Source organism: Gossypium arboreum, chromosome 11 (genome assembly GCF_025698485.1).
Source record: "Gossypium arboreum isolate Shixiya-1 chromosome 11, ASM2569848v2, whole genome shotgun sequence".
Lineage (NCBI taxonomy): Eukaryota > Viridiplantae > Streptophyta > Magnoliopsida > Malvales > Malvaceae > Gossypium > Gossypium arboreum.
The window spans coordinates 22082481-22199619 of record NC_069080.1 but is presented as its reverse complement, the minus strand read 5'-3'; the positions used below and the strand labels follow the sequence as shown (position 1 = coordinate 22199619).

At 34.1% G+C, this 117139-nt stretch overlaps 4 protein-coding genes across 6 annotated transcripts; 1 reads left to right on the top strand and 3 right to left on the bottom strand.

Moving 5' to 3' along the window:
- Positions 1-6950: 6950 nt before the first annotated feature.
- Positions 6951-94139, bottom strand: LOC108470587 (ultraviolet-B receptor UVR8-like). Its single transcript, XM_017771941.2, has 12 exons — positions 94130-94139; positions 13180-13222; positions 12943-13087; positions 11763-11873; positions 11568-11628; positions 11133-11251; positions 9823-9908; positions 9457-9658; positions 8973-9026; positions 8567-8680; positions 8280-8336; positions 6951-7280 (listed from the first exon to the last, which is right to left on the bottom strand). The coding sequence occupies exons 2-12, from the start codon at positions 13203-13205 to the stop codon at positions 7077-7079; spliced, it is 1179 nt and encodes a 392-aa protein (XP_017627430.1). The 5' UTR covers positions 13206-13222; positions 94130-94139; the 3' UTR covers positions 6951-7076.
- LOC108473088 (RHOMBOID-like protein 9, chloroplastic) lies at positions 15006-19856 on the bottom strand. Its single transcript, XM_017774650.2, has 7 exons — positions 19684-19856; positions 18509-18863; positions 18017-18212; positions 17545-17710; positions 16700-16870; positions 15527-15681; positions 15006-15424 (listed from the first exon to the last, which is right to left on the bottom strand). Exons 2-7 carry the CDS (start codon positions 18855-18857, stop codon positions 15193-15195), a joined length of 1269 nt encoding a protein of 422 aa, XP_017630139.1. The 5' UTR covers positions 18858-18863; positions 19684-19856; the 3' UTR covers positions 15006-15192.
- Positions 75106-78868, top strand: LOC108471303 (uncharacterized). 2 transcript variants are annotated; one of them, XM_053020844.1, is made up of 8 exons: positions 75106-75563; positions 75913-75959; positions 76040-76142; positions 76360-76446; positions 76672-76755; positions 77124-77177; positions 77615-77695; positions 78133-78868. In XM_053020844.1, the coding sequence occupies exons 1-8, from the start codon at positions 75321-75323 to the stop codon at positions 78148-78150; spliced, it is 717 nt and encodes a 238-aa protein (XP_052876804.1). In that variant the 5' UTR covers positions 75106-75320; the 3' UTR covers positions 78151-78868. The 2 variants fall into 2 exon arrangements, with proteins under 2 accessions (XP_052876804.1, XP_052876803.1); XM_053020843.1 differs by having other exon boundaries at positions 75108-75563; positions 78105-78868.
- Positions 92287-96723, bottom strand: LOC108471046 (uncharacterized). Of its 2 annotated transcripts, none has more exons than XM_017772616.2 (5): positions 96388-96721; positions 96221-96265; positions 95796-96047; positions 95231-95409; positions 92287-92751 (listed from the first exon to the last, which is right to left on the bottom strand). In XM_017772616.2, exons 1-5 carry the CDS (start codon positions 96605-96607, stop codon positions 92560-92562), a joined length of 888 nt encoding a protein of 295 aa, XP_017628105.1. In that variant the 5' UTR covers positions 96608-96721; the 3' UTR covers positions 92287-92559. The 2 variants fall into 2 exon arrangements, with proteins under 2 accessions (XP_017628105.1, XP_052876802.1); XM_053020842.1 differs by having other exon boundaries at positions 92695-93637; positions 96388-96723.
- Between the last annotated feature and the right edge of the window lie 20416 nt (positions 96724-117139).

The window sequence follows — 117139 nt, the reverse complement described above, 5'->3', positions numbered from 1 at the left end:
AAATTTATTACGTATATAATTTATGATAAAATTAAGTTAATCTTATAATTCATATTTTAATTAAACAATATTTTGACATACAATTATTTCTAACATTTCTTCACATGTATATAACCCATATTAAATTATTTTTACTATAATACATGTTAATATTTTCGTATAACTCTATGAACATTTTTCTATGCATATATCCTATTTCAAAGTTATTTATGTGTATAATATATTTCTTTTAAGAATCATATTTTAAATCATATTTATTGTATAAACTCTCATATTTCATTATCCTTATACGTATTATTTATATGTTCCGTCACTCTAAATCAATTTGTTTCATGTAAAATTATATATTATTTGTTTCCAAATTCTCATTTTAAACATAATTTTATAAATACGTATCACTAAATTTATGTGAAAATATAGTTTTGCCTTTTGCATATGACCTTGTTTTTCTAGAAATTTTATTACCTATATAACTTATATATTTACTTTGTATTATACCTAATTTTACTTGTATATACATGTTTCATAAATTTATTATGTATATTATTTTATATCATGTATTATCATCCCTTCATATTTAATACATTATTTAAGTTATCTTGTGGATTATCAATTTTGAATGAATTTGTGTTTTAAATATTTCATATTTAATTTGATTTGAACTTCGTATTTTATAATAACTATTTTAATAAACATGTATCCCAAGTTTTTATGCAAATAAACGTGTTTTTGAGCAAATTTCCAATTTTCTGTTATTCAAAAATTCTGAAAAAAGGCAATATCTAATATTTGGGGAATTCGGAAAATCGTACTCAATCGTACTGGGTATGACTTTTCCGGTGAACCAAATATTTGGATAACCTTTTATAATTTTAATGTATGAGTTTTTCAAAAGTCGAAAATCGATCGCATCTTAAAGGTATAAGGGATCGTATCCAATCGTACTGGATATGAAACCGCATATCTTTGAAACGAAAGATTTTTGACCTCTAATTTGAGCTATTCAAACATTTTTTCATACTTCGAAAAATCTTTTCTTTTAAAACTTTTGATATAAGGATAGCATCAAATCAATTTGGTACCAGTTTTTAGGCGTAATGAGGGTGCTAACCCTTCCTCATGCGTAACCGACTCCCGAACCCGTTTTTCTCTATTTTACCTAAACCAAATTGATTTTTCATTGAATAAATCGTTTAAATAGGTGGTCCAATCACACCTAAATCAAGAGATTGGTGGCGACTCTACATTTTTGTTTTCAAAAGTCGATCCCCATTGTTTTCAAAATAAAAAGGGTTTCGACAAACTGGCTATCTTATTTTCACCTATCTAGAAGGCTACTATACTCCTTAACTAGCAACCACAATAAGACCAGTATGAGAGACATGTTAATGCCTAATGACCAAGGATTATTAGCCTTGCCTATAAGTATTCATCTTTGGCCTCAGGAGGACTTCTTCAATCTTGGAATCCCATGCTTCATATTCTTCTCTTCTTCTAAGCGACTCTCTGCACCTCACCCTGTTTGAGCTGCCATTTACTATCTTCTATCCTTTTTTTTTTTTTTCTTTTTTTATCTTCAACAATATCTATTTAAATTAGGTATAATTGTAATATAAATATATGGTCAAAAACTTGAAAATAGGCTACAAATATATGAAAGATTTATTGAAAAATATTGATAACCTAAAAACGGTTTACCAAACCAAACTGATGTTGGTACGTACTAGTATCAAAACAAAAAAAAAAGATATTTGGTACTACTTTGTCCATGGTTTCTATTTTGTAATTTCAGCCTTTTTTTCTTCGTTGATATCCTTTATTACAACATGATAAAAATACAGATAGAGAAAATTTTAGTCATTGAACTTGGTAACTTCTCCTAACTTGGTCTTTTAACTTTTTTTTGTTCACATTAGTCCTGAAACTTGGTAAATTTTTCAATTTGATCCTTAAACTTGGATTCCATTAAAGTATGATGACATGACACTCTAAATTGTGACACATAATCATTTTAAACTTTTAAAAATTATATATAAAATCTAAAATACAAAAAATATATTAAAAATTAAAAATTATTTAAAAAATTACATGATGAGATGACACAATCTCAAAGTTTCACATCATTATATCTTAACGAAATTCAAGTCCAAGAATCAAGTTAAGAAAACCTATCAAGTTCCAAGCCTAATGTGAACCAAAACAAATTCAAGAACTAAAGTGAAAAAAATTACCAAATTTAAGGGATAAATGTTAGTTTATCCATAAAAATTTCGTCCAGAACTTTAGTTTAAATCTATCCAAAGCCTTGTTCTCCTTTAATCAAGTTGTGGATGAGGAGATAAGCTGTGGATTTATGCAAGAAATGCTTGCTGACCTTTGTGGACATGTGCCGCCAAGAAAAGCACTAAAGAAAAGGGGGGCGCCACCAACGGTTGGTCATTCATGGATAATATTTCAGAAAATAGCATACGATCAGGTTAGAATAGGATCCGTACAAGAACGAATGCTTGATTTAAGAATCATTCTAGTCAGAGATTTAGATCTAAAGTTGAAACTTATATATTAAGTGTCTACACTTTCACACTTTAATTTGGAATATAGAATTCAATATTGAAGTTGATGGCAAGACAAGTCAGTGCATTTTGTTTCTTTGACACATATTGTCAAACACTTGGAACCTAAATTCTGGATCAAGCTGGACTGGAAATAGCTTAATTTTTAATTAATAAATGCTAACTTTGTTATAATTTGGCTTTATTTGTTCTTTTAATAATGAAATAACTAAATTAATTCATTTAATAGTAAATAAATTAATTTTATCTAATCCTTAAAATAAAAAACCTGCAAAGTAATTTAATCTAAGAAAAATGGATTGCATATGAGAGAGAGGACCTATTTATCTTATCATATTCTAGTCAAAACTCTTTCATACATGCTCTTTACCTATATTACGAAAGTCAAATATGAGTGTAACATGCCGATTGAGTCTTAGTTCGATTGGAATCGATATTATTGTCAATAAAGAGAATATGGATTTGAGTGCGCTAAAACGTGTTTATCCATCTATTTAAGGGTTAAAAAATATTATGAATAATTTTAAACATTGTATCAAATTATATGAATATCATATAAGAATATGTGTGTAATATAACAGGATGTTTTTTTTTTGCATGCCTAGATTTTTTGAAAGTTATATTTAGGTACTCTTATTTCAATATGTGTTGGACACTAATATCAAATAAGAGTATATATATATATAAAAGCAAAGACCTATAATGATAGAAAAAATATTATATACAAATTCATGTGATTTAAATATAAACATTAATCAATACCAAATTCACATTTTATATTTTAAATTATTCCTTTAAGTTTTAATTGCATTATATTTTTAAATAATATATTAAATTTTAACAATTTTAAGTAATTTTTTAATATTTTTATTCTTTATAGATTTTATTAAGTTTTGAATTTTTATATTTTTTAATTTTAGAATCCAACCAAATTGAAAAATATGTATAAGTGATGAGGATTAAATATATTAATTTTTTTTTTGAAAATGGAATTAAATTAATAAATTATATAAATATTGAGTACTAAATTTATTATTATACTAGTATTCTATCTTGTAATTAAAAATAGTTTAACGACAAGAGTGAACACTAATTGCAATTAATCCGATGAAAGTGAGGAAATAAAAAATAATAAATAAAAGAAAATCGCATGTAAAATTGGTATTAGGAAGAAGGAAAAGAAAAAGAGAAATGAGAAGGGAAGCATTTGTACCAAAGATATGGTGATACACAGTATGGACAAATTGAGAGTGAAATATGAAATATGCTTTTCAAATCAAAACATCATATCTTTGCGAGAGTGAGATGTTTTGACTACTACCCTTTCTATTATATCTTTAATTTAGATTTATTCCTGCATTTATATTATTTTGTAAAATTAAATAAAAATACGTTTATACATCATTTTGGTGTTACTACTAAAATGTGGAGAACATTTGATACACGAAAGGTCCTAAAGATGGAAATAACAGTGAGTAGGACCAATAGGAAGATTTGGAAAGATTTCATATAAAAAGGGTGAGTTGCAATTTGGCTTTGCCATCTTTATTCGTTTTCCTTTTTGACTACTCCTCTTTAACTCTTCAACTGTAGGTGAGCTGCATCAACATTCCACTTTTTTAACTATGCTCACCTTTATCTTGTTTATAATAATTATAAATATTCCTATTTTGGAAAAGAATTTATTATTTAAATCCATGCATTTTTGGTATGTTTAAAGGGAATAAAAAGTTTTATATTTCATATTAATGTAACCTCTCTTTTTTTTAAAAAAATTTATAGGAATGTGTTTTTAGTATTCACGGAAATTAATTTTCTTTAAAAATTTATTATTTTTAGGTAAAGTTTACTATAAGTTTTTGTACCATATCAAAACTATCCTCTTTATTAGAAACAACATGTTAGTCAATATATGTTTACTAAAATAATGTAACTTAACAATAATAGAATAACGTGATTTAATGATGGTTAATGTGAACTAAATTACAAATAATTTAAACAAAAAAAATGTAATAAAAACAAATAAACCAAAAAGAATTTGGAGGAAAAGAAAAACCAATTTCTTGCCTCATCTACTCATTCTTTAAAACTATTAAAATAAATAAATTAATTTACCTGTTTGTTAATAATGTTAAATTAATCAAATTTACGCTAATTTCAAAATTTATCATTATTTTTATACTGAATTAAACATATCAATATAATTTTCTCAAGATTTTATTAACACTTTCTATGCATATCAAATATGGTAATGTTATATTATTGTCAATTAATCACATTAAAATTACTAAATAAATGATAAATTAATTGAAGTTTTGGGTTGAGGAATAAGTTGGCATATGCCCTTGAATCAAGGATATTGAAGGGCATCACTTACAAGTACATATGGTGGCTTGCATGGATATACTGTAGATCAGCTTTGGTTATTCCGAATAAACCAATTACCAAAGACTAGAAAAAAAAGAGATCAAGCAAGCCGTGCACTGTTATCTGTCGTATTAGTTGGTATTTACGGTGATATCACGATTCATTTCGGTTAAAATTTTAATGTATTTCGATTAATTTAATATGTTTCGTTCCATTTTGTCTAATGTAACAGTTGGTATCAATTGATACAAAATTTTAATATTTTAAATTAATTTTTATTATTTTTATTTTATCATATATTTAATAATAAAATTGAATAAGATACTGAATTTAATTAATAGTTTTAAACTTTATTTTTACATACAAACATATTTATATGAATGAAATGGAAGTATATATACCTTTTGAATAATTTATTAAAAATTAAATTAAATTATATATATTTATAAAAATAATTTTAAAATATCAATCAATTAAAATCATACTCACTCAAATAGTACTCACATCCTCAATACATTTATACCTATTATTAAAGTTGTCCCTAAGTTGAATATAATTCTAGAATTTTAACTTTTACTGGGTTTGGTTATTGGACAACAATGCAATGTCATTAAATTAAAATGTTAGGGTAAATTAGGAAGAATATTTGTATAAATTGAAAACAAAATATTCATTATAATTAAAGGGCATATATCAAAGTTATTCATGAACTATGGTTTATTATTCAATTTGATACGTGAATATTAGTTTTAGTTCAATTTTTACAAATCATTAACACATATTTGATGTAGAATCAATTTAGGCAAACCATTTTGTTTACCCAGAATAATTGGATTTATTTATTTTTCTAAATATTTATAATTGAATAAAAATTAATATTTTATATGTACAATTGAAACAAATCAAAATTTACATCTCATATTACACATTAAATCTAAATCCATATGTAATTTTGATACTATGACTAACATTGATTGCATACAAAATTATTGTTTGATTAATTAAAATTAATAAAATATTATAAATTTAAACAAAAACATTACATGTTAATAATTTATTTTACATGGATTTTAATATATTGATATATCTTTATTGTGTTCATGCTATTTTTATGTCATGCCTAATTATTTTTCCTATGTTTGTATTAATATCTTAACCCATGAATTATTTCATATAAATTGTTAAGTTTAGATATAATTATTTAAAATTTTAATCATTATATTTTTATTTATTAATATAAATTTATAAATATTATTTTAATTCAATTTTCGAACCATAGCGATGGCATGTTGTAATATCCTAAAAGAATTCCACAGCTTAGAAAGAATCGAGGATGGAATAAAAATTCAAGTAGCAAATTCAATCAGTAGATCCAAGTTTATTCGCCACGTTATTAATGGGTATAATCAAGGTATAATTTTAAAATTTTTAAACTCAAATCTATTTCTAAATAATTAAGTCATTTGAAAAGTTGGTTTTATTATTAAAATATATTTAAATTATATTTTTAATTGATATTTTATATATTTTTATAATTATATTTAATTTTAAAAATATTATTTAAATTAAATACTAAATTGGTCGAGTTGAGATGTAAAAATACTTGTCTGAGTGGGCCAAAGTACTTGACCCTTGTACAAGTCTAATTATAAACATCCTAATATGATTTAAGCGAAGCATAGATCATACCTAGATTTCAAAATCAAATCAATCAGATCAATTATCCTCAAAAATCAAATCAATTAAATCATCTATCCTCAATTTGACCGGTCCGACTTATTTATCCAATTCAATTTTATAAACTTCAAAAAAATTTGCAAATCAACCATTCCAATCCTTTATTTCAAACAGATCAATTCAATCAATCCAATTACCCGGTTTAGTTATTAAAAGAATGTGCATGATGTTCGATAAATTTTGAAAAAAAAAAATGAATGTTAAAAATTGTTAAGGTTGAAATTATTAGTAAGTACTGAACATCCAATCTATCAGTAAAAGATTAACATCCCATTTAAGTGAACAGTAAGTTCATTTATTTAGTTATTCCTCATCATGCTTTTTAAATGGAACCTGGTTTTGCTGTTCTTCAGTCATCAAGTTCTATATTTATATATATGAGAACATTACATTCTTCAGTTATGGCTTAGATTCATCGGTCTTCCATTCTACTATAGCAAGCGTATGCCGGCCTCCGCATGCAACAAGTTTAGAGATCCAATATCCTTCAGCACCACTACCGCTAACACTTTTTGGAGCTGGCAGATTGATCGGGACTTCCATGGGTTGACCTGTTGTTGCCTTCCGCCCATAACCTAGTCGTCCATGGTCACCTCGTCCAAACTGCCCCATGATACAAAACGGTCAGCATGATTAATGTTTTAAACTGTAATATACAATGATGAAATAGGTGGATAAATCATCTCTGCGTATATGTCAAAGCTATGGCATGGGTAAGGCGACACCATATGATTACACAACATGGAAAAAAATAACTAAAACACGATACCATACAAAAAGGAAATACAAACATGACATGAATACATGAGCATATCTAAATCTATCTAAAGCAAATTATTAAGATGCCAAAAGTTAAATAAATATAGAACACCTTAAACATGATTATAACACAAGAAAATACACTAACACAACACGAATACACGAATCACCGAATCTAGGCAACAGGCACACAAGTACAGAGGAGAGAATCTTCAGTCGTATATTGGTTGCGTATTTATTTAGAACACATAAAAATTACGGGAACACTAAGAATGCATGTATATTGATCCTGTTATCTGTTGCTTGAGTCATTTTCTTTGAAATTTATCAATGTTTTTACCCAAGTTACTTAGATGTGAGTGTTGGATATGAATACTTGTCTGACATTATCAACCTCTGAATAAACCCTAGGGTTTTTAAGTTGGTAGATGATGCTCAAGCAGTCTCAAGGACGAAACCCGCATCAAGAAACCAAAATTCCAATACACATCCAACTAAAGTTGTCAGTTATACATCCAGCCTTAATTCATTATCTTGGTTTATGTGCATTAGAGAAAAGCAAACTGAAGATAAACCAAGAATGGATGAAGACTAGAGGGAGGACGGTGAGCGGCAGATTCCAAGCAAAGGTGATATTTGCCCAAAAAATGAAATGATGGATTGATAAAAGATTCCATTATGAAGACTATGAAAACATATAAGAGCAAACTCAAATTCGGAAGAAGACTAGCCACTGAGATAAAGTTTGATATGCTTAATTTGTTTACTCAGGTTAAGGGATCATACTCCATCCATTGAATTTAGCAGGCAAAGCAACTGAATAAGATGTGTTAAGTATTTTACCGAAAACATGCGCCCATCACGTGTCAATGCAACCGAATGTGTTCCACCACAAGATACCTGGATTAAAATACACGTTTTAACCACAAGCCACAGTAAGAAATGAGTAGGGTAGAGGTGTCTAGTATTCCATGTATCGAATTGTATTTATAACAAAAAAATGCATTTAAGCTTCTTCATCATCATATTTTTAACTTAATTACATGTATATCTTTTATACTCCCTAACCGATCAAGCTGAAACAAATGCTAGAATTTGAAGTGGCTGCAGAGAAAGATGAAGTGCAATACCTGAACAATATCTTCCCCAGCTAAAAGTTGAACCCTTTGTGGCACCATTTTACTGCTCTTATCGTTATCTCCGAACCCGAGCCTCCCATGTTCTCCTCTTCCCCAACCATACACCTAAAATAAAAGACATAACAGAAATATTGCATTTCAGGCGAAATTTTACATGCTCCAAAGCTGAAAGGCATTTATGCTTGTTACTTCAGAAAAATAATAGAAATAACAAAATGGCTGTATCCATAAAGCTGACTTATTTTCTCCATCATTAATTAGCCAAAAGAGGCTTGGCAGCAATGTTCCGAATAAGTAGAATTTCTTCTAGAATTCATGAAAGTCAAAACATGATAAAATCTCTTGATCACACTAGACGTGCTTTGTTCGTTTTCTCCAAAGAAAAATGGATAAATACCTCTCCATCATCAGTCAATGCAGTGGAATGCCATCCACCAGCAGCAATATCAACCTAAACGTGCAGACAAATAAAAGACCTATCAGACTATCAATAAACATTACACACGACCAAAGCTAGCAAAGAAGAAAGGATAAAGTTATGGATAAAACTTTAGAAGCACTCAACAACAGAACTTTAAAATGAAGAACGAATGAAGAAACAAAAGCAAGAACAGTCACTATTATTAATTTTATCTGATTACTGAAGTTCGTAACAAGATAAACATAAGAGACTGAGGGTATATTTATAACCTATTAAACCTAAGAGCAATAGTTAAGATTTCAGAGATCTACCATTACTTAGTAGATACACCTTCATCAAATCCTTGTGACCTATACTTCCAACCATTCCAACCATCGATGGAACTGAGTTTTCTAAATTCAATTTGCCAACAACTAGATAAATACGATGATAGTAGGAAACTTAACAAGGTAATGCATACCAAAGTGAGACCAGATAATCCTTGGACAGGTATAGGTTGTGATCTTGGCTGAGTGTCCCCAGTTCCAAGTTGTCCGTATTCGTTATTACCCCATGCCCATAAAGTCCCATCCTCCTGGAGAGCCAAATTATGAAATGCTCCCACTGTGATAAGCCTCACATTTTCGAGACCTTGTACTCTCACAGGAACAGATATTTGTTTTCTGAGAAAGGGCAACGAAATTTTGCATTAATGTTATAACATATGCTATGAATTTGCAGAAAGATATCAAGATGATTTAACTGCACTCCTCGAATATGATCACATGGGTTGGAAAACCCCTAGCACTAAAGAAAACTAAAAAAACTTGAATCAAAGGTAAAATACATGTCTCCGGGTGGCCAAGGTTGACCCCAGGTCCAAACATATCCTTCACGTGTCAGCACTACAGAATGAGTACCCCCAGCAGCTACCTAAAATATAAATCACCGGATATTAAACACAAATTTAGGTTAAGCTCCAGCAGCGAAAACAAGCATCATGTACAAAGACAGCTGATGTAAGAGAAATGAATCTACACCATATGAAAAATATGCTAATAATAATGCAAACAGAGAAATGCTGTTCAAAATGAACCCGTCGTTTACTGAAATAGGTATTCACAAAACAGGACCAGAAGACTTGCTTAGGCACACTGAAAGATCTGAACCTCATATAAGCATTATAGGAATGAATAAAAAAAGAAAAGCTAGTTGTCATGTGAGAAAAAATAAGTACAGTTAAGATTTATATGCTCTACCTGTATCAAGCCATATTACTTGGACTTGGATACGAGTGTCAAATACGAGTATGTATCTTGGAGGACTCTAGGAGGTTAAATCCCCATATCCATGTGTTAGACACGGTAATTCAAGAAAAATAAAAAGTCCAAGCAACATAGGTATCAAGAACCAATAGATAGATTACATGCAACAAAAATTAAGGGAGGATTAAGGGAGATGAGAGAACCAAAGGAGACATTTTCAAGCATTTCCACTCTTTAGTTCTTTTTTCCCCCTACTTTCCCTTATTAACTTTTATTTAAAGAAAATAACTAGTGCCAGGATAACATTAATTACCACATAGTAAAATTATGTAATAAAAAAACGGGTAGGTGGTTGTTATATCCATATTGTTTGAAAATGTTTTACCCCGTAAAGTCGTCGAACCTCTTTTTTCCTTTTCTGGTTATTCTGCTGGAAAAAGTTATGTTACTCAGACTTAGGTCTAAGTGTTTCCGATGCGAATGTGTGCAAGTCTTTTTTCCAAAACTTTTATATATTTGGAGGGTCTTTTGATGCTCATATCCTCATAACCCTGTCCAAATATGTATGGAACATGGGTGTCAAATATAAGTACTCCAAGCAAAATGAAGAGTCAAAGTAACATATGGTACAAGCATCAAGGTTAAAAATGCTTTGCCAACAAGGTCTTGAATTGAACATGATAATTAGAGTTCATCTTTAAAATTTGGGCTTCAAAAAACCTTCTATGATAGCTTCAAATAGGACAAATGAAGTCAATTGTTAAGATAATTTATGCCCCTAAAAGTGTGCCTTAAGCATATTCAAACAGGTTATTAAGAAACAAGGCAAGAAGATTCATGCAATCTGGTTCAACTTCAACCGAAAGTACAGTCATAAATTCAAATAAACTACCTGGCGAACTACAAGCTTTGGCGCACAGCGCTGAGGAATCACAATGTCCCTTCTCAAAGGCCTACCAGTATCATCTTTCCGCTCAGGCTCTTCACCACACTGCCCATACTCATTCCCACCTGAGCAAACACACTTCACATGATTACATTCATTGAACACACACTTCACTCGCTGCATTAATCACAATGAATTATTAAACCCAATCTCACCAAAGCCATAAAGCCGACTAATCAACCTTCTCTCATCCACCCAATGACAAAGAAATTTACATTCCACAACAAACTTGTTGATCGAATAGCACACTAAGCTACTCCTTTAAAAAAACATAGGATATTTATCCAGTGTGATCCTTTTGAGTTCTCTAGCAACAAATATACATACATGTCTGTATGTGTGTGTGTGTATATATATATATATATAAAACTAATAGCTTACCCCAGGCATAAGCTCTGCCTTCATCATCAACAGCCAAACAATGCCACCCACCAATAGCTGCCTAAAATAAATAGAGAAATAACAATTTAACATGCAAGGGAAACTATATGTGATGGAAATAAAATTAAAACTCCATATTACTATTTGAAAATTTTAACATGCAAGAGCAACAATATGATAGGGAAATAAAATTACCTGAACAATTTTAACATTAGCAAGAGCCTTAACCTGACTTGGAATATTCTCAGTTTTGGTCTCGGGAGGGTGCCCCAGGGTTCCTCTCTGGTTCCATCCCCAAGTAAACAACTGAAGTTCAACAGAGAACACCAAGAAATAAATCAAGCTTCATATATTTAAACTCCAAGTATACAAGAGGAAGGGAAATGCGCATTTGCCAATTTATTAAGAATCATATTCATATTTCACAACACCAAGAAATCAACTAATCTCTGGTTGCCAGAGAAAAATACTTCAATTTCAACCAAGATCTGTTTCAAAACACTCAGCAACAAATGAAATTTGAGAAACAATGGAACTGTTTGGTTTTTGCTTCAAAATGCAAAGGAAAATTGCATTCCAATATATATATATATACACGACATAGTTAAGCATTAGAACTCTATTTGACTGTTCCTTTTCATGCTGTTTGCTTCCTCATAAGTTGCTAACAGGAAAAAGCCAAATGGGAAGACAAAATACTAACTAAAATTCAACATAAGCATAACATAACATAACTATTTTGTACATTCGTAAAGGAACCTAATTTATTTTCCAAATAAAATCACCATTTTACTTTTAATTATCCAAATATATTTCGGAAAAAAGAATGAACATACCATGTCAAACAAATACCTTCAAGACTCATATCAAAGTCCAAATAACATAGATAACAACCAACACACATAAAGTAAATAATTTTTGTAGAAAACAAATGTATTCTATTCATCCATTCATTTTTGTTCTTTTTGTGTGTGTGTGTTTGAGACCTCAGTATCCGGTGGACCCATTGGACCCGACTATTTTGAAATCGAGCCAGGTCAAACAGCAGAAAAGCTTCTCGAGTCTCTACTTTCTCCATTCACAATATTTGAAACCAAGCTCTTCACCACCTTTTCCATCGGTAAATTCTTTGTTGTTCGAAGCAATATCGAGAAAAAAAAAGGTGAATGAAGGCAAGAAGCAAAAGCAACAGCTGATCAATCAAAATCCCGATACCCCAAGTTGGAACAGTTGAAGATCAGCCGATGCTCGTTACAAACACAGATTTAACCAAATGGAATTAAGGACTGAGTAAACAATACCCACTTCAAAAACACTAAGAAGAATGAATATATAAACATATATAAAAGCAGAAAGGGGGAGTGGCGGTAGAGACCTTGCCATCATCACAAATAGCGAGAGAATTACGGCTGCCAGCGACGACGGAGCGAACATTGTGAGGCTCAAGAGCTTGAACAACGCAAACCCATTCTCTTTCTTCATTGTTTCCGATACCCAATTGACCATCTTCACCTGAGCCCCTGAGATTACAAGAAGAAAACAGAGAATGAGGAGCAAATAAGTGAATAATTTGATAGTAAGTTAAAAGAATGAAAAGATTGAGAGTTGAAACCAAGCAATAACAGAAGAGGAAGCCATTGAAAAGTGTTAAAGACGGCTGAAAAAATGGGAGAACATTAGAATATATAGAGAAATCAGTAGCGGGGAGGTTTTATGAGAAAAAAACAAAAGGTTGGGTTTGAAGTGCCTCTTGCAATTGCAAGCTAGTTGGGGTTTATCATTTATGCCAATTCGATTCTAACACGTGCATTTAGTGCAAACAAAAAGTTCACCTTTGCAGCTTTTTTTATTTTTTTTCTCATTACATTAAATTAGTTCTTTTCTAAGAAAAAAAAAAAGGCTTTTAAATTCTTTAGTAATCCTTCGTATTTCATTGTAGTAGTTGATCATATTGTTCGTTATTAAGCTCGTTTCACGATATATGTCTAATGATGATATTTCGTGTCTTAAGGTCAGTTCTGTATTGTTTTTTAAAAGTATTTCTGGCTTAAAAAGTTGTGCAGAACAAGTTACTTTTGGTTGAAATTTTTAATTTTTTAAAAGTATTTTTGAAAAGTACTTCTGAAAAGAAGAAGCTAAAATTTTTAGCTTTTCTTCTCCCAGAAACACTTTTAATGGTTAATTACTTTTTCACCCCTCCAATAACATAGTACTTTCTCTTTTTTTTCTTGGTACTTAATTACAAATATGTTAAAATCATTAATTAAAAATAAAAAAATATTTTTTAAAATACTAATGACAAATATTTAATAGTTATATTTAAATATTTAAAATATAGTTTATATATTCTAATTAAATTTTATAAATAATTAATATTTATTGCTTAAAATATTTAAAATTTATATTTTATATATTAAAATATTAACAAGAAGTTATAATAATTTTTTATATTCTTACTAAAATATAATAATATTAATTAATTTAAATATTATTTAAATATATATTTGTCACTTTATAATAATATATTTAAAATTAATATTTTATTTCTTAAAATATTTTTAACAATAATGCTAAACATTTAAACTAAGCATGTGGGCAACAGTGCTACCATCGGAATCAACGACAACTTTCCTATGTCCTTTATACAATACTGGAGTCCATCATAGCATGCCCATAACTCAAGTACTTCTGCAGGCCCTTTAGGTTCCTACTAAAGCCAACAATCCATTGTTCATTTGAATTTCGAAGTGCACCACATGCGAGTGCTTGTCATTTATATTTATTTTGATCTTTACTCCACTTAAATTATTGAGTTATTTGTTAGTTTTGAAGTTGGAAACATATGAATAATAATATTTAAAATAAATTTCATTGTTAAACTATTTGGATGTCAATGCACTAAGACCTAGCCCTGTAATAGCTAAAACAACTACTTTTTAATAAGGTATCAAGACCCCTTTATAATTCTTGAGATTTGAGTTGCTGAAATATTTTCTCAACTCATATTTTCACGTTACAAAATTGTGACGGTGTAAATTCATACTATCACATAACAGTTTCTAGTAGCTTCTATCAATCACGTTAATATAATTAACAATCAAATTAAATAACTAACAATACAAAAGGGTTAATTAATTATTTTTGAATCACTTGGGTCATTTAAAGATCAATTGGGTGCACTTTTTTATAAGGACTTAATTGACTTTTCTTTTTTTACGCTTAGAGTTTTTTTACTTTTTAATAAAAATACAAAGACCAAAAATAACAAATTCAAAAATTATAAAATTAAAATTGATCAAATTAAAATACAAAGATTAAATCAAAACTTTTGCAATATACAGGCTAACTAATCTATTTATACTCGGTAAATTCTAAAATTTCCTGCACTCAGATCTTGATATCCTGATATGCATCGAATATAAATACCAAAAACAACACTTTATTCCAATACATGCAATATCTTTATTATTTTCTTATAGATGCTACCACTGTACATGATTATTGTGAGCAAAGTAACAATAGATTTTTCTTTTCTTTTGGTACAAAAGAGGCTGGGGAAAGAAGAAGAATTGCAGATACAGTCGCCGAATGTCACCTTTTAAGATAACTATATGATCCAACTAAGCTAAAATCCGTATATAGTGGTGTTGATGGGAGGTTCTACAAAGAAAAGTAGAGAGGCGAAAGCAAGAATGAAAATAGCGAAGACAAGGAGTGATTTGCAAGGATCGGCAAATCGTCCAACAAGTCTGATTTGTTCTTCTCGACCAGTTCTTGAAGATGTATCATCCACTTGTAGCGTAGGGCATATGACAAAACCATATGCTATACCACTAAACGCTGCTCCCAAATGTGTCCTGCATATATAATTTCCCAATGGATGAATTTTGGGAAATTCTGTTCTAAGTAACCGGCGGTGATTATGTCAAAAACAATATAAAAGTGAGCATATATCTCACCAGTCATCAATGGGACCGAAATTGCTTAATATGCAGCTAAGAGCTGTCATTAGTATTGCCTTTTGGAACATTCTCTCTGAAGCATCCTTTGCAATTACACCTTTATTTTGTATTTGATAAATCAGCCATGCACTAATCAACGCAAATACTGGTCCCTGCATTTAGTTTCGCACTAAACGTTACATTTATACAATTTCTACAGATATGTGTCTACTTCTGTTCTCTTTAAATATCTGTATTTCGCACTTATGTATAAAGATATGACTTTTAAAGATTCTTAAAGATACATAAAAAAATCCGATCATACTTGTTTAAAACACATACCTATACTCAATATTTACACCTGTTAAATCCGTGTATTCATTAGGGATAACATTAATCAGTTTAAATCAATTTAAACGAACACATTTAGTTAAATCAATACTTAGTTTTTGAAATCAGTTTATTAATTTAGTTTAGTTTAGCTTATTCAATTATCGAATTTTAGAATTGATGACCAAATATATTGAAGTAACTAACTATTTTATTTTAAAATATAATTTATACAATATAAAATATAAATTTATATAATAATTTGAAAATCATTTATATTGCTAAATTATGTTGTAAAATTTATATAAAAAAATATATAAAATCAATCTCAAGAATCCGCACATCAAACATTTTAAAACTCTCAATTTAACCGTTCATGCATTTTAGGATTTCTTTTAAAATTGTAATTTAAGTTATTTTATTTAAATATATAAATACTCTTATAATAAAATTTGTTTTAATTGATTTGATATTTGTTAAATCATGGTATCTATTAAATCAATGACTTTATAAGTAGTATAAAAATAATATTATATTATATTATGTTAATATTAATATTAATGTAAATAATTTAATTTTCAAATAAATAAAACCAATTAAACCATTTAAACTGACTTAAGATTGTTTATCAATTTTAAAAGTTAAATATCTTATGTTAATATTAATATTAATATTAATATTAATGTAAATAATTTAATTTTCAAATAAATAAAACCAATTAAACCACTTAAACTGACTTAAGATTGTTTATCAATTTTAAAAGTTAAAAGTCAATATAATCAAATTTTGAACCGAAGTGACTGAACTCATGTTGTAATTGTGTCATGTCTGATATTGCTAGATCTAGAAAAAGTAACTCACCGTTCCACCAACTGTTGGCTGGGGCGTATGAAGAAAGCTTATCAAGTTTCCGGTGAAGCCGCCGAGCAAATATATTAAGAAAAACGTAAAGGATCCGTAATATCTGCAAACTTGAGGCCCGAAAGAAAGAAGCGCCCAACAGCCAAGAGATACATGAAGAACTCCGGAATGCTGCATCACCAATTCAACCATTAATCAATTCATATGTTGTTAATTTTATGGTAACTAAAACGGGAATTAAAAAAAGAAAAAAAGAGAGAAACATTGCAAGTAAGTGGAGAGACAATGAAGAGGAAGATCTAAGCAAACGTTAAAATTATATATACAAGTCTTTAACCTCCCCCGGCCACAAAAAAAAAAAAAACCCCCACCTACACACACAGGCTACTTAATCCTAATTACCATGCATATTGTGCTTTTCTTGCAAGTTGTACTCCTACAAGCTAAGCAAAGCTACTTTGGCAGTAAGTTACGCCCATCTACGCCTATTTTTCTATTTGAAGTGTTGGTATTTGATACTAGTGTTCGGCATACGAATATGGAGATATGATCTCCAAAGATCCTTCGCAGAAAAGCTTAGAAAAACCTGATCAAATCTATGTTGAATACATACATCTATCTGACACTTGTACTCAAGTTCGAGTTACATAGATCTATGCCTCCTGAAACCTTTGCCAAGCTGTGTTGTAAGCCAGCTCTATAAGTGCAGCATTATGTTAGTAACCGAATTCAAGCATGTACGATTTTGTTTGAGTTTCTTTCAAATAATATATGAAATCATGCAAAAAGAAAAAAAGAACGGAAAAAAGAACACGAAGACGAACCCAATTGTTTTAATCCTGTACCAGAAACATTGGTGTGACAAGCCTCCACCATTCTCCAACCAGAATGAGATCATTTATTTTGGCTCCATATAATGAAGGGATGGAAAATAGCTGCAACTCTGAGACTTTAACTGGAGTGGCTATCTCAAATATAAAAACAGCAATGTTTATGGATGCCACTATGCTTCTACATTTAGAATAAAAGGATTATATTAGACCATGAATTCTACCTTCAGTTATGACCTGACAAACTAACAACTATATATATCAAGAGAAGTAATGAAGCAAAACCCGAAAGGCATTCATTTGCACTAACTAATCATGCCTTAAGTGTGTTATGTGTGCTTTACACCTTTATGACACGAGATTTGTGGTGCCATGAATGTGTTGACACAATTATGACAGGAAACACGATTAGAAATATCATTCGGTGTTGTGTTTTCCTATCATGTCAAAATGCAATAAATACAAAATTAAAGGGGTAGTGATTTACACTAAGTAGAGATGAGAGGCTTCATCAGAGTATTGCAAGGCTTCAGACTTCTTTGAGACACTGTTAACATCCCTTAGCCTGAAGCCTATATCGCTTCTGAATTTTGCTTTTTCATCTATCGCATCTTCGCCGACAGAAAATGGAAGTACGGTTTGGTCGTCTTCAGGGATTTTCTCTTCGATTTTAGAATTTGAATCTGAACAAAGAATAAAAGAAACTCGGTGTTAGACTGGACAGTGGACACCAGAAACCAAAAAACGGTGGCTTGTATGGTCTGATATATATATCATTAAATCGCTTTGTTTTTCATCAACTGACTAAAAACCGATTGGATCAGTAAGAAAACAACAAAAAGCCAGCAAAACAAAGTGTCTAGCCATATCCGGACAAGTCCTTGCATATCCAACATGTACTTTGCCATGTCATGATCGTGTGTGCTCATAAGATGAAATAGGGACCGTAAGAATAAAAGTATTTGGCATATTACATTACCTTCATCAAGTTTACCAAGATAAGCTTCCAGAGATTCCAGCAGCCCCTTCTTTATGCTACTTTCTACACTTCTATCAACCAACACCATGGAAGAACCCTTTTTTGAATCTTCTTGCAACTTTCGAAAATAAGAATCCAAAGAGATCAGCTGTGAATTTTCTTTGGGCAATGCTTTCATGGAGAAGGGTCTTGGATGAACACTAGTGAATGTCCAAAGACGCCATTGATGTCCATTAAAACCTCCATTTTTGTTCCCAATCTCAGCTTGACGCGATTGCCAACCATTGCATTTGCAGTCACAATTTTGATCTTTATATGGCAATTTGAAACGTAATGGAATCACAGCCATGGGGACCTACAAGCCATCAGTAATTGAAAGAAACTTAGAAAATGAACATACTCATATTGGACCCATGTTGGACCCAAGACTTACGCTCGAGTCTAACCAACATAGTTTTTGGTTTTAACTATGCTTTACAATAAGATAGCTTTCAGAATAAGGAAAAAGATGAGGAGTCATTTTCAAACTTAAATGCTTGTTTTGGACATGTAATCGAATATTGATATAAAAGATAGTCTTGTAAATATCAAATACGTTTCAAATTAAAATAACATGACTAATCAATGCAAAACTGCCAAAGTCGAGTAAATGAAAATTCAAGAGTATGAAGCTTGCATTAAACTAATGAAACCGTCACGATTTCATCATATATATACAATAAAAACTCCTATCTTTTCGACATTTGGAGAAACCCCCAAACCTTTTAGTTTCTTTAAAACAAACCCAACACAGCATTTTCTTTATCGTAGTTTTCAACTTCTACAACATTGACAGAACACAAAGTTCAAACTTTCATCTTATGCTTTTTTTCACAATAACGTTAAACACTTGGTGAACTTTCATGATTCACTTTAAAAACAAAAGAACATGGCTCTTACATTATGAAACATATGCTTAAATTTAACATGATAAACATTTAAAAAACTTCAAATGTCTTGCAAAGCATGCCAAATGTATCTTTTTTAACTTTTGGGTTTTTTACTACAAATACAGTGGAAGAAAGAGAAGAGATAACAGAATATATATATAAGTACATATACATATATATCCCATATATATAGTAGCCATAAAAGTAAAAACAATATTGTAAAACGTGAGAAATTAAATTAAGTACCCCTGTTTTGAAGAAGATGAAGAAGAGCTTAACAAAGACGGTGTGTTTAAGGAAAGAGATGATAATTTGCAGACATTGATGGTGTGTTTTCCATTAATGGAGGTTCATAAATAAAAAGGGCTTATTTGATAACCCGACATTTGTGGTAAGGGTTTGCTCTTTTGAAAATGAAAAAAGGTTATAGGAAGGAAGCGATATGGTAGTGGGAATCTATTAAAGCTTGAGTTATCGTTGTTTGTCCAATTGTAATCCGCCATGTGGGAAGTAATGCAATCTGTATTGTATGGGATTCGCCGCAACGCCCCGAACCAAGATTTGCGTGGACCCCCACCATTGCCTTTTATGGTTGTTAACACATTTCCTGTTTAGTCAAAGATCATCAAATACTGATTGTACAGTGATGGCAGGCTTAGATTTTTTTATTTTTAGAAATATTTATTTTTCCTTTTTGAAGGCAAAACAGAATAAAAAATAAAACTAAAAAGAATCCATTAAACCCCATAGGGAATTTAGTAAATGTTCAATTTTATCGTTTGTGAAAGCAAAAAGTTTTGATTTTTTTAGTTTGTAAGTTTTTAATATTATTTAAATTTGGGCTAATGGTAAAAGCAGGGAAGAACAAAGTGAAATCATCGTCTACTTCACATCATTTGGGTTCTTAAATTGTTGGTTTACAGTACTCGCCTTAACAGTGAATTCAAAAATTCTCTCTTTTTTCAAGAATCCTCTGTGTCTCAAAATCAACTTGGTTTAGTTTTCAAATTCCACAATTCAATAATTTTTAAATATGTGAAATCTTCGTCATCTTCATTTAAAGAATCTTCCCCTAAAACTGTTTTGAGACCTACAAAATTAATTGCGTAATCATCTTTATTGCTTTATTAACCCTTAAATAATTTTACTCGGAATTGAAGATTAAATTGTTGTTCATTTAATCTCTAAGCAACTTTTTAATATTTTTAAATTTTTAAACTTTTTAAAAACATATTTTTTAATAATTTAATAAATGGTCAACAAAAAGTCAACTTTGATCAATGTACATGTCATAAGTCAACAGCCACATGCATTTTGTTTGGTTGAGGTTTTTTTTTAATACCGTTAATTTTAGGGGCAAAAAAGTATAATAGAATAATAATTCAAGTGCTAAAATGGAATAAGAAAATCAGATATCAATATGAAAACATGTCATCAGTCAACAGCCACATGCATTTTGTTTGTTTGAGGTTTTTTTTTTAATACCGTTAATTTTAGAGGCAAAAAATATAATAAAATAATAATTCAAGTACTACAATGGAATAAGAAAATCAGATACCGAAAAATAATATAGTTTAAATTTTATGATAAAAACCTTACCGCTGAATGTTGCAAGATGTTGCACCATGTCTTTTAGAAAAGAAAGTGAACATACAGTTATTCTCTTATTTTATTTTACATTTCTTTATTTTGATTACTTTTTTTCATTATCTCATATTTCTTTATTCCTTTATTCCCAATTTCTTAATAAATTAAATTAACATTTCTTAACAAATTATATAAATAATTAATTATTCATTAAATTCACTAATTTAGGGTGCACAAGACCAACTTTGTTCCTATTTCTGTGCCTCCGCATGTGTTTCTTTTAAAAATAATTTATTAAATTTTGGGTTTTTTACTTAAATAATATAAAAATAAAAATTCGAAAATGGTATATCAATTTAATTATTTACTGAAAATAGTATACCAGGAGTGGTGAAAAGAGATGCATAGGCGGCACCACCCTTATTTTTTGACACCCATCACTTTCAACTAAAAAAATAAAAAATAAATAAATAAAATTTTGATGGTGCAGCCTTCTTGATAGGCGGTAACAGAATATTTTTTTCCCATACAGTTCTAATACATGGGTTAAATACGAGTTTGGAATAGGTTTGGGTGGTGGTGTCTATGGGAAAGGCGGTACCAAAGAGTGGTGCCCATGGGAAAGGTGGCACCAAAGTACTAGTGCCAATGTTATAGGCGACACCAGTTCTTAGCCATTATTTAAGCAGTGTTTGGGAAAAAAAAATTTGAGAATTCAAATAATGAAAAAAAATTATGTAGAAGAAGAGTAAATAGACAAAGAAGAATTCACAAGGTTAATAGATATGAAATTCATTTTTTTACATTACAATAATTATTTTGTTTGAAATTGTATTGAGAATTTTTATTTCTTTTTTAACAGGTCTAGTATTTAAAATGGATAATCAATTTTTGTATGTGTTTATTTCGATGGAGTAATTTTGACAACAACAGTTGGATATATATTTGAATGTCGCCAACAAATAGTAATGAGATTTAATAGAAATGTCTTGGTTGATAATATGAAGAAAAGGATTAGTGCAAAAATTGTTAGATGTTTGGGAGAAGGATCTCGAAATTTTTCTATAAGTTTCCAGTTTCAACAGATACCAACAAATTCATCGAGATGGAACTTGTAGACAATGAAGAGGTAGAGACTATTGTCGCTATTTATTGTGGGAATCAGAGCCATCAAAATGCACCGATTCAATTATTTGCTGAGTTAGCTGATGTGGAGCCAGCTGAAGATCCTACTCCATTATGTGAAGAACATGGAGTTCAAGATCCATGTATGGTGGTTCCGATATCATACATTAATAGTCAATCGACTGTACGTGGGTTTGACGTCGATCTTAATACTGCACCTAATACTAATACGGATGCTGATGATGGATATGATAGTAGTGATCCTTCTGATCACGAGGTCAATGGTGATAGTGATCCCAATGTGGACGATGTCCCAGATGTTATTGACGACGAAGACATGAATGACGATGGAAATGTTAACGTGTCTTCAATCGAGAACTTGGTTCGATGCATTGTGATATGCACTGATCCTGAGGCACACATGTCACTAATAGATCCCGATACGACGCATACAGTCGAGTTCTCGGAGTACTCTGATATATTACTTGCTCACCAGTTGGCCATAGATTCCAAACATGAGGAGTTGTTCGTGGGCCAAAAATTTGAAACCAAAGAAGAATGCGTATTTTCCATTAAGCGGTATAGCATTATTGTATCGGTGGATTATAAAGTCGCCGTGTCAAAACTGACGTTGTATAATGGGAAGTGTTGGAGGTCGACAGAAGGCTACAATTGGTGGGTACGAGCCGCATTTATCCAAAAGTTGCAAATGTGGGAGATACAAAAATTTGTTAGAGCTCACACATGCACTTCAACACGTATGACAGAAGATTATCGAAAACTTGATTCCAAAACTATCTGGACATGCATCATGTCAATGGTGAAGGACATGCCGACCATTAAAGTTTCGGTACTGGTTGTTGAAATGCAAGCACAATTCCAGTATCAAGTATCATAACAGAAAGCATGGATAACTAAACAGATGACAATTGATCAGTTGTACAGAGATTGGGATGCATCGTACAATGAGCTACAGGGGTGGGTAGTCACTATATGGGAGTACGTGCTAAAGAATGTCATTGAGTTGGAGACATGACCTTATTACGGCTTGGATGACCAACTACAACTGGGAAGAAAAATTTTCCACCGGGTGTTCTAGACGTTTGATCCATGCGTGCAAGCATTTCCTTACTGCAAGCCACTTGTGCAGGTAGATGAGACCTAACTATACGAGAAATATATGTAAATCCTACTTATTGTGGTTGCTGAAGACGGGATTAAGAACATGCTTCCAATAGCATCTGCCATTGTGGACAAGGAGAACATAGAATTATGATAATTCTTCCTTATGAACCTATAAAGGTATGTTATTAATGACGATAATATTTGCATCATTTTTGATAAAGGGAACGGAATAATTGCCACAATTAGGCATTTTGGTGTACCATGGAGATCCATTTATTGTATCTGATACATTGCAACTAACTTTTACCAAGAGTACAAGAATGCAGACTGGTGAAGACAAGTTATGAAATTGGCTAAAATTTAGTTTCAATATATGTTTTAATATTATCAATACTAGAAGAAGTTAATTTGAGATTATAACTTGTCTTTTTTTAATACAACACAGTGTATGAACTAGAGCCATATCTTTTTCGGCAAAGGATGACTGGACTTGAGGGTGACATGTAAGCTGAAACAAACACTCCTTTCTAATGGTGGTTGGGCACTATAGAGCCATGGTAATGGACTCAAAGTTTCAATGATGAATTTCGATATGGTCATATGACCACCAACCTGGCAAAGGCGGTTAACTCCATGTTGAGGAACACACGACATCTTTTGATTTCATCTATGTTCTTAACTGCATTCTACATGTTGGCTACCTTGATGCTAAGAATAGGGCTGAAATAAGTTAACCAAATTAATGCAAGACATGTGTTTATCGAAGATGTTAGGGATGCAAACCGTTGAAGGGCGAGGTGAATGAATGTAAAAATATATTTACGACAGTTTGAAACATTTCGAGTTATGGAGACCATCAATTGTCGACCCGGTATTCCACCTAGGTCCTACAGAGTTGATCTCCAAAATAGACAGTGCAATTGTGGGAGGTTCCAGACATTTTTATTATCCCTATGCGTATGTCGTGGTAGCCTGTGCTCGAGCCTCACTTAATGTTGAACAGTTTATCAATGAGGTGTATACTCTCGAGCACACGTTACGTGTCTGGGAAAATGAGTTCCCCGTCTTACTTAATCTGTCTACATGGGAGGTGACTACAATGACTTTTGAGCTTGCCCCGGACAAAAGGTTGCTTAATGAAATAGATATTAGGAGAAAACCAACGAGAATATTTGTGGCGTGTGCAAATTAGCTAGGCATAATCAGAATAAATACCCGCAACGAACCTACTATATTGGTCAATCGACGCGATCGGGTGGAAATTGAGCCAATGTACTCCAATGCATCTAATTTATATTACAAAGCTTGTATTTTTGCATTTATATTACCAAGCTTGTATTTTTACATTTATATAACAAAGCTTGTATTTTTGCATTTATATTACAAAGTTTGTATTTTTGCACTTATATTACCAAGTTTTTAATATGCCTAAGACTGTCGCAATATGAGGCATTCTCTTATGTCCAAAACAGAAGGATTTTTCGTTTGACAAAGCTCACGATACAACATAGTTAATACTGCAGAACCCTAACTATACAAATGGACGTTATGCAAATCAATTCATAGGGGCAAGTACATCAAATAGACTTTGTTGTTGTTTGCATCCGACATGAGTACACCCCTTATAATGTGCATAATGTACGCTAAAGCGACGTACATCACCACCCGTTCAGTGGCATTAATCAGTAAATGCTCGAAATTGGCCTTCAGCTATGAAAACCTCAAACCCAAAAATTTCAACTCAGCATCACCGGATGAGCATCCTAGCAGGTTATAGCAAAAAGCAGTCAGTTCCGAGATTGCACTTACACCTGTTACCGCACTCTTGTTGGTTAGGAGCTCGAGTTGCAGTGCAACATCCTCTAGAGTGATGGTACACTCCCCACACGGCAAATGAAAAGTGTGGGTCTTCAGGCACCATCGCTCAACCAAAGCGAATATTAAGTCGTACCGCAAATCAAATGTTCAGACCAATGTCGCTAATCTGATTCAGGCTAACCCCAAGTATGGCATTAGTCATTCATCCAGCGGATATCCTAAACCATTCACATAACCCCTCAATGCGCGTTACGGGCCCTGACACTATTAAATTACAGAAATAGTCAATATAACCTAGTTTAAATATGTAAATGACATGTAACTTTTTATAAGGTAAGAAATAACAATTTTATTACCATCATATTAATCGTTTTTTATATGTGATTATCATCTTTAATCAAAGAACCCATTTTGATATCTGCAACTTAAAAAAATTTGAGTTTAATTAGTTTGTTGCGAAAAACACATTTCGGTAGGTAATTAATTTCTATTTAGGCCTTTTTATTCCAATAATAGGAGAAGAAATATTAAAATACAAAATGAGACACCCTAACAAAAATAATTATCACATTTTAAATAATTATCAAAACACATTAATATAATACAATAAATATAGTACACTAATAATATAATTACAAAAATACTAAAGAGTTTGGTGCACATCACATTTTTGCCATATTATTTGAATATTTAATAAATGTTTTATACTACTTAAATTAATAAAGAACAAAAATATATATCATAAATTCCAACTCAATGGTCCCAACTTTTACCTACATAAAAAACAAAAATTTATGTTAAAGCAACACATTTTATCTCAACATAATAAACATAATGGGACTAATTTTGTTATTTGAATCTAATAAAAACATGAAAAAAACATACGAATCAAAAAATAAAAGAAATATATCTTACCAAAATAATACCTATTAAAACCTTCCTTTCTTAGTGAAATAATACCTTAAAAAATAAAAAATTAATCGAAACTAAATTAATCAAAAACATTTCTAAAATAAGATGGTTAAACAACAACAAAAAAATTTAACATTTATAACCTATAAATAAAAAAATCACTAAACTAACAAATAATGTATAAATACTAAAAAATACATCTTATGAATTTTTTTAAACCCTAAACCCTTATAACCCCAAACAAAACCCCTTAATTTAATTTTTTTCAAAACCCTAAACAAACCATACAAGTTTTTCTTTCAAACCCCAAACTAAACCCTAAACATAACCCCCTAAACCCCAACTGTTTTTCCCTTTCTTCTTTCCTTCTCTTCTCTTCTCTTTTTTTTCCCTTTTCCTTCTCTTTTCTTCTCTTTTTTTTCCCTTCTCCTCATTCTCTTCTCTATTTTGCTACTCTCTTTTTTCCCTTCCTGCTCTCTTCTCTAAATCTTTTTCTTCTTTTTTTTTTCTCATATTGAGGGACCATTATAAGGTCCTCCAAAATTATTTTTCACGAAACCCTTAAAAGGTCTCGTCCCATCATGCACAGAGAAGCAAAAGAGGGTAGAAGCAGCAGGCCGGTGCCACATATGGGGTACCCTTCATCAATCCAACGTCCTATTGCACAGAGAAACACCAGGCCGGTGCCACTTATTGGGTACCCTTCACCAATCCCACCTGTTAGCTAACCTTCTAGGGTTTCACTCAGGTAGTATTCAGGTTGGGGTGGGGTTAGTTGTATTTGGGTTGGGGAAAAATACTTTGGTGTTGCTTATCAAGAAGGCTACACCATTAAAAAAATAATTTTTTTGTTGAAAGTGATGGGTGTCAGAAAATAGGGTGGTGTCGCCTATGAACCACCCTCCACCACCCATGGTATACTATTTTCGTAAATAACTAAGTTGGTATACCATTTTCAATTTTTTAAAATTTTTTATAATATTTAAGTAAAAAAGTCGGCATGTGGTTTTATTAAAATTACAAATAAATTTTTTTAATAATTTCATTATAGGTACTGATCATATTTGTTTTTCCCATAAATAGGAGAATAAAATGCTCCAGCATACTCGAACCTACGTCCTCCTACATTGATAAAAATGCTCATACCAATCGAGTTATGACTTAATCAACAAATTATAATTTATTTTAAATCTAAATTAATTATGGAAACATTGAAATCGATAAAACTAATGATAAAATAAAATTAAATTAAATCAATTCATCATCATATATTTTTATAGAATAAAAATTAAAAAATTGTAGAAAATTTATTACTCTAATAATTAATATGTTTGGGTTTTGTTAAAATGATTGTTGTATTGAAAATGTAACGTTAAATTTTACTTGTATCCTTCTATTATACTTAATTTTTAAAAATATTGTTATACATCGATAATCACCAACACGAGTCTTAGATAGGATCCGGGTCACCTACCCACGACCTAGATAGGTCCTACCATATAGTTGAATGCGAGGTGAACCACAGAGGACAACAAAGGGAGTTCACAAACCTAGCTCATGGATCTAGCTCGCACGAACCAAGAGAAGGCCACGGTCTCAATTCGCATGCGTTCAAGGAGTTCACAGAAGGGAGACTACGTGCTAAAGCCTATGTCTAGTACTAGCTAGAGACAGAAAGGACCGCGTGCTCCGCAGGTGAACCAGAGTAAGACACGTGTCCGGTAGGCCTGAAGCCCATACGGAACGTTAATATTAGGAACGACGGAGTCAAGAAAAAATAGTGGGATCATATCATGAGCTGTAATAGCATGTATAAATACCCAAATACTCTATTAATAAGACATGAGACAAAATTACTTAACAATTGGTGCGGTGAACGTAGACTAATTTTCAACCATCAGACATTTTCAGTTAGATTTTCTTTTCTTCAATTTCGAAATAGAAATGGCTTACCCAAATGAGATTTTTCCCTTCAACCTTTCATCAAAACAGGCTGGAGCCTAAGGCTTTGAAGGCTAGCACAATGAAATGGAGTTGTTCTTCGAGTGGTTCGCCGATAGACTGAAAAACTTCGGCAATGCAGTTCATGAGGGAGTGTCTGACCATTTGGACTTTAATCTTTCCGCTGGCTAGGGATTGTCGCTTCCTCCTGCCCAAAGGGCACCCTCATAACAACTTTTTTCCCTTTAGGAAAACAAAGACTCATGAGGGAGAAGATGGCCATTCAGAGAACCCGATTCGAGTGACAAAAGGCTTTCTAGCAGGAGTTGCTGAAGCAGAATGAAAAGTTGAGGAAAAAGGTCCATTCTGAGAACTCTGGTTTTCAAAACAACACAAACATGCAGAACAAGGCCCTTGGTGTATAGACGAAAGAATGGCAGAATGAAATGGATGAGCTATGAAGAGATGTGAGGTCATTGCACCCTGAATCTTGGGACATGGATTGACTGTTCTGCTCTAATAATCCATTGGCTCCTGAAATCGTAATAGAAAACTTGTTATGTGACTTCAAGGTCCCAACGGATATGTTCGAGGGAAGGAGGGACCCACGAGCCCATTTGATATAGTACAATGACTATATGAATATACTGGGGGCATCAGACGCGGCAAAGTGCAAGGCATTCTCAATTATGCTTAAAGGAATCACCAAGGAATAGTATTTGTCCCTCCTTTAGAGTTCGGTTAGGAGCTTCTCACAATTGGGGCAGATGTTCTTGGGAAGATTTAGAGCCCACCATGCAATCATGAACACACCTATGAGGTTAATATAGGTAAAGCAGAGAGAGGATGAGTCCCTCCAAGACTACGTGAAAAGATTTCATTTAGCGACCCTCAACAAGAAGAATTTGGAAGACTAGTGGGCCATAGTTGCTTTTATAATTAGAGTGCAAAATGACCACGTATAGTACTCCTTTACCTATAACAGACTGCAAAGTCTGGCTGACTTATACAAGTGAGCCTATAAGTTCATGAAAGTAGAGAAAATTAAGAAGGTGTCACGTGGCATCTTTAAGAAGGAGGATAGACAATTCAGGAATAGGGAAGGACCTCGCAGTAGGTAAGGCCCTCTTGACCAATCACTGTGAGTGAGAAATAATAGGTCACAAAGAGGATAGGCTCAAGGTAACCCTCCCAAAGCCCCGTAAGGATCTCAACCAGAACACACTAGAAGGTACACCCCTAGAACATATTTGAAGCTTACACCTCTTTAAATGCCACTCGTACCTAAATTTTCAACAAAATCAAGAGCCTTAGTATCTTGCCCAAGCTATTTCTGATGAGAACCACTGCAAGAAGATTGAATTCGAGTGACAAATAAGCCTTCTACAATGACATAGGGTACAAAATCGAAGGTTGCTTTAAGCTGAATGACACTATAAAGGAAGTAATGCAAAATGGAGAGCTCGTAAGTTTCATAAACCAGAGTGGTCCTTAGTAGGGTCAAGGCTCGGGTAATAATCCTAAAGGTAAGTAGTAAGTTAGAGGTACCATCCACGTGATTGTAGGCATGGATGAAGAATGGACAGGCTTCAACCCAAAGAGGAGAGCACACATTAGAATTGTGATATCAGTCACCAAGAGAACGCGCCAGCAGGAAAAATAGAATTTGGAATTCTATAGTAATGATAAGGAGTTAGTTTATGACTAAGATAGCAACGATCCAATAGTTGTTTTGGTGACAGTTGTAGGTTTCTAAGTTAAAAGAATACTTGTGGACAGTGGGAGTGTAGTCAAGGTATTTTCCTAGGATGCATACAGGAAGATGAGACTAAAAGAATAGGTGTTGCCTAGGGCTAGTCCATTATACGGTTTTGTGAACCATCCAGTTAAAGTGAAAGGCTCAGCCACCTTATCGGTTATCTTAAGAGATGGCGAGAACACAGCCATGGAGTATGTCCAGCTCTACGTGGTAGACCACCCAATGGTGTACAACGCCATCTTTATGAGACCAATAATGAGAATGGAAAAGATGATGGTTGCAATGTTTTGTATGAAAATAAAATTCTCGACAAAGACGAGGGTGAGATTTCTATGATTAGATTATCGAACCGCGAGGCAGTGCCATATGGTATCAGTCAAGTAAGCGCGAGAACCTGAAGTTGAAGGGCAAGGTTCACAGAGAGATGAGTTAGCAAGCCAGGTTCTAGATTTGGATAATTTAGACGTAAGGGAGAAGCATAGAAGCAAAAAACTTGAAGTCGCGGAGCATACTAAGACCTTGCAACTATTCTGTGACAATAAATAAAAAATGGTTAGAATTTATTTAGCGTTGGAAGAAGAAGAAAATAGCATGTTGGTCTAATATTTGAGGAAAAACTTAGACATTTTCACCTGGTCCATAGCAGACATGCTGGGGGTAGACCCTTAGGTAATTGTCCACAAGTTGAATGTGCACTCAGAGGCAAAGTCAATAAAGCAGAAGAAAAGAACGTTCACACAATAGGTGGTGGAAACAGTGAGGCAAGAGGTGGCTAAACTGGTATCAGCAAGATTCATCAGTAAGGTAGAATACTGGGATTGAATTTCAAATATGGTAATGGTGAAGAAAGTAAATGGTAAATGGAGAATGTGTATTGAATTCACCAACCTCAACAAAACATGTCCTAAGGACAGTTTTCCCTACCTTCGATTGATTGTTTAGTCGATACTTCTACAGGTCATAAGTTTAAGCGCTTCATAGATGCTTTCTCGAGTTGCAACTATATTTTGTTGGATAAGAACGACCAGGAAAAGATGACTTTCATCACTGAAGAGGGACTTTTTTACTATCAGGTTATGTCTTTTGGCCTTAAGAATGCGGGAGCAACCTATCAAAGGCTGGTGAATAGAATATTCAAAAACCAGACAGGTCGCGGGCTCAAGGTCTATGTAGATGACATGTTAGTAAAAAATAAGTCAATAGGAGAACATGTGTGCAGCTTATCTGAAACTTTTGCAGTTTTAAGAGCTTACAAAATAAAGTTAAATCTCGAGAAATATGCCTTTGGCGTGCGGGCAGGCAAGTTTTTAGGCTTCATGATTTCAGAAAAAGAGATAGAAGTGAACCCATAAAAGATCTAAGTGATCATGGAAATTTTTCCCCATGAACCATAATGGACATACAACGCCTCATAGGCAGAATAGTGGCACTCAATAAATTCATTTCCAAGATGGTAGACAAATGCCTCCATTTCTTTAAGGCCTTGAGAACCTCTTTCTCGTGGATGGAAGAATGCTAGAAAACCTTTAAAGAGTTGAAGCAATATCTCACCTTCCCTCCGCTTCTGAAATCACCTCGGGTAAAAAAAACCCTCTATCTGTACTTTGATACCTCAGAGGATATGATTGCAGTGGTGTTAATTAGACCAGAGGGCGTTTTCCAATTTCTAGTGTATTACATTAGCAAAGTACTCCAGAACGGTGAACTAACGTACTCGAAAATAGAAAAATGTATTTTTGCTTTGATCGTCATAGCTCGCAAGTTGCGGCCATACTTCTAGGCCCACTTGATTGTTGTTGTGACCAACCAGCTTACGAAAAGGTACTGTCCAAAGTAGACACTTCAGAAAGGGTAACAAAGTGAGGCATCGAGCTAGCTGAATTTGGAATAGGCTTCACTCCACAAATAGCGATAAATGCGTAAGTGCTAGCTGACTTCATGGTGAAATGTTCTTTTGAGAAAGCTATTGACACAGGTAATATAGTTTACAATTTGAAATACTAGATAATAAATATCTTAAAAAAAGTGTATAGCGTGAACATTGTTAACAACTCAATATTTTATATATTTTATGACAAGGCACAATGAGTTCAACACTTTATACTAAGATTTCTTTTTCACTTGTTGTCACCATTTAGTAGTTACCCTACCTACAAAAAGTGTACATACAATTGATAATTCAAAAATTTGCTTGTCTATGTCGATGGCTTCTTAGCCAAAATAGGATCAGGAATAGGTGCACTCATAATTGACTATAATGGCAATAAATGGCAGAATGAATTATCATTTGGGTTTCAAACGTTTAATAAAACTATTGACTATGAAGCTTTGGTATTAAGGCTGCAGTTAGCACGCCAACTAGGAGCAAGGGACCTAATGTCCACATAGATTCACAACTGGTGGTAAAATAGATTAATGGTGAGTATGACATAAATGAGGTAGTGCTAAAAAAATATCATACAATCGTAACCTAGTTGCTCGTGGGATTTGATAAAGTTCAAATTAAACAGCTTCTGAAAAGTGACAACATGCATGCTAATGCTTTGTCCAAGTTAGCATTCTCTGTTGTCATCGAACAAAGAGGGAAACTCTTACTCGAGCATAGAGAAACCCCGAGTAATAACACACCACAAGTATTATGCATAGACTAGGAGGAAACCTAGAAGACTCCAATAATTTGCACTCTCCAAGGCGAATAAGATAACCAAAAAAAGAATGAGCTCGCAAGGCTATAATGCAAAGCTATGAGGTATGCCATTATTAGAAATTACAAATACCTACGTAACTTCTAATACATGAATCAAGTATTTGAATGTTGTGAACTCCTTTAATTGCATAATAAATTAAAACAACATATTCTATCCTACATTTGATAGATACACCCTTTTGGAGGGTGTACTATATAGAAAAAGGGTTTTCACATCCACTGTATGATGCCTACCACTACCCAAGGCTGAGTACATAATGCGAGAAATTCATAAGGGAATCTACGGTGATCACTTAGGGGTAGATTACTTGCATAGAAAATCTTTAGGCAGGGATATTATTGGCCTCTGATCCAAATGGATGCGCATGAATTAGTTCGCAGATGCGACTTTTGCAATAAGTATTCCCAGGTACAAAGACAACCAGCAGGAACTATTCAGATCATGTCAAGTACCTTTCTATTCGCGACATGGGGAATCGATGTGCTTGATCCATTTCTTATAACAACGACACAGAAGAAATTCATAGTGGTCATGGTAGACTACTTTACTAAATAGATTGATGCTGAAGCTTTCCAACTATTACTGAAAAACAAATAGAATCTTTTCTATGGAAGATTTTTGTGTGTAGGTTCGACGTGACTCGTTTGGTTATCACGAACAATGGCATGCAGCTGTAAAGAAAGTTTAAGAGCTTTTGCATTAACCTACAAATTGCTCTAGCTTAAAACTCAATTAAGACACCTCAAACAAATGGCCAAGTAGAAGCTATGAATAAGAAAATATTAACAGCCTTGAATAAGAAGGTGAGAGAAGTCAATGACTCATAGTTAGAGGAGCTGCTTGGAATTTTTTAGGCACAGTGAACTACATCCCATACTGTATTGAGAGAAATAATTTTCTCAATTTTTTGTACAGGAGAAGCGGTAATCCCTGCAAAAATTGGTATGAGGTCGCACAGAAGCCAGCACTTCAATGAAGAAGCTAATTAGAAGGCTATCAGGCTCAACCTTGATCTGATTGATGAGCTAAAGGAAACAGCTGAAGTCAGAAACCCAGTACGCGCTCAACGGGTGGCCTGCTACTACAACACCATGGTTAAAAACAAGCAGTTCTAAGTAGGCAACCTTGTATTTAGAATTACCAAAGCCAATTTATCAACTTTGTAACAGGGAAAAATGGCTCCAAACTGGGATGGGCCATATAAAGTTGTAGAAAATATTGGTTATAGATCATATAAGTTAGCAAGGATGGAGGGTACAGTTTTACCACAAACATAGAATGTCAAACACTTCAAAAAATACTATGTATAGTTCCTTACTCCTCCAATAAAAGACGTTTTCTTACCGACACTTGCACTCATTGAAAACCCAAATAGTTAGCGAGAGTTAAAAGCTCACAACTATCAATTTAAGGCTCAGAGGTTCAAAAGCACAACCCTCTAACAATTAACGAGAATTAAAAGCTCTTAACTATTATTATAAGGCACGCAGGTTCAATATCACAACCTCTAAACAGTTAGTGAGAGTTAAAAGCTCCCTGTTGTTATTATAAGGCTTCCAGGTTCAAAACTGCAACACCTAACAGTTAGCTAGAGTTAAAACCTCCCAACTGTCATTTTAAGGCTCACAGGTTCAATACCAGAACCTCCAAACAGTTAGCGAGAGTTAAAACTCCTAACTATCATTTTAAGGCTCGTAGGTTCAAAACCATAACCCTCCTAATAGTTAGCGAGAATTAAAAGCTCCCATTTGTCATTCTAAGGTCACAGGTTCAAAACCACAGCCCCTTGACAGTTAGTGAGAATTAAAAGCTCTCAGCTGGCATTCTAAGGCTCACAGGTTCAATACCGCAGCCCTCCTAACAATTACCAAGAGTTAAAAGCTCTTAGTTGTCATTTTATGGCTCACAAGTTCAATACCACAACCTCTTAAAAGTTAGCGAGAGTTATAAGCTCTCAGTTCTCATTCTAAAGCTCACATGTTCTATACTGCAACCCTCCAAATAGTTAGCGAGAGTTGAAAGCTCTCAGCTGTCATTATTAATGCTCGTAGGATTAAAACCGCATCCCTCTAATAGTTAGTGAGAGTTAAAAACTCCCAACTACCATTATTAAGGCTTATAGGATTCAAACTGCAACCCCTCCTAAACAGTTAGTGAGAGTTGAAAATCTCAGATGATGATTTAGGAAATTTTCATCAAGTCCAAAACAACTCGCGAACTAATATTCTCAGTTGTTGATTTTAGAAAATTTCTTTAAAGGTCAAAATTTCCTTAAAGCTACCAAAAATGCTCGTAGCGAATAATTTTTAAAAATTTGTTTAATGTATTGGTGACAACAATATAGTCGCATAATAGATATGAAAGACCCGTAAAAACATTATAATAATAAATGATGTAAATAAAGTTTTACTTCATTTCATGAGAGAATTACAAAGCACTAAACAACTAAGATACATTGTTAGCTCCCTCTTTTCCCTTAGCATCTTGGCTTGCGTTGTCAGTTTCAACAGGAAGGGCCACATTATCCTTCTCCGTGGAAGAGGCCACATTGTCATTCTTGACAAAAGGGTTCACATTGATATTTTCAGTTGGGTCCTCATCCAAATAGAAATATTGTGAATTTTTCCAAGTAAACACGAATGAGTCCCATGCAGCACCTAAAGGAAAACACACATCGAACCTTAGTGTACCCATATCCACATCTTAGAGAGCGTCAAAGTCAACCCTACGAGCATCAAAAGGCCCATATGTGACTTGGGTGTGCAGCAAAATGTTCATTTTTAGCTGAAAGATTGAGTCACACACATTCCTACGGGTTTCCTTATTAAATTTCTCTAGAGCCTCAAGTTGTTTGCCCTTGGTCCTCGCCAATTTAACGTCGCACTCTATGATGATTTTATCCAGTTGAATGGTGTGCTCCACAGTAACCCTATCTAGTTCAGCTTGCGCAGCCTCCTTATCTTCTCACTCAGTAGCCACATTATGTGACAACGCATCAGCTTTGATCTCAACAACCCACAAGCGCCCCAAAAGGCCCTTATTCTGTTTGTTAATGAGTTCATTCTCCTATATCATCTTGAGGTACAGCTTGCGAACGCTTTCCAGTTCTGCCTTAGTCTCAACAAGCTCACATTGGTAGGCCTCATATAGCTCCAACCCAACCATATTAGCCTCAGAAAGTTGGAACTGAAGAGACAAAGTGAGGTTAGACCTTGAGGGTTTTCGTGCTCTGCCTGATGACCCCGCAGTGCATACATTGTAACACCCCTCTTCCGTATTCAACACCGAAATAGGGTTACGAAGCATTACCGAACATATAATACAATTACACATGCATTTTCTCATACATTTTCAATTTCATATAAATATCAATCAACTACATTCATATCGTTCCTAATACGAACCTACGAGGCTCAAAACATGCATTCGGGGTGGTTCAGGACTAAATCGATAACTTTAGAAACTTAAAGAACACTTATAAACTTTTCTCAAAAATAAAGAACACACGCCTGTATGGCCCAGCTATGTCTCTTACACAGCCAAAGACACGTCGTGTCGCAGGCTGTATGAACATTCAAAATAGGAGCACATGGCCATGTCCCAGCCCATGTCTTACCCCATGTAATTCTCTGACTTAGGTCACAGAGCCCAGACACACGCCCGTGTGCCAGGCCGTGTGCTAGGCCATGCCAAACCTGTAGGGTATACTGACTTAGGCTACACGGCCAATCACACGCCCGTGTGCTAGGCCGTGTGGAGCGTACTAACCTGATTTTTAATTCAACACCAAGGGACACACGGCTGTGCACATGACCATCTATCACACACGGATGAGACACACACCCGTGTCTCTGCCTTTGTGGAAAAAAATAGGCTATTTACCAAGCCAATTTGCCACCCAATTTTGTATACACCTACACCAAACTCAATGGTACCAAAACTTAGCATAAATGAGCATTTAAATAAACTTCAACCAAGCATAATCCATACCATCTCATTACCAACTAATACAAAACACAAATACCATAATGTACCATTTAATTTCATGCCTTATTTCACTTTATCAAATCATCAATATGGTTATTTACTAACAAAGCATTATTTTACCTAATTTCATAAACTTGCTAAGTTCATTACTCAACCATTTAATACTTCTAAATACTAAATATCATCTATCATCACATAACCATACTCAAGCATTTTGTAACAGCCTATTTTTCAGTGAAATCGAAACTGTGGTTTCGGGGACCACAAATCCGATCTGAAAATAAGGTTTACTTTTATTTAGTTATATGGTTTGTATTATAATAGACATGTCGTATGAAAAATTTTGATACAAAAATTTTATCGATTAAGTGTTTAATTATGAAAAGGACTAAATCGCATAAAATGTGAAAGTTAAATTCTAGTATTTATAAGGATTAAATAGTTGTGAAATTCAAATCTAAAGGTCCTCATATGGTAATTAGACCAATTCTTGTTGACTCATCCATGGAAATATAGAAAAAGGGCAAGCACTAAATTGGAAATTGTGAAATACTTGCTTAATTAAAAGATGAAAAGAAAATATCATCTTATTTTCTCATCATCTTTAACCTAAAAACACATGGAAGACCTAAGAGAGAGAGAGAAGAAACTTTCAAGGCCTAATTGGGTAAGTTTTCTTGTCCCGTTTTTAGTAATTTTGATATTTTTGAAATCGGGATAACTTAATCTCTCTATTTGAGGAATTAATTTGAAAAGTTATCAAAGTATGGAAAATGGTTCAAGGATGTATATGCTGAAAATTAGAAATTTATGGTAGAAAATGAAAGGTTGTTGATAGGTAAACAACTTTTACAAAGTGATTTTTGATGGAAACATGATTTAGGGACTAAAATGTAAACGTGTGAAATTGAAGAAAAATTCTAAATTTTTATGAATACAAGTGCTATAAAATTTGTAATGGGATTTTAGTTAGGCTTGGAATAAGGAGTAAATTACACAAGTTTCATTTTCCGAGCCTAGAGATGAAATCAAAATTTATGAAAAATTTAGGGGCAAAATGGTAATTTTGTCTAGGACATAAATTGAGTCCATTTAAATATGAAATATGTGAAATTAATGATTAAATTTATTTATATAGGTCTGGAAAACACTAATTCGAGGTTAGATCGAGGAAAAGAAAATGTTTCAGATAAGTAGATTTCTAACGAGAACAAGTGTCGAGGTAAGTTCGTGTAACTTAATCGGGCATGTAAATATGTTTAATTGAATGTTTTGTTGTATGGAATGTGATTTATATTGATGTACGTTACTTGAATGCTATAATGAGAAATTTAATACATGCTTGATATGGTGAAAAATAGGTTAAGTCCCAATTGAATATTGAATTCCGATAAATATATGCGCTTTCCCGAAACGAATAAGGTCTTGCATTTATTAATGACGAGATATAGTCGGATGAGTAATCCTATTAACCTTATTATAGAAAGGATTTAGTTCAAACGAGTAATCTTGATATAATATGTCTCGAGTATACATTACGATTAAGGTTTAGCCTGGACTGGTAATCCTAATTGAGCTCTTTTGAGCGTACGTTATATAAAAGATTTAGCCTGGACTGGTAATCCTATTATACGATATGTGGCTCGAGAGAGTGTTCCTTGATTAAGTGTCCTAATGGGTACCTTTGAATAAGCAATGATGGATTATGGAACCGTACACCTCGAGTGTACTACTTGAGTATCCATCGGAATTTCAATAATTCAACGGACTTAAAACTCTTGGCATGGCATGAGAATTGAGAGATGAAATGATAATGTCTTGAAAGAGTATTGCATGATGAGCTCATCTATCCTTACTTGATGTATATGTAAACCTTGTGACTGACATTTGATTGAATGTATGTGTTTAGGCACTTTAGCCAAATGGATGAAAAACATGATATTGTATGCTTAAAGTTAATAAAGGGGATTGGTAAGTTTAGTTTCCGTTATACAAACTTACTAAGCATGTAATGCTTACTTTGTTTTATTTTTCCCCTATTTTATAGTGCTCAGAAGCTTGTGAAGGTTGGAGATCATTAGAGCATCGACACACTATCAACTAGTCAAGAGATCATTGGAGCATCGTCACACTATCAACTGGTCATTTTAGGTATACTTAGTAAAATCATTTTGGTATAATGGCATGTATAGGACAACTACGCCATTAGTGGCATAAAAATGATGTTTTGTAACCTAGCCATTGGAATGGCTAGTGATAGCTTATTTTGGTATGATTAAGTAGGTTATTATGATATATTCATATGTGATGTGTTAAGTATATGTGATCAAATGATGTTAATGCCTAATTTAATCCAAAGTAAGTTATAATCACATATGCATGTAATGATATGCCACGATGAATGATGGAATTATTTAATTTGAATGCTTGGATTGGTTGGTATTGGATGTGTGTTTCAAGTGCAGGTCTTGGGTGAAATTTTGAGTGAGAAATGAAGCTAGAAATGGCTTCATTTTGTCCACACGGGCAGACACACGGGTGCGTGTCTAAACCGTGTGTGATACAAGGCCTGGTAACATGGACATTTGGTTAAGCCGTGTGTCCCTCGCACCTTAATTTTCAAAAATAAAATGCTCAGAATTGAGCCACGGGTAGAGACACGGGCGTGTGTCTCAATTGTGTGTGCTATACGGCTTAGAACACGGGCATGTGTCTTGGCTGTTTGAAACCTGCACCTAATTTCAATTTAAATTAATTAACGACACTGCTTATCACATGGGCGTGTGGCATGGCCGTGTGCACAAGTTAGAGAGTTACACTGGGTCGAACACGGCCGCTAGCACGAGCGTCTCCTAGTGTCACACGGGCATGTCCCTTGGACCAAACGGGCGTGTGAGCCTTGCACTTTGGAAAAATTTTTGTAATCTCGCGAAAAATTCTTAAAGTCTCCGATGAAGTCTCGACTTGATTCTAATGCTCATGTTGGACCTCGAGGGTTCAATTAGGGGACGTTTTGAATGATCTCGATTAATAAATAGTAATTTACATAAATTATTTTAAAATATTCTAAAATTTTTGGTAATGCTCTGAAACCCTGTTCTGACGACGGATACGGGCTAGGGGTGTTACACACATAATAAGAGCCATATGCATAATATATACAATCAAACCAACCAAATTAAATCAACTTACATGGCTATATACAAAACCAAACTTTAAACATATACAAGCCAAGTCAAATGGCTAAATTTATTACCAACACTTAACAAAAATGACCTAAAATCTCTATACATTCGATATACTCAAAATACTTACGTTTAAAAGTACCAAATTGATAGTAGGATACTGTGCTGAAGTCTTCGACAATCCCCGAATCTGAGCTAACTTTGCAATCACTATAAAACACTTTAAAATAAACAAATTAAGCTTTATAGCTTAGTAAGCTCGTATGAAATAAACTCAATCTATTCATAAATGCGCAATTCATCAAATTAAAATATATCAACATGTAAGTCATATTATCTAACAAACCTTCCATATATTCAATCATAAGATTTAAACATGTCTTTGACATGTTTCTTTGATTTAAAGCTTATACAGTTCATGTCTATACCTGTACCATCTCGTATCAATCTCATACTTAACCACGTCTTTCATTTACTCGTTGAACCATTCGGAATACTATCAGATACACGGGAAACTTGCACCAAAGTGCCACATACATAGCCAATGCTATCTCAATCTCATATCACATACATGCTCACTCTCGAGCTATCAACGGGTCTGCTCATACAAGCTGTGGGTCAAGACGTAGATACACAGTGCTACTCACAAAAGCTGTCAAGTAATCGCCACACATGCCGGTATACTTAGCCATTGGTAGGACGTACAGAACTAGCACCCGGATCACATAATCATGATAACACCTAATGACATTTCATTCGTATCCCCTAAGGTTCAACTGGGATTTTCACGTTTGTCAAATCATCATTGAACATGTACGTAGTCTCGTATTCATAGTTTATGCAGTATCAAAGAATTTAAAATACATTTACAATGAAACTTATTACATACGAACTTACGTCGGTGTTAAAACGGTGAAATAGGTTGATTAGTCGAGTACTTTGTTTTTCCTCCGATCTAGATCCAAATTTTGCTTTTCTTGATCTATATGTAATCAAAATCAACTTATTTAATTACCTCTCTATTCAATTTAGTCCAAAATTCACATTAAGGTACTTTTACACATTTGCCCCTAATGTTTCACATTTTTACAATTTAGTCATTATTTCATAAAATTCCAAATTCATGCAATTTCACCCAAACCCATATTTTCACATTTCAATTAGGTCTCTAGCAGCCCATATTTTTCATTTATTTCATATTTTAACCACAAAGTTTTTACATTTCACAATTTAATCCCTAATTTGCATTTTCACTAAAAATCACTTAACAAAACTTGTATAACTATCATCAAACATCAAAATACATGTTTATTCATCAATAGAAACATCCTAAATCTTTAAAAATTTTGCATAATAGTCCCTGGGCTAGCTAGACTAAGCTGCAACGATCTCAAAAACGTAGGAATCATTAAAAACGGGACAAAAACGAACTTGCAATTAAGTCATAAAGTTGCCGAACTTTGAAGCTATTTTAATGTCTTTCTTCAGCCCTAAATTTGGCTATGAAGATGAAGAATGAAATAGATAGCTTTTTGTTTTATTATTTTTACTTTAATTAACCAAATTACTGAATTAACCTTTAATTTAAACATTTAAAACACCTTATAATGTGACCATAAATGTCCACTCACCATTATAATGATCTAATTACAACTTAGGACCTTTACTTTAATATTCCATAACTATTTGACGCATTTAGCTAGTAGAACATTACTTTTGCACTTTACAGATTTAGTTATTTTTATCAAATTAAGAACTCAAATGATAAAATTTCCTAATGAAAACTTCACACAATCATAAATTCATGCTGTAGACATTAAAATAATAATAAAATAATTATTTTGACTTCAGATTTGTGGTCCCGAAACCACTATTCTAATTTGACTAAAAACGGGCTATTACAACTTTCCCCTTAGGGATTTTCGTTCCCAAAAATCTTACCTGTAAATAGGTTAGGGTACTATTTTCTCATAGCTTCCTTGGGCACCCATGTGGCCTCTTCGACATTGTGTCATTTCCATAAAACCTTTACTAAAGCTATGTTTTTATTCCTTAACTCTTTAATCTTCGAGCCAGAATTCTGATCAGTTCTTTGTTGTGTGTCATGTTAGGTTGAACTTCAATCTCTGCCGGTGAAATTACGTGTGATGGATTTGATCTATATTAGTGAAACATCGACACATGAAAATGTTGTGGATCTTTACTAGTTCTGACGGTAATGCTAGCTGATATGCCACTGGACCTGTTCTTTCAATGATCTCATACGAATCACGGACTCAGTTTACCTTTACAACCCAATCGAAGGATTTTCTTCTACGGAGAAACTTTCAGAAATACTTTGTCTTTGATCTAAAATTCAATGTTTTCTCATTTCAAAATTGCGTATGATTTCTGTCGATCTGAAGCTGCTTTTAGACTGTCGTGAATTACTATTTCTTCAGTCTCTCGGATCAAATCAACTCCGTGAATCTGTTTTTCACTTAACTCAGCCCAGTACAATGGAGTTCGGCATTTGTGCCCATACAAAGCTTCGTACAGTGCCATCTTTATGCTCGATTGAAAGTTGTTATTATACTCAAATTTAACCAATGACAAATATTTCTCCCAATTGCCTTTGAACTCTAAAACACAACAACAAAGCATATCTTCGAGAATCTGAATTACTCTCTCAGACTCACCATCAGTTTGTGGCTGTACTAAAATTCAACCTTGTACCTAGAGCTTCTTACAATTTCTTCCAAAATCGCAATGTAAACCTCGGATCTCTATCCGAAATAATCGAAACTGGCACCCCGTACAATCTAATAATCTCTGAAATGTACAATTCAGCTAGTTTACCAAGTGAATAGTCTGTACATACTGGAATAAAATGTGCAGATTTTTTCAATTGATCAACGACAACCCAAATAGCATATTTCTTCATCGGACACAGAGGTAATCCCGATACGAAATCTATCGTAACTCTATCCCATTTCCATTCTGGTATCATCATCAGTTGTAGCAATCCCAAAGGTATTTGATGTTTGACTTTTACTTATTGAAAAACTAAACACCTCGATACAAACTCTGAAATGTCTCATTTCATTCCCGACCACCAATACAACTGTTTCAAATCATTGTACATTTTAGTACTTCCCAGGTAAATAGATAGACAACCACTGTGTGCTTCGTTTAGAATTTTTTGAATGAGCTCTGAATTCTTTGGTAGACAAATTCTGTCTCGGAACAATAAAAAATCATTAGATCCAATCTGAAAGTATGAATTACTAGTTGACTCACATTGCATTCTTTCGGCTTGTAACTCAGTTTTACACTTCTGAGCTTCACAAATTTGCTGAAGAAAAATCGGTTTAGCTTTCAACTCTGCTAGAATCGAACCATCATCAGACAAGGTTAACTCAGTATTCATCGCTCTCAAAGAAAATAAAGATTTTCTACTCAGAGCATCCGTAACTACGTTCGCTTTCCCCAAATGATAATCAATTACTAACTCATAGTCCTTTAGCAACTCGAGCCATCTTCGTTGTCGCAAAATCAGATCTTTCTAGGTTATTATATATTTCAAGCTCTTGTGATCGATAAAGAGGTGACATTTTTCACCGTACAAATGATGACGCCAAATTTTCAATGCGAAAATAATAGCGGCTAACTCGAAATCATGCGTCGGATAATTCTTTTCATGCAGCTTTAACTGTTTGGAGCCATAAGCTATCACTTTACCTTTTTGCATCAAAATGTAACCCAAACCGTTCAGTGACGCATCGCTGAAAATCACAAACTCTTTGCCTGACTTAGGTTGAACCAACTCTGGTGCCTAAGTTAACAATGCTTTCAACTGTTTGAAACTTTGTTGACATTTCTCGGACAATTAAAATTTCACATCTTTTTGTAGCAATTTGGTCATAGGAGTAGCAATCATCAAGAACCCTTTAACAAAATGTCGATAGTAGCCAGCAAGTTCTAGAAAACTTCTGACTTTGGATACATTTCTCGGTGGTTTCTAGTCAACAACTGCAAAAATTTTGCTTTGATCAATTCTAATACCTTCCACTGAAACAATATGCCCAAAAAATCTGACTTCTCTGAGCTAAAACTCACATTTACTGAATTTAGCAAACAATTGCTTATCTCTCAAGGTTTGTAGCACAATCCTCAAATGCTCGGCATGCTCAGACTGGTCTTGAGAATAGATCAAAATGTCATCAATGAAAACAAAAACGAATCTGTCTAAATACGGTTTAAAAATCTGATTCATTAAATCGAAAAAAAACTGCAGGAGCATTAGTTAATTCGAAAGGCATAATAAGAAATTCATAATGTTCATACCTCGTTCTGAAAGCAGTTTTTGGCACATCCGAATCTTTAACTCGCAACTGATAATAACCAGATCTCAAATCAATTTTCGAAAACACTGTTGCCCCTTTTAATTGATCAAACAAATCATCTATTCTCAGCAACAGATACTTGTTCTTTATTGTAAACTTGTTGAGCTGGCGATCATGTATTGCCCCTTTTAACTAGCGCACCCCAGGGCAAAAAACTAGGTCGTGCTGAACTTCTATCCGTTAACTATAGCAATTGAGCTTTCAACTCTTTCAATTCTGTCAAAGCCATTCTATACGGAGATATCGATATCGGTAAAGTTCCTAGTACTAACTTAATAGCAAACTCGACTTCTCTGATCAGTGGTAACCCAGGCAACTCTTCCGGAAACATATCCGAAAACTCACAGACTATCAGTACTGATTCAATCTTTGATTCAGACACTTTTGTATCCAAAACATAAGCTAAGTAAGCATCACAACCTTTTCTCACATATCTCTGAGTTGACATAGACGAAATTACAACAGGCAACCACCTAACTCATCTGATTCAATTCGAATGATTTCACTATTCTGACATTTCAATTCAATAGTCTTTCGTCTACAATTTACAACAGCATCATGCAACGTCAACCAATACATACCTAGAAGTACATCAAATTCATCAAATGGCAAAAGCATCAAACTAGCCGAAAAATAGTAATCCGGAGTCATTAAAGAATAGTTCTTCCAAACTTTATCAACCAGAACATACTTGCCTAAGGTGTTCAATACTTTAATCACAAACTCAGTAGACTCAATAGGCAAATTCTTATTAGACACTAAATTCTCACAAACATACGGATGAGTTGATCCAGGATCAATTAAAGTAATCACATTAGTGTCGTAAAGAGAGAATGTACCTGTAATAATATCTGGTGATGACGCATCTTCCCGAGCGCAAATAGCGTAAGCTCTAGCAGGTGTTCTCGCTTCAGATCTCTTAGTCGAATCTTTTGTCGTGCCTCTACTACTGGTCACATTTCCTACATTTCTCGGTGGTCTCCCTCTAGTGGCTGTGTTATTCGGTCTTGAAGTTTGAAGATTGTTTTTCTTGGAAAACTGAGGACAATCACGAATAAAGTGTTCTTGCGAACCACATCCGGAACAAGACCAGTCATTCATTCTACATTCACCAGGATGTCGTCTTCCGTATTGTTGACATTTAGGTCTATTATTTCTCACACTACCAACACTCAATACTGATGTAGCTTGAGCCTTAGAACTCGAGTATTTTTTTCCACAATCTCTGTTTGAATACCCGATTGAAGCATTTGGAATAGTGTATGAATCTCTGAATTTCTTTGACGAAGATTGATATGGCTTATTCATCGGTCTTTTTGTCAAGTCTCTAGGCTCTAAATCTGCTTTTCTCTTTTCTTTACCAAGCTCCTCGACTTTGCAAGCTCTATCAATGAATACAACAAATTCTTTCAAGTCTAGAATTCCGACTAGAAGTTTAATATCCTCATTCAACCTATCAACAAACCTTTTGCACATGATTTCTTCAGTAGAAACATACTCCCGAGCATACTTACTTAATCTTACGAATTCTCTTTCGTACTCAGTCACAGTCATATGACCCTGTTTCAGTTCCAGAAACTCTTTGTGCTTTTGATCGAGAAACCTCTGACTTATGTATTTCTTCCAGAATTCAGTTTGAAGAATTTCCAGGTAACTCTTTCTCCCAGTACCACAAACACTAAAGTATTCAACCACTGATACGCTACATCTCTTAATAAGGAAATAGCACACTTTAAACAGTCAGCTGACGTGCACGAAAGTTCATTAAATACTCAAATAGTGTTTTCAAGCCAAAATTTAGCTCTCTCGGGATCATCATCAATAGAAGCTCTGAACTTTTTAGCCCCATATTTCTGGATCTTATAAACTGACGGATTAATTAATCGTAGAAGTTCCACACCTTAAGGAGCTACAAGAACCGGTTGGGGATTAGGTGGGATGGAGGTTGTTGAGTAGTGTAACACCCCAAACCCGGCCTGGACGTTATGACCGGATCTGATGCGCCACATTGATGCGTTCAAAACATTCCGTATTACTTAGTTTGGAAAAGCTAAGTTGGTGTTGTAAAAGACACTTTTAAAAGTAGGTTAAAGTGAATGGAAGCTGTGCACCAGGTAGGAAACCAGGAAAAAGAGGAGGTGAGTCCGTCGGACTGCTTAAGTACCAAGCTCCCTTCGGATCCAATCCTAGACATGCACACCGCCATTGCCACACTCTAACATCTCGTATAATTTTGAGAAAACTGTTTGATTATGTTCATCTTAAGAAAATGATTAAGGTTGAAAAACGTTTGCTTAAAATATTTATTTTCTTGGAAAACATTTACTTTGCGGAAACTTTGCGCGTCATCGTGATCTATTAAAACAAGTAGTTTTTATAAAACGATCCCTAGTGCTAACCAGTTTAATAATCCCCAAAATAAAATTAATTAAAAAGAGCGGCCTTATTACAACTTTAAGCAAAATAAGAATAATCCAAATTAAATGCTAAACTTATTTAAAATCGGCAATCAATCTTCATGGCCACTCTGAATCCCGCCCAGCTCCAAGTCCACCAACTAGGTCTCACCGCAAGGATGGAAGAGGAAGGGGTGAGTTTGGGAAAACTCGATTATATCTGAAAACTCATCCAAAGCCTAAATCACTCGAGCCCATTGGGCCTAAGCCCCACTCGAGATAACGATACGAGGGACCAAGCCCTTTTCGAATCACGATGAGAGGCCTTAGCCCTTTTTACATAACAATGTGGCCCATAGGCCCGGTTCAATAACATGAATAACAACAAGAATAATGCATGCAAGCCTATTTGGGAGACTACTCAACCCACCAACCGCTACACCGCCTGCATCACCCTACACTCCATGTGGGAATATCTCAACCCACCCAAATTTACACTCCACGATTCAGAACGCTACTCAAATTCGATAAGTTGAGGCAATGCCTCCAAGACGTGGATGAACCACTTTCAAGATTTCCTCCATTAATACCCCAATCCCATGCAATAGATATTAATAAAAGCATATCAGGTAAAATACAACATTGATCAATCATGCAGTTCAGCCAATTTAAAACCCTAGGGGTATATCGGTAATTTTGCTCTTTAGGGGTAATTTCGGTAATTTTGCTCTTTAGGGGTAATTTCGTGATCTACGCTACTACATAAGCTAATTCAGTAATTTTTATCAGTTTTATGCAATTTGATTCCACCATCTACCTAACAGGCTAATTTGCCCATCTCTTACCCATATTGGTCCGTAAGCCCATTGGGCCCAGTTTTGGCCCATCGAGCCCCTTTTTCCGAAATACGCTAAAACGTCACGCGAACGTGCTTACCACCTTGTGGTGCCAGATCTAACAATTACTCTATGACTTGAGAGCATTCGCATACTCACGTGACCATGAAATGCTGGAATTTCGGCATTTCGGCTTTTGCCGAATTGAACTTAGAAAGGGTGTTCGGTACACACCTGATTCGCGACGACTACTATTGAGATCACTTCCGATGTCCTACAATTGATTAGCATAGTTCTTATTTACAAACCATAATCACTAAACCCCCAAAACTTAATTATCCATGATCGAACCATATCCCTAAAAAGCCTTTGAAACCTCACCTTTTTGCCAAAATCGATAGCTAGCTCCGAATCTGATTGCTCCAATGATTCACGCTTTTGATCCAACACTTAGGAAGACTCTAATCACCAAAAGAAAACATCAGTTACAATCCCTTAAAGCCATATGCCCAAATCGACAGCCTCCCTAGATTTTAGGGACTTCGGCTTTTTCGAAGTTGTAAAATAAGACTAAATCTGAAGTGATGAGCACTTACCACTTGTTCCTTTTTAATTTCTTCACAGATCTGATGTAGATTTATCCTCTAAACGATGTTAGAACTCGAATCTAGAAGATCTGAAGTTTCGGCTATAAGTCCCTAAATCTACGGTATTTCGGCTTTTTAGGTGATGAAGAAGATGATGGTTTGAGGCTATAACCTTGGAGTAACGCTTGAAGCGGATATTAAGGGTTTAGAGAAGATGAATGTTGATCACAAGGAACAAAAATATGAAGGATTTGGCTTTGGAGAAATCGGCATAAGTAGTGAGTTTTCGTGATTTGACCTTTTAATGGCGATTGGTGATGAAGGTTTAATGGAAGATGGGATCGAAAAAGAAGGTGAATAAGATGGTCGAAGGTTTGACTAGAAGGAGAAGCATAAAGGAAGAGAAAACATGGAGGAAAAGAGAAGAAGAAAATTCGCACAATGAGAAATAGACTTGTGTTTTCACTTTTGTGAGAATTGAAAAGATGAAAGAAAGCTTTCAGTGGCTAACCCTAATTCTCCAAGATAGAAAAGAAAATAACCTAACCCTAATATTAAATTAGAGCAATCGGCCCATCTCTAAGGCCCTTGTCGAAATTTACTTGTGTGATCACATGCCTAGTACATGCCTAAAAATTAAAAGAAAAACAATATGCCTACCTTACAACTTGAACCTGGACCTCCAATTCCTTCCCAGCGCCACTTTTTAGGAACTTAGTGGCCTTACCTTGCCACTTTACCAAGGCCTTATTTGTGTCATAACTTACGCAGTTCTTCTTAAAAGCCCACTTAACCAAATCTCCTATTCACTTAAAAATCCCACATTGATATTTTACCGTGTTTAGCTTAGTCTTGGGCCTTCTAAAGGTCTACTAACACATTTAAACATAATTCCAATATTTAGAACATGAAAATTTCAAGATTTACTAAAATCACAAAACCCCAAAAAATCCCAAAAATTAGGCGTTACAACTAATATTTTTTTTCCTTTCCAATAATAATAATAATTTTTAAATATATCTAATAATAAAATTTCAAATATCAATAATACAAGAAATAATAATAATTTTCATAAAATTTTCAAACATACATACAATAATATTTTTTAATAATAATAATTTTATCTCATAATACTAATTAAAATTTCATAAAATTTAAAATATCCGTAATAATAAATACAGAAAATTTTCTAGTGGTAATTTAATAAAATAAATTTTTTCTGCGATAATATTTAAAACTTCCTAATTATTCGTGTTTTCTTTTATTCAATCCTGCACTCAAAACCCAACTCTTCTAGGCCCCAAATTCAGGATGTTACAAGTAGCCTGATTTGTCTGAACAAACTCCGTGAACTACTCGTTCATCATTTCAAAAAAGGCTTCTTTAGTCTCTCCTCTGTGACTACTCAATACATGTTTAGATTCAGACAGACTGCCCCTTGAGCGGGAGTTGGCACATTACTCTCAAAATCATTAGCTACAGCTCGATTGTGATCCATTTTCTATACAAAAACATATATTAAATTATCAGGAGTCATCACACTATCACAAGTTATATATGGCATGTATAGCTAGACTCTCACACACGTTATGTTAGTCTGAGAATCGACTAAACCGTAGCTCTAATACCAATAAATGTAACACCCCTCACCTGTATTCAATACCAGACTAGAGTTACGAAGCATTACCGAACATATAATACAATTACACATACACTTTCTCATACATTTTCAACTTCATGCAAATATCAATCAACTACATTCATATCATCCCTAATACGAACCTACGAGGCTCGAAACATGCATACGAGGTGGTTCTGGACTAAATCGATAACTTTAGAAACTTAGAGAACACTTATAAATTTTTTTCAAAAATAGGAGACACACGCCCGTGTGGCCTGGCCATGTCTCTCACACGGCCAAAGACACGCCCGTGTCGTAGGCCATGTGGACATTCAAAATGGGAGCACTTGGCTGTGTCCGAGCCTAATTTCGACCCCGTGTAACTTTTTAACTTGGGTCACACGGCTAACACACATCCTCGTGTGGCTAGCCCGTGTGCCCTAAAAATTTCCATACGCGTTTGTGTACCAGGTCGTGTGCTAGGTCGTGCCAAACCTGTAAGGTATACTGACTTAGGCCACACAGTCAATCACACGCCTGTGTGCTAGACCGTGTAGAGCATACTGACTTGATTTTTAATTCAACACCAGGGGACACACAGCCGTGTACATGACCGTGTATCACACATGGCCGAGACACACGCCCGTGTCTATGCCTGTGTGGACAAAAATAGGCTATTTACCAAGCCAATTTGCCACCCAATTTTGTATACACCTACACCAAATTCAATGGTACCAAAACGTAGCATAAATAAGCATTTAAATGAACTTCAACCAAGCATAATCCATACCATCTGGTTACCAACTAATACAAAACAAAAATACCACAATATACCTATAACAACCCGTTTTTGGTCAAATCAGAACAATAGTTTTGGAACCACAAATCCGAAGTCAAAATATTTATTTTATTATTATTTTAAGGTTGAAAACATGATAATATGTTTGTGTGAAAATTTTGATAAGAAATTTTATCGTTTAATTAGTTAATTTGATAAAAAGGACTAAATCGCGTAAAGTGTAAAAGTTGAGTTTTATTAGCTTAAGGTATCTAATAGCTATGGAACTTTAATTTAGAGCTCCTTAGTTGTAATTAGACCATTTTAAATATAATTGGACATAGATGGACATTATTTGGATGTTATTAATGAATTATCATTAAGGTTAATATGGTAAATGATAATTAAAATGACAAATTAAATAAAACCAAAAAAAAATTCATCCTTTATTTTCTTTTCCCACCGATTGTAGAAGAAAACCTAGCCATTTTTGTGCTAAAATTTTGGCAATCTCAATTCCTTCAATTAGGTATGTGTTTTTTATCCGTTTTTAATGATTTCTGTGTTTTTGAAATTGTTGCAACTAGGTCTAGCTAGCCCAAGAACTAATTTGAAAAATTGTTAAAGATTTTGAATGTTTCCATTGATAAATAAGCATGTATTTTGAATTTTCTTGTTAGATTATGAAGTTTTGTTAATAGATATACAAGTTTTGTTAAGTGATTTTAATGAAAATGCAAATTAGGGGCTAAATTATGAAATGTGTAAATTTAGTGGTTAAAATGTGAAATAAACAAAAAATTTGGGCTTCTATTAGCATAATAAATATTATTCTAGGCTTGGGTTGTGATGGAATTGAATAAATTTTGTTTTACGAGCCTAAGACTAAATTGTAAAAGATGTGAAACATTAGGGGCAATTGTGTAAAAATGCTTTAAAGTGAATTTTGGACTGAATCGAATAGAGAGATGGTTAAATAAGTTAATTTTGATTATATTTAGATCAAGAAAGGCGAAATATGGATTTAGATCGGGGAAAGAACAAGGTTAAAGAATAGTTGATTCGTTTCACAGTTTTAGCATCCGAGGTAAGTTTGTATGTGATAAATTTCATTATAAATGTATTTTAACTACTTTGATATTGCATAAACTGTGATTATAAGACTAATGATATGTTTGACAATGATTCGACGACGATTCGACATTTGAAATTCCGGTTGAACCTTAGGAATAGATTTGGATACTAGTGACATGTTATTAGGGATTGTTCTGATTATGTGATCCGGGTGCTGGTCCTGAATATCCGACCAGTGGCTGAGTATACCGGCATGTGTTGTGGATACTTAACAGCTTGTGTGAGCAGCACCATGTAGCTACGTCTCGACTGACAGCTTGTGTGAGTAGGCCCATTGATAGCTTATAGTATTCTGAACGTTTCAATGTATCTTATAGTATTCTCAACGTTTCAATGGGTAATGGAAAGACGTGATTGAGTATGAGATTGATAAGAGATGGTATAGGTATGTACACAAAACGTATAAGTCTTAAATCGAAGAAGTTTTGAAATAGGCATATAATCATTTGGTTAAAGATATGAAAGGTTGGTTAGTTAAAATGTGCTACATGTTGATGTGGTTAATTGTTGAATTGTGTATTTGTGATTAGTTTAAGTTTATTTCATACGAGCTTACTGAGCTATAAAGCTTACTTTGTTTATTTTCCATGTTTTATAGTGAATTCAAAGCTAGCTCAGATTCGGGCATCATCGGAGACATCGTCACACTATCCACCTATCAATTTGGTACTTTTGAGCTTGTGTTTTGGTCATATGGCATGTATAGGAATATAGTCACTTTGATATGTATTTTGGTGGTGAATTTTGTCATTTGATTTGGCTTGTGAATTGCTATTTTTAGTTGTAATTATATAGCCATGAAATTTGGCTTAATTTGGTTGTTTTGGATGTATACGTATATATGTGAGAAGGGCCAATGATGTGGTTCATAATTGCTTGCAAATGGTTTGTGGTACTTTAGCATTTAAGGTAGCTAATGGTTGGAAATGGTTATTGTATGTTTGAGATTTTAGGTAAGGTAAAAGGTATGGTTGAAATAATGCATATAAGTGTTTTGAGATTAATGTGTATAGATAATAGGAGTATTGAATGTGCATGAATTATGTTTGATTTGGTTGAATTGAATTGCCTAATGATGCTATGTATTGGTGTTTTGGGTTTGATGTAGGTGAGCACAAGTTTGGGTGGCAAAATGGCTTGGTAAATAGCCTATTTTTGTCCACACGGGCAGAGACACGGGCGTGTGTCTCAGTCGTGTCTGACACACGGTTGTGTTATACAGCCGTGTGTCCCCTGGTGTTGAATTAGAAACCAAGTCAGTATGCTTCACACAGCCTTACACACAGGCGTGTGACTTGACCGTGTGGCAAAAGTCAGTATACCCTACAGGATTGTCACCGCTTAGCAGACGATATGACACACGGGTATGTATGACCATTTTTAGGGCATATGGGCTAGCCACACGGGCTTGTGTATTGGCCGTGTGACCCAAGTCAGAGAGTTACACGGGGTTGGACACGGGCTGGGACACGGCCATGTACTCCCATTTTAAATGTCCACATGGCCTATGACACGGGCGTGTCTATTGGCCGTACGGCCAGGCCACACGGGCGTGTGTCCCCTGTTTTGAGAAAAGTTTTTAAGTGTTTTAAGATTTTTCAAAACTATTGGTTTAGTCCCAAACCACTCCCAATGCACGTTTTGAGCCTCGTAGGCTCGTATTAGGACAAAATGATTAGTTATGATTGAGTTGTATTTTAATTGAATATTTGTATGAGTAATGTAAGTTTAAATGTGTTATAATTCCAGTAATGCTCCGTAACCCTATTCCGGCGTTGAATATGGGTGAGGGGTGTTACAGTACCATTCAATTTCATGCCTTATTTCACTTTATCAAATCATCAATATGGTCATTTACTAACCAAGCATTATTTTACCTAATTCATAAACTTGCTAAGTTCATTACTCAATCATTTAGTCCTTCTAAATACCAAATACCAAATACCATCTATCATCACATAACCATACTCAAGCACATTATAAGAGCCATATGCACAATATATACAATTAAACCAACCAAATTAAGCCAACTTACATGGCTATATACAAAACCAAACTTTAAACATATACAAGCTAATTCAAATGGCTAAATTCATTAACAACACTTAACCAAATTGACCCAAAATCTCTGTACATGCTATATACTCAAAATACTTAAAGTGATGGTAGGATAATGTGATAAAGTCTCCAACGATCCCCGAATCCGAGCTAACTTTGAAATCACTATAAAACATGGTAAAATAAACAAAGTAAGCTTTATAGATTAGCAAGCTTGTATGAAATAAACTCAATCTATTCATAAATGCACAATTCATCAAATTGAAATATATCAACATGTAACTCATATTATCTAACAAACCTTCCATATATTCAATCATAATATTTAAACGTGTCTTTCACAAGTTTCTTTGATTTAAAGCTTATACAATTCATGTACATACATGTACCATCTTGTATCAATCTCATACTCAACCACGTTTTTCAATTACCTATTGAACCATTTGGAATACTATCGGATACACAGGAAACTCGCACCAAAGTGCCACATACATTGCCAACGCTATCTCAATCTCATATCACATACATGCTCACTCTCGAGTTATCAACGAGCCTGCTCACAAGCTATGGGTCAAGACGTAGCTTCACGGTGCTGCCAAGCTGTCAAGTAACCACAACACATGTTGGTATATTCAGCCACTGGTAGGATGTACAAGACCAACACCCGGATCACATAATCATAATAGCCCCTAATGACATGTCATTCGTATCCTAATCTATTCCTAAGGTTCAACCGGGATTTTCACGTTTGTCAAACCATCATCGAACATGTCCATAGTCTCGTATTCACATTTTATGAAATATCAAAGAATTTAAAATACATTTACAATGAAACTTATTACATACGAACTTACTTCGGAGCTAAAACTGTGAAATAGGTCGATTAGTCGAGTACCTTATTTTTCCCCCGATCTAGATCCGAATTTCACTTTTCTTAATCTATATGTAATCAAAATCAGCTTATTTAATTACCTCTCTATTAAATTTAGTCCAAAATTCACATTAAGGCACTTTTACACATTTTCCCCTAATGTTTCACATTTTTACAATTTAGTCCTTATTTCATAAAATTACAAATTCATGTAATTTCACCCAAACTCATGCTAGCCAATTTAAATTAGGTCCCTAACAGTCCATATTTTTCATTTATTTCACATTTTAACAACAAAGTTTCCACATTTCATGATTTAATCCCTAATTTGCATTTTTACTAAAAATCTCTTAACGAAACTTGTATAACTATCGTCAAACATTCATAATCTATCATAAAACATTCATGCTTATTAATAAATGGAAACATCCAAAATCTGTAACATTTTTGCGAAATAATCCCTAGGCTAGCTAGACTAAGCTGCTACAATCTCATAAACGTAGAAATCATTAAAAAAAGGGACAAAAACGAACTTACAATTAAGTCATGAAGTTGCCAAAATTTGAAGCTATTTTAATGGATTTATCCAAACCTAAAGTAGGCTATGAATATGAAGAATGAGATAGATAGCTTTTTGTTTTATTATTTTTACTTTAATTAATTAAATTACTAAATTAACCTTTAATTAAACATTTAAAACACCTAATAATGTGTCCATAAATGTCCAATCATAATTATAATGGTCTAATTACAACTTAAGGATCTTTAATTTAATATTCCATAGCTATTTGACACCTTTAGCTAATAGAACATCAGTTTTGCACTTTATGCGATTTAGTCCTTTTTATCAAATTAAGCACTCAAATGATAAAATTTCTTAACAAAAACTTCACACAATCATAAATTCATGTTTTAGAAATTAAAATAATAATAAAATAATTGTTTCAACTTCAAATTTATGGTCCCAAAACCACTGTTCTAATTTGACTAAAAACGGGCTCTTATACACATCCTCCACCGTAGCTTTTGGCAAAGAAGTCTTTCATTTTTGGGCCACATTAGCAGGATTGTAAGGATACTCCTGTGCGCTCAGATGATCATGCCACGGAAATGAACGTCTATCACCTTCAACTACTATTTCCTCATTCGTAAACACGGATGGAGAAATGTAAGGAACAATAGGAGGGAAATGCTCATCAGCAGGAATCGGTGAGCTGACAGGAGGCACTGATTGCAGGCTCACTGAAGGAGAAATAATAAGATCAACTGTTTTAGTTGTGGTAGTAGCAAGATCCATTTGCATCTTGTGACGTTTCTCCAAACAACATTGTTCCTTTCTTCCTCACTGGTAGAAGCGACATTCTCAGCCATCGTAGTAGTTTTGCGCTTCTTGCGTGTGCCCCTTATCAAATAATCAATATCCATGGCCTCGCTGATTTCATGAGAAATGCTGTCAGTCTCACTCAAATTGTTTTCGGAGCTGTAATCAATGCCTGCATTAGCAACAATCCTAAAATTAGTGGGAGTAGTTAAAAAACTAATAGGAACAACCCGTTCTACCCGCAAGGAGGCCACCATTTGTGGATGAGGCTTCATCCCACAGTAACTGTAGAAGCAGTTCATAGGCTTCTCTCAAAGACCGGTCAGAATTCAGCCTAAGTCGTCGTTGTTAATATTATCATAAATTACCCCTAAAGCTTCAACGACCTTTCTGCTACCACCTAGCCTATGCCCGTTAGGACTATGACCCTCCAAGCAATACAGGAACACATTCCTTACAATAACGAGGTCATCGATGATCAAGGGACTCACTGTGTAAAGCCTTTCCAGTTGAGTTTTCCTACAATCTGTCCTTATGGTCCACTTAAACAAACACATATATTGGCTTGGCATGAACCACTCTGTAGGAAAACCAAACTCATTTGTCACATTGCACCTAACTCTGATATGATTCTCTCATTTTAACCTAAGGTTAGAACATTGGTTCGTAATTATTGTTTCTCATTTCTTGTGAGGAGAAAAGTAATAGAAGCCTGACCAATCCCTTCGATTTTGAGCCTTCAACAGATACAGACTCTGGAAAACGGCAAGCTTTGACGCTTTATTTCAGTGATGACAGTTGATGAAATACAAAACTGCAATCCACCAGAAGAACCCATAGAGTTTCCCAAGAGCAATCCCATATTCACGCAAGAGGCTACAGAAAAATGGGTGAAGGGGTTGGTGAAACCCAGCCTTTAGAGTGTGGAGGGGAAGCAGGAAACCACCGTCGTTTGTGTCACTAAGGCTATGCTCCCCCTCGGGAATAGAAAACTCGTACGTGAGATGAGGAATTTTGATCCCCACGTACGCAAACTCCGTCTCATCTCTTCATACTTGGTGGTACAGGCAACGGGGCAATAATCGGTCATCAGCTCTTCTCATTCTAGGGATACTTGATTGAAAAAAACAAAGGCAGAGACAAAAATTTTACCTTGAGAAAGGCCATCAGTTGATTCCGATTTTAAGAGTAAGTGTAAATCTTAGGGTTCTAGAAAGCCCCTCTTTTAAAGAAAATTTTCCTTGCGCTTTGACAGTTCGGATAACTAAGAAGTTCCAACAGACAAATACGTGTGAGCATAATCCGCTCGTAGACGTGGTGGGGCACAGATTAGACTCCAATGGCATACGCATATCCGACAAGCTACAATAAATACGTAATGATGGTATTAAGGAGCGCCACTTTATATCACTCATTATGACCAATAGGGGGACTATTGTTATACATCGACAATCACCAACCTGGGTCCTAGGTAGAATTCGGGTCACCTACCCGTAACTTGAATAGGTCCCACCAGATGGTTGAGTGCGAGGTGAACCACGAGAGGACAGCAAAGGGAGGTCACGGACCCGGCTTGCGGATCTAGCTCGCATGAACCAAAAGAAGGCCACAATCTCAGTTCGCATGCATTCAAGGAGCTCGCAGAAGGGTAACCACATGCTCCGCAGGCGACCTAGGATGAAACATGCAGCAGGCCTGAAGCTCACACGGAATGTCAGTACTATGAACAAAAAGGACTGCGTGCTCCATAGGTGACCCAAAGTGAGACACGTGTCCAACAGACCTGAAACTCACACGAAATATTAGTATTAGAAACGACGGAGTCATGACAAAATAGTAAGGTCATATCGTGAGCTATAATAGCATGTATAAATACACGAACACTCCATTAATAAGACACGAAACAAAATTACTCAATAAATATAATTTGATCTTTATATTTTTCATAATTTTATGAATTAGTCTAAGTAATTAATATTATTAACTTTTCGAATAAAATATTACTTAGTTATATATAATTTCAATACTATGAGTCTAGAGATTGACACATGGCTTTCTAATTCTTTTAGGTTCATGTTGCTAAATGGTTACATTTCAATTTTGGCCATTAGACTACTCTGAAACTTGAGATTTAATATATATACTTTAATTTTTGACATAATTTATTTTTTCTACTTTTATAATATTATTAATTAGTCTAAATAGTTAATATTGTTGACTATTTCAACCAAAATGCTAACGTCGAATCTTTGTAAGAATAATATAAAAATATATTTTATCATGAAAAGTTTGAACAAATATTTTGAGAAAATCCTAATTAATATTTTCAACATTATTTTTATAATTACATTACTACCAAGTGATTTAAAAAGAATATGAAATGTCATATCATAAGATTTAATAAAAGAATTTTAATGTTGGTAACAATTGGAATTAAAATTTTAAATCCAAAAAGAAAAGGTACTAAATTCTAAATATGCGAAGTGTAGAAACCTCAAGCATATTTTAACTTTCAAATTTTTACTTTATAATTTAACACAAACAAATAATTAACCTAACATCAACTGAAGGAGGGCACATATTAATTATTAATTTAAATTAGTGTCATTGATTTGTGTATTTATGATATTTTATCAATGCTAATGGCCTATCGGAACAAACGATGTGCAGGAAAAATAAGACAGTGTGAGATGGGAATCAATGTTCAAAGTGAACTGAAGCTATGATGATAAACCCTCGTAGAAGCATGGATGGAGAGGCTCTAGTGCTACTTTCCTTATAATTGTTAAAAATGATTAGCTTTCAGCTCAATACTATACTACTTTGTAAACACAAGTTATTAACACACTCTTAATAGTTGAAAACAATTGTGTATTGATTAAAAATTGATTTGAAAATTAAAAATGATTTTGGTTGAAATTATAGGCTAAATTAAAACAAAATGCCAAAATTTTTTAATTAGGTCTTTGGGTTGTTTTTTTTTTTATTTAGGGAAATAGGTCGTTTTTAGGAGAAAGAAAGGGAAAGCGCATCTAGCTGGGCGCACTTTCTGCACAGGTAGTTGGGTGCGCTTTTCCTTTTCTCTCTTAAAAATCTTAACCATTTTTAGTTTTTTAGGGTTAGGGTTTAAGGCTTGATGTGTATTCTAAGGCTTAGGGTCTTTTTGGAAGGGTTTAGGGTTTTCGGCTGAAACCACAAAAGTTCATAGGTAGATTTGAGAGGCCGGGGATGTGACAACGTGTATCAGAACACATATATTTCATATATATGTCATGGCAGGATAGGACTATAACCTCAAAAACTCATCGTGGGGAAATCTAGTTTTGGGGTAATAATGCTTGATACGATCAGGGGTCGAAGTCTAGGTGGAGGTCTCAATCGGCAGTCGTGATGCAGTTACAGGTTCGAGTATAACTGAGAGGCTAGGTGACGGTCCTTACGCAGTCAGGAGTTCAAGCTTTTTGGATACCTATAGACGATGCCCTATATAGATCATACATAAGATTGAAGTCATAATCATACGGAAAAGCTCTGGAGACTTCTAGTGTAATCAATGTAATTTTTTTCTCTATTTTCAAGCAGTCAGTATCTTTGACCTTTTATTCTTATCCAAAGGCTAACATCGAGTTGGACATACGAGGGCTCTCAGGTGGAGAGTGTAAGTTCCGAAACAATAGAGGTCAAACTCAGGTCGACATTGCAACGGTTGTAGTTATTAATGACTTGTTTAATAAAGACAATCGTCATCGCCCCAAAAAGAGACCACTCCCCCGTTGAGAGCCCTCTTGCATCCACGACAGTGTTAGCCTTTGAATAAGAAGGAAGACTAAAGGTACTGGTTGCCTGGAAATGAAAAAAAATTACACCGATTATAGCAGGAAGCCCCAAATTTTTTCCATACGAATATGCCCTCAAACTTCTGTATGGTATTTATAGGACATCATTTTCTGGTATCCAAAAAGATTAAGCTCGTGGCCGCATAACAACGGTCAACTAGCTACCCCGTTATACCTCAATCCATTATTGCATAATGGCCGTCGATTGAGACCTCCACGTAGACTTCCACCATTGACCGTAGAAAGAAAAACCACCCCGAACTTGACTTAGGATAAGCATCAGAGGTAATGGCCCCCAATCGACATGCATATGAAATGTGTGTGACTTGGAGCGATATCGTATCACCGACGACTCAAGAATACCTCGAACATTAAGGAAATAGTTTTAGTGACTGAAATTGTTAGCATCCAAAAATGATTTATGGAGTAGAGGTGGAGAGTGTGTGGTAGAAGATGCTTGAGGGGAAATGAAGCTTGGTGTGTGAGACCCCCCTTTTATAGGTGCAAGGAATGATCTGTTTGCAAAAAAAAATTCTTTGCATTGAAAACGCGTAATAGGAATGAAGAACATATTTGGAACATGGTTGAAACAATTGAAAAATACGAAGCGTCACACTTTTAATTTTGGGCAGAAGAAATTTTGTTAAAGAAAGCATGCTTAATAGAGTGAGCCTTCCTGCTGACTGGAGAAAGCACTATGGCTCGACATTCAATCAGTGCATTAGATAAAATATATGTATAAAATTCATGATGTTTCGGGTTCAAATCCTATCATATACATATATTTTTTCTCTTGAATTTTATACGAAAAGATAAAAATATCTTTAACATAATATTTATTGTTTTGTTAAAATAGGAACCTTTTGATAATTTAACAAATGAGTAGAGACTAAAAGTGTTCATGGGTCGGGTCAAGCTTAAACATGATATTAATATGCTTTATGTTTTACTCAAGCTCGAACCGGTTTGAAATATGAGCCTAAAAGTTTACCCAAGTCTGTCCATATTTAAGAAAGACTAACCTAAGCCTATTTTAGTTTAGCTGTAACACCCCAAACCCGGCTCAGACGCTATGGCCAAATCTGGTGTGTCACATTGAAGTGTTTTAGCGAAAACCGTATTTTCATTGAAAACCCTTCTTAAAAAAAAAGAAACCCTAGTTAACTAAAAAAAACCTTTCAGTTATAAAAGCCTTGTTTAAAGCATTTTTTTAAAAAAAAACTTAGTTGCGGAAATGTAGAAAACATACTATAATTAAGAAATCCATGTTCAACTTCTCGTAATTACAATGAAAATAATAATAAAAATTCAAGTTGTAAAAACATAATGAAAACCTTATTACAATCTGATCTGAACACACTTAAAAAGAAATAACAACTTAAATACTTAAAAATAAACAAAGTCCGAATTATCTTACTAGCCGGCCACCCAGAGTCCCTCCAAACATCGAACCTTCTACTAAGCATCACCTGAAATTAAAATAAAAGAAGGGGTGAGTTTTCACAAACTCAGTGTGTACAACCCTCGATGAAAAACAAGCATTCAAAGAGAAATCATCAAACATGCAATGCAATCCCATCCAAATTATCCATCCACTACACATCAGCTATGTCCCCCGTCACACCATGTGGGGATATAAATGTCGACCCACCCAGCCCTCACACCAATGGTAGCCCAATTACGGAACTACCTTCATTTACATATTGGGCTTTAAAAGCCGTCGGTGGATCCACGATTGTCAGGCAACCATGCGATCCTCATATACTTCCTCCGTTCCATAGTTCCCACCCCATATGCAACTTAAGCAGAACATCATATGTATGCATGTCACATCCATAAAACTTACATTCAACACCTAGGGGTATTTTGGTCATTTTTGCCCTTAGGGCCATTTCGTTAATTTTCCCTTAATTATGGTTTTCACATACCTTGACCCGTTAACAAGTCCCGCGAGCTAAGATGAAAGAATACTATGCACCAGGTAGGATTCCAGAGAAAAGGAGGTGGGACCAAGCTCTCCCTAGATCCAATCCTAGACATGCATATACCCGTTGCCACACCTTAACCCTTTGACTTGTCCACAATCGCAATATATTAATTAAGTTTTATGTAGTTATCATATACTAGGCCCAAAACCCCTACATACATGCATATGGCCCACTTGGCCCAATCTCATTCATATGGCCTATCAGGCCCAATTCACATTTATATAGCCCATCAGGCCCAATTCAAATTCATATGGCCTATTAGGCCCAAATCACATGCATATTCATGCTCGCATACAAATTTCCATCACATAGCATCAAATGTCAATTTTTGCCTATTATAGGCCCAACAACCCATCGGGCCCATTAAGCCTATTCTGGCCCGGTTGGCTAGATCGTAGCCCAAGTCTATGGAATCGCCCATGGGCCTCAGACAACCTATCGGTTACCTTCTCACGAGTGTTCGCGCACTCGCAAGACTACCGCAGCCAAACTTTTGGCTTTTCGGAATTTCGGCATTTTGGCATTTTGGCTTTTGCCGATCTACGTGTGTGTACAGTGTATGTACACACCTGGTAAGCAAACATGCTACAATTCCTTTAGTCACCAACCTACAAATGATATCACCCTTTAATTAATTGTATGCTTAATACATATTTTACCCAAAAATTGAAACCTCACCTTAACCTTAAATTGAACACCAATCCCTAATAGCTTCTCATTGATCACGTACTTCCTAGATCTGCATTAATCTTACTCATTAAAACCAAATACTAGGGGACTCGCATCCAACATAATTCACCCCCTTATCTCACTTAAGATCATTTGGCCAACCTTAACCAAAAAGAGAGGAATACTTACCAAAACCACAAAACACCTTAGGAGCAATTCAGCAGAGAGCTACAATCCGAGATCTGATACTAATTCCCTACCATAGTTGATTAGAAAGAGTGAGGGAGGAACAACGTAATAGATTCTTTGCAAAAGCGATTGGAAGAACAAACACTTACACTAGATTCGGTCAAAGAGTATTTGGCCCTTGGAAGATTCATCTTTTCGACTTTTAAACTTAGTATGGTGAATAAGGTTTATTTGGTACAGATTAAAGAAGAAAGGTAGAAGAAGGAATCAGCTAACCCAAAGGGTAAATCAAAAGATATTTGAGGAGAGAAAGAATGGCAAAAGAATTAGCTAGCCAAGATGGAAAAGCCAATCGGCACTTAAAGAAAGAAATGAAAAATTTGGCATTAGCCTAGGATCCCAAACTCAGCACATATTTATAGCCTTTAGCCAAACTGCCTGACCCTCAATTCCCAATTCAGCTCCATCACTTCCCCCTTCTTATCTCCTCGTTTTTCTCCCTGATAACTCCCCAATCTATTTCTTAAATTTTCTCTCCTGAACACTCCCCTTGGAGTCCATCTTCACGCCACCTCCAACCTTTTAGAAGGCCAAAATTAAACTTCTAAAAACACTAAGCTAGGATTCAAACCTTAGATCTCCTTGCTAGCTACAACACCACCTCCTTACACTCTAAGTGGCGTCACTTAACCATTCCTCCACAAGGCTTTTTTTTATACTATTTTCCCCTAACTTTATTTAAAAGCCCAACTACTTGCAAGCCCTGATTATTTTATTATCTAAACTATAATTTCATTTATTCCTAGGTTCGAACTCAAACCTTAATTAAGACCTACTATAATTATCACATGGCTAGGAACATAAAACACAATTTTTATCAAAACCGAAAACAAAGAAAGTTCAAGATTTCGGGATTTTTGGGTTTTGGGATTTTTGGGGCGTTACATTAGCCCATATTGTTTTTAAATTTTTTAAAAAAATTATATTATTTTAATTTAATATTTAATAATTTCATATATATTTTATTTATTGAAAATTTTTATATAATAATCTTAACATCATTTTAATGTCTATATTAGAATAATATTATATATATTTAGTATAGGTTTATTTTTTTAATGTCTTATAAATTACATAATATATAAAAATTGTGACAACCCGAATTAGGGCCTAATCGGAATAGTGGTTTCGTGACCACAAATTTGAGATAGAAATAATTGTTTTATAATTATTTTGGGGTTTATGATATGATTGCATGATTGTGTGAAAATTTCGTGATGAAATTCTATGCCTAAAGTGCTTAAATTGAAAGTAGGGACTAAATCGAATAAGTTGCAAAATTTACATTCTAGAAGTTTTTAGTATGAAATTGCTTTGGAATATTAATTAGGAGGTCTTAAATAGCAATTTGACCAATTTTAAGTTCATGGACAAAATTAGGACATGGAAGGAATTTTTGAAAGTTTAGTAAGGAGGGGCATTTTGGTCATTTGGATATTAAATGAAATAAAATGGGAAAAATAACACAAAAATTGGTCATCATCCTCCTTAGTTGCTGTCGAATTCTCCCTCTCTCCATAGCTAGGGTTTCTTCAACTTTCAAGCTCCATAGTAAGTGATTCCAAGCCCCGTTTTTAATGTTCTTTACGTTTTTAGAATCCCGGTAGCTCGATTAAGCTTATGCTAGTAATAATTTAACCTAGGGTTCATATTTGGAAAAATACCCATAGGTGAAATTTGTATATTTTGATGTTTTATGATAGAATATGAAGTTTTAAATTATGTTAAACAACTTGTGCTACTCGGTTTTAAGTGAAAACGAGTAAAACGGCATAATCGGTAAAAATACCTATTGTTCATAACTATATGTTAGAGTGAGGATTTGATGTTGTCGTAGAAGAGAAAAATGTTCAGCATGTCATAAAACATAAGAATAAGGGCTGAAATTAAATTTCCGAGCCTAGGGGCAAAATTGTAATTTTGTAAAAGTTAGGGGGCAAAAATGTAATTTTTCCATAATGTGATTTTTGGATTGAAATAAATAGTATGAGTGTTAAATGAGCTAAATGTGTTGTTATAGATCAAGAAAGGCGTGGAATTGACCTCAAACAGGGGAAGGAAAAAGTTTTGGACTAAATTACAAAATTTCCACATTTTGCACCGAGGTAAGTTTGTATGTAAATATTACATTAATTTCGTTTATATTCTTATATTTCAGCCTATTATATAAACATACTAGCTGATGTTAAAATATAAATCGACCATTGGAAGAATGGAAATAAACAATAGAGAGAGATCCCGATTGAACATTCGGAGAGATCGAATAAAATAGAGGGAGCGTAGCTAGGTCACATGTATGATGCTAAGTGCACATCATGTGTACAAGAAAGCTACGAGATACCATGTAGTAGCTAGGTCACATGTGTGATACGGGATGTATCCCATGTAAACAAGAGAGCTACGTGAGAGATAAATGTAGCTAGGTCGCATGCGTGATTCCAAGTGAAGGACACCATGTAGACAAGAGAGCTACGAGACAAATCGGCTAGGTCGCATAAGTGGTACTAAGTGTTCACCATGTGTACAAGAGAGCCGAACTAAATGAAGTATGATGGTGGAGCTGTGTGCTGAAACCATTAAATATCGAGGATTGATCCGAATTGTTCAACGGGATGGTTTTATGGTGACATTATGGTTATGGACCTACACTTGTGATGAATGAAATGTGGTGAAAATGATTTGTGGCATATATATATATGTAAAATAAAATGAGGTTAGCATAAAGAATGTGTGAAAGAGTGAAATTAGAATTAAAACTGTTTTGGATGGTAGCAGTGATGTGATTTTGAAAAATCACCAAAAATAGGAGGAATATAATTAGAGGTTGAATGAGATGTACAATTAAAGTTTAATGAGTCTACTTTCAAATAAAAGAAACAGAGCAAGCAAAGGAATTCTATATTTTGAGATATTTACAATTGTGTGTGACTTGCTCAGGATGAATATGTGATCCCCTGTTCCAACTTTGAAAAATCATTAAAAATTGTACAAAACAAATTAAGAAATATAGTTTACATGCGTAAATTCCTTATTGAGTCTAGTTTTAAATGAAACAGATTTTAGGGTTGTTTGAATTGTGTACTGAGAGAAATTCAATTTGTAGTGAACAGAGGTCAGATCAGTCGAGCTGTGTAACAGGGGAAAGTTTAACTAATAAACTGTACTAATCGGCTGAACCAAAAATTCTATAAAAAAATTATCAAGAAGCTTTAGGAATCTAGATTCAGGGAAATTTTACAGATTTGAATTTCGAGTTTTGTAACTTGAGTTATGATTTATTTAGTGAACATGACGCAGTAGAGACAACTTAATCAAAGTGGAGTGAATAGTGAAATTAAAGTAGATATACTTGAATTGTTGTGTAAACATATTAGATTCTTTAATTATTATTTACATACTTACTTACTAAGCTATAACCTTACTTTGTTTTCTCTCTTTTGTCTTATAGTGTCCTCCAGCCTGCTCAGGAGTTAAGGATCGTGAAGATCTGCCCGCACTATCAATACTTTAGGGTATTTGAGCTAAACGTTTTGAATTATGGCATGTATAGTAGGCTTAATTATTTTGTTACGCGTCATAATTGCCTAGGTTTAAAATATTGGTTACAGTACTCGACCAACTATTTTGTACAGGCCATTAAAGTTGGCTAATATTGTTCAAGACATATGTTATAACGATGCACTATCAAATTGGATGACATATTTCTATCTCGGTTTTGTTTAATGGTATATGTTATGTTCTGGTAATACCTCGTATTCTGTTTCGGCGACAGTAACGGGTAAGGGGTGTTACAAAAATAACATAATATAAAGCATTATAAACTTAAAAATGGGTTGGATCGGGCTAGGCTCTAGTCTTAAGTGTTCAAGCTCGAGCCCGACTCATATTTTAAATGAGCATAATTTTTTTGCCTAATCCCATTTTTTAGGCCTAATATTTTTACTCAAACTCTCCCAAATTTCAAACTTAGACAGGTAGATGACCCATAAACAGGTCTAGTAGAAACTTAGTGATAGATGACAACTACTCCACCAAAATCTAGTAAAAGTACCATGGATCCCCTTATACTAGAAGTCAAATTGCATTTTGTCCTTTTTATTCAAAAATTGGGCAAAGTGGTTGTTAAATGTTAAATCAAATAGTAATTTGTATGATTTCTATTAAAAATTACATCCATTTGTACTGTTAAAAACTGACGTGGCTAACAAAATAACTGGACAATGACACATAATGCATCATGTGTAGCGGTGTACAAATTTCAGGTAAAATCAATTTAACTGACCGAATTAATTCAGTCGGGAGTCGGTTAATAATTTTTTGAAATTCAGTTAACGGTTAATTCGGTTCGAAATCTGTTAATTAACCAAAATTAATAAATAATATTATAATATATAAGTATTAGCCCACGGTTAATTCAATTAATTTTTTATATGTTTTATACTTGTTTTAACCAAAAACCAAAAAAACATATAAATTTCGGTTAATTCGGTTAACCGACCGAATTAACCGAAAAAATTTGGTTCGATTATTTTTTTTGAAAAAATTTTGATTCGGTTAACGGTTAAGGGTTTAAAAGGGTCGATTAATTAGTTTAATGCTAGTTTGGGTCGATTAACCGATTGAATATCCCTAGTCATGTGTACATCATATTTATGTACAAAAATCGATTTTTAACGGTAGAAATGAATAAAATTTTTAATAGAACGACTAATTTGCTCTTTGATTTTAACATATAAAGATTAATTTACTTATTTTTATGTAAAGAGGGCAAAATATAATCTGACTTCTAACTTAGGAACCATGATACTTTTACAAATCTTGTTAAGAAAAAAAAAACTTCAAGTTACATACGTATCTTGCGAGAAGTTGTTCATAGTAGGTAGCTCAAATTTTCAATCGAATTATATGTGGCCAAGGATCAGATGCATTGAAAGAGCTCTATTTCAAAAAAGGCGCTACAAATTTAGATTTATTTATCCTTACCACAACTCTTCTTGAAGTAGTAAGTAGTATTGTTTATGTTGAATTATAGTGATTCACAGTAGGTCTAAAGTTGGAATCAAGAACTCCATCTCTTCTCCCTCTTTTCTCTGCAGTTATAAAACTTAAAATGAATAAATTATTAGAATAATAAATAAATATATTATATAAAACTTTAATAAATCATAAATTAAGATCTTGTCATGTCAAATCATCAAGAACAAAATAATAATAGAACTAGATGTAGAAGCGTACCTAAATCCATGAATTCCTTAAAATCTACGGATTCTTGGGGATTTGATCTTTCAAATTATCACACAAAAATTTAGATAATATTTGCTCTCTTTCCTAAGGATGGGATATTAGATAAGATATCTTGTGTGTAATTTGGGAACCATAACCCTAACATTTATAACATTGGCATATTAGTTCTAATTCCTAACTAGCCTATCATTAATTAGAATTTGATTAGAACTCAATTACTAAAGTATCTACACATATTTTGACCCATACTTTATTTAAAAATTAAAGCCCAATAAAACTCTAACCAAATTAGATCACTTTTAATTTGGGCTAACCTATCATGATTGTAAATAATAACATGTAATTACCTTTATTATATATGTGATGTCCATATTTTCCAACAATCTCCCACTTGGATCACACATATATATATACTAATTCCTTTATAATTACATGTCATTATATAACCTTATGAGCTCAAAATTTTACTATCATATCTAAAAGGTATTCCGAACAATCTCGTCCATTAATTATGCTAACATAGAACCAAGTTGACTTTCGTTACATATATCGTAACTAAATCCATCCCTAAACACATATATTAACACAAAAAATGACATACATCAAGTATGGATGTGTAACATGTAAATTACGTGCAATATGATCTAAACATGTCTAATTTCAACTAGTCCTCTTTAAATTTAAGTGAGGTCAGTATCAAAATAACAAACAGAGTGAATAAACTGAATACTTTATTTCTGATCAGAAAATAACCAAATACATAAATGTCTGAAAACAAACATAAAACAAATAAAATATAAATTCCTACTAAATCATGATATCCTCAAACAATGTAACACCCATGTGAGCAGTGTGCTCATGAAAGACCTTGGGTGGTAAATCTTTTGTGATCGGATCCACTATCATGAAGTTTGTCCTAATGTGTTCTATGGATATTTGACTATTTTGCACTCTTTCTTTCACAACTAGGAACTTTATGTCAATATGCTTTGACTTAGATAAACTCCTGTTGTTATTGGAATACAACACTGTTGACATATTGTCACAAAATAATTTGAGTGGTCTTTCTACATTTTACAAAATGCGCAGCCCTATGACAAAATTCCACAACCATATTCCATGGTTTGATGCCTTATATCATGCTACAAACTCTGCTTCCATAGTGGACAAAGTTACAAGTGTCTGTTTGACACTTTTCCAAGATATAGCTCCTCTAGCTAACAGGTAAATAGAGCCTGATGTAGATTTCTTGCTATCTTGGCACCCAACGAAATCAGAATCAAAATACCTTGCGACCTCCAAAAGATCCAAGCTCTTATAAGTAAGCATGTAATCTTTTGTTCTCTGAAGATATCTCATAACCCTTTTGGCTGCTATCTAATAGTCTATACCAGGGTTGCTTAAATATCTACCTAACATCCCAACAATGTACGCAATATTTGGACGTGTACATACTTGAGCATACATTAAACTCCCAACAGTTAATGCATAGGGAATCTTTTGCATTTTCTGAATTTTAAGGTTGCTTTTAGGGCATTAAGTAAGACTAAATTTGTCTCATTTAGCAACAGGGTTGTCACCTGGTCTACAACTTTGCAAGCCAAACATTTTGAGTACTTTATCAATATAAATCTTTTGTGATAATCCAAGAATACCTCGAGATCAATCTCGATGTATTTGAATTCCTAAAACAAAAAGAGGCATCCCCAAAATCTTTCATATCAAAATGCTTAAATAAAAACCACTTGGTTTTGTGCAATAAGCCTATATCATTAACAGTAAGCAAAATTTCATTGACATATAGAACCAAAAATATTTACTTACTCCATTGAATTTGTAATACACAAAATCATCAACAATATTCATCTCAAAACCAAACGAAACAATTATTTGATGAAACTTGTGGTACCATTGACGGGAAGCTTGTTTAAGTCCATAAATGGATTTTGTCAATTTATAAACCATATTCTTTAAGTCTTCCAACTCAAAATTTTCTGGTTGCACCATATAAATTGTTTCTTCAATATCGCCATTAAAAAACATAGTCTTAACATCCATTTGATGTAACTCAAGATCAAAATATGCAATAAACACCATGATTATCCTGAAAGAGTCTTTCGATGAAACTAGAGAAGAAGTCTCTGTAAAATTAATACCTTCTTTCTGAGTATATCCTTTAGCTACAAGATGCGCCCTATACCTCTCCACATTACCATTTGCATCCCTTCTGGTTTTAAATATCCATTTACAACCAATTGGCTTTGCACCTTCAAGTAATAGGACAAGTTTCCAAACTTTATTGTCTTTCAAAGACTTATACTCATCTTTTATGGCATCAATCCTCTTTTGAGAATTAGAACTTTTCATGGCCTGGTGAAAGTTGATTGGATCATCTTCCATCATTCCATTATCATCCTCATGTTCTTGGAGAAATACAACATAATCGTCTGGAATAACATTTCTCCTTTCTATTGTGGACCTCCTTAGTGACACTTGTTCTTAAGGTTGTTGAGTTTGTTCTTCTGGAACAATTATCTCATCTTGAATGGGGAATTGTTCAACATTGTCTTGTTGAGGTTCTGAATTCACTTCTTGATCAATGATAGGTATGAGAACTTGAACATCGTCAAAAGTGATAGTAGGAACTAAGGTAGAATCCAATTCCTCCTAAAAAACAATGTCTCTAACCTTATTTCTCCCCCTAAACTCAACATCCTAAAAAAGTGTTGCAGTTCTTGTCTAAAAAATATTCTTTATTATGGGATCATAAAACATATAGCCCCTAGATCACTCAGAATAACTAATAAAGTAGCTACTTACTGTTTTGGAGTTCAATTTCTTTACATGTGGCCTGTAAGGCCTTGCCTTAGCTGGATATCCCCAAATGTGAAAGTGCTTTAGACTAGGCTTTTGACCTATCCAAAGCTCATTAAGTGTTTTTGCAACTGTTTTATTGGGTACTCTATTCAGAATATAAGCTACTGTCTTTAATACTTCTCCCTAGAGGGACTCAGGTAAGGTAGAATAAGCAATCATGCTCCTTACCATATTCTTAAGAGTTCTGTTTTGTCTTTCAGCTACACCATTCATACTAAGTGATTTTGGCATGCTGTACTGTGGGACAATACCGCATTCCTCTAGGAATTTCACAAATGGTCTTAGACATTATTCACCTGAGCTATCATATCTACCGTAGTACTCACCACCACGATCAGATCTGACGTTTTTAATCCTTTTGTTGAGTTAATTTGTAACACCCCAAACCCAGCCCAGACGTTATGACCGAATCCGGCGTGTCACATTGAAGTGTTACTAGAAAAGTCATGTTTTATCTAAAGTCTTTCTTAGTGTTTAAAGAATATCTTCGTTATAAATCAAAGTGAATAGAAGCTGTGCACCAGGTAGGATGCCAGAAAAGAAGAGGTGAGTCAATTAGACTGCTTAAGTACCCAGCTCTCCACGGATCCAATCCTAGACATGCATACAACCATTGCCACACTTTAACTGAGTGATTGTTCATGGAAAACCAATTCGTTTAAAACCATTTGAAAAGGTTATTAATTTTGAAAACGTTTTCGTTGCAAAAGCTTTGCTTTGTTATCGTGATATTTTGAAATCAAGTCACCTTTTTAAAACGCACCCTAGAGCTATTCAATTTCAAACAATTAAAACAATATCATATCTAAGCTAACAAAACATACTAAAAACAGTTAAAAATAATTAAAGCGGCCTTGTTACAACCCGAAATATAACTAAAAAATAACTTAAAGAACTATTAATTTAATTAAAAACCATCTGCGCTGTCCACGTGGCCACCCTGAATCCTACCAACTCCAAGTCCCCAGTTTAAGGCTCACCTACAAGAGTAAAAAGGAAGGGGTGAGTTTGGAAAACTCAGTGTGTAAAGTAAACCCAACTAGAGCCTAAATCAGTTCAAGCTTTACTGGGCCTCAGCCCTATTCAGAAATCAGAGTTAATTGGGCCTTAGCCCATATCAATATTAATCTGGGCCGTAGCCCTATTACAAGTCAAGATATATTGGGCCTTGCCCATATTAACACGGTTGGGCCCATTTCAATACAGTTGGCCCATAACTGAGTAATCGTCTATGAATGTTATAAAATATTATTGACCATTCCAGGATGCCATAGGGAATGTACCACAATTATTTGTATGAATTAATTCTAATACGTCTTAGATCTGTTGACACCCAATCTCATGGTTTTGGTCTGTTTTCCCTTAATGCAATCGACACAGACATTAAAGTCTGTGAAGTCAAGGGACTCAAAAATACTATTAGACACAAGGCATTCAACTCTACCTTTTGAGATATGACCTAAGCGCTTATGCCATAATGATACTGAATTTTCCTTATTTAATTTGCGTTTAATATCACGTGATTCCACATGCAAGGTTTCATTATAGGATGCAACTGTTTCTAGCAAATAAAGGTTGTCATAAGTATTTAAATAACCAGTTCCAATAATATTTGAATTTAAAGACAAACTAAATTGATTGTTGATGAATGAACAATAAAATCTAAATTTTTCCAATGAAGAAACAGAAACTAAATTCCGTCTAAATGACAGTACAATAAAAGTGTCTTTTAAATCCAAATAAAAACCAGTTCCTAATAACAACCTAAAATGCCCAATCGCTTTCACTTTTACCAATTTTTCATCGCTCACGAAGATGTGTCTTTCACCATCACTTGGCTTTCGATAACTCAGACAACCCTCCATAGAAACACTTATGTGAGTAGCAGCATCAGAATCTATCCACTAAGTGTTTCTAGGTACTGGAGCTAAATTAATCTCAGAACATACCAAATTAAGAATTATACCTTTCTTTGCACGCCAAGCATGATATTTGGTACAACCTTTCTTTATGTGTCTAAACATGTTACAAATGAAACAACTCTCTATAGCTTGTTGTTGTTTCTTTTGAGCTAGACCCTTAGCAGTTTCATTCTGATATTTTCTTTTTTTACCCTTATCTTTCGGGGCATTAGCCAAATAAGCACTTTTAGACTTATCACACTTCAACCTTTCTTCCTTTCGCACACAATGAAAAATGAGCTCGTTTAGAGTCTATTTCTCCTTTTGACAGTTATAACTAATTTTAAATTGATTAAACTGTGCAAGAAGCGATACCAAAACCATAAGAATAAGCAATTCCTTAGAAAGCTCGATTTTAAGTGCCTTAAGTCTTGAAGTAGTATGAAACATCTCCATAATGTACTCTCTTACATTTCCTTGACCCTTATACTTCATAGACATCAAAGAAGTCAGAAGTGGTGTCATCTCAACCTTATCGTTTTTAGCAAAACATTTCTCAATTTCATCAAGGAAACCCTTGGCCTGAGTAATCTCTTCAGATTCTGTGCCCCTAAAGGCTTTTGGAATGTTATGTTTCATGATCATTAGACTCATGCGATTTGAACGATCCTACTTCTCAAAATCCCTCTTAACATCAGAGGTGCTTTCCGCAGTGAGAGGTGCAGGTTGTTCTTCCCTTAATGCAAGGTCTATGTCCATATAGCCAAGCACTATAAGTAAGTGCTTTTTTCATTCCTTAAAATTAGTTCCATTAAGGATTGGTATAGAATTTATATTAGTAGATATTGTGGCAGCAGAAGATAAATTAGATGAATATAGAACAAATAAAAATAAGCTTAAATCAATATTTATAAGTAAACAATAAATTCAAGATAATGGCTAATCTCATCTTAAGATACCAAGTACAAAATTAATATCAAGTCTTTGAATAGTAATATTAATAGTAAGCGATACTCTTGTTGTAGCAATCAAACATTGACAATAAATAATGTCAAACAATTAATTAATCTTTGGAATAACTTATTGCTCACAAAAAAATACCTTATAATTCTCACACATTTATCACCACAGATGTCATTAAAATTCTATCAAATATTAACTTACCTTTGGGTCAATCAATAAACGCATGAATCACGAAAATATATAATCATCTTGATATTTCAAATAAACTAATCTACACAAAAGAGGTCACTATGGCGACATTTTGTTTCAACTAATCTATTTAAAATATTAGACATTCTTAATTAAAAGCCAAAATCTGAATTTATTTATTTCAAAATATTTACCTTAATTTCATCTTTCAATCAAATTAAAAGATAATCATATACATATTTATTTAATTTTTCAAAACAACTTGCATTAAACCAATCAAAACATGCGTATATTATATATTTATATATATAAATGAAACATATGAAAATGTGAACTTCTTTCCAATTTTTTTAACAAAATGTCGTATAGGTTTATTTATTTATTTATTCACTTAATAAAAATTGAAACACTTGCAAATTGAAACAAAAATGAAAAAAATATTGAATTTAATATGACCATTCGCAAATATTTCAAACTCTGTAATTGAATTTACCAATTTGAAAATCACCCAAATTAAAAATTAAAACAAAACCCTAAAATTTTGATATGAATTCAAGATAATCAAGATCTAAAAAAAATATTTTAATATAAACCTTCAAAGATCAATATATATATCCAAAAAAATAAAACCCATGAAATTTCATGAATCAATCATTCAAATGAAAAACCTTAATCAATTCTCAATGATTCGATATGACGAGATTCTGATACCACTTGTTAGAATAATAAATTAATATATGATATAAAACTTTAATAAATCATAAATCAGGATCTTGTAATGTCAAATCATCAAAAACAAAATAAGAATAAAACTAAATGCGGAAGCGTACCTAAATCCATGAATCCCTTGAAATCTATGGATTCTTGGGGATTTAACCTTCTAAATTAGCAAACAAAAATTCAGAGAATATTTGCTCTCTTTTCTAAGGATGGGATATTAGAAAAGATATATTGTGTGTAATTTAGGGACCATAGCCCTAATATTTATAACATTGGCATATTAGTTCTAATTTCTAATTAGCCTATCATTAATTAGAATTTGATTAGAACTCAATTACTAGAGTATCTAAACATATTTGACTCATACAACCAAATTAGATCACTTTTAATTTGGACTAATCTATTATGATAATAAATAATAACATGTAATTACTCTTATTATATATGTGATGTCCATATTTTCTATTGTAAATAAATTCTAGACCATTTCCTTTTTACAATTTTTTAAAATAAGGCCCCTCCTTGAATTCTCGATTGGATATAAGTACATACATCAAAATCAACAAAAATAATCATTACAAGTCTTAATTCAACTTAAATTAGAAGTAAGCTTGCGGTTAGACTGGTAATCACTAATTTGACAAGTAATTAAGAAGGATTGCGGTTTTGAAGTAATTATGAAATAAAACCCCTATTAATGTGAATGCTAAAATCAATCTGTAAAATCAACTCAATCTTATTTTTCTTCCTTTTCATCAATTTGTTTGAGAATTTTGCGCCTTTGAAATTAGGAATTTAAGTTTTAGTGTTGATTGATGAATTGGTCAATTCAAATTTGTGAAATTCTAGAGATAAAAAACAAAAGAAAAAGATGATCCTAAAAGTGATGAACAAAATATAAAAATAAAAAAGTGAAGGACAAAAAATATTAGAGAAAAACATTAGTGACACGTAGAGTCATATGTAATTTGGCGGTTGAAACATGAAGCTGAGACTCTAACCAACTACAGCCTCTCATTCCCACACCAAAAGATAATAACACTCAAATTCCAAACCAAAAGAAGAAGAAAACCAAAGTAATTTCACGGGAAACGCAGAGAAATTTACAAAAAAATGAAAGCAATATCACCACCATCAACGGCGGCTATAATCATCCATTCCCATCATCACTACCTAAATCACCGTCGTTGGTTTTTATCTCCGCCGCCTCCATCAAACCGGCAGTTCCACCCCGCAGCGTCAATCACCCGACCCCATAGTCTTAAACTTACTTTCATAACAAAAGCGGCCGATTCAACTTCTCAGCCTAATTCAGCAAAAACCATTGTCGCTGATGATGGATTCTCATTGTCCAAGGTAATCAATCTTTTTTTTTTTCCTTTCTAAAGGAGTTTTTTTTTTCTTTTTATGATTTTGAACGAGTTGGTTGTTCAGTTGAAGTATAGGTTTGGTATTATATACAAATTGCTAGGCCTACCTTGAAGGCATCTTGATATTGCGTAGTTACCCTATTTCCAGAAATTCATAACCTTGATTCTGATTTAAAGTTAAAACTAGTTAGAGAAATAGTTTGATAATGCTTATAATTGCTAGTGTTTGTATGTATGTGTGTGTGTGTGTGTGTGTGTGTGTGTGTGTGTGTGTGTATTTCTCTTGTCTTCTTATACTCGGATGAATATAATTATTGATAATTGTTTATTTGCAGCTTTCATTTGGTGTTGTTGGACTCGGTTTTGGAATTTCGCTCCTCTCGTGAGTACTTTACCAGTTGGTGTTTCCCTCTTTCTCTTTAGCGTATTTGGTTTATACTTGGTTACATTCTGAACATACAGGTATGGTTTTGGGGCATACTTCAACATTCTTCCGGGATCCGAATGGTCCGCGATAATGCTGACTTACGGCTTCCCTCTTGCAATAATCGGAATGGCCCTCAAGGTAAATGTTTTCTTCCTTGGAGTAGGATTGAAATGGATATTTGAAAACATTATGTTTCATATTTCCTCATCAAATAGTGGATTCAGATATCTGAAATTAGGACTTCCACGACATAGTTGCTTGATGCATGATGGTTCAACTTTGTCTGGGCTTATGTTGGGAAAGCCTGACTATACATTTTCATCATGATCTTATTCGGTTGTCGGTTGTATTACAGTACGCAGAACTGAAACCGGTGCCTTGCTTGACTTATTCGGATGCTCAAATGTTGAGGGAAACCGCTGCCACTCCTATCCTTAAGCAGGTACTTTCGAAATCAGATTCTTCATCCAAACTCATTTGCAACACTCACACCGAAGTTGGAGTAACTTAGCTTCTCTGCACAATGGCTAAATTAGGTTGCATTAGTTATCTTCAATTTCCAACTTGAATTTGTCAACCTGTCCACCATCATGGGACTACATCTGTGCTTATTCATTTCAATTCTGTGGATCACATCAAAAAATGACTTTTATTTAGCTTTCATTAGGTAAGGAATGATGTTACGAGATATCGCTACGGGGATGAACAGCATTTGGATGAGGCATTGAAACGGATTTTCCAGTTTGGTCTGGTATTTCTTATGTTACTCTGACTCTTTACTTTTGTTTAAGTATCAATGTTTGACACTCATATTCGAAAAATGAATATAAGGATATAATCTCTAAAGATCCTCCGAACACATGAAACAACTTTAAAATATCTCGCCATACCAGTGTTGAACACATGCACTATTTGACACTTGCATTTGAATCCAAGTAACACGTAATATGTTTTTTAATCTGTAAACGCTATCACAAAAATTATTGAACAATAACCAACCCCTACATATAATGGGGGAAATCGAACCTAATTCATTGCCAATTTGCTATGTGTTGTAAAATTTCCTATATCCAAATTTAAGTTATTTGATGTCAGCTCTTTTTCTGTATCAACTTTCAGGGCGGAGGAATTCCAAGGAGAAATGCACCTATTCTTCAAATGATCCGGGAAGAAGTAAGTTTTTTGAACTTCGGTTTAATCTCTAGCATGAAATTTTTTTTTTTGCTGATCATAAATGGAAAATATCATTGGTGTTTGTCATTCGCAATTTTGATGAACACGACTTAAGAGTACATTAATAAGCAAATGCGTCCAATATGGGAACTTGTTTTTCCCCTATGGCATATAAAATAAACATATGTGATTTCTGAAGAATATTTCGGCAATATGTTACCACAACTCTTCCTTTTCTTGAAGTATTCTTGTCCAACACATTTGCGTAAGCGTTTGGGATATGACTCTCCAAGAACCATCCAAATAAATGAAAAATATACGACTCGTATTAATATTCAAGATGCACACCTAAAAATTCGAGTAATATAATTTTAGTGTCTTTCCATTTCCAAAGTGATGTTTGATGCTTTACTTTTTATTTTTTTACCATGTCTTAGGTCACAGAAGATGGTAAATATTGTTTAGTCCTGGTGTTTGAGGCTAAAGCTTTGGAGTTGTCGGATTTCGAAAAGAGACAGGTAAACTAATATGCTCGTACTGTTTTGATTTCTTATTTTACTTGATGTTTCCATGTTTAACACTCTATGTGTCAAACATATTTGAACATAGGCATAGATTATAACCCTCCAAAAACGTGAACAAGCTTGAAATAATTAAAACATATTCAGTGTAAAAAGCGATCCAAACGGATGAATGTGTTGGCCAATCAAATAAAGTAAAAATAAATTTATTTTTATATTAAATGATTAGTCAATTCGTGTCAAGAATCTGGATCGAATCGGCCAAAACAGTTCTAAAAAACAAATTTCAAGTCTTAGCTGCGTGACCCGACTCGTGAACATGTCTACCTATTAAGTTATGGTATGTGAATTTAAGACATTATTATTCTATAATTCCTTAATTTTAACTAAAATGATGGCTTCTTAGGCAAAATTTGCTTCGTTCTTTGGACCAGGGATCTCTGCTGAAGTAGGTGCGTTTTCACTTTTCTACTCCATAGAAATTGCCTGTGTAGGTATATACATATAAAATGCTATAAATAACATTTTATAGTATTAAAATTTTAATTATCCAACCATTGGATTTAGTAATATATTTGCATTCATCGTGCATGTCAATTTTGAATTGAATCTGATATTTTTTTATATAATTGAGAATATTATATTTATCAATATATATTTATTAGTTGAAAGTTTTTATCTTAAATCATTTTTAATTTATTTAAAATTTGATGTGTGTGATCTACATGAATAGAATATAAAATATGATGGTGAAATTAATTTTACGCTTACATAACTTTTTATATGATTTATATTTTATCGACCCGACCTTCATATTTATATTTTTTCACTTAAATTATGTCAAATTTTCAATAATTTAAAATATTTTTCAGATACAAACCACTTTCAACCATTAAAAATACTAAAAACAATAATTATGTAAAATTTGTTTAATATTTTTTTTATGGCTCAGGAAGGAGAGAATAACCTATATGAAGTTAGACTTATTTCAAATTCCACCTACAATGCTTCATCAAGTACATCATGATTTCTTCTTTTGCTTGTGAAATTTTGTATTTTATATATATATATATATATATATATATATATATATGTATGTATATATTAATTTGCATACGTTTTATATTGACATTAAAGTTACAAGGAAAAGAAAAAGAAAATTTAGAACAATTGAATTTTTTTTTTTGTTCATCAGCTAGAATTGATCTTTCATATGGTTGCTAAAATGTATTTTGCTTAGGAAGAACTCTTCATTTTTTATTATTATGATGCCTATTTAGCAATATTGGACTAATCGGTGTGATTAATAATCAGATTAGAAACTTAAGGCATGTTACGAACAAATAGGATATTTTAAAAACATATGATAACATACACTGAAAGTTGAGTATTGCTACTAAAATGGTGAACACTGACGGGGCTGTCAAACGAATTTTACCATAAAAACAACAAACATAGCAGCATAGCATCGAAGAAACCATAAAATTAAAAGTTATCATCCTGGAGAGGGATTGGATTAGAATATTTGAGTATCAGGGTAATTCTGTTGCTGTTGGCCTTAATGGTCTGTTCATCAGTGTTATTCATCAGCACGAGGTTTCGAAAAGTATTTAGTAGTGGAATACCCCCTTCAACGCTTATTATTCAGTGCCTCAAAAGTTTACCCAAAACTTACCATTTCCTAGCACCACTTTTTGCTTGACCAACCCAGGAATCGTCTTCGCAGTTAATTATATGAATTTCATACATCATTATTACTGATTTCAGATTAAAAGAATGTAGAACAAGCACACCGTTTTTTCATTTTTCTTTGAAATCTGCAGTTATGGTAAATTTCCAGTTTTGGTCTTTGTATTCTTTATACTTTAATTTATATATTCTACATTAAAAAAACGCCTTATATTTCTTTTTTCTCAAATTGTACAATAGTAATTAGTTTTCAATCCTTATTAAAATTGTAATTTAATTTCTTTATTTTAATTTTCACCTAATTATATAAAAAATTGCGATCGACATTCTTTAAGTTACACGTGCCAATCCTTTGCTTTTTTAGATTATAATAATGCTGAAATTTTAATGTACAAGCCCAATTTTGGGACCCAACTCAAACCTACCCAAAACCCATTACAACCCAAGCCCAATAGGCCCAAAATAATGTAGCCCAAACCTTTAGAGCAAAACAACAGATTTCAAACCCTAGGTGCGCCGCACCTAGGGTCTTCGACTCAACCACGCCTCAGTGCTAGTGGCACCTCCACCACCGCCTCGCTCCACTACCATTTGCCTGCGACAACAATAGGAGGATAGACAAAATATTAAAAGAGAAAAACATGTAATGGCTATATATATATAAAGCCGAATCAAAAAAAGGGGGAATTTTTGATTTCAACAAACAAGAGTCTGTAGTCAAAGGCATAGAATATCCAATCAAAGAGCAAAACGTTAAAGAAAGAAACGAAAAACATTGAATCAAAAAAATCAGAAAAACAAAGGTGATTTCATTTTTCCTTCGATTTATTTTTCTTTTATTTTCCTTTTCTATTTTCACACCCTTTCATTCGCACATATACATGTATTGTAAATAAAATAACAATATAAAAAAGAGGGAAAAGTTACAGGACGATTTTCGACCACCGTGTACGACGTGGCCGAGCTGCGGCGGCGCTTACTGTGGGCGTGGTGGGACCGAGGCCGAACCTCGTCACTTGCAGAGAGAAATCTCTCTCTTTTTTTTTTTTTTTTTTCCTTTTAACTCAGAAGAATGAAATTTCAGCAAAAATTTGGCCTTTATAGTTTCTGCAGTGCGACGTCGTTTGGGGCAAACATTCCATCCCCAAAAGCGGCGTGTTTCATGCTGAACCGAGGACCCGACCCGCTTGTGCCAAGGATCCGCGTGTTTTGGGACTGAAGGTCTATTTGCGCCTCGATCCCTCCGCTTTTGAGGTTTGGTTTCCATCTGGTCCTATCTCGTTTCTTTGATATTTCTAAATTTGATCGCTTCTTTTGTTTTTGTTACAATTTGGTCCCTAGACCACTCAAATGGCCAAGCACCCGAACAGTGCCGTTTATGAGTATGGGTTAATTTCCTATGTGGCCCTCAGATTTACCAGTGATTCATTTTAGCCTCCAATCTGCATTTCGCTATTTTTATTTTAAAATCTATACTCGAACTTTTGTTTCTTCATAATTTAATCCCATTTCTTTATTATTACTATTATCATTATTATTTGTTGCTTGATATATTATTGTTATTATTTTTATCCTCATTATTATTATTATTATTATTATTATTATTATTATTATTATTATTATTATTAATATTATTATTATTACTATTATTTGATACTATCATTACTATTATTATTCTAATTACCATTATTACTATTATATATATACATACCTTTTATTATTATTCATGTACATATATTTTAAATATTATTACCATTATTATTTTATCACTTACATGGTTATTATATATATACATACCTTTTACTATTATTCATGTACATATATTTTAAATATTATTACCATTATTATTTTTATCACTTACATGGTTATTATTATTCTATTAATATATACTTTATTGCATATGTACGTATATACTTGTAAATATCGTATCGTTTGTACATTCTATTATGTATATTTTATAACTATTATGTGCTCATTTCATATATATCCCGCATATTTTAATATATCATATATATTTTTCGTTTCTATTATTATATATATTTTAATACCATATGTATTATTATCGTCTTATACTATTGCTATTATTATTATTTTCGTCATCATCGCCATTTTTCTTTTGTCATGTTTTATGCATCTTTATTATTTCATGTATTCGAGGGTTTTATTTTCTTCATGCATTTGTTTATATTTACACATTACTAGACCTCGCTATCATTTCATTTTATATAATTGCTCACATTATTATTTTTGTTATCGTCACGTTCATTATTATACATTATTATTAATACCAAAATTTGCCTTTATAAATCACGTTATATTTTGTCACTCAATATATTCAAACAATTCTTTCATAAAAGTAATATCCTATATTAGGCAATTCGAGATAATCGTGCCCTAACTTACTGGTTTCGACTTTTCTCATTTAACCTAAATAACGGAATATATTCTTTTAAATCATTATACGAGTTTTGAAAATGCTTATTCTCAAGATGTGAAGTGTTGTGCCCTAACTTAACGGGTATGATATTTTGTCATCTCGAAATAAGAATTTTGTTTAGAAATAAAGGCAATATTCGGTGTTTGAGAATTGAGAAAACGCACCCTAACTTACTGGGTTTCGACTTCTCTCGTTATTCTAAATAATCGAATACCCTTTTAATAAAATACACGATTTCATAAAAGGCAAGCTCGCTCTCGAAAATTTAAGATGTCGTGTCCTAACTTACTGGGTGTGACATTTTATATTTTGAGACGAGAGGTCTTTAACACTTGAGCTTTTATAAAGAAGGATCGTATTTTAAAATTCTTTCAAATTTTTTTTAATTTTCGACACTAAGACACTAATTAATCAACTAGGTACCAATTTTGGGCATATCGAGGATGCTAATCCTTCCTCGTGCGTAACCGACTCCCGAACCTGTTTTCTTGATTCTCGTAGACCAAAATTGTTGTTTAAATAAACCAAACTATTTATTAAAAACAACCACTTTTATGAGGTGACCCGATCACACCTCGTCAAAAAGGATTGGTGGCGACTCCCGTTCTTTTATTTTCAAAATCCAAGTCGATTCCTGTTTTTTTCAAAAAATGGTTACGACAGCTTGGCGACTCCACTGGGGACACGAATGAGAGAGTCAAGCCACAAGTTGATTAACTCTTGTCTTTTTATCGAAAATAAAAAATTTGGTTTTAAAATACGATCCTTTCATTGCATTTCATCAGCTATTTTTGTGGTACCATACCTACTGCCTTGGTTCGAGTTTTTAAATAGTTTTGCATATTGCATGACCGCTGTGGTCACACCCCTTTAAGTGGGAGTGAGAAACTACTCCTTTGTGAGGTTTTACCTCCGTGCAGGATAGTGGATCGCTTTCGGGATACATCCGTACCTATGTCTTCGTAAGATTTTCATCTCCGTGCAGCCATAGGGAAATGTATTCCCGAATCGAACTCTCGATCAGATGAGCCTATAATGGGTGAAGATCGAGGAATCTACTGGTTCAGGTACCCTTATTCTAGAATCAAACCCCATGTAGTGAGCCTTAAGAACCCACCCTAGGTAGAGCCACTCCGAAACCCTAGTGATTACCTAAGCAAGTGCTATATTTATTATTCTTTGTTTGCTTTGAACTGCGTATAAATTACTGACTTGCTTTGTTTTACTTTTATTGTATTTGCATGGCATTTTCATCATAAAAGGTGTTGATTCACATTCGGTTCCTAAATAGATAGCTTATCATGGAAAAGGGGTTTTTTGATAAAGTAGAAGACAACGCGGCTGTCCGGATATGGGCTGAGACAACACAACAAGAGAAAGGTGACAGTCTTACCAAGGAGTATGTGTCAGAGCTATGGAATTTCACTCGGATCAGCAGAACCGAAATAATCTCCAAGAGTTGAAAGAAATATGGAACCAGTGGGACGACGAGGTCAAACAGTTATTTTATTGTCATTACGGTGATTTACCTTATCTGCTTGATGTCAAGGTAGACGAGCACCTGTTTCGAGCCCTTGCCCAATATTGGAATTCTGCTTACAGTTGCTTCACTTTCGGGAAGGTAGATTTGGTACCTACTATAGAAGAATACACGACCTTGCTCTGTTGCCCAAAGATTCAGATAGACAGAATTTATACCAGACCTGCTAACGTCCCAGCATTTTCAAAAAAACTGATGAACATCACGGGGATGAGCAAACAGTGGGTGACAACCCGGATCAAACATAAAGGAGATTGTAAATGCATCCCATGGAGGAACCTGAGGGATTTAATCTTAGCGCACCCTGACGTGAAGAAAAGGGTAGATGTCTTCGCTTTGAGCATCTATGGACTGGTCATCTTCCCCAAGGTTTTGAGGCATGTAGACGAGGCTGTTGTTGACCTTTTTGATAGGCTTGGTAAAGGAACCACATCTGTACCCGCAATCTTGGCGGAAACTTTCAGATCATTAAATGTTTGTAGAAGAAGCGGTGAAGGAGATTTATTAGATGTGCACACTCTTGCTATCTGGTTCCACGACCATTTTGGAAAGTGAAAATGTCTCATATCGTATCTTCTCGAAAATTACTCTCCATTGAAAGAGTTAGTGGCTACACCGAGGCGAGATGATGTAACAGAAGAAAATTGGATAACGGTTCTCCAAAATCTGCAAGAAGAAGATGTTGAATGGAGAGCCCCGTGGATGGTCCCTGATGAAATATTATATCGATACGGAGATTTTGATTGGGTTCCCTTGTTAGGAGTATGGGGAGCCGTCGGATACGCTCCTCTGCTTGCATTGCGACAATACAGATCCAAATAGTTTACACCACCAACATACGGGTTAGCCCAGTGCGAGTTCACGTTCACAGGGAATAATTACAAAAAGAAAGTTCGCGAGATATCAAATGTCTGGAACCAAGCTCGTAAAATAAAGAAGTTTGCTGCCAATCCCATGACTACTCTTGAGTACGACCGATGGTGGAATCAGAGGATTAACGACAACATCCCTACATCAAATCAAGGGAATCCTCAGTTGATAGAAGAGCACTTGAAAGTAATCCCATCTGAGCTGGAAATCATCAGGCAAGATTTCGAGAGAAAGAGTCTGGAGCTAGAAAAAAAGATCGAGCATTTGGAAGAAGAAAAGATGCAGTTAGGGTTAGACGTCGATGCCCAGAAACTAGAAGCTGAAAGACTCAGAAAAGGGAAAAACAAGGCCGAAGAGGACTTAGACAGTTTGAAAACGGACTATAAGAAGCTGCACAGATCAATGAGAACCGCTGGGTTAGGAAAAACATCCGAACAATGGCGACATAAAGTTAAAGAAGAACAAAGCAAAGCCAACCAGTGGGAGGAAAAATTTCACGATGCTCAAGCTCGAGAAGGTGCTCTGAAAAGAAGTTTGGTAGAAAGTCGGAATGAGAAAGAAGGGTTAAAGATCCGGATATCAGAGTTAGAGAGGTTATTGTACCAGTATCGCTCGCGTAACTCTGCAATCGAGTTGAAAGCTAGTCAGAACAGAATCGAAGAATTAAAAAAGAATATAGAAGAACTCAAAATAGCGTTGCAAAATCGTGAACTTCAGATAGAACTCCTCGAAGTAAATATCGAGCGATAGAAGGAGCAACTTCATCAATCCCAAGACCAAGTCAGGAGCAGGGACTACATCATGGGCGAGGCTTTGACTCAAGTACGAGAAGTGGCTGACCACTTGCAAACGTTAGCAGTACAAGCCGATGTGCTGAGTTTAAAATACGAGTTAGAGTCGGACCGAGGCCAAAAGCTAGCTTGGCTTCTTAGACAGGTCAAGGCCTTAAGTATCAGGGCCAAGCCTTATATGTAATCTATTTTATGTAAAGAAACTTGTTTTCTAGAAAAGTTACTCTAATGAAATCGAATTGGAATCAACCCCTTTTTGCATTCATCGCATTCATTGCATTCATGCATCAGCATTGCATCATACGCACTAAAACTCACAAGAAACCCTAAAATCATGGCGCTTACCACGGAACATCGTTATGGTACAAGAGGAAAACAAAAGCAATGGATCAAAGGTTAGAGATTGGAACAAATGCAAAAGAGATGCAGGATCAACTACAAACACGTATGCAAGAACGGTGGCCAAAATCCAAGAAGATGTAAGGGACCGGATGTTGGAGTCCCAAAGAAGTATGATGGATCAATTAACGCGTCTATTGGCTGGTGGATTAGAAAAAGGGAAAAGCCCCATAACCAATAATGGAGATGACAACGAAGATCCCGTCTACCCTTCGGGGTTTGTCCCAGCGGACGTTCAGACACAACCTGATGTGTACCCAAGAAGGCCATCAGTCACAATCAGGCCTCAACCATTTCAAGCCGGTGTCTCGGCACAGATGAATTATCAGACTGGTTCGGGCTCTAATCCGGGGGACAATCCGACCAACCCTGTGGTCCTCAATCTTGATGAAGTAATAGAAACAGAAAAGACAATGGTAGAATTCCCGAGAGAGCTTGAAGAAAGATGTAAATGGTTGGAAGAAAAATTTAAAGAAATGGAAAGCACCGACTATCGTGGTAGGATTGACGCTAAGGAATTAAGTTTGGTTCCAGACCTGGTGCTCCCTCCCAAGTTCAAAACTCCAGAATTTGAGAAATACAACGGGACTAGCTGTCCCGAAGCTCACATCATTATGTTCTGCAGACGTATGGCAGGCTATGTCAATAATGACCAACTATTGATCCACTGTTTCCAGGAAAGTCTAGTTGGGGCCACTTTTAGGTGGTACAACCAACTGAGTCGTAACCATATCAGTTCATGGAGGGATTTAGCACAGGCTTTCATAAAGTAGTACAGTCACGTGACAGACATGGCCCCTGATAGAGTCACATTACAGAACATGGAGAAGAAACAAAATGAGAGTTTCAGGCAATACGCCCAAAGATGGAGAGAGGTAGCAACGCAAGTTCAACCACCTCTTCTGGAGAAAGAAACGACCATGCTCTTTATCAACACGCTGAAGGCTCCATTCATTAACCACATGCTAGGGAGCGCTACTAAAAGCTTCTCAGACATAGTAATGTCTGGAGAAATGATAGAGAGCACGATAAGATGTGGAAGGATTGAAGCAGGGGAAAGTGCTAAGAGATCAACCCCGAGAAGGAAAGAGAACGATGTGAACAACACGAGTATGTATAATAAGCCAGTCACCATGAGCCAACCAAAGGTGGTGACTACCAGCCATCAGGGCTCCGCAAGATGGGACTTCAACCCAAGGCCTAACACGGAAAGAGTCCAGTTTACTCCTATCCCGATGTCCTACAAGGAATTGTACCAGAGCTTATTCGATGCCCATGTAGTGTCACCCTTCTATCTAAAACCAATGCAACCCCCATTCCCCAAGTGGTACGACGCAAACGCCCAATGCGAATACCATGCAGGAGCCACAGGGCACTCAATAGAAAACTGCACCACTTTCAAGAAGCTGGTTGAAAGACTCATCAACATGGGGGTTGTGAAATTTGATGATACATCCAGTGCGGAGAATCCATTACCTAACTATGGGGATAAGGGAATAAATGCGATAATCTAGAGTTCGGGGAGAGAAATTAAGATAAATGTTGTAGAAGTAAATACCCCGTTGAAAGAAGTATGGAAGAAAATGGTGGAAAGAGGTTTGATGGCGCAGAATTCGGGGGTCAGGCCTCGAGAAGCGAAGAATTATTGTGAGTTCCACGATCAAGAGGACCATGAGATTCAGAAATGCAGCCAATTCAGGGCTTTAGTACAATGATTGATGGATAATAAGGAGCTGGAATTCTTCGAATATGTCAGGAACCGGGAAGAAGCGGATGTGTGTGCCTCAAGAGAGGTCGACGAAGGATGTTTACAAAGTCCACCACCCAAAGGTTATCATATCACGTCCGAAAATGAATGAAGTTGGGGCACAAGTCGCACCAAAAGTCGTGATCCGAAACCCGTTGCTTTCCTTATAAAGATAGCAAGAGGGTACCATGGAATTACAGCTGCAATGTGATGATCCCAGGAAAGAAAAGCCGGCCAAGATTTCGCAACAAAACCAAGATGTAGGTTTTTACACGCAGTGGAGAGCGTTATGTTCCCGAGGTACAGGAACCAAAATTACCAAGAAAGAATCCCGACAAGAGAAGCAAAGGAAAAAAAGACGGTCGAGTTTGAATCGCCATCAATGAGTCAAGAATCGAGAATGAAGCCGAGAATTCTTAAAATTTTAAAACATAGTGAGTACAAATGTCGTTGAACGACTACATAAGCAACCAGCTCGTATTTTGGTGCTAGCCTTACTTGAGCTCGAAACGACGGAGCGCGTTAATGAAAGTGCTGAACGAGACATACGTCACAAGACGACATCTCTCACAACAAACCGACCGCTGGTCAACAATATCGTACGACAATTTTATTTTCTTTAACGACGACGAAATACCACTAGGAGGCAAGGGGTCCACAAAGGCCTCAGACATTACCACGCGTTGCAAGGGATACACATTACCGGGGTATTGATCGATAATGGATCAAGATTAAACGTCTTACCCCTATCCACACTGAATAGGTTGCCCGTGGATAGTTCCCATATGAAAACATGCCAAAATATAGTAAGGGCGTTTGACGGTACTGAAAGGAAAGTAATGGGGAGGATTGAATTACCCCTTCAAATCGGTCCTAGCATGTACGAGGTAGACTTCTTAGTAATGGACATCAAACCCTCTTACAATTGCCTATTGGGAAGACCATGGATCCACTCAGCAGGGGCAGTGCCGTCATCATTACATCAAAAGCTTAAACTTATAATGGAGGGTCGATTGGTGACTATAAATGTGGAGGAAGACATTATTGCATCTGTTACCAGCAATGCACCATATGTGAGGATAGATGATGAAGCCATAGAATGTTCTTTTCGATCGTTGGAATTTGTAAATGCGACCTTTGTTGTCGAAGAAAATAAAGTCCCGACATCCAGACTTTCCAAAACCACAAGAATGGGACTACAACTGATGGTTGGGAAGGGAGCCTTGCTAGGGAAAGGACTTGGAAGAAGCCTACAAGGAAGGGTCGAAGTACCTATGCCCACAGACAAACGGGACCGCTTTGGCTTAGGATTCAAGCCAGATGCAAGACAAAAGAAAAAGGAACTTGAGAAGAAGCAAGAAAGAAGGAGAGCGCGATCGAGTGGGGGAGAAATCGAATGGGAACCAATGATCTTCCCCCATATATCGAAGACTTTTGTAACTGGAGGGTTCATTCACTCCAAGTGGAAGACGTTGGGAAAGGAAATCTTGGAAGGAATGATGGAGAGTTTGGACATCAACGCCATATATGAAGAAGGAACTGGGGTAGAGAATTTGTCGGGCATTCGCCCCTATGAGCCGGGAAGCGTTCTGAATAATTGGACTGTGGAAGAGATTCCTATAGTCTTTAGAACTAACTCAGAGTAATGTCCAAAACACACTTATTACTCTAGGCCTAGGAGTAAGAAGTGTCATTTTGTGAAATAGGCTTATGTTCGAAGTCGTTATTTCAATAAAATGCATCCTTTAGACTTATTTCATGCAAATATTTTTCATTCATCATACCATACACATCTTTGTTCTTAGATTCTCTTGTTCTTTGTATCTTCCTTTGTACGTACAACAGGTCTTCAGATATCAATGATGTGAGTGATGCTGCGACTCATTCAGAGTCTCCTTTTGAGCGGGATATGTGTCTAGAAGGATCTCAGAACTTTGAAGATGACGGAGACTGTAACTTGTCCCCTGACTTGTTAAGGATGGTAGAACACGAGGAGAAACAAATTTTACCCCACAAAGAGACTGTAGAGGTCGTGAACTTGGGAGATGAACTAGAAAGGAGAGAAGTAAAGATCGGAGCTTGCATCACCACAGAGATAAAGCAAGACCTTATTGAGTTACTCCAAGAGTTCAAGGATGTCTTTGCATGGTCATATCGGATATGCCCAGGCTAAGATCGACCTTGTGGTACACAGCTCCCCATCAAAGAAGAATGCAAGCCAGTTCAAAAAAGCTTCAAGGATGCGGCCCGATGTTCTTGAAAATAAAAGAGGAGGTCAAGAAGCAATTTGATGTTGGTTTCTTACAAGTAGTTAAGTACTCGAATGGGTAGCCAATATCGTCCCGTCCCCTAAAAAAGATGGGAAAGTACGGATGTGTGTAGACTACAGAGACTTAAACAAGGCCACCCGAAAGATAATTTCCCATTACCTCATATCGACACCTTAGTGGACAACACGGCAGTTACTCACTTTTCTCCTTCATGGATGGTTTCTCGGGTACAATCGGATCAAAATACATCCCGAAGACATGAATAAAACCACATTTGTGACCATGTGGGAATCTTCGCTATAAAGTAATGCCGTTCGGATTGAAAATGCGGGAGCAACATATCAGAGAGCCATGGTAACCCTATTTCATGATATGATGCATAAAGAAATTGAAGTCTATGTTGACGACATGATCGCCAAATCTCGGACTGAAGAGGAGCATGTGCAAGTCTTGAGAAAATTATTTTTGAGGTTGAGAAAATTCCAGCTGAAACTCAATCCAGCGAAGTGTACCTTTGGAGCCAGGTCTGGAAAACTAGTTGGATTCGTAGTTAGTGAAAAAGGGATTGAGATTGACCCAGATAAAGTCAAAGCCATACAAGAGTTACCTCCACCACATACTCAAAAGGAAGTCCGAGGATTCTTAGGAAGATTAAATTACATCGCTCGGTTTATTTCACAACTAACTGAAAAATGTGACCCTATATTCCGTCTCCTTAAGAAACACAACCCTGGTGGTTGGGACGAGGAATGCCAGAAGACTTTCGACAAAGTTAAGCAATATTTGTCTAATGCCCCAGTATTGACACCACCTAATCCAGATAAGCCATTGGTACTGTATTTGATGGTATTTGAAAATTCTATAGGATGCGTACTTGGCCAACACGATGAATCGGGAAGGAAAGAAAAAGCGATATATTACCTCAGTAAAAAGTTTACTGAGTGTGAGACGAGATACTCGTTCATTGAAAAGTTGTGCTGTGCCTTGATTTGGACAACCCGAAGACTGAGACAATACATGTTGTACCATACAACTTGGCTGATCTCTAAAATGGATCCTCTGAAGTACTTGATGGAGTCAACTGCCTTGAACGGGAGAATGGCCCGATGGCAAATTCTACTTTCTGAGTTCGATATAGTCTATGTGAACCAGAAGGCCGTAAAAGGGAGTGCGATAGCAGATTTCTAGCAAGCCAGGCCCTAGAAGACTACGAGCCTCGAACTTTGATTTCCCAAATGAAGATCTAATGTGCATAGCAACCACCAAGAAGACCCTCAAGAAGGTCATCCTTGAAGCTAAACTTTGACGGGCATCAAATGCCGTGGTAACGGAATCAGGCGATTCGTGTCCCCAAACGGAGATCATTACCCATTCACTAGTAAAACATATGGTTCAATCCTCGGCTTTTAAATGACCCTTCTCAACTCAAGTAAGCCAGTTATAGTGGAGAGGACGCCTACGACCACCAACTCTAAAAATTAGACTTACGATTTTTAGGGAACCTGACTCTAGCCAGTAATCTATGCTAGATCAACGCTTCTCAATTGCGAATCCCACGCCATTTGGTCTCTTTGGCTCGCCAACCTCTGACGCAGTAAGTTAACGAACCGACTGTGCAATCCTTCCAAAATATACAAAGCGGTCGCTTTGCATATGCTTTGAAAGCTTACTTCTTAAGGGCCATGGACGAAAGCGCCACCAGAAAAGTGAGAAACGATGAATACTTGACGAGAAGGCTAAGTACGGATTCTAGGCCTCAAGAACCCTTTTTGAGAAATATTGACAACTTTTGGCTAGATAGGTTTTAGTAGCTCATGATAATGGTGGAAAAGAAAATAAATATAAAAATGGAAAAGGGAATTTTATTGAAAGAAAATATGAAGAAACAAAAGTCTAGACTTTCAGGGGGATAGTGTTTATAGAAAAAAGATAAACCCAAATAGAGTCACTTCACCCCCTATTTATAGTGCTAGGGAGATAGTCTAATTTAACTTAAATTCTAAAAAGATAAATACATTTAATTAAAAATAAATAACGATAATTAAAACAAAATCCTAAAATTTAAATAATCCTAATAATTATCCTAATATAAATAAAATGGAGTCTTGTAGAATAAAATCTCTTCTTTTTGCATTTTTAGTCCTTGTGTCTTCTATGCTTGCACTTTTGGCACAATCTTTTTCCTGTGTCGCATATCAGCCCATTATGTCTCCAAATTTACATTTTTTTCCATTAATTTTGCTTTTGCCTCCAAATCAGTCCCTAAAAAATAAAAAGACATAAATAGCTCAAATTAGTAGGATCAAGCTCAGAATAAACACATGATTAATACATAAAAATACGTTATTCTAGAGTATTATCATACCCATAGAGAGTAGTAAGGTAAATATCATAAATATGTTAATATGATATTAAAGATTTATATGTAACGAAATTATGTTGGCGAATAAATTATAAATCATTATTTAATAATATAAAATTAAAATTTTATTAAATAGGGTGGAACAAAATGGAGTAGTGTCCGATAACCATGGATGTGTGTTTTCAACATCCATACAAACATGAGGCGAAGATGGGCGAAGGAAGCACTACCCTATTATTATCTCTATTTAACTTAGTCAAACATAACATAAATACATGAATCATCAAATTTAACTATAATAAAACCAATAATCTTGTTTAAAAATTGGGTTATCTATTACACAAGTAGAGTTTGAATAAAATTTTCGTGATTTTTAACAGATTCAATTAAACCTAAATGCATATTTTATAGTTTTTATATAAATATTACTATATTAAACAATGAATAATATCAAGTGATCTAACCAAGAAATAAAATTTCAGATTATAGCTCGAATGAAACACATAATTATTATAGACATGTACTAACACGATATCCCTGAAAAAAATTAAAATACATACTACAAATATAATATTAAATATATAAGCCGAATAATTAGTATATCAAAATTTATAGCAGTTTAAACACCATCAACATGAATACATCCGACATGCCCAGTTTAATTTCCAGCCTCACACTCAATCTGTCCTTCCAACTTTGTTTTTGAGAGATGAAGAATCTCAAGAATACCACCAACATTGTTCATATATACCATCTTTAGCAGCCTTTAGGAAGAGGAAAACAGATAATTTTGCTGGTAAATTTGTGTTTGTTTCTCTGCCTTTTTCTCACCCATGATAAGCAATTGAACTTCATTTCTTCATCTTTTTCTCTCATTTGAATCTTACCATCATCTTCTTTATCCATAGCTGCTTCTTCTTTCTTCTCTTTTGTTTCTTTCACTTCAACCTGCAAAACCCACTATATCAATGAATTTGTGCCTTCATCCATGCAGTTCGTTAGCCAACTTTGATAAAATAAACCTTTCCATTGTTTTCATTTCACCTATGTTATTCAGATTCAAGTTTAAATTCGATAAATAAACATTTCGATTGTTTTCACCTATATTATTAGATTTTGAATTTAAGTTTAATTGTTGGATGATAAATATGTGTTTAATATATATATATAACATCTTTGTAAATTCCTCGTCTTAGAGTATGTGGCAAATAAGAAAACTTCAAGTAAAATGAAAAGACTGAACAAGATAAGTTTTGAAAAATACCATTACCTTGTATTGACATATTGTGGAACTTCTTTGATCTTCTAAGGGATGCTGACTTAACTATGGTATTCAAACTCAAATGAGGGTGTCTGATCTTTGATTTTAATGCTTTTCATATATTTAAAGATTCTTGAAACATCAAATGCTAATATTTATATTTAAATATATGATTAATACTGGTTAAATGTACGCAATATCTTAAAGTTTGAATTGTGGATGGAAAAAACAGTATTAAAGGAGTTTGCCTCCAAAGTCCAATCCCAATTAACTTCAGATTTATTATAAAAATATCCCACGAAACATGAGTATCCCTATCTTATATGGATTCTGGATAAGAGGGTATGTTGCAAATGCAACCGATTTGAAAGCCATAAACAATCAAAAGGATGAAATAACACAAAAAACCTGAAGAATTCTTTTAAAGATTTGGCATTTGAAGCAAGCATCTTTGGTTGATCCACATTAAAACAATGAGATGATTCAAGTAAAAAAAAAAAAAAAAACAGACAACTTTTTAAAAAATCCCAAAATGTTTTCCGATTCTTGTTTCTGGTGTTGAAAAGCCTGCCCCTGGAAAAGAATCAGAGACAGATACACTATAGGACTACAAGATGTAAAATAACACCCAGAGAATAATTAAAATATATTTTATATTCGTAAAATTTTCAAATTATTGAAAATATGACAGCACAAAATATACGATTTACTAAGTTTAACTTATTTTTTTTATTGTATAAGCAAATTGGAGTCCATGTATTTATCATTCTTAGAGGGTCCCTATTGAGATATCAGTCTCCCATCTTGGGAGAATACATGCTATTCGATTTCGAATTATATTTATACATTTTTCATGTTTTTAAAAATATATATATTTTTCATATTATAATAATATTTAAAACATTCCATATCTTACAAAATTTGATTTATTAACAATTTATATTTTAAAATTTTAAAAATGTTAAAATATTTATTTAAGTTCAATTATTGGTGCAGGAAAAGAGGCTAGTAGGGGCAAGTTTATGTGCCCATAAAAATGCCACACCCCTATTGAGAGATTAGTCCCCCCCCCTCAACCAAAAAAACACCGCCTTGTAAGGACATTGCTCAATTATATCTGCACAAAAAACAGGCTAGTTGGGCCATAACATCTTAACTCACAGTCAGCACATGTTTTCCGTTCAATTCGATTTTTTCAAATTTAGTATTTTAATTTAAAAAATAAATTAAGAATCATAAATAATTGTATCAAATCAAATTTTTAAATATGTAAAGTTTAATTTTTTATATAATATTTTAAATTATTTTTATTAAATCTGAAATAAAATATTTAATTTTACATTTAAAATAAAAATTAATCAAAAGTAAAATAAATTCAATTTGAATAATTAGGATATTTTAACATATGAAGAGAAACCAAATATAATAGTTGGTTTATTCAGTTTTGTTTTTTGTTTTTCCTTAGCCCTCAGCTTATGTACCCACAATAGGCAGGGGGACCAAATAATGTTAAACAGTCCCGCACTTTGGAAGTGCACAGTGTAAGCATATGTCTCTATTCTGGCAATCCTAGCTGTTTTATCTTGAAAATATAAGCCACCATAAGGTATGCAACACATGCAAAAGGACTAAACAAGCAGCTTTATCAACACAATTTGTCGACTGTGACTCCTTGGGGCCTCACACGACACAATAAAGGAAAGCAGTGTCACTTATGTCCGACAGTTCATATAAGATTCATAAAGCTAAATGGCAGGCTTTCTATGGGATTTTATCAGCTCTTTTCTAGTCCTGTGGAAGTATTAAGAATATCTGCAAGCCTGTAACTGACTGCAAGTAAGCGCCGGGCGATATACATCATTGCCCGGCAGGTGCATTTAAAGTTCGATAGCTTTTACCAACACTATGATGGGCTTTAACGGTAGTAAAATGAACATCAAGCCTTAATGATGCTTGAAAAAATTCCCCAACATTGTCCATGATATAAGCAGAACATCCTAAAGTGAATACTATTCTTTTTATGGTTGAGCTGAGTTCCTTAGTAAGTCCAATAAAAGTAGTATTTAGTTTAATTGATTCATGAAATCATCCATATTTCCGAACTGTGGTCATCTTTGTACCCAAAAGAAGAGCAAGTTTAACAGCAGCAGACATGAAAAATCATACCTGTTCATCCGATTTTGATTTTGTGTTAGAGATTGGGGAATCTTCATTTACAGTTCCCCATCGATGCGTTGCTCTCTCTAAGATTGAAGGGGTTGAAACAGGAGTAAGACTACCAGAACTGAGAGCAGGCGGAGTACTTTGAGTTCCCACATCTCTAGTCAAGCTCTCAGCTGTCGTTTCTGCAAACAGATGGTGAACTAAAACTTCAAACCAATTTTGAATCAAGCAATTTCACCAGTTCAGCTTAGGACCGACCAAAAATAATGAGAAAACCGAAATCAAACGGAACCATAGTGTTCGCTTTAATTATAAAAATAAACGTTTTACATTTAAATTAATGAAAAAAATTTTAAAAAAATATAAAAATACTATTTTAAAATTTTAAAAATCAATGTACCGTACCGGTTCAAGTAAGTTCAGTTAACATTGATATTCAATTCGATTTTCTAAAAAACAGAATACTGCAAACTAACAGTAGAATCTTTTTAAAAAAACTGGTAAGAACCAAATTATTTTGGTCAAGCCCATGAAATGCTGGGAAAAGATGATGAGGAATTTCAGAAACCTGGAATTGGGAAGTGAGCAATGTCATCCTGAAGTGTGGTTGAAGAGTAAAAGAGTGGAGCAGAAATGGTGATTTTGTTTGGTAATTTGCGAAATGACCTTCCACTGAGTGTTTTTGCAGACAAACATTCCACTGGAAACTCTCCTGAAAGAGGATTGCAAATGTACTTCTCTGCTTCATTCCACTTGGAGTTTAAAGCAAATCCCTCAGGTGAGCATTCCAAACTATTATACACTGTCCTCGCCTGCAATGCTGCACAACAAAAAAACAACTTGAAAGTTAAACCTATATTATTCGGACTCGAGTGTTTAATTTTCTAAAGTTTTTCAATATAATTGGAAATATTTATATGTATTCCGGTATCTATATTCGAATAACTGCCAGACAACTATGAAGTTTTTGAATAACAATGATTTAGAAATCACCTTTAAGAGCTGTAGTGAATGAATATGTTGAAGGATCGATCCCAGCTGCAAAAATGATGCGAAAGTTGTTAGATTCAACACTGAATTCAATAAAAGGATGCGGATGTTTCAGATAAAAAACTGAATCCAAAACCAAATTTTACAGGAAAGATGAACAAGAGAGGAACCTTTCAAAGAACATCCCGGAGACGACGCAGTGCTGGAAATGGTAAAGTTGGATCGAAATGAGCTTGTATTTTCTCTGAAATTTCTGATATAAGAACCCGAATATCTTCTTGAAACAGTGTTTTCATGGCGGATTCGAGCTTTGAGACCCCACTCCCTCAAATCGAACTCTGGTTGTTCTTCATTTCGTCGCGAAGAAGATTGTTCAATGGCGGACGCCATGCGGGAGTGAAGCTATAGTTTGAATTGTTGGAAGGTTTCAAAATGGTTTGTAAATTTGAAATTCCGCGTGAAAATTTAAAGCCAGGCCACCATGCATAGTAAATAAATAATCAGAAACCGACATTATCTGAAATTTTCGATTTTTTTAATACTAAATTTCTTATCCGTAATAAATTCCAATTAAAATTTTAAATTCAAATAATAATATTTGAACTTACCTTCTTTTTATTTTCGAATATGCTTACGTATATTAATGCTAAATTCGAATATCTATATGGGATCTCAGTTTACTATAATATTTTTTTAATAATTAAAAATTTAATATTTAACGAATTTGACTCCACATTTCTTATTATAAAACCAAATACATATTCATAAAAAAATACTTGATAATGTTTTTTCTTTTTCCTTTTTTCTGATTGGACAAGTTAAAGTTAAAAGGATTGAACAATGGTCAGATTGGTTGGAAAAAAACACAACACACTCCAAAAGGGACGCACAAGCAAAATGTGAAAGTATAAATATCAAACAGTATCTGATCGTGTATTTATTGTAGGGATTGATTTTAATTACTTTTGTTTTTACTATTAAACCTATGAATTTAATTATTGTACTAGTAAAAATATAAAACAAGATTACATTTTAGCAAAGTTAACATTTATGGCTTAAATTTTATATGAAAACTATTATTTTAATTTTTATTCAACTTTAAATAAATGGTTTTATTTGCTAAACCATAAAAATTTTAAAAATATTAATGTTATTAGATAGTAAATGAAATATTTTAAACAATACATAGTATATTGACTAAATTGATTCATATAATAATAGAAAAATAATTTAAACTCGTCCATATGATCAAAGGACCTCCCAATTACTTTCACCAATAATTAAACAAAAGTTTTATAATTTATTGCTATTTGCCCAACTCAACAACTTAATTTGATAAAAAATTTCAAACTCGAACTTACTCAATTTAAAACTAACCAATAAAATTATTTTTATTTTATTTTTATAATATAAAATAATATGAATATGAATTTTAATATTTTATTTTTAAACTATAAAACGAGTTTGATACACCGTATCCTATCAGATTTCAGCATGAAAATTTTAAAATCTAATTATAACATGATCTAATACATAAACACCTCTCCTCGTGATGAAAGTATGAATCTAAATCATTTTTCTTTTAAGAAGCAAAGCAAATCAACGAGAGGCCTTGGAGCAATTGATAAAGGCAAATGATTTAGGTCTTGAGCACTTAAGTATGAGATTCATCGTACACAATTATATGTTTAGATCTTCGAGCCCCATCATATATTATTATTAGGTGTGTGTTTTAATTCGGTTAATTAATTTTAGTCTAGATTGTTTCAATTCTTAATTTATTCTATGTTATAATTATTTAATTCTATACTTCATTCCCGTATTAATTTAATTCTATATTTTGTGATTATTTATGTACTTATATTTATATTTTAAATATTTATAAGCTTATGGAAAAAAAAAAAAAAAGAAAAAGGGGGAAACCAAAATACATCCAAGGCAAAACTAGCCGACGGGAATGGTTTATTTAATTAGATTTGGTAATTCATTCTTTTAGTAAAGATTGATCCACTCTTTTTCTTTTTTCTCCCCACACATACGATTTCTTTTAGCTAAAGCATGGGTGGAGTTAATGCATCTATCAATACTATAATATTTGCTTAAATTTGGTGAATCCAGTCTAAATTTCAATTTTTGTGTAAATCTTTATAAACTTAAATTCATTTAAATTACTTATATTATTTTTAATTTAATATTTTATTAATTTTAAACATAAATTTAATACATTATATTATAGAATGCTATATTTAAATTTCATATAATTAAATTATATAATGCATAAAAATAAATCATTATAAATCGAATTTAAATGTCGAATATTAAAGTTAAATTTCATTTTAAAATGATATAATTTTTAAACTCAATGCCCTTTCAAATATAAAATATCCCAACCATTCAATCGGTTTAATGGTAGACACGTTAGCTTGACGACACATCTTGTATGTATTCCAAAATTAGATGAAATTATTCTTTGTACAACATCATTGTTTCTCTTAGTTGTATCACTATTTATGGTAAACTTGAATCTTGATGTAGAGTTTTGCTTCAATTATAGCGTTATTCAGCACCACTTTTATTTTATTCATAAAAGTAAAAAGTCAAGCAGTTGGGGACAATAAGCTTTTTCAAAATTTTATGGCAATTTATATTTTTGGGTTATTTGCATATTTAAAATTTAAATTTAAAATGTGAATATAATTTTAGCTTGGTTGATATTGATATTTTATTAATACAAAAAATATGAATTCAAACGCTTTTGAAGTACATTTATTATTCTATTTAACGGTTGAGGAAGAATTATAAGTAGTGAAAAGTATTTTATCAAAATTTAAATTTAAAATAATATTTTAATTATTTTCATATCATATTCATGTTGTATGATCATACTGTGTTTAGTATATCATCTATTCACATATAAAATATAACAAACAATGTGAACAAATGATTTGATATTTGTTTCTCTCCCTCATTTCTTTTTTTAATAAATTTTTTCATTCGACGATTCATTATTATCCTTCTCAACAATATTATCTTCAAGTTTCTTTCGAACATTTTCAAAATATATAATGCTCTAATAGTTACAAATGAAAATTTATAAAGAACTAATAGTTATAGATTTTGATTATTAATCTATAGTTATAGTTATAAGTTATGTCTCTTAAATGCAAATAGTTATGTCACTTTTTTTAACAGAGAATTAAAACCATTCAATACTTGAATAGTTATTTCTATGTAAAAGATCTAATTATTTAGAATAGATACCTATTGAAAAGTTATGTCTCTATGAAGAAACATGAGAACTTTTATAAATAGGTTATAAATTTCATTTGCATGGATACGAAAGAATACCAAAAAGACATCAAAAATTGAGAAACAAAGTTTCTTTCTAGTTTCATTCATCTGATATTTCTAGAGTGTTCTATAAAGAACTATTGCAAAAGTTCTTAATAAAAATAGATATTCTTGCTATGCTCTGCTCAATACTAAGTGGATTGCTTCCGTCAGTGCATAATATTGACAGTCATTGGGTTTCATTGTATCCTCAAGGTTTATTTATCTGTAACTTTTTTGCACACCAAAATATAGTAGGGGTGAATAAAACATTGAAGATAGTGCCATGGTTACACGCCTTGAAGCTTTCATTTAATTTATCATAAATTCATTTTATTCCCACGCACCAATAGATTCGAACATGAATTCTCCGCTTAAAAACAAAATATGTCTTAATATTGCATCCAACTCTTGATAATTTTTTCCCTCATTTTACAACAAGAACTCTTAGCCAATAAATTTTGGGAACTAGCATTTGTACATTTATCAGATAATAATTAATATATTAAAATTATATTAACATTTTTATATATTATAATTAAAATTAGATAAAATCCATTCAAATTTATAAAATTATTTCTTAAATTTGATCCTATTTGAATCAAATCTATTGAATTAGATAAATAATCGAAATATTTTCTTTTATTTTTACCACCACCAATTTTATTTTGATTGTAGGAAAATAATCAATGTGAACACTATAAAAAATATTTCTTTTCTTAATAAATAATTTGATAGATAACTAGGAAGATCTGCAATAAAAACATTAAGCATAAAGTTTGAAACAGTAGAATAAACAATAGTCTTTATCAAAGTTCAAAATATCAATGTTACTACATAAACTAAGGCTATTCCCCTTCCTTGCAAGAGCATCAACACATCTATTTCCCTCTTGGAAAACATGATGGATTCAATTACATGGAAAAGTCTTAAAAATAACCCTATAATCATTAACAAGATTGATGATTGACATAATGTTATTTGTTGAAGAACCTTTAACAAGATTGATGACTGACGTAGCATTAAGTTCAACAACTAAGTGACATTAAAATCCTTAACAAGCATTGAAGCATCACGTATTGTTCAAATTTCAACAAACATAATTGTAGCATGCCTAAGAAAACGATAAGAACCGGCCAACCCCTTTCCTCATGGTTATTAAATTCAAAACATATGTATATACATGCATTTACACATATCTATTTATCACATGACACAAATGTAGATATTTCGACATGTAGCAACTACCTCTACTTGATTGCACAAGTTAATTAACTGAACTAACTAATCTAAACTAAAAAAAAAAAAATCTACCATCATGCAAAATTTATATGTTTTGAAGATGTCAATTACAATATATCATACCAAATCAACCAATTACTCACACATACCATGCTTAAGCACCATGCACCAAACAAGAAAATACAAAACTATCAAGTAGAAAATACAAAATAAAGCAAAGAAAATTCTATGTAGTCCCCCACACTTAAACTACACAATGTACTTAATGTGTTCCCAATAAAGAATAAGAGGTTTAAGGATTTCCTAGGTTTCATGAAGTGATGTGAGGTAAATTCGAGGTTGTCTACCTCCTCATTGAAGCTCGAGAATGTCGCGTAATTCTCAAGTGGATAGTCTCATTGAAGCTCGAGAATGTCGCGTAATTCTCGAGTGGATAGTCTATATAGAAAAATAAATAAACCAAAAACAAAAACATGCAAATGATAAAATAAAATAAAAACCCCAAAATTCAAAAATCTAAATTCTATTATACAATGGCACTGTCTAATTCAAACTTCAGCTATATTCCAAGACAACCCCACAACATTGTTTTCCTCTTTAAGAACATGATCTTCAGTCTTAGCCTGATAAACAATACAATCCAAATATAATATTACTGACTATTCCCCCAAAATAAGGCTTTACTCTTTGTCTGTTTACTAAAAACAACTGACCATCCTTCGCTGCAAGCTTAATAGCCTCATTGGCCAACATACGATTAACTATGTCTATCATACCCCAAAATTGGAAGATCCGATAGAGAGACAAGTAGATATGAAGATTATCAGTTTTGGCGCACTATTGTAGTGTAGTCCGCCACTTTTCAAAATTTTGGCAAGTTAAATCTTGGCACATAAAGTATCTGCCCGTAAAAGTATCTAAGGACTTCATCTCAGGGTATTCTTCAATTGAAGGAAGAGTATGAAAAACAGAGAGTATGCCTTAAAGTTTTGGCTTAGTATGAAACATCTACTAAGTGCATGAGAAAACTTTGGGAGATAAATCGTCTTCAAAAGCACGCCTTATGAGAGTTACCACTAAAGGTATGGTACGTCCAGTTTGCTCGAATGTTGTGCAAGGTGGGTTTTGTAATGTGATTGATTAGGAGCCATTGAATGACTGGTCAAACAATGTTTGTATATGATTCTCTTTAATATTTATATTGGGTTTTGTAGAACATTTAAAAGACAATATCTATATACATTCGACACTTGTCAAGACCTACTAAGAGGAACTGAATATATATGGTAAGAAGAGAACACTCAGATAGTTTTTCTTCCTCATTTTCCACACTTTGGTTCTTCTTCTTAAACCTAAATATTCTTTTCTTTTTTATTAAACTAGAAGCTAAGGTTTTTGGGTTAATCGATGGATGTTTCAATCTCCTGGTAAGTCTGATAGCTCTACATGTTATGATTCTGAAAGAGTAAGGATGTTAAGAAGCATAAATACAGTAGGAAGTGAATAGAAGGCCCTACATGGGGATTGTATGTAATTGATATATTGGTAAAATATCTTAAAAGAGGGTTTTAATGGAAATCTTATTTTTTTAAGCAGTTGCTTTTGCTGGTTCGAGAAGGACGATCAAATTTGGAACTCCGAGTTACAGAAAAGTAAGTCTTTATCCTAACTCATGCATGTTAGTTTATAATGGTATGTTAAGGTCTTCTCAGATAACTGGTGAGTGCATGTGTGTGTGACTTATCATAAATGTTCTGTGTAACACCCCAAACCCAACCTGGAAGTTTGGCTCGAATCTGGCGTGTCACATTGAAGTGTTTTTCGAAAACCATGTTTCCATTAAAAACCCTTCTTAATAATTAAAAACTTATACCATTTTTAAACCTTGTTAGAAAACCTTGGCTGAATAACATTCTTAACAACTTTGTAAAAACCTTGGCAGTTGCAGAAGCTTAATTTAAAAACAATTGCGGATACGTTATGATTTGAACAACAGTAGTTGTTTTGGAAAATCATGTTCTAATACTAGAAATTATAAGAACAGTAAATAAAATTCCAAATTTGAAATCCAGAAAATTACAAAGGCTTTACTACAACCCATATAAAAACATTTAAAATTAATAATCAAAACTGTAACATAAACAATGTGTGTGGCTTCCTCCGAGCCCCTCGCAAGCTCCGATCGGTCTAAGGCTGAAAATTACTTGAAAGGTTAATAAACGGGGTGAGTTTATGAAAACTCAGTGCGAAATCCCCTATTATATAAAAGGAACAATATCATATAAAAGAATTAAAAGTTTGGCCCACCCTACTTACGCCAGATCAATTGGGCCTTAGCCCATTTTAACAGACAGACAGATGGGCCTTAGCCCATTACGTAATAAGAAACATTATCGAACTAGAATCAAAATGAGAATTAGAATCGAATCGGTGATGTAATCGAATCGATGTCGTAATGTAATCGAATCGAATGTGAATGCAATCCCAACCCAATCCACCGTATACACCCCGCACCAACCTTACACCATGTGGAGAGACAACTCGACCCACCCATCCGCTACACACACGTAATTTGCAAGATGGTCGCGAAGCGATATTGTGGCGAGCCACTAGAGCGTATAATGTGGCAAAGCCACTAAATGTAATACGTGGCACAAAGCCATCGATAACTGCATTATGTTAGGCACATAGCCCTCAACTAGAGTAACATAACCAGCACACAGCCCTAGGTAAATGTGATCGACACAGAGTTGTCAATAATCATATGTTGGCACATAGCCTTAGGCAAATACGTTTGGCACATAGCCATAATCAGGTTGGCACAGAGCCATATGTAGGTTGGCGCAAAGCCATAATCAGAAGGCTTTAAGCCATCGGTAGCTGTATCATGTTAGGCACATAGCCATCAGCGACGGTAATATAGTCGGTACACAGCCTCGGATAAATATGATCGGTACTCAGCCATCGATCGGTCCACAGTCGTTTCGGGTGACCCGTGCGACCTTATCAAATCAGTACGAATATACGGCTCTTAAGCCTTCGGTGGATCCACAGTCGTCAAGCAACCATGCGATCCTAACAGATCAGATCTTCCTCCGTACAAAATCCCAACCCATGCAACATGTCATGTATGCAGAATGTCATGCCCATATTTGAATCAAACAATCACACCAAGTCATTCATATCACCAACATATATTCACAATCAAACCAAACTACACTACATCAAGTCACCACTTGCCCACAAGGGCAAAATAGTCATCTAACACCCTAGGGGCAAAATGGTAATTTTACCCCACAAGGGTATCTCGGTAATTCTACCCTACAAGGGTATTTCGGTATTTCTACCCTACAAGGGTATTTCGATAATTCTATCCTACAGGGGTATTTTAGTAATTCTATCCTACAGGGGTATTTCGGTATTTTTACCCTACAAGGGTATTTCGGTATTTCTATCCTACAGAGGTATTTCAGTAATTCTACCCTATAGGGGTATTTCGGTATTTCTACCCTACAAGGGTATTTCAGTAATTCTACCCTACAAGGGTATTTCGGTAATTCTACCCTACAAGGGTATTTCGATAATTCTACCCTATAGGGGTATTTCAGTAATTCTACCCTATAGGGGTATTTTGGTATTTCTACCCTACAAGGGTATTTCGATATTTCTACCTTAAAAGGGTATTTCGGTAATTCTACCCTACAGGGGTATTTCAATAATTCTACTCTACAAGGGTATTTCGGTATTTCTACCCTATAAGGGTATTTCGGTATTTCTACCCTACAGGGGTATTTCAATAATTTTGTAAATCGAGGGTAAAACGGTAATTCTGTAAATCGGGGATACTTTGGTAATTTTACAAGTCGAGGGTATTTCAGTAATTTTACAAATCGAGGGTATTTCAATAATTTTGCAAACTGAGGGTATTTCGATAATTTTACAAATCGAGGGTATTTTAGTAATTTTACAATCGACTGTATTTCAGTAATTTTACAAATCGAGGGTATTTCAGTAATTTTACAATCAACGATATTTTGATAATTTTATAAATCGAGGATATTTGGGTAATTTTATAAACCGAGGGTACTTTGGTAATTTTACAAGTCGAGGGTATTTCAGTAATTTTACAAGTCGAGGGTATTTCAGTAATTTTACAAATCGAGGGTATTTCAGTAATTTTGCAAACTGAGGGTATTTCGATAATTTTACAAATCGAGGGTATTTTAGTAATTTTACAATCGACGGTATTTCAGTAATTTTACAAATCGATGGTATTTCAGTAATTTTACAATCGATGGTATTTTGGTAATTTTACAAATCGAGGATATTTGGGTAATTTTATAAATCGATGGTACTTTGGTAATTTTACAACTAGGGGTATTTCCGTAATTTGGTAAACTAAAATATACTAAACAAGGGCCTAAAGCCCTTCTCGGTCCAAATGAGCCCACACGCTCGTGTGGCCCTTTTAGCCCAAATCTAGCCACAGATATGAGATTCACCTAACCTAGTCCAATATTTACTACACAATCAAACAACTTATCCAATTGGGCCCGTAGGCCTATTGGGCCCACATGGCCCCTTTCGGCCCATTGCTGCCCGAAGTAGCCATCTTATAGCTAGAGTAGTGAGAAATACACACCTGATAGGAGACTGGAGTTAATCCGCGCTTCGAGCACTCTTAGCCGACGCCCAACCCAAACGAGCACGCCATAAAGCGAAAGGGATCAGCCAAGAAATGTACCTTTACTCTCCTCATGGTTCTCTCTATTTAAAGCCGACAGATCCACTCTTATGTTAGCTTCCGATGTGGGATCCTCCATCATCAGACTTTAAATTCAACACCAACTCTTGCCACCCCCTGTTAGCAAAATAAATGCTCTTTGATTGCCATGAGTTTCGAACCCTAGACCTTCTTGCCAACTCTATGATGCCACCTTCCTGCCTCTTATGTGGCGCTACTTTGCCACTAGACCATAAGGCTTTTTGTGGCACAATTTCTCCAACAATATTCTTAAGGCCTACCTACTACACCCGTGGTTTGATTCACCTTAAACCAAAATTTTGTTAGAGTCCGTGTTTGAACCTGTGACTTCTCCAACACTTCTCAAAGACACTTAACCACTAAAATAAGCCTTCATTAACGAAATTTACATGCACAATAAAATATTATAAGCTGCCTTCAATTGCTTCCATACTCAAGGCCCAAAACTTCTAGGCCCAAATTCAGGGTGTTACATTCTGCATAATTACAAATGAGATATATGAGTTACTACATGAATAAGATGATGTATGGTATGTATGCATGTGAAATCAAGTATAAGAGAATATGAATTCGTTAGGAATGTGAATGAATCTAGGTAAGTGTATCATGTGTTAAATGAGTAACACAACCATTTGTGATGCCTCCGGTAGGGCAAGTACATTGCTAACTGGACTGGAAAATCACGATATGAAAATATATGCAAGACAATGTGGTAGAGACCCATGGCATCCTATGACAATGAGAATACTCATGTTGTAGCCTCCAATAAGATGTAAACCAGGCTAACATATCACAACATGAAAATATGTACAAGACCATGTGAGAGAAACCCATGACACCCTCTGAGATAGTTTGTAGGGATAGTAAACACATAATGTTCTGTAAAGTCATTGTGGCATATTCTGTGATGCATTTATGAAATATTTTGTAATGCCCTTGAGGCAAAATCTAGATAACCGCTTTTGTGGTGAGATTAAGGTAAGTTTAGAGACTTCTTCACTAGACGACTCTGTGGTAGAGATCTGGATAAGTTTGAAAATATCTCTGTTTGGATAGACTTATGACGAAATTCGAATATGACCTAAAGGCGCCTTAAGTAGAAAAGAAAAAAAAGAACTACTGGCAATGTTCACAAGATTAAGCCTTTACGATGATAGAGGCATCTTAGACGAATTACAAGTTAAACTGACCTTGAAAGAAGAAATAAAAACCAAACAACCCTTGGATATTGAATTGTTTCCGCACATAGACTTTACTACATGAAGTAGGTGGAAATTTCATCAAACCAGATAAACTGGGATGATAGTTTAAAAAACCATCAAAATTGGGCAGCCAGATAGTAAGTTATTGTAGTAAAAGTCATTGTCATAGATGACAAGTGAACGACCATCGTCACCAGGAAATCTGATATGGTCAGTTATTAACATGTATTTTAGAGTGTCAAGCGATGCTTGAGAACAGATAGGATGGATGGGTGGGAATTTAAAATAAATCATAATTGCATTACATCATGAATTTACCCCTATACATGCATTGATTTAATGAATAATACTCACATTATACTTAACTTGTTATGTGCTATAAATTGAATGCTTTACCATTTGTATGATTATAAATAATGATTTATAAATTAGACCCACACTAAGCTATCATAAGCTCACTCCCTCTTTTTTTTACCTCTCAGGTATTGTAGAGAACTAGGACTCGGTATGGCATCGAAAGAACCTCGGATTAACAACTCATTTTCTTTTATTATTATATTAAAGTTTCCCTTAATCATTTTTAGGTTAGTAATTTTTAATTAATTCTTGCTTTTTATATCTTAGGTTAGGGATTGTTTAGCTTATTAATTCTAAAAGCATGATACTTAGTTAATACTCTGCAATTTGCATGTTATTCAGCTTAGAAAACTATTACTCTTAAAAATGTTTTCTACTACTTTATAAATACTTCAAAGTTTTGAAAAGTCTTTTTAAACCTTAACTGTTTTCTCAAAACATCACATTAATAATATTGTAATTGAAATGCTAAGTAAAGCCGTTTTAATTAATGAATATTTTCCTTAAAAATAGAAAACCAATTTTCATACAATACAACTTAAAGCAAAAGAATGACTTTACAGGATCACTTTGGTGATTAATGTAACGCCTTCAACTTAGCCAAAACTCCTAGGTCAGGTCAAGGGTGTTATAATTTGTCTACACTATGTAAAGAAGTTATTTAAATTTTATGGTATCTACCAAATCTGTGTGTTTCACGTTATATATAAGAAGGTTATCTAAAGTATAAGTTACCTGTCAAACTAGGGCATTCTCATGATATGTAATATGGTTGCCTGGGGACCTTAGGATGACTTAAAATGTTTCATCCATCAAAATAAGTTGTGAGTTGGGTTGTTTTGAGATATGATTTGACTGATATGCTAATAGTTGTCAATTCTAGTATGAGAATCCACTTAAGGTAGGGTTCGTTTGAAGTTCATCCTAAAAGATCAGTTAATATAAGTATCTGCCAAGAACAATATCGGAGAGTACACCATCCTGGGTGAAGTGTTCAACTTTTTTCTATGTTTGAAATCATTAAAAGTAGATTTTGTATGAATATCCTTCTAAGGAAAGTATTCATTTCTGAAAAGAAATGAGATATGTATTGAGTAGGGAAATCTATAATCTACCTAAGAAGTGAATTGGGTATATGGTGGTCAAGTATGAAAGTTGGTGTAAATGTATGTGCCCGATATTAGAAAAGTATTCGCCGAAGATTGAAAAGAAATACAAAATCTTCAAGTTGAGGAATGCAACAATAAATACTTCAAGGTAATCTAAGTTAACATTCACTAAGTTCGTTTGAACTTACAAGCGTTTGTTTACTATACAGGTTTTCAATTAAAGAGTTGGTACACTAGGAGAGACCAAGCCAGGAATGCGTCAAGGTCGCAGTTCGAGTTACAATATTATGTATACAGAAGACACCATAAGGCTATGGCGCTTAGTATTTTATGCCATGTTGAGTCTGCCTTTAACATAGTTTTAGGTTGTAACGTCATATGCTGCTTTTGAATGTCAGATATATTCTTAAACATTTTCTTTATTTAATCTATTGTTTTTAGACAGTAAATAAAGGAATAAGAAGTATGTTTAGATTGACTATATGACTGCTGTAAAATTTTTTGTTAAGTGTTTATATATTGTAACATCTGATATCCAGGACCAGTAATTCGGTTCGGGTAAGGGGTGTTATAGTGTAACAACTCAATTTTCAGTGGTGTTAGAATCCTATTTTTCATCAACCAAGCCCATAAATGATATGAGTCTTAAGGCCCAATTTTAAGCCCATAGATGTGATGGGCTTACACTACCTCAAGGCCCAACAACAAGGCCATAGGTCAAGCAAATCAAACCAAGATTTAACCAAAGCCAGTATGTGAGGATGAATCTTTTCAAGGAAACCAAGAATAATACATGCACGGAATGGGTGAAATGTATTAAAGTCAATTCAACCAAGCTATCAATTTTCAAGATGAAAAGATTAGTCAACTTGCGACAAATTTTTAGATGGATCTAGGAATTTATGGATTAAAATGTCTTCATAGTATTCAAAGATCTATCTCTTAGCTTCAAAAAAAACTTTGAATCACTCGATTTTAAGTTCAGTAAATCAAGTTATGATCATTTTAGTGAAGACCAGGTGAGCAAATTTTCTGGACAGGATTATTACAGAAATTACGAGTTTTAGGCTTTTAATTCGAGTTTAAATCATATTTGGTTCGCATTTAGGCTTAATTTTTATTATATGTGAGCCCAATATTGCATTTATCAACTCTTATTATTTTGTTATTTTGTAATTCCAAAATTTTGATAATTATTATGTATTTTATGTTATTTAGAGTTTTATGTCAATAAGAAAGTTTAGTTTAAAACTAATTCTTATTTGGATTAATTAGAGTTCTAGTGTACTTAAGAGTTTTATTTAGGTTTATTTAGCTAGCCTATATAAAGGCCTTTACATTGTACACAATTCAATTAATTTATTATTATTCAACATCTTCTTTTTAAGTTAATAAATTCTCTTTGAATTTTTTTAAGAATTTTCTTGAGTTTTCTTTTAGAAGAGTTTTAACAATTTTTTCAGATTGTGAGAGTTCATCTTAAAACTTTTTATTACCAAGTTTTCTTTATTGGAGGAGAAATTAGAGTTGCTTGAAGGGGGTTATGGATTCTTCTTGTTTCCAAAGCTTCTTAGGACTTCTACACAGCACGTTCCATCTTTTCCATCTATCTTCTTCTTTATTGTTCTAATCATTATGATTTATTGTTCTATTTTATTTATCTTAGTTATTTATTTTAATTGTTTTCTTTAATTTTTTTACTTGACTTGGGTTTGTTTGTTTTTCAGGTTGTGTCAAAATTCAAGTTTCTTTCCAAACGTCTAGAGCCCTAAGTTAAATCCGCGACTTCGACAAACTTACAATCCTATTTTGCGCTCATTCTATATCATTTGGTATTAGATTCTTGGGTGTTTTAGGTGTTTTTTGTGTTCTTTTAAACTGGTTTCCAAAAAACAGACTCAAAACAGTTTTTTACCCAAAAAGTTTTTGGGAAAAAATAATTTTCAGTGGGTAATTGTTTTTCAAACAATTTGAAATTTCACATACTGATTATTGGAACTTTTTTAGAATATTAAAAAAATATTTCACACAAAAAATGATAAAAAAAGTGAAAAAAAAGAAATAATACGAAAAATAAAGAAAAATAAAAAAATATTCGGTGGGTTGAATTTTAGGCCGAAACTTTCTAAATCAGATCTACAATATTTGAGGAGGATCCAATTTAAATTTTCTGATTTTTTTAAATCAAGAACACCTCAAATGAAGTTTGTCTTTGCTTCGCAATTTTTCAAGTTTTCGAGTTTTTGGGATTTTCATTGATTCTTAGCCTTAGGTTTTCATTTTTTTTGCTTTTAATTATTTTTTTATGCATTCTAACACTTTACTGTTTCTTGTGTTAGTAAGTTAAAGCACCTTACACGTTGCATATTTTTTTATCTGTGTAACATAATTCTTTAGTGTCTAGCCGAATTTGGACTATTAGTGCTACTAGGTTTGCTTTGCTAGTTTGATTATATTACATTCTAATTAGTTTATATAAACACTTTTAAAAGACTCACAAGATTAATTCTTACCTCATCGAGAATTTGATTTTTATTTCTGTGCGCATAACAGTGAGGTTTGCTTAATTTTTCTTTTCTTGAGTGTTGTGTTCTTTTTACGCTTTCATAATGATTGACGATATTATGATTGGAAAGTTGCAAATGGATCAAGAGGTTTGAGATGCTCGATATTAGCACCTCATATGAATGATGAGACTTTCGTCAATAATGGTTGTGGACAACCTTCTTTGGCTAAACCAAAGTTCTCAATTCCACAATTTTGTGGAAAGAATAATCTTGAAGCATATTATAAGTGAGACTAAAAAATTGAATTTATGCTCCATTACTATAAATGCTCGAAAGAGGAAAAAGTATCATTGTTGACCCTTGAATTTTTGGATTATGTGTTGAGTTGGTGGATTCAACGATTCAACTTGGAATTAATCATCAAAGAAACTACGAAAGGGAAATTGAAACATGGTACGAGCTTAAGGAAGTGATGTGAAAGCATTTTATTCCTTCTCATTGCTATAGAGAGGTAAAAACGAAATGTCAACGCCATGTTCAAGTTAACCAATTAGTTGATGAGTACTTCAAGAAGAGATGACCAAATGAAAGGAGGAGTACAACTGATCTCTCACCTACTGTGAAATGTTATTGGTGTAGTTCAAAAGGTCATGAGGGTTTTCGATGTCTAATTAAATATCCAAATAGAGAGAATACAAATGAGCTATCACCTTTTGTGCAATTTTATTAGTGTAGTTCAAAACATCATAAGGGTTTCCAATGTTCAATTAAATATCCAACTAGAGAAGAATGTAAGTATGACTTTGTACCTTTTGTTGACTCTTACTCTAGTGGAAAAGAGATTTTTGATGGAAAACTTTATAAGTTGAAAAAAAAGATGATAGGGAGAATTTTTTCCTCGCATCTATGGAGTTAGATGTTATCTTACTGAGATGTATTTTACTTAATTGAATATTCATAATACTTGTGAGGGGGATAGGGGAAGTGAGGAAGAATCATGTGAAAAGACTAAGAGAAAAGAGACCTTGAGTGATAAAAGTCTATTTGATGATCCAGATTTGGTGAGTGAAAATCTATATGAGGTAAAATTGGAGAGTTCTCAAGTGGAAAAAGAAAAAGAAAAAGAAAAAGAAAAGCAAGAAAATACCTATACTAAAGTAAATAATAATTATGTTTTAACTAACTCTAATTCAAATTTGTTTAGTGGTGTTTCTTTGTTATAGGATTTCAAGGATGCATTGACGAACTCTCAATTATATTGCTCTACCATTGATAAACGATTTTACTTGTGGGAAAGAGGTAAGTTGAACATTGATAATTCTCCACAAATGCTAGAAGGAAAGAAAAATAAGGATACATTGGAAATTGAAATATGTAGGCATACATTGAATTTTTTTGGTAAGTATGCTACTGGTTTTATTTTTCCTTAAAACATGCTTTCTCATTGGTCAAGTTTTAATAAACAATGGTCTGGAATTTTAATTGATTTTATGAGTTTATCTAGTTATGTAAAGGTTACTTTTGTTGCATTCGATAGGTTTATTGAAGAACCTTATGCATTTGATCTTGTAACAAAATTTTCTACCTTAGACTTAAAATATGATTTTTTACATAATAATATTAACCTTCTTAATTTTGATTATTATGTGAAATTCTTAACTAATCTTTGGAAATTCTTATGGATGACCATGCATATTAAAAGAAAGTTACAGGTTATTTTTTACTTGAACACTCATGTGCCTAATATTTTTTTGTTTAGTGTTAATGGTTTGTTTTTGAAGGAAAGGTACATGATCCATGTTGATTTGGGGGATCATAATCATATCTTTGATCCTAGAGATATTTTTGGTGCACAAGAAAGCTTAGGTAAATACTTGTTTGATTTTATTGTTATTAATTCTAATCTTTTTTATTTTTCTACAGCTAAAGATTCGAGGACGAATCTTCTTGAGGAGTGGGGGAATGATATGAATCTCAAGGCTCAATTTCAGGCCCATGGATGTAATGGACTCACACAACCTCAAGGCCCAACAACAAGGTCAAAGTTCAAGCAAATAAAACTAAGATTTGACTAAACCCAATATGCAAGAATGAATCTGTTCAAGGAAATGAGGAATGATACATGCAGAAATGGGTGAAACGTATCAAAGTTAATTCAACCAAGTTGTCAATTTTCAAGCTGAAAAGATTAGTCAACTTGCGATTAATTTTTGGATAGGATCTAGGCATTTCTGGATTCAGATGTATGTGAAACGTTCAAAGATCTATCTTTTAGCTTTGAAACACACTTTTTGTAACACCACAAACCCAGCCTAGAAGTTTAGACCGAATTCGGAATACTACATTGACCACCGAAGTGATCGTGAGAAAATATTTATATAAACATCTTTTACTCGATTTTCGAGAAACATAAGTATCACATGTTCAAAATCTGAATAATAAAATGATTAAAACATAAAACAACATTCTACCACAGTGTTAGTAAAAACCTTACTTTCAAAACTAAATAACAAATAGAAACCAGAAACCATAACTAATAATTTACTAGTCTCAAACTGCCTGAGTCCTCCGCATACCGAGTCTAGCATCCAAAATCCCAAAATGTACCTGAAAGGGAAAAAAAATAGGGGGTAAGCTATACGAGCTTAGTGTGAGATCAAACTAACTAGCTACCAAAACAAAAATAGATATAGTAAACCTGAAAATAGTTCAGCAGCAGAACATACTTACAGAGCGACTATAACAAAACAGACCATATGTAATTTTACAGTCATACGGCTCTGTTAAACACAATACCTAAAATTCTCAGAAGTCACAAACTTGGCCTAAGCCCTTTTCAAGAATCCGAGTCGATTGGGCCTTAGCCTATCACACAAAATTTCCTTATGTACAAGTGCCTCAGGTTAAATATTGCAATCAGATTTCCTAGACAATCAGATAGAAATGTTTCAGTCGAACAGATATAGCAGTCACAGAATCAAACAGGTGCATATGAGTGTGAATGCGTTATAAAATAACCCACCCATCGAACCAACACATCATCTCCGTCCCTCATCAAACCTCAATAGAGCTGCAAGCTCATCCAACCAATCACTCCAATTAGGACCTTAAAAATCCCATCCAACCTTATATCCCTCATAAATTGTGCACGACCCTCAGGGAATTGGGACTATCAGAAAGCTGTACAGTGCCATGTGGAAGACCGCGGTACAGACATGCAGCATAACTGCCAGATCAGATATATCACGCAGCAAGGCTAGCATATGAGCTGTACTGTGTAATGCGGTAATCCGCACTACAGACGTGCAATATAAACTGTTAGATCAAATAACAGTACGCAGCGTAGCCAACGTACATGTGGTACAGTGCAAGACGATAAACCGCTATACCGTTATCAGTAATGTCTATGACCCTCAGGGTATTGGGACCGCCATTACCCTCTGGGTATTATTAAGGGCTTTCAGAATGCAGACAAACTACCAAATCGTAAATCTCCCTTCTCTTCAACATTCCACCCAAAAAAGATTTATGCTTATGTATGTATGTATACAGACAGATGTACACAACTCATAATACAAATTCAGATGTCAATCAAAAGTAGACACACACATCCAGTCAGTCAGTTACAGAATTAAACATGTGTACCTTCGTATCTCGAATCCAGTATCAACTTATCTTACAACCAATCATAAATTCACACATATCAAGCCCAAATAAAAGTCATAGTTACCCCTAATAAGGCTTAGTCGGGGGTTGGAACACACCGAGATCACTAATACACTTACATCAACCTAAAATCAAACTTGGCGAGATAGGGCCACAAGCCCGTGTGCTCTGGCCTTGTGGAGCTAGGCAGGCTGTGTAGGGGTCCATACGCCCGTGTGAAGGGTAGTACAAGGCCGTGTGGCAGAGGCACACGCCCATGTGGTGCAAAGGCACGATAGTGTGATCAGGCCTTGTAAGACACTGTCCAATTTCGTTAAATTCAACTGCAGAGTAGACACGAGCATGTATCCCACAACACATGCTCTTATGGAATCCCTAAGCCTCAAATTGGCTATACAACTGTGTGTCTCGAAACACACGCTCGTGTGAGAAACCTAAAATTCCCAAATCAGTCACACGACCGTGTGACCCCAAATTTAAAATCCCTAATTCCCAAACTCACACGCCCGTGTGGTTTCCAAAAAAATCCCCAAATTGGCCACACGGGCGTGTGGCCAGGCTATGTGGCACTCATAACTAGCCTAAAACCCTAATCCCCAAATTCACACGGCCGTGTGCCTCAGCACACGCCCGTGTGACTGTCGGGGCAGTCATGAAACCACCCCAAAATAGCCCCGAAGCCACCGCTTAAGCCACCAAAATAATCCCTAAGCCTTTCCCTATCAACAGTACATCAGAAAGTGGTGATTTCTCCCCACATCCATCGACTAACATCCCAAAAACAACGGTTTAACATACCGACAAGAAAAGCCGAAACAATTACATAAAACAAAAGGAAAAGTAGTCATAGTTCGAATCTCACACATGTTTCGATGACGAAGAAGACGACAGAGGAGTGAAATTCCCAAAGTCCACAAGCCAGACCAAATTTGAGTATATTTAGAAAATAGCAGAAACGTAGAAACTGAAAAAGAAGAAAAAAAAACCCCAAACGTTCAAAAGAGAAGAGAAAACAAAATACCAATCCCCCAAAAGAAAAATAAAAATAAACCTCAAAATAACAATAAACATAAAAATAAATAAATGAATAAATATTTAACTAAAACAAATCAAAAATCAAAAATAAAATAACTCGTGCACCTAAAGACTCGAACCTCAAACCTCAAGGTTAACTAACACTCCTCTTATCCACTAGACCAGCAGGCCCATTCTGACATTAAATTGCACAACTAAACACATATGTGCGGCCCTTTCTGTGACCCTAACCACTGGATCCTAAAACTTTCAGGCCAAAAATTCGGGGCGTTACAACTCATCCTTCCTCAAAGAAATTTCGTCCTCGAAATTTCCAACTAACAGAACAGTGGTATAACACGAATTACACCACTACGCTCCCGCTGCACACTTTAATCCAAAAACATTACCGTACCAAACTTGAACTTGAACCACCTCACACACACCTAAAACATTCAACCACTGAAGCAGATACACATACTACACACACAATTTCTATATTCGAAACAATACATCTAACATACCTGACTTAGAATCACCGAGGAGAATCTCGTACCCGATGATTTTTAGACCCACACCTGAGACAAGCTCCTACCTTCCTCCAACAGTCGCTCGGATGATGCCTCTTGCAGTGCTAGCAAGACGGAAAGTTCAGACGCGTTTTAACACGCTTCACAGAACGAGATTTCAGCCCCATAGAACTGCGATCTCTCTTCTTCCCACAATCAACGCATCTAGTCTGAAGCGTCTCACTGATTCCTCCTATCCTAGCCTCAAACACTCCTTCTAGCACTTCCCTTACTAATCGGGTTAGTGCCTCGGTATCAAGCTCTAGGTTATCGCCACCCAAAGTCAGCGGACTCATACTGTCCTCCAATCCTCGAGCAGTCACATGTTCCGGAGGAACAGATGACTCATCGCGATCACGCTCACCTTTGGAAGTCATATCTAGATTAAGGCTAACTTAAAAACCTTCAATGTCAGAACACAGAAACAGTTGTAATAATAGAGACTATATCTCTATTTGAAAAGTTTAGAATTTTACCTGGACCAGCATCGGAGTCTCAGACAGTTCATTTTCATAAAACGTTTCCAAAACACAATCATTTCAGCTTATTGTGGTAAAGTTTTTAAGAATTTTTTTTAAATCCCACATGTAAGCACACAAAAATATAGGAGCACAGGCTGAGATTTTGGAAACCTGGTTCTGATACCACTAAATGTAACACCCCAAACCCGACCTAGAAGTCTAAACCAAATTCAGAATGCTATATTGACCACCAAAGTGATCGTGAGAAAATATTTATATAAACATCCTTTACTCTATTTTCGAGAAACATAAATATCACATGTTCAAAATCTGAATAATAAAATGATTAAAACATAAAACAGCATTCTACCACAATGTTAGTAAAAACCTTACTTTCAAAACTAAATAACAAATAGAAACCAGAAACCATAACTAATAAAAAAACCTTACTTTCAAAACTAAATAACAAATAGAAACCAGAAACCATAACTAATAATTTACTAGTCTCAAACTGCTTGAGTCTTCCGCATACTGAGTCCAGCATATAAAATCCCGAAATGTACCAGAAAGGGGAAAGAAAAGAGGGGGTAAGCTATACGAGCTTAGTGTGAGATCAAACTAACTAGCTACCAAAACAAAACTAGATACAGTAAACCTGGAAATAGTTCAGCAGCGGAACATACTTACAGATCGAGTATAA

What these genes read in the sequence shown, in the direction of transcription:
- LOC108470587 (XM_017771941.2), bottom strand. Translation starts at nt 13,205, where the DNA reads ATGGCTTCCTCTTCTGTTATTGCTTG. An exon ending in AGGCAGAGCTTATGCCTGGG is followed by an intron (nt 11,252 to 11,567) that starts GTAAGCTATTAG and finishes GTGTTTGCTCAG; the next exon opens with GTGGGAATGAGTATGGGCAG. An exon ending in GATTATCTGGTCTCACTTTG is followed by an intron (nt 9,027 to 9,456) that starts GTATGCATTACC and finishes CTGCACGTTTAG; the next exon opens with GTTGATATTGCTGCTGGTGG.
- LOC108473088 (XM_017774650.2), bottom strand. Translation starts at nt 18,857, where the DNA reads ATGGCTGTGATTCCATTACGTTTCAAATTGCCATATAAAGATCAAAAT. An exon ending in TCTTGGTAAACTTGATGAAG is followed by an intron (nt 18,213 to 18,508) that starts GTAATGTAATAT and finishes TTCTTTGTTCAG; the next exon opens with ATTCAAATTCTAAAATCGAA. An exon ending in TTCGGTCCCATTGATGACTG is followed by an intron (nt 15,425 to 15,526) that starts GTGAGATATATG and finishes TTATATATGCAG; the next exon opens with GACACATTTGGGAGCAGCGT.
- LOC108471303 (XM_053020843.1), top strand. Translation starts at nt 75,321, where the DNA reads ATGAAAGCAATATCACCACCATCAACGGCGGCTATAATCATCCATTCC. An exon ending in ATGGATTCTCATTGTCCAAG is followed by an intron (nt 75,564 to 75,912) that starts GTAATCAATCTT and finishes GTTTATTTGCAG; the next exon opens with CTTTCATTTGGTGTTGTTGG. An exon ending in TTTGGAATTTCGCTCCTCTC is followed by an intron (nt 75,960 to 76,039) that starts GTGAGTACTTTA and finishes CTGAACATACAG; the next exon opens with GTATGGTTTTGGGGCATACT.
- LOC108471046 (XM_017772616.2), bottom strand. Translation starts at nt 96,607, where the DNA reads ATGGCGTCCGCCATTGAACAATCTTCTTCGCGACGAAATGAAGAACAA. An exon ending in TCCGGGATGTTCTTTGAAAG is followed by an intron (nt 96,266 to 96,387) that starts GTTCCTCTCTTG and finishes TCATTTTTGCAG; the next exon opens with CTGGGATCGATCCTTCAACA. An exon ending in ATTCACTACAGCTCTTAAAG is followed by an intron (nt 96,048 to 96,220) that starts GTGATTTCTAAA and finishes TTTGTTGTGCAG; the next exon opens with CATTGCAGGCGAGGACAGTG.